The 144,179-nt window shown below is 36.9% G+C and overlaps 3 protein-coding genes and 1 long non-coding RNA gene across 10 annotated transcripts; 3 read left to right on the top strand and 1 right to left on the bottom strand.

Annotated features, from left to right (window-relative positions):
• The first annotated feature begins 33,044 nt into the window (after positions 1-33,044).
• Positions 33,045-34,148, top strand: LOC131145799 (uncharacterized). The gene is made up of 2 exons (XM_058094982.1): positions 33,045-33,712; positions 33,812-34,148. The coding sequence occupies exons 1-2, from the start codon at positions 33,045-33,047 to the stop codon at positions 34,146-34,148; spliced, it is 1,005 nt and encodes a 334-aa protein (XP_057950965.1).
• An 18,965-nt stretch (positions 34,149-53,113) lies between these two features.
• Positions 53,114-72,752, top strand: LOC131146498 (probable alpha,alpha-trehalose-phosphate synthase [UDP-forming] 9). 7 transcript variants are annotated; one of them, XR_009134382.1, is made up of 8 exons: positions 53,185-53,688; positions 54,280-54,399; positions 55,181-57,274; positions 57,704-57,977; positions 58,082-58,791; positions 58,941-59,069; positions 65,461-65,524; positions 72,566-72,752. XR_009134382.1 is itself a non-coding variant. In XM_058096131.1 (6 exons), the coding sequence occupies exons 4-6, from the start codon at positions 55,287-55,289 to the stop codon at positions 58,427-58,429; spliced, it is 2,610 nt and encodes an 869-aa protein (XP_057952114.1). In that variant the 5' UTR covers positions 53,151-53,523; positions 53,621-53,688; positions 54,280-54,399; positions 55,181-55,286; the 3' UTR covers positions 58,430-59,230. The 7 variants fall into 7 exon arrangements, 3 of the variants coding, with proteins under 3 accessions (XP_057952113.1, XP_057952115.1, XP_057952114.1); XR_009134378.1 differs by lacking the exon at positions 58,941-59,069; XM_058096131.1 differs by lacking the exons at positions 65,461-65,524; positions 72,566-72,752 and having other exon boundaries at positions 53,151-53,523; positions 53,621-53,688; positions 58,082-59,230.
• LOC131146499 (uncharacterized) lies at positions 60,643-61,574 on the bottom strand. Its single transcript, XR_009134383.1, has 2 exons — positions 61,144-61,574; positions 60,643-61,053 (listed from the first exon to the last, which is right to left on the bottom strand). It is a non-coding gene; the product is annotated as an uncharacterized LOC131146499 (long non-coding RNA).
• A 29,440-nt stretch (positions 72,753-102,192) lies between the features above and the next one.
• Positions 102,193-112,314, top strand: LOC131145439 (protein NUCLEAR FUSION DEFECTIVE 2). Its single transcript, XM_058094516.1, has 3 exons — positions 102,193-102,470; positions 102,720-102,808; positions 111,543-112,314. The coding sequence occupies exons 1-3, from the start codon at positions 102,408-102,410 to the stop codon at positions 111,943-111,945; spliced, it is 555 nt and encodes a 184-aa protein (XP_057950499.1). The 5' UTR covers positions 102,193-102,407; the 3' UTR covers positions 111,946-112,314.
• Positions 112,315-144,179: the final 31,865 nt, after the last annotated feature.

Raw genomic sequence — 144,179 nt, forward strand, 5'->3', positions numbered from 1 at the left:
GCCTTACGAGTCGTACTCGTCAGTTGGGCATGTTTCACCTAATGAGTCATACTCATTTGCTGGGCTGTCTTTAGCCTCATGAGTTGTGCTCGTTAGTTGGGCCTGTTTCGCCTAATGAGTCGTGCTCATTTGCTAGGCTGCCGTTGGTCTCACGAGTCATACTTGTCAATTGGGCCTATTTTGCCTAATGAGTTGTACTCATTTGTCAGGCTGTTGTCGGCCACACAAGTCGTACTCGTTTTGCCTAGTGAGATGTCCTTATTTATAAGGGGTTTCAATCTAACCCTTTTTTCCGAGGCGTCGTCGCTGTCTTTTCGAGACATCGTCTATCCTGCAGAAGTGTGATAAATGAATGTTTAAATGTGTTGTATCTTGGGAAGTCGCTTAAATGAAATGTTCTCATTAATGGGGTGTCAGTCTGACGCTTTTTTTGAGGCGTCGTTGTCCTTACGAGGCACTGTTTATCCTTAGGAAGTTGCCTATTCTCGGTATTGGCGCCACGGCCGTGCACGTGTAGTGATTTTTCGTACGTACAGGGATCTCTGTGTCCTTTCTATCTCGAGACGCAATCCTTTTTCTACAGACGGGGTTTTTTTGAGATTCCCACTTCCTCAGGGGTTCGTACCGCCCTCTCTCTATAAAGGTCGGGGCCCTTTCATTTGTTTCACATCTTCATCCAAAGGGTCCCCTGCTTGTCGTTAGGTACGATCTCCCTTGTTCCCTTTCTCCGTCTTTGTGTTGAATTGCATGTTTGTTTTGTTATTCTTCATGTTCTTCAGTGTTCTTGCATTCACTTTGCCTGCTTGATCTTTTCTTGTATGGTAACTTTGCTGTTTTCATACAAAATTTATTGATTTGATCTGTTTTGGCATCTTTCCTTCCTTGTTTTTGCGGGAGGCTCGCCCGTTTGATCCATTTGTAAAAGTTTTGTTTCGTTCGTTTCATTTTTTGCTTTCCTGATGGAGTCTTCCTTACAGCCTTTGTGGGCTCTGACTACAGTGAGGAGCGCTTGTTGCGACCTCACCCCCTCTGATTTGCAAAATGTTCGTTACTTTTTTGCCATCCTCTAGAGTATTACTATTAGATTACCCTCTGTTTCGAAATCAGCCCTTGATTCAGGCTCCAAGGAGCTCTTTAGGACCTGATTCATTAAAGAAGCTAAAAATGAGTAATGTTTCCGTTGAACCTTATAGCACAATACTACAAAGTCTGTCTCAAAGAAACTGGAAAAATCTTCCGCAGATCATGATGAAAGTGGGACTACCTTTGGGGAAAAGCTATATAATATGATGTGTAAGGGCTCTGGTCCCATTAAACCTAGGACATGCTCTTTTCGTTGTATTTTATCTTTAACTCATCCAAATTCTCATTTGTAGTGGTGTCAAGTCGCTTTTACTGGACAATATCAGCAACTGTTTTTATTTGTCCACTGCTACAAACATAGCTTTTTAAGAAATTGGTCCTGCTAAATTAAGAGAATCTTCACGAGCAGCCCACTGATGCATAAACATTTGAAACAGCTTCAAAAGATCTCTCAAACTCTATTGCATTTTAAAAATGAGTCCAATCATTGCATAACTTCACCACATCTTTCCCTGGTCTATAGACGATCATTCCAAAAGGTATGAACTTGAAAATGTTTAAATTTAGAGAATCTTTTCAACCAATATTCACTATCAATGACAGCTCTTCCATTTCTTTTCATCCACTATGTTAAGAACAATCTCAGTCCATGGCCAAACATATAGATCTTTCCTTTTAGATTTGAAAGAGGTTGCTTCTATTATCTAGGAAAAGTGAGAAAAGATCTTCAGGTGCTGATTCATTCGAGAAGCTAAAAATGAGAGGCTTCTGGAAGCTTGATCCAACATCATTTCTAGTTGTTTTCTTTGGTTTAAATTGATAATTGCAGGATGTCAGAGCTTTACCTCCCCTAGTATTGACCGAGTGTGTATTTGCTTGCCTCGCTAGCTAGCAACTTTGGTCTTAGGGTGTTGCTTTGGAAAGTAGAATGATTTTGGGGGATGATACTTAGATAGATTTTTTATTCTATTTGGATACCTGACCACATCCTAGTTTGAATCACGTATTGCCTGTCTCTTAAATTGGTCATTAAAAATGTACATGATTTTGGGTAGCATTGGTTTTTTTTTTTTTTTTTTTGTATTCATCTTGGCCACATAAGTGACCTATAACAGTATTAATGGGGTTGGCATGTCTGTCTGACACAACAAGGTAATTCCTTGGCCATCTCTGTCTATGTGGCTTACCTTTAGGTTTGGATTATCTGTAAGCTAAACTATTTGTTTTAATTATTAGTGACAGACCGTTACTAATAAAAGAATATTAGTGATGGTTAAATAAATTCGTCGCTAATAGCAGGCTATTAGTAATGATTCTCATAAACCATCACTACTATAGTGGACTTTTCCTAGTCAACAAACGAATTATTAGTCACGATTTCACAAACCATTACTAATACCAGCATATTAGTGACGGTTCCTATAAACCGTTACAAATAACAGACTATTAGTGATGATTTATCTAAACCGTCACTAATATAGTTAAATAAAAAAAATTTATATTTTTTAAATAAAAACATTATTACTCACGGTTTAGCAAATTCGTCGCTAATAGTAGGATATTAGTAAGAGTTATAGTAAACCGTCACAAATGTTGTTGACTTTTCTTAATCAACAAACCTATTATTAGTGATGAATGTATAAATCGTTACTCATATAAGACTATTAGTGACAACTTTCAAAGAATCATTACAAATAATGCATTATTAGTGATGTTTTTTAAGAACCGTCACTAATATTGCTGACTTTTTTACAGTCAACATGGATTATTTGTAATGGCTTATGGAACCGTGACTACTATAATACTATTAGTGACAGTTAAGCAACAGTCACTAATAATTGTGTTTTAGTGATACTTTGAATTCATCACTAATACCCCAAAAAACGTCCCTAATATTTTCCTAAGATAGTTTTGGCACAAAAAGTGGTTTCCCGTGATAGTTTAAGCAAGAAATTTGGGTTTTAGTGACAAAAGTATTAATGACGGTTTCTAAAAATCGTTACTAATTAGGCACTTTTAGTGACAAAATTCAAACCGTCACTAACACTTTCATCACTAAAAACCAGTTCTTCTCTAGTGTATGGCAAAAACTCAATTTTCATAAAGGCCCAGTCAACCAAACGTATAAGCCCAGTCAACTGCACTTCATGGAATGAAGATCCGGCCAACCGGATCAAAGGGCCTGTGTAATAACCCAAATAATTGGGATTAAATAAAAAAAAAAAAGGGAAAAGGATTTTAAAAAGGGATTTAAACAGGGTCTCGTCGACGAGAACAGTACATTCGACGACGAAGTGGCCTCTTAGGATCGTCGACGGGAACACAAGTCTCGTCGATGAGAATTAACTGGGAGGCTATTTTTTAGGACCTAAAATTCATCGACGAGGGCACCATCTTCGTTGACGAATTGTCTTCATCAACTTGTCGACAAGGTGACGTGGCTCATCGACGAGGCCATGTGGATAGCATTTTTATATATAGCCTAAATCATATATTTGCTGCCAATTTCATTTATTCCCACTTCTCTCTCTCTCTAAAACACACTCTCTCCATTCTCTTTAAGATTAAGGGCCGAATTCTTCACGGTTTGACAATCCAAGGCCACCACGACACTCCTGGGAAACTTCTCTTCAAGTCTGCTGGAGTGGATCGTTGGTAGGGCTAACTTGAACTTCATCCCAAATTCAAGGTAAGGCTTTTCAATTAGCATTTGGCTTTTCCACAGTTGTAGGAAATGTAGTACTCGAAGAAATATTGAAATTTTGTTCAGGGAGATATTATTTTCAGGGTGTTGAATGAAGAACTCTGTAAGTGTAGGACTAGACACTGTATTGGCCTTTCAGTAATAGTCAAGTAAGGGAAATATGCTATATTAGGAATTTTAGAAAGTTTTCTGAAAAATTTTATATACATCAGTATTATTATTCAGTTTTCCAGAATGTTATTATTATTATTATATCAGGAGATGTAAATTTTAGAGCATTGTGTTGAATCAGGTGTAATCCCAAGAGGGGGTGAATTGGGTATTAAAAAAAATTCTTTGACACTTATTTACCGCTTAAACCCTTCTTATGTATTTACCAAAAAATTCTTGTTACTCAATTACTTATGTGTAAGACTATTCAACCTATGCACGCAATATACACAATTTAAATGCAGTACTGAAAATAAAGAGTAAAGGGAAGAGAGAAGACAAACACAGTTTTACCAGGTTCAACCGACTTAGCCTACGTCCTCGCCTTGAGCAACCACTCAAGGATTCACTAAATCCCTGCTCCTTAAATTGGGACGGAGCTTTCCTTACAATCCGCTGTTTACAAGAGGCACAGCTCCCTCTTACTCCGCTACTTACAAGAGACACAGCTCTCTCCTCACACACCGGTTCACACACCGAACCGTGTATAAAATAGAATCTGAAAATTAATACTCAAAATAATGCTTCTAACAAAAACTTGTGAGTATAATTCAATTTCCTAGCACATTAACATATGATTAAAACTTGAAGCTCATGAATGTATGAAAACGATACAATCGTTTTATGTATAATATGCTTCAACACGCAAATCCCTATTTAATCAAAACTCCCAAGTATAGATATATTTAAAATGTTTTGGAGTATACTAGGGTTCTTGGTTCACTTTGCAAAAATGCACAAATACATTTGATCTGAACTTATTAACAAAAATTTTGTCTTGAATAGTAAATCAATCAAAATCACAAAGTTTTCTTTCAAGTATTCAATCACACAGTGATTTTTGTTATAAGCCAATATATATATATAGATAATGATTTTCAACGATCACACATTGAATATATTGTTTTTTAGAAAATATCCCTCAATAAAATATATAGTTATAAGTACCAAGGATATTTAATCAAGCGTTAATATATCTAAAATATAGATCCTTTAGAAAACACACACTTGAATCAAACCTTTCAATCAATCACACAACTTAAACCAAGTAATGATCTTGTTTAGAATAACTATGTATATGTATAGGCACTTTCAAGATCAATCTTTTAATCAAAATAGGTTTTTCGATAATAAGCTCTGTGAACAATGTATAAGTATATTTATATACTTTTGAATCAAAAACCAATCAACCAAGCTAAACAAGCTTCCTCAAGTAATGATCTTTTCAAAAAACAATTTTTATGCGAATATGCACACTCAAGATCAAAACTAATCTAATGATAATCAAGAACACGTAATGAGATGAGAAATTCTTAAGAATAATAACTTGAAAGATCAAACCTCAATACTAGATTGAAGTATAGTTGAATGAATGAATGCCCTTTGATTTTCGAAATAGATTTGCCCAAAGACGATGAAAGTAGAATGAAGTGCATACAATCAACTCAAGTTTCTCTACAATCTTGCAATACGATGTGTTCTTCTCTTGTTGTGTGTTTTAGCTTCGTTCTAGGGTTTAGATATTCACTATATATGGTGTCTTATCCTTAGAATTGATCTCAGCCGTTGGATTAACGAAATAGCTTGCGAGTTCTTTTAATAAAAAACAAGTTTTTAAGTTTCCATCAAGTTCAGGGGCCTGAGGTCAAAAGCCTAGGCGATCGAAGTTCCTTAAGCCTTTGAAAAATCAAGTTGGAATACAAGGTCAGGCGCCTAAAGAGGGAAGTTCAGGCTCCTGAAGTGGGTTTAGGCGCCTAAGGTTCCAAGGTCAGGCGACCGAAGAGCCTCTACCAACTTGCTATGTTTCTCATTAATTCTTCAGGCTACCGAACTTAATCTTCAGGCTCCTGAAGAACCGAAGTCCCATTTTTCTCAATTTTTCTTCTCTAGTTTTAAATTCTGCTTTGCTTCTTTTCTTGGGTCTTTTATAAAACATATTTTTCATGATTTAAAAACATTTTTAAGTCCATGAAAATTTCCTAATGATGTACATGAAATGCATGAATCCTAAAATCATTCTAAGTTGAGCCTCAAATTAAATCATATGACAATGTAAGTACATGAGTTCTAAATACCCATTCCCAAGATGTTCTTGAACTTTGCCGCTTGCATCTTGATTCTCATACTCTTTGAGTTCCATAGATCTTGCCAAGATTTGCAAGCTTTACTTGAAGGCTTCCATGACTCGTTATCTTTCCATGCATGCTTAATATAGTTCCTGTTCACAAACTCCATGCACAGATCAAATATCAAGTGATTTGTCATTATAAAAAAAAAAAAAACGGATTGAACTCGTAGAGTCAACAATCTCCCCATTTTTAATGACGACAAATGCACAAGCAAAAATATATAATGGGTTACACCTAACAAGGCTCCCCCTCAATTAATGCATCTAATAATCAATGAATGAAAATATGTTCATGTTCATACACAAAGTGTTTAGCTTAAATCCAAATGAATTATGAAATATGCTCATAATAAATATGCTCATGATGTTTCAACCATGACATCAACCAACTGTTTTTCCCCCTTTGGTTCCATTTTATTTTTTTTGCTTCCAAATTTTCTCCCCCTTTTGACATCAACAAAAAGGTATAAACAAATAAAACATGAATAGACGCACCCTTATGTTCTTTTCCCCTTAGAGATCTTAAAGTTTTGAATGTGCCCAATTGTAGTAACCGGGAAAAAAAAATAATAATAAAATAAAAATTTTAAAAAATAATAATAATAAATAATAATAAAATAAAATTAATTAATTAAATTAACAAGTAAAATAAATAGTATGATAAGGAACAAATATATATATATATATATAAATATTAAAGCATGTATATATATATATATATATATATATATATATATATATATATATATGTGTGTGTGTGTGTGTGTGTGTGTGTGTGTGTGTATACATATATATATAAAGTATAAAAGCTTCTTCAAGAAGCTACACTTTAATAAATGTTTACTATTATATATATATAAAATAACACAAGCTTCTTTAAGAAGCTTTGAAAGTAAAATCCAAATTGAATTGGATTTTTTGGTGGGCGTGAGTTCATTTTCTCTCTCTCTCTCTCTCTCTCTCTCTCTCTCTCCTACGACTCTTTCTCTTCGATTCCGGGCTCGTTTTACGCCGGATCGACAAACTGAAACCACCACGACACTCCTGGAAAAGTTCTTTACAAGTCTACCGGAACGGATCGTTAGGGAAACGAAGTTGGATTTCATCCCAAATCCAAGGTAAGGTTTTATATTCAATATTTGGATTTTTGACAATTGAAGAAAGTGATATACGCGTAAAAATATTGAACTTTAATACTGGAAATTTTCAGTTCCAGGGTGTTGATTGGGAACGTTGGGAATCATCTCTAAGTTGAGGTAAGACTTTTTAAGTCGAATTTGACTTAGTGGTAGTTATAGAAAATGTTGTACGTATGAAAATACTAAACTTTAATTCTGTGAGTTTTCATTTTCAGGGTGTTGAGTTGAGAACCTTGTGGGTACGGGGAAGATTTTCTTAGGGGCTTTTCAGGAATCAGGTAAGGGGATAAACTAAGCTAGTTTTGTTTTGAGAAAATGTATGTATATATATATAGCATCTGGTTTCAGGAAAAATAAATATATTTATATATATGATTTATATTTGGAAAATACTGTTTAAATGATGATATGTTGAATACGTAGAAAATTTGTTTAGTGTGGCATGAGTATAAAAATGTTGTGAAATACTGTTTTTTTTTTGAATGGGGACGATATGGATTTCTATGATGGAAAACCGGCGTACGGGCCAAGATATTTTTATATGTATATATGATTTGCCGACGTATGGGTCGTGCTATGTGGATGAGATTCGCCGGCGTACGGGCCGTGCTATGTGATTTGCTAGCGTACGGACTGTGCTATGTGATTTGCCAGCGTACGGGCTGTACTATGTGATTTGCCGGCGTAAGGGCCGTGCTATGTTAAAATGTGTAATACCGGCGTACGGGCCGATGATTTTTATGATACACGTATATATGTGAAATGATATGATTGATGTGAAAATAAATGATATGAGATATTTATGTATCACGGTTTTAGTGTATGTATATGATATCAGAATCTGGTTGGCTTGGTCTAGGCTAGCACTTGCACGGTACCGTTGCTATGTGTCCATGGTCCTCGTGATCATGATATCTGTGTTAACGCCGCTGTACGGAGTGGTGTGAGATTGGATGGTCGATGTGGTTATTTTCAAGAAGTGTGCTGCTATCGCCCCTAGTGTACGGACCAGTCTGGGTAGACCCATCAGACCTACAGACTACTGTTTGACTTGGCAGTGGTCGGCCAACCATTGTCAAGTCCCGCCTTCGGGCCACACAACCCAGTCATGTGGGGGTAATACATGACAACAGTCAGCTAACCTATCATGATTGTTTTATGTTATTATTAGTGTATGAGATGAGATATGTTTATGAAAATGCAGTATATTCTGCTATGTGTTGATATGCGTATGTTTTCTCATATTTGATAAACAGTATTGAATATGTTATGTATGGTATATGTAGAACACAATATACTCATGTTGTCACACACTAGTATTAGTTTATTTCCTTTACTGAGAGGTGTCTCACCCCTAAATCTTATACATTTTTCAAGAGCCCCTGATAGGAGAGCGGGAAAAGCCCCGCTGATCTAGATCAATTGTTTGCCCTCTTTGGAAGGGTAAGTTTTTGGTAGGAACAGTTAGGTTTTGTGGGGGATTGTCCCTAGATTTCATTTTTGAGATGTATATACTGTGAGATAGTAATTGTAGTGACTCTGGTATGTGTTATGCACATTATGATGAGATGTATATGATTTTATACTTTCTGCTGCGTAGGCTTCTGCTGTATGTTTTGTTATATCCCTGGTGTCAACGGGCCCAGGTGGGTTGTGACCTGCTGAGTTGGAATGTATGATGTGATGATAATTTATTTATATAAATATATATATATATATATATATATATGTGAAAAAGGAGCAGGTCGTTACAGTTGGTATCAAAGCCTAGGTTGCTAGGTTCTGTAGACTTTAGAGTGCAGCAGGAACAATACCAGAGTTTAGGAAATGATTTGAGGTTTTGTTCTACAGTCTAGAGGCAGGACTTCCGTGGTAGTTTCTGTGTTTTTCCTGGGGTGACGATTTCAAGAAAACCATAGTAAGCTATTGTCGGGTTGTGTTCCTAGAATGTAGGACTGGGGATTAACAATGAGTTAGAAATGTTGAGATGAGTGGTGAGGATAGGTGGGTAAATTATGAGGATAGGATTACTGAATTGCAACTGCTATTTTCCAGGATGGATCCAGAAGGACATAGTGCCCATGCGAGTGGCAGTGATGGAGCAGGACCATCAGGTGCAGCTAGGACCGACTCTGATGCGGTATTACGTAGCGTGACTCAGCAAGTTATGGCTGAGATTGCTAGGAGCTCGAGGGAGCAGAGTGGTCCATCTATAGGCCATGGGTGCACTATAGAGAAATTTACAAAGATGAATCCTCCGGCGTTCACAAGTGGAGTTGATCCAGTAGCCGCTGAGAACTGGATGCAGGAGATTGAGAAAATCTTGGCTGTGCTGCAATGTACTGAGGAACAGAGGGTCCTCTTTGCCACCTATAAATTGACAGGAGAGGCTGAGGTGGTGGACTGCGGTGAGACTATTAGAGCAGCAGAGGGTGACTCCAATAGCTATGACATGGGACCGGTTTAAAGATCTGTTCTTTGACAGATATTTTCCAGCTACTGTGAAGGAGGCTAAGGTAGAAGAGTTCCTGAGTCTGAAGCAGGGATAGTTATCCGTACAGCAGTATGCAGCACGTTTTATCGAGCTCTCTCAATTTGCCCCATACATTATTCCTGATAAGGTGAAGAAGGCGAGGTAGTTTGAGAGAGGCTTGAGGCGGAGTATATTTAGGCAGGTGGTGGTGCTGCGGATCCAGGACTTCGCTGAGTTGGTCGACAGGGCGGCCTTGGCAGAGATTGGTGAGCGTCTTGATGCGGATAAGCAGGGACAGAGGAAGAGATCTGCATCTACGAGCTACCAGCAGGGTCACAGGCCGGGTCAGTGGAGGAGAGATAATTATAGTAGAGGGCGGAGACAGGAGACGGGAGGACGCCAGGTGCAGACAGGGCAGGGTTCTCCAGTTTGTCAGACTTGTGGTAGGAGGCACTGGGGAGAGTGTCGAGCTGGTGGTGTAGTGTGCTACCGCTGCGGTAGATCGGGATATATAGTGTGAGATTGTCCTACCCCGCCAGATGCAACTCCGATGTGCTATCGCTGCGATAGATCGTGGCACATGGTACGAGACTGTCCTACTCCACCAAATGCAGTTCCAGCTCCTAGACCATACCGGGGAGGTTATTAGGCACCACGGGGGGGCCAGCAAAGGAATACGGCTCCAGCCAGGGTGTTTACTCTGATGCCGGGTGAGGCTGAGGTGTCAGGTGACGTGGTGACAGGTATGGTCATTATGCTTTCTTTTAAAGTTATTGCATTATTTGATTCAGGAGCTACACACTCGTTTGTGTCCTTGGGGTGTATTAAATTATGTGAGGCTGAAACACAATCATTAGATGTTGAACTATTGGTATCTACACCGACTGGGTCGGTAGTGAGGTGTGGTAGGGTACTCCGCGACTGCCCAATAGAGATTCAGGGGAAAACATTGTCTGCTGTTTTGATAGTGTTAGACATGCATGGGTTTGACGTTATATTGGCATGGATTGGCTAGCAGCTAATTTTACCAGCATAGATTATCGTGCACGAGAGGTGATATTTAGACCCCCGGGGGAAGCAGAATTCAAGTTTGTAGGGTCGCATGTACAATCCCCGTCTCAGCTAGTTTCAGCTTTTCAGGCCAGGAGACTACTACTGAGTGGTTGTCAGGGGTTTGTGGCGGTTGTGAAAGAGATGTCAGAGAATGAGTCGAAACTTGCTAGCACGCTTGTAGTGAAGGAGTTTGTGGATGTTTTTCCAGATGAGTTACCAGGCTTGCCACCCGACCGTGAGGTGAATTTCTCTATTGATCTACCTCCCGATACAGCGCCGATTTCTAAAGTACCTTATCGAATGGCACCAGTGGAGTTAGCAGAATTGAAGAATCAGTTGCAAGATCTGCTAGATAAGGGCTTCATACGGCCCAGTGTATCTCCGTGGGGAGCTCCAGTTTTATTTGTGAAAAAGAAAGACGGGACTATGAGGATGTGTATAGATTATAGGGAGATAAATAAAGTGACAATCAAGAATAGGTATCCTCTACCCTGTATCGATGATTTGTTTGACCAGCTCCAGGGTACACGGGTGTATTCGAAGATTGACCTCAGATCTGGCTACCATCAGGTGAAGGTGAAAGCAGAAGACATCTCAAAGACGGCCTTCAGGACTAGGTATGGGCATTATGAGTTTCTAGTGATGCCGTTTGGTTTGACGAATGCTCCTGCAGTATTTATGGACTTGATGAATAGAGTCTTCCACCAATACCTAGACCAGTTTGTTGTTATTTTTATTGATGATGTACTGGTCTATTCTAGGAACTATGAGGAGCATGAGACACACTTGAGGCAGGTTTTGCAGACACTTCAGGAAAAGAAGTTGTACGCCAAGTTCAGTAAATGTGAATTTTGGCTGGAGAAGGTCGTGTTCTTGGGGCATGTTGTATCTGGAGGTGGTATTTCTGTGGATCCTAGCAAGATTGAGGCTGTAATGAATTGGGCTAGACCGAGAAATGTCCAGGAGATCAGGAGTTTCTTAGGGCTAGCAAGCTATTACCGTCGTTTTGTTGAGGGATTCTCAGCTTTGTCAGGGCCCTTGACACGACTGACGAGGAAGAATATTATATTTGAGTGGGACAATAGTTATGAGCAGAGTTTTCAGGAGCTGAAGTAGAGACTAGTCACAGCACCAGTGTTGATCATCCCATGTGGGGGTGAAGGGTATACCATTTACAGTGATGCGTCCTTGAAGGAACTTGGCTATGTATTAATGCAGCATGGCAGGATAGTGGCGTATGCATCCAGGCAATTGAAAGAATATGAGAATAACTACCCTACCCATGATCTTGAGTTGGTTACAGTGGTACACGCACTGAAGATTTGGAGGCATTACCTGTACGGTGAGCAGTGTGAGATCTTCTTCGACCATAAAAGTTTGAAGTATTTCTTTACGCAGAAAGAACTGAATATGAGGCAGAGAAGGTGGTTTGAGCTGATTAAGGATTTTGATTGTATCATCAGTTATCACCCAAGGAAAGCAAACGTGGTAGCTGATGCGTTGAGCAGGAAATCCAGGGAGCCAGTGTTGGCGGCTATGGGGATCCAGCATCCGATCATAATGGATCTGGAGAGACTCGGCATAGAGTTGGTGGAGAGTGATCTCCCAGTATGTATTGCCAGCCTAGTGGTACAGCCTACCCTGTAGGAGAGAATTAAAGCTGCCCAGAAGGAAGATCCAGAGCTAGTGGAGGTGATAGACAGAGTACAGAGTGGGCAGGGGGAGGAGTTCAGTATCGCAGATGACGGAGCTTTGCAGTTCCATTCCAGATTATGTGTTCCTTCCGATACTGAGATCAGGAAGACTATTCTACAGGAGGCTCACAGATCTTTGTATACAGTTCATCCCGGTAGTACGAAGATGTACAGAGATCTGCGAGAGTCATACTGGTGGAGTGGTATGAAGAGAGAGATTGTTGAGTATGTAACGCAGTGTTTGACGTGCCAGCAGGTAAAGGCTGAGCACCAGAGACCGGCAGGGCAGTTGCAGCCGTTATTCATCCAGAAGTGGAAGTGGGATCACATATCGATGGACTTCGTGTCAGGACTGCCGATGGCGTTACATGGTCATAATGCCATATGGGTGATTGTTGATCGATTGACGAAGACCGCCCACTTTATTCCCATCAAGATCAGCTACTCCCTCAGCCGTTTAGCAGAGATTTACATTCAGGAGATAGTACGTTCTCATGAGGTGCCTGTATCTATTGTGTTGGATCGAGACCCACGATTCACATCACGATTTTGGAGGAGTCTGCAGGAGGCTCTGGGGTCTCAGTTATCGTTTAGTACGGTATTCCATCCTCAGTCAGACGGGCAGACTGAGAGGACGATACAGATATTAGAGGACATGCTCAGAGTGTGTGTACTAGACTTTGGGGGTAGTTGGACCCAGTTCATGCCATTAGTAGAATTTGCGTATAATAACAGTTATCAATCTAGTATTGGCATGGCACCATTTGAGGCTCTGTACGGTAGGAGATGTCGTTCTCCTTTGTTTTGGGATGAAATGGGTGAGCGGCGAGTAGTGGGACCAGAGCTGGTTCAGCAGGCGTGTGATAAAGTTCGTCTTATCAGGGATAGGATCAGTGCAGTTCAGAGCCGACAGAAGAGTTATGCCGACCATTGTCGCAGGAATTTAGAGTTTGATATAGGTGATCACGTATTTTTGAAGATAGCTCCGATGAAAGGGGTTATACGATTTGGGAGGAAGGGTAAACTTAGTCCTAGGTTTATCGGTCCATTTGAGATTCTAGATAAAGTGGGACCGGTAGCCTACAGGCTAGCTTTGCCACCTGTATTGTCCAGGATTCACAACGTATTTCATGTTGCTATGTTGAGGAAATACGTCCCAGACCCTTCTCATGTCATCAATTATAATGAGTTGGAGCTTAGTGATTCACTAGGATATGAGGAGGTACCAGTATAGATTCTGGATAGGAAAGTGCAAGGGCTACGTAACAGGACGATTCCTCAAGTAAAATTCTTGTGGAGGAATCATGCAGTAGAAGAGGCTTCTTGGGAGTCTGAGGAGCAGATGAAGTAGAGGTATCCGCATTTATTTCAAGAAGTCTGAGTGAATAAATGTAAATAGTTAAGTAGTTTTCTGTTGCAGGTACATGTAATGGTTGAATAGTGTAGTACTTTAGTTTGGGGAGAATGGTTTTCTTTTGTATATGTAATCTTCTAAGACTCGAGATGTAACCACGGTATTCTTCCGCCATAAGTGAGGGTAGGTAATAAAATGAGTAGACCCTTTTTCCTGATTAAATGATGGCGAGTTACGAAAACAGTAAATTTCGAGGACAAAATTCTTTTAAGGGGGGAGGAATGTAGTAACCGGGAAAAAAATAATAATAATAAAATTTAATTTAAAAAATATATAATAATAATAAAATAATAAAATAAAATTAATTAATTAAATTAACAAGTAAAATGAATAGTATGATAAGGAACAAATATATATATATATATATATATATGTGTGTGTGTGTGTGTGTGTGTGTATAAAGTATAAAAGCTTCTTCAAGAAGCTACACTTTAATAAATGTTTAATATTATATAAATAAATAAATATATATATATATATATATATATATATATATATATATATAATAACACAAGCTTCTTTAAGAAGCTTTGAAAGTAAAATCCAAATTGAATTGGATTTTTTGGTGGGTGTGAGTTCACTCTCTCTCTCTCTCTCTCTCTCTCTCTCTCTCTCTCTCTCTCTCTCTCCTATGACTCTCTCTCTTCGACTTGGCAGTATATTCTGCTATGTGTTGATAAGCATATGTTTTCCCATATTTGATAAACAGTATTGAATATGTTATGTATGGTATATGTAAAACACAATATACTCATGTTGCCACACACTGGTATTAGTTTATTTCCCTTACTGAGAGGTGTCTCACCCCTAAATCTTATACATTTTTCAGGAGCCCCTGATAGGAGAGCGGGAAAAGCCCCGCTAATCTAGATCAGTTGTTTGCCCTCTTTGGAAGGGTAAGTTTTTGGTAGGAACAGTTAGGTTTTGTGGGGGATTGTCCCTAGATTTCATTTTTGAGATATATATACTGTGAGATAGTAATTATAGTGACTCTGGTATGTGTTATGCACATTATGATGAGATGTATATGATTTTATACTTTCTGCTGCATAGGCTTCTGCTGTATGTTTTGTTATATCCCTGGTGCCCATGGGCCCAGGTGGATTGTGACCTGCTGAGTTGGAATGTATGATGTGATGATAATTTATTTATATAAAAAAAAATATATATGTGAAAAAGGAGCAGGTCGTTACACCAATTGTTGATTAATGTAATACCAAGTGATTATACCGTAAATGATGTTGCTCCCCTTGAATTATATCATCTAACATGATTCTACGCAACCTCTCGACTATGCATGAGACCTAATTCACGCCTAATTTGGATAAACCTATCATCCGCAAGTGGTTTCGTGAATATATCTACCCATTGTAAATCCGTGCATACAAACACTAGTGTTACATCCCCTTTTTGCACATGGTCACGAAGAAAGTGATGTCGTATTTCTATGTACTTAGTTCGTGAATGTAATATGAGATTCTTTGAGATATTTATTACACACGTATTATCGCATCTTATAGGGATTGTTTCATAACTTAGTCCAAAATCCTTCAGTTATTGCTTCATGTAAAGCGTTTGAGCACAACAACTACCTGCCGCTATGTATTCAACCTCAGCTGTGGAAAGAGCAACTGAATTTTGTTTCTTGGAAAACCAAGAGATCAAGGAGTATCCTAAGAAATGACAAGTACCACTAGTGCTCTTCCTATCCACTTTGCTACCCACAAAATCAATATCTGAATAACTAAGAATCTTAAAGGATGTGTACTTAGGATACCATAACCCAATGTCCACGGTTCCTATTAGATATCTAAGTATCCGTTTAACAGCTAGCAAATGAGACTCTTTTGGAGCAGACTAAAATCTTGCACACAAACGTATGCTAAACATTATATTTGGTCTACTGGCAGTCAGGTATAACAAGCTACCTATCATTCCACGATATAGCTTGACGTCTACTAGTATACCTTGTTCATCTTTGTCTAATTTCAGTTAAGAGCTCATAGGTGTGCCTAGTATTTTTCCGTCTTCCATATTAAACTTTTTGAGTAAGTTTCTAATATACTTTGATTGATTTATGAATATTCCATGATTTGCTTGTTTGATCTGAAGTCCTAGGAGGAAATTTAGTTCACCCATCATGCTCATCTCAAATTCATTTTGCATGGTATTGGCAAATTCATTATACAATTCTTTATCTATAGCACCAAATATGATGTCATCCACATATACTTGCACTTGAAGAATATCATCTTTCTTAGACTTTATGAATAGGGTTGTATCTATCTTTCCTCTTATAAATCCATTTTCTAATAGAAAACCGCTTAGCCTTTCATATCAAGCTCTAGGAGCTTGCTTTAAACCGTACAAGGCTTTCGTTAGTCTATACATGTGATCTGGATTCTTCTAGTTTTCAAAGCCTGGGGGTTGTTCTACATATACTTTTTCATTTATGTAGCCATTTAAAAATGCGCTTTTGACATCCATTTGATATAGCTTAAAATCCTTAAAAGTTGCATATACTAAAAGCATTCATATGGCTTCCATCCTAGCTACAGGGGCAAATGTTTCTTCAAAATCTATGCCTTCTTCTTAATTATATCCCTGAGCTACTAATCTAACCTTATTTCTCACAACTAATCCATGTTCATCTCTCTTATTCTTATATATCCATTTGGTCCCTATGATTAACTTATCCTTTGGTCTGGGAACTAAAGTTCATACTTTTCTTTCAAATTGATTTTATTCTTCTTGCATGGACAGCACCCAAGATTCATCCTCTATAGCTTCACTCACATTCTTAGGTTCTTCTTGAGATAGAAATGCAAAATGACTAACCATGTTCCGAAGAGAGGAGCGAGTGGCTACTCCATGTAATGGTTCACCTATTATTTGATCTATGGGATGATTCTTTATGTATTTCCATTCTCTAGGTGGTTCATTAACCTCATTTGTAGTTTGATCAATTTCAACGGATGGTTCTTTAAGTTCATTTTTCTTTTCTAAATCATTCTCAATTGATAGTTCTTCTAGTTCCTTGTTTAATTCAATTTCATCTTCATCAGTTCTTTTGGAGTAGGGATTTAACTCATCGAACACTACATGAATAGATTCTATGACCGTCAATGTTCATTTGTTATATACTCTATAGGCTTTACTATCTAAAGCATACCCTAGGAAGATACCTTCATCCGATTTCACATCAAACTTTCCTAGATGCTCATTGTCTCTAAGCACAAAACACTTATAGCCAAAGACATAAAAATATGATATGTTTGATTTATGGCCATTCCATAATTTGTAAGGAGTCTTATTAAGTGATGGTCTAATCAAAACTCTATTTAGCACATAGCAAGCAGTATTCACTGCCTCAGCCCAGAAGTATTTAGGTAATTTATGTTTGTTAAGCGTAGTTCTGGTCATTTCTTGTATAGATCTATTCTTCCTTTCAACTACGTCATTCTATTGTGGTGTTTTAGGAGCTAAAAAATTATGAGCAATTCCTAATGAATTATAATAGTCTTCCATGCCTTAATTTTTAAATTCTCTACCCCTATCACTTTGAATTTTAGTAATTGTGTATCCCTTTTCATTTTGTACTTTCTTGCACAAGTTTATAAATTTTTCACATGCTTCATCTTTATGACCTAAGAATAGTACCCATGTGTATCTTGAAAAGTCATCAACTATGACAAAAGCGTATGATTTTCCTCCTAAACTTTGAATTGGGTTTGGTCCAAATAAGTCCAAGTGTAGCATTTGGAGTGGCCTAGTAGTAAAGATCCCTTTCTTCTTCTTAAAGCTTGTTCTTGCTTGTTTTCCTAGTTGGCATGCATTATAGATTTTATCTTTCACAAATTTAGTCTTAGGCAGTCCATTAACTAATTCTTTCTTAACTAGTTTTGAGATTAAATCCATCTTTGCGTGTCCTAGTCTCCTATGCCAAATCCAGCTTATTTCATTCATAGCAGGTAAGCATATCACAATCTATGAAGTTAAGTTATCAAAGCTTGTGATATATACATTTTCATGACGCTTAGCAATGAACAGTATCTTGTTATCAGTTTTGTGTTCAACTATGCACTTGTCATGTTCAAATAATACTTTGTAGCTTTTATCACATAATTGACTTATGCTCATTAAATTGTGTTTCAAATCTTCAACTAATAAAACATCATCAATAATGAGTGAGAAATCATTACCGACTTTATCGACATCTATGATCCTTCCCTTAACATTATCTCCAAAAGTAACAAACCCTTCATCCTTGAGTATGATGGATGTGAATTTTGTTTTATATCTTGTCATGTGGACGTGAGCGTCCACTATCCATATACAATTTATCTTTTGAGGATGCTGATCTTAAGCAAATTTGCAAGACGCAATTAAACAACTAGCTTTGGTACCCAGATTGTCTTGGGTCTAGGGGGTTAGTGCTAGATTGACCTTTGACCTTCCATACTTTCTTTATTTTTACATCTTTATTTTTGAAAGGACAGTCGAATTGTATATGACCCAACCTTCTACATTTAAAACATGTAGTATTTCTAAAATGATTCTTAGTTGGAACATATGACTTTGATTTTTTTGTGAAATACCCCATGTAAATATGTCTTTTATTTATATTTTCCTTACCATTAAAACTGAGTCCTTCCTTTTCTAGGGAATTTCTTTGAGATCCTAGGAGCTTTTCAAAATTGTTTTTTCCTTCAGTAAATTTACAGATAATTTCATATTTATCTTTCAAATCCTTTTCTAACTCCTCAATTTTCAAATCTTTATCTTTTATGAAAGATGCATATGATTCATTTTGCTGTTCAACTAGATTTGAAAGTTCTTTGACTTTGCTTCTCAACTCAGAAATTTTCTTTGTTTTCTTCTCAAGCATTTTAATATGTACAGATATTCTTGTTTCAGTTCATCATATGAATTCATATCATTTTCATTTTTCAGATTCACTATAATAGTATGAAGATGATGAAAAATATGATTGTACCTCAAAGTCATCATGTGCCATTAGACACAGATTGGCAACCTCGTTGTCATTGGATTCAGATTCTGAACTACTAGTGCTGTGTGTATCCCAGCCAACTTTCAGAGCCTACTTCTTTTTCTTTGAAGCTTTTATGAGCTTGGGGCACTCAGACTTGATGTCTCCAACTTCTCGATAGTTGTAGCATGTTGGTGGATCCTCCTTCTTTTTCTTCATTCTTTGCTCTCCTCTTTCCGATTTAGAGTTTCGGAATTTTCTGTTGACCTTTTTGTTCTTCTTCAAGAACTTCCCGAACTTCTTTGTTGGCAAGGTCATGTCATCATCCGTTTCAAAATCGCTTCCTTCATTTGAATAGCTTGATGATGCCTTAAGTGCAGTGACCTTCTTAGCTTTGCTTTGCTTATTTTTCCTCTCGTTTATTGCCAGCTCATAGGTGATGAGTGATCCAATAAGTTCGTCCACCGACATCTCCTTGAGATTTCTCCCTTCTGCTATCATCGTAACTTTCGCTTCCCACATTGGAGGTAATCTCTTGAGTATTTTCCTGATCAACTCATAAGTAAGGTAAGTTTTTCCAAGAGCATTTAAAGAGTTAATGATGTATGTGAATCTAGTGTACATGGATTGTATGGATTCATCAATCGTCATTTTAAATGCTTCATATTCACTAGTGAGCATGTCTATCCTACTATCCTTGACTTCCTAAGTGCCTTCATATGTAACTTCTGATTTTTCTCAAATTTCTTTAGCTGAGTTACATGTCATTACCCTATTAAATTCATTGACATCTAATGCACAGAAAAGTAGGTTTATGGTAGTGGCATTGATTTGAACTGACTCCTAATCCTCTTCAGTATATTCATCTTTAGTTTTAAGTACATTAATATTATCAATTACTTTCATGGGAATGTTATTTCCCTTAGTCACTATTTTCCAAACCTTCCAATCTACATTTAGTAGATATATGCTCATCCTACGTTTCCAATATGTGTAATTTACACCATAGAAAATGGGTGGTCTAGTGGATGAGTGTCCCACACCGAATGGAGTTAAACCAATGTGTGTCATGTGATCATTTTACAAATTAACTCTCAAGTCTATGTAAAATTTTCTCTCATACCAAATGTTGAATCAGGTGTAATCCCAAGAGGGGGGGTGAATTGGGTATTAAAAAAAATTCTTTGACACTTATTTACCGCTTAAACCCTTCTTATGTATTTACCAAAAAATTCTTGTTACTCAATTACTTATGTGTCATCCATGCTTTCTAGCTTCTTTCCGTATACACCCTTCGCCATCCCTTATTGTTGTAGCAAGTCCTTCACCCTTCTCTGCCACAGCCTAAAGTTCCCCGTTCCTTCGAACTTACGAACCTCAAACCTCGCAGAAGAAATCCCAGCCATTAAGAACCAAAAGCTCTTATACCACTTGTTGTGCACAATTAGTGCTCTGATACCAATTTTTGTTCACCACATCAACAATCACCTGGGTCTGATACCGATTGTTGTTCTCAACAATCAGCCCTCAGAAGCCAATTGTCAGCCCTGAATGTATGCAACGGAATACCTCTCACGAACTCTCATGAACAAGCAATGGAACAAGCAAGCTAGCACTCGATGATGAACTATACGAACCTAGCAATCACTCAACAATGTAAAATCAATGAAAGCAACAATCAAAACATAAGAATTTACGTGGTTTGGAAATTTACCTACGTCCACAAGAGCAGTGGTTGTTTTCACTATGAACAATGAAGCTTACAAGCTCTTTGAAGCTTACACCAAGTTTGAACCTTTTTAGGGTTACATAATAACCATTATATATCAATATAATGTGTATAGAAGACCTATAGTTGATCTAAAACACTTTTGTAGCGATCCCCTGGAGGAAATTCTTCTAATTAGCCCAATCTATTGATCTCAGATTCGAAATTCCATAACGTCCATGAGTGAAACCGTCGACGAGTTAGGCCAAACTGTCGAAGGTTTGAAGCCAAGAAGAATTGCCCTTGCAGCACTACCTAAAACCGTCGACAATTTGCCCTCATGGCTGCACCCTACATCTCTCTCATGGTCCCTCACTTCGTGCTGTTTTCCCAGTACATGCGTTCCATTCAGAATATGAGTCACATCCCCAATAGATTGGCTTTGAATTATTAAAAATTATTTAGTATTTTGATGACCCAATATCGTCAAATGTGAGTCATTTGATGTAAAATTTGGAGGCCCATCCTCTTTTAGTTAATGGAATATGTGGAAGAAAGATGAAATTGATAAAAATAACCTTGATTTTTAAAGTAATGTTATTTTGCTCTTAAGTTATTAAAAACTTGAATGGGTCATGCAAGAAAATAAGGCACTATTTTTTTTTAATTAAAACTGCCAAAGTATGAGGTATTTTTAATTTAAAAATAATACTAAATCGTGTCTTATAAATTCTTGCTACTTTTTTTAGCTACTATTTTTAATCCAAATTTCTTTGGTAGAGCTTATACATGAATTAATTTTTCTTGTTTGAATTCCAAGACTTGCTTGGATGTCTATTTAAAGTTATACCTTGCATATTTCAACAATGTCTTCTATTATTATTATTATTATTATTATTATTATTATTATTATTATTATAAAAAAAAAAAAGAAGACATTTTTCTTGTAGCATTTGGGTTGAACTTGGGCTAAGTGGACATATATCAATTTGGCTTTCACACAATCCTTTTTCTTTTTTTTTTCCCCAAAGCAGAGCTTGGGCTTGCTTTAAGTTCCAACCTAATGGATTTATTGGATAGGCTAAAATTTGCATTAAGTTAATGAAATGGGTTTAATGGGTTGAGTTGAAATATGGTGTTTATAGTTGTAATTCATTGAAGGAAACATAATAAATGGATAAGCATTTGCATCGTCCAACCCACACCCATTTATGACCCGCTCGCCGCTTGCTACGTCTTCTGTGTTTTGTGCTTCTAGAAAGCACTAATACCTTAGGCTATCCAAAAAATTATTTGGGTATGGATGCCCACCTCTCTTTTAAGACAAAGTTTAAACCTAACAAGGACAACCATTGTTAGCACTAATAATTATGTATGAATGGAATTAATCCTTTTAAGTGGGACCCAACAAAGAGTGGACCCCACCTCCAATCTCCCGCTTGTGCCCTCATTCTTCTTCCTTCAGACAAAGGAGGCAGTTGGGGGGTGGGGGAGACATTTCCAATTCCATCCCTCTCTGCAGCCATTTCAAAATTGAATTTGTCACCAACAATAAAATTTTGGATGGTTTTACATTATCAAGTTTCGTTTAAATATTTTTAATATATGGTCTAGGGTACATGTATTAGTGTTTAGATGAAATAAAATTATTTTGAACCATATTAAATTATTAAGCGCATTGAGTATGTTATGAAGGAAATTGTATAGTTTTCCAACAAACCGTCAACAGTTTTTATATGCTCTTTGACGGTTGTTTCGACGATTTCATACAGAAAGCTTTCCAAGAGAAAACTGTCGACGATTTCACCAAACCGTCGAGGGTTATGTCGATTGCTGAATTGCTGAAAATCCTTACAATTGAAAATTAGTTGAAATCTGATAGTCTGTGATAACATAGATTCTTCAGTTGTCTTACTTGAATAATTGTTTATATTTGATAATTTATGATCTTCCTGGAGAGAGCTCTATTGACTTGTATTCAGTTTGCTAGTAGCGAACCCATCTCTAGCATAAGTGTTCATTTTTTCTATTGTATTTTGATATTTAAATTTTAATTTGTATGACTTTGAATAAAAATAAAAATATTAAATTATATTAAATTTTTTAAGTTTATATAAGAATTCAATTTAAAAATAAAATTTAAAATGCATATTTCTAAGGACAACTGAATGCTTCACGTGGTGCATTTTGTTAATTTTTTTTTTTTTTAAATCTTGAATAGACATGTATTTGAACATGATTGGCCTACGATGACGACTCATATTGTGACGTGGTACTTTAGGATATGTTTGTTTTGGTGTTTTGCTTAAAAAAAAAAATTCATCCTTCAAATAGTGAGTCTAATTGAATTTTATCCAGAATCATATTATGTGAGATCCATTATTTACAGTGTTTTTCATTGCATGAGCGGGTCTTATGGGAGGATAACGTTGAGATGAATTATTTTTATTAAAATTAAGTTGGAGTGCTGAGGTGGATAATTTTGACCTATGGGAATGCAGGGAGGGAACCCGTGGAAGGGAACTGCCAGAGTGGCAAAAATTCTTGTGATGACGTGGACGTTGGGCCTTGGGTTTCATGATCCAAAGTGTGAAAACGTAAAAGTCCGTACGAGATAGTTGGAGATAAAGACAGCAGCCGAGGTGAGGAAAGACGGAAAGAGAATTGCAAGACACAAAAAATAAAATAAAGAGTGCGTCTGAAAGGTCCTTGTCCCCAGGATTCTATCCAAATCGATCTCCACTGCTCACGAAAGCCCCTCCCTTTCCTCTTTATTACCGACATTGCCATTGCTTCCCATATTTATTCCCTTTGGATAAACTTATAAAAGGCGGTCCAACTCTTATTAATAAATAATCAAACTTCTTTCCTTTCAAACGGCACTTAGGCCTTGTTTGGCCGCATTATAATGCTCCCTCCATTTTGCACTTTTTTTTTTGTCTTATTTTCTAAATTCTTAAAGCATGATTATCTTCTTTAAAAGCGTACACTAATAAAAAATAGTATGTCTATGGTTAGTTTTTATTAATGTAAAACTCCTATATAAATTACTTTTAAATTTATTGAAACTGAAATTTCTCACATTTATCGCTAAAATAAAATCACATATTCATATTTCGAGTAACATTATGCAAAAAAAAAAAATTATATGAAGTTTTTATTCACTTGTCATATTTTATTTTAATCACTTTCCAAAAAAATTTGCAATCAATTCTGTAGCTCAATTTTTTTTATAATAAATAAAAATTTCAAAACATTGCTTAAGACCATACAAAAACTTCTGATAACATGTGTATTTTATTTTTAATTATTCTATAAAATTTCAACAACTTATTTAATTAAAACGCATATATTTATGAAAATTTTAATTTGAAATAATATAAAAATACTAGAATAATAAAATAATATTAAATTTTAAAGAAATTTACTCAATAGGGTTTAGACATGATGAGCAGTACATAATTTTCAATTATTTGATAGTGTCCAATTCAAAACTATACAATAAAAATAAAAGTCATGTTGATGTTTACTTGCTTAAGTATGACTTATGACATAGGCTATAAAAAGGTAACTCTTCTGTCTAACTCTAATAACAATATGCTCTTACTAATTTGAACCCAAACAAACCCTTGATACTACAGTGATTGAGTACATGCAAAAAAAGGAAATAAGTATACAAATTAGGTAGTAATTATACTTTTAAATTAATTTATAGTTTAGGCTTAGGGAATTCCAAATAACTAATTTACTGCTAATCAAGTTGTGCTTTAGCTTTGGAAAAAAGGATTGATATCATTAAACTGATTGCTTATAATATATTAAGGTAATTTTTGGGAGCATGCATTTCAGGGTTTGAATTTGAAAGAAATACAATTTTATATTATATTTTATTTAAATTCACACAAATTTATATCCAAAATATCAAGTTCATACAATCAAAATACAGTGAGATAGTCTCACTTTCTTTTTTGTTTTCTTTCCGAATTTTGATATAATTTTGAATAGCTTTAAAATTAAGTAATTTTACAATTTAAATATCAACCTACAACAACTTAGTTTAATTGATTGGTGATCCAAACTTGAGTTCTAGTGGAAAAAAATATTAAAATATTTATTTTTTTCCAAATTGATTTTGAGTTTATACAATCTCATTCGAAAAGGAGCAGCTAATAAAGGCTACTGGTGAAGTCAGAGAAGAACCAACATAAGGGCAAGGGCCTTAACTAAGTACTAAAGCGACTGCTTCCATCGATTCTCCCACAAAGGAATCGGCTTGCTACTTCCCCTTTCTGTTATAATCGTGGGTGTTGTTCCCGATATATTCCACAGACGTGTCAATCATCACGATCTAATGTGTCATATAAATCATTAAATATTAATTCAAAACTAATTATACTAAGAAATTTCTATAGAATGTGTTCGGCATTTAAGAAAGTATTTTAATGGTGCAAGGTTATTCTTAAGTCAACTTCATTAAATTAAATTTTACAAAGCTAAAAATTAAATTTAAACCTAAAATCAATATAACGCGAAGGTTGATTGTAAATTTTTTTGATAAAGCCTGCTAACCTTCATTGAAATTTGACTAAAAGACGTTCACTTTTTCTGAAGTTTCAAAAAAATTTCGTAAAATTTTAAGAATTCTACAAATATATCTTCCCTGAAATTTGTGAAAAATACACAAACACATAAAATAATTTTTTTTTGAAAATTGATTTACAAATAAAAATTACATCTCGATTAAATCATTAGAGTCCAATTTAAAACTAAACTTTATTCTTAAAATCATTTTTTCTTAAATCTCGCCCAAAGTGACAGCTTCTTTAATTAAAAAAAAAAAAAAAAAACCAAACCTCATACGGTTTAAGGTAAGACGCAATCGCCCAAAAAGTTAAAAGAGGAGAGGAGGTCAGTTTCGTAAATAAGAAGCTAGAACGATGTCGAATTGTCGAACGTAAGAAACCTTAAGGAATGCCGTCTTATCCATAATCAATCTGCCAGCTGTGAAATATCGTGTTCGAGCTGCCGCGTGCACTCTCTCTCCCCTCCGTATTTTTTGGGACTTGGGGTCCTACAAACTGCGGACTCACGCCCTCCAATGCGCCCATATGTTTTGGTTTCACCCACCTAGCCGTCATAAATTAGGGCACCCTACCCTGCAAAGGTTACCATTGACCAAGCCTCTTTTACGGGAATACCCCTGCCCATCGACCGTATTTACGTTCCGCCCACCACCCTTTCTTTTATGGCAAAGGTTGTGAGGTGTGTGGTGGGGACAACCTTGACTACTCCACTTTGTACCGTTGGATTAATCAATGGGGACTAAACTTAAGTTTGACTTTAAAAAAAATATATTAAATAAAAAAAATAAAAAAGAAGGGCTTATGGATAGATGCCTATTTTGAGGTGGGGTTAATTAATTTAGGTACAATTAATTAATTAATTAATTAATTGAATGTGTAACCTAACTAATCATACATAGGGGTGGGATACCGAAAAAGAAAAAGGAATTTTAGGCATGAAGTCACTAGAGAAATAATTAATCATGAAGGATTTTTTAATTAAGTATTGCTTGCAAATTGCAATGATGGAATTTATTATGGATCACACCTAATTACATAATTGAAAGCACAATACTTGGATCTTTTTTGGAGCTTAATAGACATTTAGGAAATGTAAAAAATTAATTTTTTATAAATATTTTATTATTTGAAAAGGGTATGAAATAAATTAAAAAAAATCACTACGAAACAAATTGAATCTACATAGCATTATTCTTTTTCTTTAAAACTAATTTTTTAACCCAAAATTATTTTTAGTATTTGTTTCAAAGTAGAATACAGTGAAAAATTAATTTCCTCCCTACTTTCTTTTATTGCCCTTTACTCAAATAAAACTTTTTATTCAAATAGAGTCATACTAACATTAAGATTGTAAATTTAGGCTTACTATTTAATCCATATAATATACTAGAACAAGGATTAATATGTGAAGGGGAGAGATATAAATGAATTATCATTCTTTCGCTACATCTAATGATTCGCGTTTAATTTTCTAGTATTGTTATATTTTCAAATACCATTAGCTTGAAGATTTAATTTTTTTGAGTTGACTTTGTTATTAGTGCCAATAGACAGATAATAGGATTGGATTTTTAATATATACTTATATTACCTTTATGAATTATGGTACATCCTACATCATGAATGTTTGTGTTTGCATATGTATCAATGTTACAAATAAACTTATATAAAATCAAGTGATGTTTTGGTTCATGAATTTATAATAAATATATTGATTGAATTCAACTATCATACTTATTAAATGGATAAGATATAATGACCAAAGTGATGTGTCTTTAATAATTAATGTATAGTCTCCTAAGATATGTGGAAAAGTCATCATTTAATTATTTGAAAGGAAAAGATATCCACTTTGTAGGAAGTGAAGATTATATATGTACATATATATAATTCTATAATGGATTGCGCCACCTAAGCAACTATATATAAATGACTTTTGGTCCCTTTTATTATCTAACCAAATTTCGTAGAATTGTTGCATACTTAAATCGAATATTAGGGTAGGGGAGAGAAGATTAAGCGGTTTTTAATATTCAATCTTAGATCAAAGAAGAAAAGAGAAGTTGTTAACTTTGGTGTAATCCCAAGAGGGAGGATGAATTGGTATTTAAAAATTATCACCTAGGTCAATTAGTTTAGCAGTAGTATTACATAACCTAGGGACAGTCTAAGTATATATGAAATTACATATATGAAATATTTACCAATATTTAAAGCATACAAGACAATTTCAATATTTCTCAACTCAATGCAATTCTATGTCTATTAGATATGCAGTATATTCAGTAAGGAAATTAAATCAAGTACACAACAAAATATAATGTAGGAAATGTAAAAGTGACACCGAATATGATATTGAGATTCGGTCAATTCTGCTTACGTCTCCAAGACTCACTTAACGGGTGGAGTGACACCTAAACAATCATGTCAATTAGCACAGGGCTAACTTCAATCTTTACAGACAATCCGTACCGAACTGGATTACCGCCCCTTCAGGCTACGCTTGGAATACAACAGTATGTTCATAGTAAGACTGGTACAGTGATTATACTTTCATGCAAAGTAGATATGTACCAAATATACAACACAAACAAATATGCATTCACAAATAATATGGATTTAATGCTTAAGTGAGATCCAATATGTAAACTCTCTAAGATGTGTGAGTGTATATATATGTGAGAGTTCAACCTTTGATTCAAGATAAGATATTCAACTCACAAATGATCAAGGGAAGTTTAACACAATCCAAATCAAATATCTAAAGGATATTCTATAAAGCACAATAGATATTTTGGATTGAAATTGGCAAAAACAACATCAAAGACAATATGCAAGTTTGTGTAAAATAATATTTTTACAAATCAAAATCCACAAGCTTAATGAGTCTTGTAATCAAGATGCAAATACTCACTAGCTAAAAAGGTATTCCTGCTCAAAGATTTATTGTTTAAATCGGGGGAAAAACTCTAACTAAGAACTCTCAATGAAAATAATCAATCAACAAGCAAGGAGAGTTTTAACAATGTAAAACACTCAATAACACTCTTGGGAACTTGACCTATTAAGAGAATAGCAAAATAGAGAGTGTACGGAAGTAGTATGGGTTAAATGGGATTTGAAACCCAGTTTACCCCTTTTAATTTTAGTAAAAATTAATTTATCCCGCGAGATTCTGGTGCCCAGTCTGAGGTTCGGGTGCCCGAATAGACACACTCAAAAATTCACTTTTTAAAGGTTCGGGTGCTTGAAATTAGAGTCGGTTGGCTGAACCAAAGTCAATAGCATTCTGTTCGAGGTTCGGGTGCCCGAAGCTAAGTTTGGTTAACCGAACAAAGCAATTCAGTTGCCCGTACCCTTTATGAATGTGATCGTTCGGCACCCGAGTATTTGAAAAGGAACCTGACACAAGTTCGGGTGCCCGAGGGAGATACGCTCAAAAGTGGTTCGGGTGCCCGGACACAAAGTCAACATATTGACTTGTTCGGTCGCATGAACCGTTTTACATGACTTGGGTTCGGTCGCCCAAACCCTCTCAAGATTTTCAAATTTAGTCCATTTTTGCTTGAATTGATTTCCCTAATATAATAAGTGATGTTGCAGACTTATTAATGCATATGCGTTGGGACCTAAGGTCTTTTCAAGTACGCCCAAAAACCTAGTGTCGGTCGACTGAAGGGTGCCTAAGGTCATTTAGTCCCTATGGTCTTGTTGAGCATTAAATCCTATCATGCATGCAGATGCAATATTATAAACCATATAAATTATTACAAACCAATTAAAAAGGAATGCAAATACAATAGATATTAGGTCTTCATTCTTTCGATTCTTTAGACGCCATAAATGAAACTTGATCTTCATAGTTCGTATGACTTGATTGAGTTCCTACCAACAGTACAGGCTAAGGATAGACCTATTCAAGAAGCTCAGTGCACAGGTGAGAAATATTGGTTTTGTCATAATCAAAACAAGAACAGACTCATAGAGTCAACAAAAGTCTGTTGAGAATTCCATTGGAAAAATTAAGTGGATGATGGGTGCTTATATACATGGTTGGGTCCAAGACCCAATAGGCTTAAGCTTTTAGGTCAGGTTGGTGCTCACCCATGTGTATCAAGCCCCCTCATGGGCTCCTCCAATCTTAATAAGTGGTATCAGAACCGACGGTTCGTAACTCTGGGTGAGCAACATCGTAAAAAGTCAAGATGTGAAGTTAATTCTCTTGACGTGCTAACAGTTGGAGGATCAAGTGTGTAGCCGAGGCCAATAAGGATCATCTAGGCTGCGGATGGATTCGAATATAGTCAAGACATGAGAGGTAAGATTGGTTCGAAAGCACGTGGAATGCAATCTGATGCACGTAAGATGCCAGTGGTAAGGCCCACTTGAGTAGCTGTTAGAGAATTGGGCTTACTCCCAAAAGGGAGACAATTTACGTTTAAGGGGGAGTAGTTGGAACTCACAAGTGAGGGGGAGATTGTTGAGAATTTCACTTATGATTTTGTCCCACATTGGAAAAATTGAGTGGATGATGGGTGATTATATACATGGTTGGGTCCAAGATCCAATAGGCTTAAGCTTTTGGGTTAAGTTAGTGTTCACCCATATGTATCAAGCCCACCTATGGGTTCTTCCGATCCTAACAAAGTTGACAAATGTACAAGTATCCAATCTCGTCATATTATCTTGGTGAAATGACAAAAGATGTATAAATTGTTTTTATGTCAAATATTACTAACATATGATTCACAAAGTAAGCCAAATATTGTCACTCTTAAATTTTTTCCAAATAAATAGGGTACAACAACTATAAAGTAAGTTTAATTACACTTGAAGAAGTAAGTTTCATTTAATTCGTGAAATATTTGTTTTTAGGAATAGGATTTTATTTAAGAATTTGACTAGTAAAAAAAATAAGTGTTATTGAATCACACAAAAAATGTGTACGCAGAACATTTTGTTAACTCATGATATAGTATAGATAAGAAAATAAATATTTCTAAATTTTTTTCTCATGAGAATATGGTTTATATTTGATGGAATGACACGACTTTTTTTTAAATAATGGCTTTCTTCTAAATAATTAATCTATGTATAGTATTTATTTTTATTCTTTATTTTTAAAAATCTTATTTTATTCTATTTGAAGGAGTAAACATTTTTTGTTAACCAAACACAACTTAATAGCTTCTTTAATTTGCAAAGAGGAAAGTGAAGAGACTTAAATTAGAAGAGGTAAAGAGAGATAGAAGGGAAGGAGACTAAGAGGAGAAAAAAGTGAGAGATAAAGAAATAAAGTGATAAGATAGAAAAAAAGACACCAAGACCTATTTTGCACTAGGTCGATGCATGATGTATTGTTTAGTTGAGTTGAAGATCCCTTACAATAATCACTACATGTATTTATAACTTTTTCAAGTCGAACCTATTAATTATTCAGTCATAGATATAAATTTAAAATAATAAATCCTAATAACAAAATATGTTTATAAAAAATTTAAAACCCAATCATAAATTGGAATTGTCTCATAACATTAAAGGTCCAATTTATTATAGTCGTCATATTTGTTTAATGTTTATTCGCTTTATCGCCTGATAATTGGAGAACTTCGCTTGACAACTTAGGTGACCATTGTTGCCTGATAACTGCATGGTCTCTCTTGTTCGAGTCGCTACTTACAATTTTGTATGGCTTGGATAGTAAGTGATCCCACCCCTTAAGTGATTTATCTCTTATCTTCAATGTTTGACTTACACATCTTTTAAATGATTCTCCACTTAGTCACTTAGGTGACTAAGCAAGACATGATTCACTTCATCTAGGTGACCTCATTTTTAAGGCAACTATCTTAACTAAATAATTACTATTACAATTGAAAAAGGTGCACAAGAATGACACAATCAGGTACCAGTGGCTATCAAATCCCTCTCGCCTTAGGCAAAATTCCTTTTTTTTTTTTTTGGGATAAGGGAGGCAAATCATAAGAGGATAACTATTTCTTTTGTAAAATACATAAAGAGAAAAAGAAGAAACCCAACAATTTCTAACCTTAGCACCTATCTTTCTCACTTGACAACTACCTAACTATCCTAAAGAAGATGCTGATCTAGGAGCATGTACAATTGATTTTTTTCCTTTGTCTAATTTTTTGTGGGGTTTAATTATTAGAGGTCCACAATGGTGAGGGCTATAAAATTAAATGAAAGGTAGCGTATTTCTAAACCCTGTCCTTTTTATCTTGTCGGATTTGAAATTGAGATGTCTAATTTATAAGCTCAAATTTTAACCATAGAAATATCTTTTAGGAGACTTTGTTATATTATTTCTTATATTAATGTTAGACATCATGATATTGGTAAGCAAAAACTTCTCAGGTACTCAGTCAATTATGCAAATATAAAATAAAGAACAAACCAATGATTCATTAATGAGGAAAAAGGAGATATTCTTCTTTTAGGAATAACAAAATAACTTTTTAAATCACGATGTTTACCATATATGGATGGAGGGCTAGAAATGTTATTTTGATTGAGAAAGTTGCCTTTTTATTTTTTATTGATTCTATTTTCTATTTTATCATTTTTTATATTATCATGTCATAATATTAGTAAGCTGAGTGAGAATTTCGTAAGAAACATCTCATTAGTTAAAATTTGAGACTTTTATCTTATATTAGATGACGTGCGATAAAAGATTAGATACATCTCATTGTGTAGGTCGGACATAATACAGATATTTAATAAACCATAAAAAAAAAATTCTTACCAGGTAAAAATTTTGAAACTTGAATTTAAATTTGTATAAATTTATAAAATAAATATAATCTTCCTGATATGCCCATAATTAATCACGCTAATAAGGGCAGGTCAACGCCCGTCTCACACTTTCTCCAAGTCTGACTTTCTGACGAGTGATCAGCTCCGACCTAATAAAGAGAAGGAGAGATTCACGCCGACGCCCTTATTAACCGAGTAATAGGGGCACACACTTATGGCCGAAGAGCGATTCGCGCCCCCACGCAATAAATCCGAGCCAACCAGCGGTCAACTCAAGCCCCTATAAGTAGGGACTGGGAATACAAGCAAAGGTAAGTGACATAGCACTATTCTACTGTTGCATATAGCCTTCCTAAAAGCCTTCCTCTTACTTAGGCATCGGAGTGATCCCCCGGAGTACACCCCGGGTCCTCCAAGCCTTTGTTTTTTCCCTCTTTCAGGTCAACGAGAGTCGAAGGAGCATCCTAACTATTTTTTTCCCGCAACAGTTGGCGCCATCTGTGGGAAGCTACTTTTAGGAGGCGATATTATCTTGCTCTTGACTTTCCAACATTCAAGCAATGCCAACCTCACGCAATTCCACCTCCTTCCCTGATCACAAAGAACCATCCCAATCCATCCAATGGACCTCCGATTCATCTGGTGTCAGTAGGGAGGAGTTCCTTGCCTTCCAGAAGGAAATGAAAGACATGCTCAACCAACTCTTACAACAGAAGAGTCAGGAGGGGCACGTCCTTCCCCAACCGCAAAAGAAACCCAGCGTAGACAAACAAGCTGACGAACTAAGGGAGAAAGAAGAGAAAACTCAACCCAGCAAGAAGGTAGAAGATGCAAATAGCGTGGACGTCAACCAACAAAGATCCACCGAACTCGAGGAAAGAATAAAGAAGATAGATTACATAGAGAAGATGATGAAAGAGGGCAGAACCAGGCCCTACCATGGGGAAACATCCCTAAAGTGCGCGGAATCTCCGTTCAGCAAAGAGATCATGGAAGCTCCATTGCCCAGCAGATTCGAGATGCCCACCTTTGAGAGATACGAAGGTTTGTCTGACCCCATTGATCACCTGGAAAATTTTAAAATGTTAATGCAGCTGCAAGGGGCTCCAGACGCCATTATGTGCCGAGCGTTTGCTACTACCCTTAAGGGTACCGCCAGAGACTGGTATCGAACTCTTCGACCAGGATCTGTTGGTTCCTTCCAAGGGATGGAGCAAATGTTCATTGGCCACTTCCTCAGTAGCCGAAGAGTTGCCAAAACAACAGGCCATCTAATGAGTATGGTGCAAAGGGACCGGGAGACTTTAAAGAACTTCATGCACCATTTCAACACAGCGACCCTAGAAATCCGCAACTTGGATATGTGGGTAGCTTTGGCCGCCCTGACAACGGCTCTCCAACCCGGAAGTTTCTTATATTCCCTTGGAAAAAAACCTCCAGTGGACATGGGGGAGTTAATGATTCGAGCAGAGAAATACATAAACCTAGAGGAGATGATGGACACGAGAGGAAATCGTCTAGAACGGAAAAGGAGGAACAACGGCAGAGAATCTGGAGACGTGTATAGACCTACAAAAAGGCACGAAACTAGTGCGCTGCAAACAAGTCAAAAGAGTAGAGGACAGCACAACAAGTTCTCCACCTACACACCTTTAAATGTACCGCGCTCAGAGTTGTTGATGCAGATAAAAAAGAAGGACTACGTCTCATGGCCCGAACCTATGCGAACGCCTCTACATAAGCGGAACATGTCCAAGTTCTGCGCATTCCATAGGGATCACGGCCACGACACAGAAGAATGCATTCAGCTAAAGAAAGAAATCGAAGTCCTAATAAGAAGGGGACATCTGTCCAGATTTATCAAGAAAGAAAATTCACAAAGGGAATCCACCGAGCAGAGGAGGCACGGCCCAAAAGAGAAGGAAGAGCAAGCTATTGGGGAAATTACGGTGATCTTTGGAGGATCCGCCAGTGGAGGAGATAGTGGAAGTGCACATAAAAGATATGCTAAACAGGTGCAGACGATAGAAAAGGGGGAAACCAGTAGCAAACGAAACAAGAAAGGTGATGCCATAACCTTTGACAGCGGAGATGAAGAGGAAGTGCAGCAGCCGCACGATGACGCGCTAGTGCTCTCCCTACTTGTAGCCAATTACATGGTTAGGCGTATACTGGTAGACAATGGGAGCTAGGCCAACATCATGTTCTGGTCGGTCTTGGTAGGGATGAAGATCGGCAAGGAACGATTGAAGCCCGTCTCAACCCCTTTGGTAGGATTTGGGGGAGACACTATTCACCCTTTAGGAACCATCACGTTACCAGTGACAATAGGGACAACCCCGCAGCAGGTAACAACGTTGACAGAGTTCCTGGTGGTTAACCGACCTTCGGTGTACAATGTCATCTTGGGTCGTCCATTCCTTAACGCAGTTCGAGCGGTAACATCAACATACCACCTCAAAGTTAAGTTCCCTACGCCACAAGGAATAGGATATGCCAAAGGAGATCAGGCCGCTGCCCGGAGTTGCTATGTAATGGCCTTGAAAGGGAAGATGGAGGCCAAAGAAGCTCTAACGGTGGAAGACCTGGAGGTCAGAGGAGAGTATCCCCAGATCAGTACATTACACGAAGATATCAAACACGTACCACTACAAGGCCACCAGGAGAGAAGTGTACAAATTGGGAATCACTTGCCCGATACTTTGAAAGCGGAGTTGACTAAACTCTTGGACGAATTCTCTGATTTGTTCGCATGGTCGGCTGCAGACATGCCTGGCATCGACCCTGCTGTGATAGAGCACAGGTTGCAGGTCAACCCCAACCACCGACCTGTAAAACAGAAAAAAAGGAGCTTCGCGATGGAACGGATCAAAATAATTGACGAAGAGGTAAAGAAACTGTTGCAGGCCAACTTCATCCGAGAAGTGGACTACCCCGAGTGGCTAAGCAATGTGGTCCTGGTCAGAAAACCCAATGGAAAATGGTGCACCTGCATAGACTTCACGGACTTGAATAAAGCATGCCCAAAGGACAGCTTTCCTCTCCCTCGAATTGATCAGCTAGTGGATTCGACCTCGGGACACGAGCTCCTCAGCTTCATAGACGCTTACTCAGGGTATAACCAGATCCCTATGAGTCCCGCGGATGAGGAAAAAACTTCTTTCGTCACCGAAAGGGGTTTATATTGTTACCGGGTGATGCCCTTCGGCTTAAAAAATGAGGGGGCCACATATCAGAGGCTAGTGAACAAGATTTTTAAAGAATAGCTCGGAAAGACAATGGAAGCTTACGTGGACGATATGCTGGTGAAGAGCATGGAAGCAGGGCAACATTGTAAGGACCTGAGGGAAACGTTCGAGCTCCTCCGTCGGTACCACATGAGGTTGAATCCCTCGAAGTGCGTGTTCGGCGTTTCTGCAGGTAAATTCCTGGGCTTTATGGTGACTCACAGAGGTATAGAAGCAAATCCGGATAAAATACGAGCGCTGCTGGAGATGGAAGCTCCAAGGACTAAAAAGGAGATACAAGTTCTGACCGGAAGGATAGCCTCCCTCAGTAGATTTATCTCCTGTTCAGGGGATAAAGGCTTACCTTTCTTTAGAGCACTGCGGAGGAAGGGAGGATTCGAATGGGGGGAAGATCAGGAGGTAGCCTTCGAGCAGCTTAAGCAATACCTCGGATCCCCTCCTCTCTTGACAAAAGCAAAGAATGGGGAAGACCTCTACCTATATATAGCTTCTACAGAGAATGTCGTCAGCTCGGTTCTGGTCCGGGAAGAAGGTAGAAAGCACCAGCCTATATATTACACAAGTAAGGTGTTAAGTGGCGCCGAGAAGAACTATTGTACGGTGGAGAAAGCCGCCTTCTCTATCATCTGTGCAGCGCGCAAATTAAGACCCTATTTTCAAGCCCATAGGGTTGTCGTGTTAACAAACCTGCCCATGAGACAAATTCTACAGCGACCGGAGAGTTCGGGGAGAATGACGAGGTGGTCGGTAGAATTAAGTGAATTCGACATACAGTATCAACCGAGGCCCGCGGTCAAGGCTCAGGTACTCACGGATTTTACCGCAGAAAGGCTACCCGAGTCATCCACCAAGTCGGACGAGTGGACATTGCATGTTGATGGGTCCTCTAATGCTGCTGGAGGGGGAGCCGGGTTCATCCTTTCTGACCTGGAGGGCAATGAAACTCTCTTCGCCCTAAAACTGGAGTTCACAGCAACCAACAACGAAGCGGAGTACGAAGCCCTGTTAGCCGGCCTGCGACTGGCGGAAGCATTAGGGGTGGCACAGATCAAAGTACTGAGTGATTCCCAGCTAGTGGTAGAGCAACTCAAAGGAGAATTCGAAGCTAGAGATCCAAGAATGAAGAAATATCTCTCCAAGGCAAGAGAATACATAGAGGCATTCATCCAGTTCGACATAGAACACGTACCGAGAGCAGAAAATAGAAAGGTGGACGCACTAGCGAAATTAGCCTCGGCAACCGGTTCGGAATGGAAAGACATTACCTATCTTGAACGCATAGGAAAACCCTCATACGAGGAGGACAGAATTAACTCATTGGCGTCCGAATTCAGCAAGGACGACTGGAGAGCGTCCTTATTCCTGTACCTCCAGGACGGATCCCTACCAAGAGATAATAAGGAGGCTCAAAAGGTGAGGAGGAAAGCGGCAAGATATACGTTGATGGGCCGGGAGCTCTACAGGCGATCCCTTACACTGCCCTACCTCCGATGTTTAAGCAAAGATGAAGGGCAATACGTACTACGAGAAATCCACGAAGGAGTATGTGGAAACCACCTTGCCAGTAGGGCTCTAGCTCACAAAGCTATGCGACAGGGATTTTACTGGCCCACAATGAGGAAGGACGCGGTTGAGCTCGTAAAAAAATGTGACAGATGTCAAAAGTGCGCAATTGTACCACACGCCCCCTCAAGTCTACTCTCTCCTCTAACCAGTCCCTGCCCTTTTGCTCAGTGGGGGATAGATATCCTTGGACCTCTTCCACAGACGACTGGCCAAAAAAAATTCTTGTTGGTAGCAATAGATTATTTCACTAAGTGGGTAGAGGTCGAACCCCTAGCCACCATAACAGAGCGGAATATTACACGCTTTGTATGGACCTCATTAGTTTGTCGCTATGGCATTCCCTTAGCGATAGTTACAGACCATGGGAGGCAGTTTGACAACGAGCGCTTCAAAAAGTTCTGTTCGGACCTATCTATTAAGCTTCTCTTCGCGTCAGTGGCGCACCCCCAGAGCAATGGACAAGTAGAGAACATGAATCGGACGATTCTGCACGGACTGAGGACCCGACTCGAATCTATGCAAGGTAGATGGACAGAGGAGCTCCCTTCCCTTATATGGGCCTACCACACCACCAAAAGAGCAGCAACAGGGGAAACCCCGTTCATGCTTGTTTTCGGTGCAGAAGCAATCATCCCAGCAGAGGTGGGCATACCCTCTTGGCGAAGGAAATACTTTAAGGAGCAGACCAACAGTGAGGAGCTCAGGTCAGAAATAGACCTACTGGAAGAGAGACAGGATCAGGCGAGTTTAAAAGTTGCAGCTTACCAGCAGAGGGTAGCAAAGTACTACAACAACCGCGTCAAAATAAGAAATTTCCATTCAGGAGACTTAGTCCTGAGGAAGAGGCGAAACAACCCGTCCGAGCAGGGGTCGCACAAGTTAAAGCCTAACTGGGAGGGCCCATACAAGGTCACAACAGAAATAAAACCCGGAACATACAAGTTGGAAGATGTAGGGGGGAAAGAAGTCAAAAACACATGGAAATCTGAAATGTTAAAGAAATACTATTCTTAAAAAACCGCTTCTTGCAACGCTGTAATAAAAGTGGTCACTTACAAAAGTTGCACTACATCAATAAAGGATGAAAATTCAAATACATATTCTGTCCCTACGAACTAATTTGCTTTGCTCCCTTCTCCAGCTTCCTCCTCCTCCCCTTCTTCATCCTCTTCCAAATCCTCCGCAGACTCGGGGCTCTCCTCGCCATAGCCATGAGAGCTTACACCATCAAGAGGGATCTCGGGATGTTTAGTCCTTACTTGATCACGACACCTCCTGAATCCAACTCGGTAAGCTTTAGAGGTGTCGATAACAAATTGGTTGGAGTCCTTGTATCTCTTCACTGCAGTTCGGGAAGCAGAAGCAGCAGCAGTAGTCTTCTCGGGCAGGAAGTTCCCTCCCTACGAAGGTGATCGATCTCTGCCTTCAAAGCTTGCTCGCAGAGCTCGGCCTCGTGTAGCTCGTTCTGAGCGAGGACATATTTTTCCCGTGCATCCAATGTCTGGTGATACATCTCCGCGACTTTCTCCTCCTGGGCCAGAGCCATCGTTGCCAGCTGGGGAAAAATGCAAGGTATGGAACAGTTACAAAGAGCTCGCGTAAGTCAAAAAAAAATAAATTTATAAAGTAAGTAAAGTAGCCACCTGGTACGAAGTATGGCGGATCTTCGTCGAGAGCGCGTCAAGACGGGTACATTGGGCCTGCACAAAGTCCTCAACATGCACAGCCCGACGACAAGCAGACGCAGAACGGGTCGGCTCGTGAAAAATGGCTTCCACTTGAGCCGCGAGTGCATAGGAGGAGCAGCATGGACCTCGTCAGTAAGGGCGCCGGAATCACCTACTGCAGGGGCTTCCTTTGGGAGGATTCTCCTTCAACCTCTCTTCTCTTCTTCCTACTCCTACTCACCCTTTGCTTTCTAGCTTCTCCTATGAGCGATTCATACCTGGTGAAGTCCATATCTGCGAGCAGTAAAAGAAAAATTGGTAATAAGAAACACCATAGTGTAAAGGATAAACACCTGAAAATACTAATTACACAAAAATCAGAGGGAGAGAAAAAGGGGAAAAATGACTTGAGGGGGGGAAGCGAGTGAAGGAAACGGGGCTGATTCCCATTGCACCAAGGAACACGCACTGGAAGCAGCTCACTACATGAGGGAATACCCCGTTAACGAATGTACGAAGTTCTTTCAGGGTGGGCCTGATCTTCGGGGGAACGTATGGGGGAGGAGATGGATGGCACCGAAACTTACAAGGGGAAACAAGGGATATTTTTGAAAGGAGAAAAAATGGGTTTTTTTTTTTTGTGTTTTTGTTTTAGAAGATAACCTACTTGTAAGCCCTGGGAAAAAATGAGGGTGGGGAAGATAACAACGTTACCGTTCAAGAGGAGAAGCCAGACAACGGGTCCGTTTTATTAATTCAACTCTCCCGAAACAAGAGGAAAAAAGGGTCTTTCCAATATGGATGGAGAACTGACCTGGTAGAAGAGGTGAGAAGAGTTTAAACTGGTAGAGATAGAGCGTTGAATAAATTAAAGCTCTTCTCTGCCAGAATGAGACAGCATTGGAGGCAACTCTAAAAAAGTGGGACGGTAAGGCTAATGGCCACAAACGGAGCAGGGGGAGCACAGCCCAAAACAGGTGAATGAAGATAAGAGTTCGGAAGAGTTGTGATGGTTGCTATGCGGTTTAATTTTATAATTATGTAGTAAAAAACGTAGTACGCTAGAAAACAAAAGGGAATGAGAGGAAAAGAAAAAAGGGGAAGCCTAGACCACGTCTAGATAAGCGGTTTACAGAGGGCAGAGGCTCTCGGAATTTTTTGTGGTAAAAACACTGACTCAGTAGCATGAGGGTAACCTAACAGTGAATTCGATGGTTACCGGCAAAGAAGAAATAACTGGCGTTATGCAGGGGTCAGAACGAGAGGGGAAGGAGTCACAACGAGCGCTCCGAACTGTTTGTAGGGATCTTAAATTGCTGTGAGGCCGTCTCCATAGGAAAAACAAAGCCTGAAGGAAAAACACTACTTAACCTAAGGTCAAGCAGAGCAAGCAACAGCAAAGACAAGAAGAAGAGAGAAGAAAGGAGGACAACACAGATCAAGACAGGTAGTAAAATTCACACAAACAACAACAAGGCAATTCTTTACAAGGGACAGGATCAAACATAAAAGATTAGCGCAAAACAATGAAGAACATGAGGAACACCAAGACAAAAATTACTATAGAAAGGAAAGCATTACCTAGCACCGAAAAAAAATAAGGGACTTGGGGACCAAGTATAAATGGATGGAAGATGTAGTAGTTGAAGAAGAAGGAAGCAATCCCTTGAATGAGACGAGTGCGCGACTTAAAATGAAGTGAGTCCACTGCCCTTTATAAATGGTGTTGAGAAGAGGTTGGTTGGTGGTAGATAGTTGATTTGACCAGAGAATTGGAAGGAGTAGAGGTACCCTTTAGTGTTCTTGGGCCAGTTGGATAGGAAAATCATTACTGTACGTTATAGATACAATACAGATTACAAACACGATTTACTTAGCTTCGGTGGTAGGCCAAGCCATGACAAGTCCAAGTCTTCGTGAACTACACCAACCGATCATAGCAAGGGTTAATCAGATGTGGTATGATTAGCAATTTGAGGAGTCTTTTGATATCTGTGGATTTGCGTATATAGGGACATTTCTAAGGCCCAAGTTGCATGTTTTGACGAAGGGGACAGTAAGCATTTAAAATCTTAAAACATGACATAAGCGTTATATATCTAGGCGGTGAGTACAACTTTACATGATTTCTGATTAAAATACTTAATTAATGGCGGTATTTTGTACATCACCTTCAAAATCATGTTGACACACACTGATAATAATCTAAGTCGTCTTTACTGAGAGGTGTCATGCACACCCCCTGATTTATTACAATATTGTTCAGACGTCTGTGGGAGTTATAACAATTATTAGGGTAGTGCAATGAAGCGTAGGTGGATAGACACGAAGGTCTTGTTTTAGAAATGTTAATATTTTATTTATGTGTGATGAGTTGTCATAAATTATTGTGATATCCTATTTTTGAAAAGTTAGATCTTTAATGCTGATATGGGAATAGTTAGCATTCTGGGTCATTGAATTGAAGGTCTCCACTATCTTTATTCAGGATTATTATAATAGAAATATTCAGGTGTTACACGTGGAGTATGAAGAGAAATTTTAATGACGGAAATTACCCAGGTCGCCTACAGTTTGTATCAGAGCTTAGGGAATAGGTTTGTGTAAACTCTAGGGATGTTATAACCAGAGTGTAGTATAGGTATGAATGATAGTAGGATGAGGGAAGGGATATGTTTTAGGGTAGGTGTAGGTGGTAGAGGATTAAGAGCAATCAGACTATAGATTTTGCATAGCCAGTAGTTAAAATACCAACAAGCAAATTTGACTTTTGGAGTTTTGTCTTAACTCTCGCAGCCGAAAGAAAGTAGAATAGAAAATTTATGCCGTGGTTTTGTATGAGTTTTTTAGAGGATGAAAAGGATAGCGGACTAGTTCGGTATGAATGAAGTCACGGAAATCGAACTCATCTGACGTTTTCTTCCGAATATGCATTGTCACTATAGTCTTTTTCTTGAGTATTATAGTCAATGCAATGGAATGAGTTGCTACCATGTTGCAATACTGGACTATTTCGACATAGAAACTTTTGTGTATTTTGTGGAAGATGTGCACCGTGGCACAGTTTATGAAGTATACCTAGGTGTCTTAGGCTTCCTATGATTTATGTGCATAGAACTCTAGAGCAACTGAAAGAATGTCAGTAGTTACCCTCGGATTTAGGTGCTTCGCAATCCTCGGGTTCTGTCATGTGTGGATGGAGTTTTTGGGGATACTGGTTACGATAATGCGTTTTATTGGAAAGTTATTGTTCCTTGGTGTAGTTATCTCTCTCTCGCGCTTATTGGGCTTAATAAAATATTCAATCCTGCCATAAGTTAGCATGGTCCGTAGATCCGACTATTCTAAGGAGAGTAGGTGTCACATTCAATTCTAGGATGCCATAAAATGTCCGGCCTTCGTAATGTTGGAGTTTGTAACCACACGGCAGAAGGAGGAATAGAAGATATTCTTTATAGTCTATGAGTCAAGCATCTAAGGACTTTTCGTACATTTCACAAGTCGCGCGACATTCTACGTTGGTTAAAGGAGAGGAAAACAAAGGTTGAGAATGAAAAACAATATTAAAATGGGATAGAATTATAATTATATGGGGTAAGAGCTAACAGTAGGAAGAATATGTGAGATAGATATAAATTTGACAGGTGAGTGTGAGATGAGAAGATCCTGCCAATAAGACATCATATTATAGTCACATAGAAATGCATGCAACACCTAGGGCCAGCATATCAACATGTAAAAGAGACTGCTATTGCATAGTTGGGTCTCAGACTGTCCACATGTTAGTCGGACTAGTCATCTCGATTTGGAAGTTAAATTTTTGCATCTGCGGGAACAAGATAATATAGTATATTAAAGTTGATGAGTTAAAGAAAATTTAATTGGAAACCATCAAAGTTCTTAATGTATATGAATTAGGAATCAACATAAATGAGACACATATATAGTATGGAAGCGAAACTTCCACAAAAAATTAGGCTGTCAGATTGAAAGAGAACCCTTTCAATTAGCAAGTGGAAAAGTTTGGATAGGGTGTTTATTTTTTGCTTGGAGGAGAAACCGGATTTTAAGTTCAGCTAATGGAGTTAATTACTTATTTGGTGGTTAGATAGATTTGAGAATGGTTGTCTTACTTTTGAAAATTGAAGAAAAGAGAAAAGTGCTCATTCACACAGTTAGTGAGGTAAAGACATGGATGGAGGATAAAAAGAAAAATTAGAATGGTAAGTTATAGAGTTGAGTTATTTACAAAATGAGTAGTAAAGAGTCTGAGAGAGTTGATGGCGATGAGGTTTTTGAGAAGCCGAGTGTAGTGTGTTCAATTTGCAACACAGTCATCCCGAGGATGAAGGAGGGTCAGATTCGGTTGTTCAGATTGGTGAACGTGCGGGGGTGGTAATTTGAAACTTTGGTGGTTCTAATGAGATCGTTCTTTGCGTGGAATAGATAGTGTTAATTAGAAGAAAGTCTTCCTTTCGGTTTATTCAAAGAGGATTAACTTAGAGCGACTCAAACAGGAGTAGTTGAGGAGGTTTGCTACTGAACTTGTTGAGTGTACATAGCACCATTAGAGGTTTAAAACTCCATAGTATGTATGTGTAGCTGAGGAAGAAATAGCTGGTGGTGTTCTCCACTTCAAAGTTTTTGTGTGTCTTGCTCTCATCTTTTGCATTTTTCAACATGGCAAAGGTTGACTTCTGTCAATAGTGGAGCAGCAATGAGGGTATTTGTTACCAAGAGTGATTTTAACTTACAAATGTCACGGTATTTCGGTTATTTATTTATGGAGATTTCATTGGGGCAAATCTTCAGAATTTGGATACTAATGTTGGGAAGCAAGGATCTGAGTAATAGAATTGATATTTTGTCTATGGATGGCTGCCTAATACATTAGTTTAAAATTTCTCGATCTCACCTGATTGAAATGACCTAAATATTTCATATAGCGGAAAACCTCCCTAATAATTACCAGCGTACTAAATTATGCCACTCAACAACAATAATCATTTCCAACATCACACTTTAAACAGTTAAACAGTTAGCAATGTTTATCCCTTAACAGAGTAGTATAAGGACATCAAAAACAAATTGACTGACTAATCTATTATAAATCAAAACCTATATCCCCCCACGCGTCGTCCATACACTACTGTGACCATGTTCTATCCAGCATGGACATCTGAAAAAATATTGGGATAATCATGGGGTGAGACACTGGTATTGGGCTCTCACAAGGTTGGGTCTTCATACAAACAATAATATTTTATAAAAATAATTATTCCCAAGTTCAGTAAAACCCAAGTACGTGGGTTATCGATCTCAAGGGGTTACAGTGCAGTTATCAACCTTTTCCAGTTTGTTTATAAAGTTTGTATAAAGGAGAGGAGTTAACGGTGAGATTTTTTTGTGTGTGCTAACAACTCATGGACCAGCATGTACACTCTACGTACCGCTCTCCTCAAAGCGATGTGTATCCGGACTTGAAGCCTCGTGTGGATTTTTTTTTTTCTTGGCCCCGACCGGATCACCAGATGCCTTATGCCTGGATTGTACTACCTCCCAACGCTCTCCTATCCATCAAGTTACTAACCCGAGAATCTCAAGCCAAGTGGGGGAAAAGGGTTATTCAAGGGCACAAGGCTTAGCAAGGGTTGTAGCGACACACAACCTCCGGAGTCGTAACGGTCTGGGGACCCGGAGTAACGTGTTGTCTCAACGATCACGCGCCCCGATCCCGCCCACCGGTTCTGTCCGCCCCCTCCTGTATATCTGTAGAGGCTTTTTTGCTCTGTCTTGATTCGGATGGCAGCGAAGGGTAATGGTGAGACAACCCAACATGAACTGTGTAATATATACGTATAATTACTATAGTATAATATATTATTCATTATATTTTAATTATATAAGAAACTTTACCTAAGCGGAACAATGTCCAAGTTCTGCGGCATTCCATAGGATGTCACAGGCAAACAGAAGAATGCAATTCAGCTAAATGAAAAGAAATCGAACTAGTACCGCTAATAGAAGGGGACATCTAGTCCAGATTTAATCAGAAAGATTAATTCACCAAAGGGAATCCACCGAGTAGCGGAGGACACGGCCAAAAGAGAAGGAAAGGCAAGCTATTGGGGAAATTACGGTGTGATCTTTGGAGGATCCGCCAGTGGAGGAGATCGTGGGAAGGTGCACAAAAAGACCTTGCTAACAGTGCAGTAGACGATAGAAAAGGGGTAGAGGAAACCAGTACGCAAACGAAACAAGAACATAGTGCTGCCAAACAGATTTGAGAGGGAGAGAAGCTGTGTAAGTGCAGCAAGCCGCACGATGACGCGTAGTTGCTCTCCCTACTTAGTAGCCACTTTACATGGTTAGGCGTTATACTGTGATAGACAATGGGAAGTCGGGCAGTCAACATCATGTTGTCTGGTACGGTCTTTGGTAGGGGATGAACGATCGGCGCTACGGAACGATTGAAGCCGCGTCTAACCCTTTGGGTTAGGATTGGTGGGAGGAGGACACACTCTTTCACCCTTATAGGAACACCATCACAGTACCAAGTGAACAGTAGGGACAACCCAGGCAGCATGGTACAAGTTGACCAGAGTTCATGGTGTTAACCGACCTTCGGTGTTACAATGTGTCATCTTGGGTCGTTCCAGTCTTAAAGCAAGTTCGCGCGGGAACAATAAACATACCACCTCAAAGGTAAGTTCCATAAGCCAAAGAATAGGATATGCCAAAGGAGCTCAGGCCGTGCCACGGAGTGCAGTAATGCTTTGAAGGAAGATGGAGGCCAAAGAAGCTCTAACGGGGGAATGGAAGGGACCGGGGGTCAGAGGAGAGTTATCCCCAGATCATACATTACACAGAAGATATCAAACACGTACCACACAAGGCCACAGGAGAGAAGTGTACAAATTGGGAATCACTGCACGATACTTGGAAAGCGGAGTTGACTGCAAAACTCTTGGACGAATTCTTGATTGTTCGCATGGTCGGCTGCGACATGCTGGCATCTGACCCGCGGTGATATAGAGCACAGGTTGCCGGTCACCCCCAAACACCGACCTGTAAAACAGGAAAAAAAGGAGCTTCGCGGATGAACGAATCAAAATTAATTGCCGAAGAGGTTAAAGAAACTGTTGCAGGACCCCAATTCATCCGAGAAGGTAAGACTACCCCGATGGCTAAGCATGTGGTCCCTGGTTCAGAAAACCACAATGGAAAATGGTGCCTATGTCCTTCTTGCACCTGCATTAGGACTTCCGGAAGGAATAACGCATGCCCAAGGACAGCAGTTCCTCTCCTCGAATTGAATCAGCTAAGTGGGATTCGACCGGGGAACACGGCTCCTCAGCTTCCTAGACGCCTTACTAGCGGGTATACACGATACCTATGAGTCCCGCGGATGAGGAAAAAAACTTCTTTCGTCCCCGACAAGGGTTTATATTGTTACCGGGGTGATGCCCTTCGGCCTTTTAAAAACATGAGGGCCGGCCACATATCAGAGGCTAGTGAACAGAATTTTTAAACGAAGAGCTCGGAAAGACAATGGAAGCTTAGTGGAACGAGATGCTGGTGAAGAGCATGGACGCAGGGGCAAACATTGTAGGACACCTGAGGGCTAAGTTCGAGCTCCTCCGTCTGGTTACAACCACATGAGGTTGAATCTCCTCGAAGTGCGTTTCGGCCGTTTCTGCTAGGTAAAAAATTCCTGGGGCTTGTTCTGTTGACTCACAGAGGTATAGAAGCAATCCGGATAAAATACTGAGCGCCTGCTGGAGATGGAAGCTCCAAGGACCTAAAAAGGAGATACAAGTTCTGACCGGAAGGATAGCCTCCCTCAGTAGATTATCTCCTGTTCAGGGATAAAGGCTTACCTTTCTTTAGAGCACTGCGGAGGAAGGTGATGATTCGAATGGGGGGAAGATCAGGAGGTAGCCTTCGAGCAGCTTAAGCAATACCTCGGATCCCCTCCTCTCTTGACAAAAGCAAAGAATGGGGAAGACCTCTACCTATATATAGCGATCTAAAAAACAGAGAATGTCGTCAGCTCGTTCTTGTCGGAAGAAGGTAGAAAGCACCAGCCTATATATTCACAAGTATGTTTAAGTTGCTCCAGATAAGAACTATTGTGACGGTGGAGAATCCCGCCTTCTCTATCATCTGGGCAGCGCGCAAAATTAAGACCCCTATTCATCCCATAGGGTTGTCGTGTTAACACCTTCCCAGACCAATCTCCAGCGACCGCTAGATGTTCGGGAGAATGACTATGTGGTCGGATCAGAATTAAGTTAATTCGACATACAGTATCAACCGAGGCCCAGCGGTTCAAGGCTGCAGGTACTCACGTATTTTACCGCATAAGTCTACCCGAGTCAGTCCACCAATTCGGCAGTGGACAATGCATGTTGATGGGTCCTCTAATGCTGCTGGAGGGGGCGCCGGGGTCATCCTTTCTGACCTGGAGGGCAATGAAACTCTCTTCGCCCTAAAACTGGAGTTCACAGCAACCAACAACGAAGCGGAGTACGAAGCCCTGTTAGCCGGCCTTGCGGACTGGCGGACAGCATTAGGGGTGGCACAGATCAAAGTACTGAGTGATTCCCAGCTAGTGGTAGAGCAACTCAAAGGAGAATTCGAAGCTAGAGATCCAAGAATGAAGAAATATCTCTCCAAGGCAAGAGAAAACATAGAGGCATTCATCCAGTTCGACATAGAACACGTACCCGAGAGCAGAAAATAGAAAGGTGGACGCACTAGCGAAATTAGCCTCGGGCCAACCGGTTCGGAATGGAAAGACATTACCTATCTTGAACGCATAGGAAACCCTCATACGAGGAGGACAGAATTAACTCATTGGCGTCCGAATCAGCAAGGACGACTGGGAAGAGCGTCCTTATTCCTGTACCTCCAGGACGGATCCCTACCAAGAGATAATAAGGAGGCTCAAAAGGTGAGGAGGAAGGAAAGCTGGCAAGATATACGTTGATGGGCCGGGAGCTCTACAGGCGATCCCTTACACTGCCCTACCCTCCGATGTTTAAGCAAAGATGAAGGGCAATACGTACTACGAGAAATCCACGAAGGAGTATGTGGGAAACCACCTTGCCAGTAGGGCTCTAGCTCACAAAGCTATGCGACAGGGATTTACTGGCCCACAATGAGGAAGGACGCGGTTGAGCTCGTAAAAAAATGTGACAGATGTCAAAAGTGCGCAATTGTACCACACGCCCCCTCAAGTCTACTCTCTCCTCTAACCAGTCCCTGCCCTTTTGCTCAGTGGGGGATAGATATCCTTGGACCTCTTCCACAGACGACTGGCCAAAAAAATTCTTGTTGGTAGCAATAGATTATTCACTAAGTGGGTAGAGGTCGAACCCCTAGCCACCATAACAGAGCGGAATATTACACAGCTTTGTATGGACCTCATTAGTTTGTCGCTATGGCATTCACCTTAGCGATAGTTACAGACCATGGGAGGCAGTTTGACAACGAGCGCTTCAAAAGTTCTGTTCGGACCTATCTATTAAGCTTCTCTTCGCGTCAGTGGCGCACCCCCAGAGCAATGGACAAGTAGAGAACATGAATCGGACGATTCTGCACGGACTGAGGACCCGACTCGAATCTATGCAAGGTAGATGGACAGAGGAGCTCCCTTCCCTTATATGGGCCTACCACACCACCAAAAGAGCAGCAACAGGGGAAACCCCGTTCATGCTTGTTTTCGGTGCAGAAGCAATCATCCCAGCAGAGGTGGGCATACCCTCTTGGCGAAGGAAATACTTTAAGGAGCAGACCAACAGTGAGGAGCTCAGGTCAGAAATAGACCTACTGGAAGAGAGACAGGATCAGGCGAGTTTAAAAGTTGCAGCTTACCAGCAGAGGGTAGCAAAGTACTACAACAACCGCGTCAAAATAAGAAATTTCCATTCAGGAGACTTAGTCCTGAGGAAGAGGCGAAACAACCCGTCCGAGCAGGGGTCGCACAAGTTAAAGCCTAACTGGGAGGGCCCATACAAGGTCACAACAGAAATAAAACCCGGAACATACAAGTTGGAAGATGTAGGGGGGAAAGAAGTCAAAAACACATGGAAATCTGAAATGTTAAAGAAATACTATTCTTAAAAAACCGCTTCTTGCAACGCTGTAATAAAAGTGTCACTTACAAAAGTTGCACTACATCAATAAAGGATGGAAAATTCAAAATACATATTCTGTCCCTACGAACTAATTTGCTTTGCTCCCTTCTCCAGCTTCCTCCTCCTCCCCTTCTTCATCCTCTTCCAAATCCTCCGCAGACTCGGGGCTCTCCTCGCCATAGCCATGAGAGCTTACACCATCAAGAGGGATCTCGGGATGTTTAGTCCTTACTTGATCACGACACCTCCTGAATCCAACTCGGTAAGCTTTAGAGGTGTCGATAACAAATTGGTTGGAGTCCTTGTATCTCTTCACTGCAGTTCGGGAAGCAGAAGCAGCAGCAGTAGCTTCTCGGGCAGGAAGTTCCTCCCTACGAAGGTGATCGATCTCTGCCTTCAAAGCTTGCTCGCAGAGCTCGGCCTCGTGTAGCTCGTTCTGAGCGAGGACATATTTTTCCCGTGCATCCAATGTCTGGTGATACATCTCCGCGACTTTCTCCTCCTGGGCCAGAGCCATCGTTGCCAGCTGGGGAAAAATGCAAGGTATGGAACAGTTACAAAGAGCTCGCGTAAGTCAAAAAAAAAATAAATTTATAAAGTAAGTAAAGTAGACACCTGGTACGAAGTATGGCGGATCTTCGTCGAGAGAGCGTCAAGAAGGGTACATTGGGCCTGCACAAAGTCCTCAACATGCACAGCCCGACGAAAAGCAGACGCAGAACGGGTCGGCTCGTGAAAAATGGCTTCCACTTGAGCCTGCGAGTGCATAGGAGGAGCAGCATGGACCTCGTCAGTAAGGGCGCCGGAATCACCTACTGCAGGGGCTTCCCTTTGGGAGGATTCTCCTTCAACCTCTCTTCTCTTCTTCCTACTCCTACTCACCCTTTGCTTTCTAGCTTCTCCTATGAGCGATTCATACCTGGTGAAGTCCATATCTGCGAGCATAAAAGAAAAATTGAGTAAGAACACCCATAGTAAAGATAACACCTGAAAATACTCATACACAAAATCAGGGGAGAAAATGACTTGAGGAAACGGGGCTGATTCCCCATTGCACAAGGACACGCTCCTGGAGCAGCTCCTCATGAGGGATAATACCCCGTTCACCGAGTGTACGAAGTTCTTTCAGGGTGGCCTGCTCTTCGGGGGAAAGTCTGGGGAGGAGATGGCGCACCCGAACTACAAGGGAAAAAGGGATGAAAGGAGAAAAAATGGGTTAGACGGATAACCTACTTGTAAGCCCTGAAAAAGAGGGTGGGGAAAGATAACAACGTTACCGTCAAGAGGAGAAGACCAGACAAAGGATCCGTTATAATTCAACTCTCCCGAAACAAAGAAATAACGGGTCTTCCAATTATGGATGGAAGAACTGCCTGGTGAGAAGAGTTTATAACCTGGTAGAGAGTTGAAATAATACAGCTCCTTCTCTGCAGAATGAGACCGCATTTGGAAGCAACTTCTAAAAAGTGGGACGGTAGGCTAATGGCCCAAACGGAGCAGGAGCACAGCAAAACAGGTGAATGAAAGATAAGAGTTCGGAACGAGTTGTGATGGTGCTATGCGGTAAAAACGTAGTACGCTAGAAACAAAAGGGGAAAAAGGGAGCCTAAGACCCAAGTCTAGATAATCGGTACAGAGGCAGAGCTCCTCGGATTTTTGGTCAAGAACTGACTCAGTAGCAGAGGGTAACCTAACAGTGATATTCGATGGTACGGCAAAGAAATAACTGGCGTTCTGCAGGTCAGACGAGGAGAGCTCACAACGAGCGCTCCGAACTGTTGTAGGTATCTTAAATTGCTGTGAGGACGTCTCCATAGGAAAAAACAAGCCTGAAGGAAACACTACCTAGACCTAAGGGTCAAGCAGAGCAAGCAACAGCAAAGATCAAGAAGAAAGGAGGCCAACACAGATCAAGACAGTAAAATTTCACACAAACAACAAGGCAATCTTACAAGACAAGATCAAACATACAAAGATAGCGCAAGAACAATGAAGAACATGAAGAACAACAAGACAAAAATACTATAGAAAGGAAAGCATACCTAGCACCGAATAAGGGACTTGTGGAATGGATAGGAGTAGAGAAGGAAGCAATCCTCTTAGAATGAAGACGAGTGCGGAATGAAGGAGTCCACTGCCCTTTATAAAGAGAGGAGGGCACGAATCCCTGTGGCGGGAATCTCAAGAATTTTCATTTACGAGAAGGACTGCGTCTCGAGGAAGGCATAGGAAACAGAAAATCTCTGACAAATGCACAGACGAGGCTTCCCGAGGACAAACGCCACTTCGGAAACACCAAGTTGCCTCAGACACAGCGACAAACGGATGGCCATCAATAATGCCTTCCTCCAACCCACTTTCCAAGGTAGGACGCATTTAATACCTGCTTTTTGATATCTCTCGCAAAACAGAAGCGTGCAAGTGCCTCGGGAAAGTGCGAAGGACCAACCAACAGATGAGCACGACTCATCAGGAGGATTGCCCAAAATGACGAGCACGACTCGTGAAGCCAGAACAACCCAACAGATGAGCACGACTCATCAGGAGGATGGCCCAAACTGACGAGCACGACTCGTGAGGCCAGAACAACCCAAAAAATGAGCACGACTCATTACGCGGAAAGCCCAAACCGATGAGCACGACTCGTGAGGCCAGAACAACCCAACAGATGAGCACGACTCATCAGGAGGATGGCCCAAACTGACGAGCACGACTCGTGAGGCCAGAACAACCCAAAAAATGAGCACGACTTATTACACGGAAAGCCCAAACCGACGAGCACGACTCGTGAGGCCAGAACAACCCAACAGATGAGCACGACTCATCAGGAGGATGGACCAAACCGACGAGCACGACTCGTGAGGCCAGAACAACCCAACAGATGAGCACGACTCATCAGGAGGATGGCCCAAACTGACGAGCACGACTCGTGAGCCCAGAACAACCCAAGAAATGAGCACGACTCATTACGCGGAAAGCCCAAACTGACGAGCCCGACTCGTGAGGCTAGAACAGCTCGGCAGAAAACAGGTCGGCACGAGTCCTGCTTCGGAGAGCTCGGACAAAAGAGCTCGACACGAATGCTTCCTCGAAGAGCTCGGCTCGAACAGCTTGGCAGAAACAGGTCGGCACGAGTCCTGCTTCAAAGAGCTCGGACAGAAGAGCTCGGCACGAATCCTTCCCTGAACAGCTCGGCAGAAAACAGGTCGGCACGAATCCTTCCCTGAACAGCTCGGAAGAAACAGGTCGGCACGAATCCTTCCCCGAACAGCTCGGCAGAAAATAGGTCGGCACGAGTCCTGCTTCAAAGAGCTCGGACTAAAGAGCTCGGCACGAATCCTTCCCCGAATAGCTCGGTAGAAAACAGGTCGGCACGAATCCTTCCCCGAACAGCTCGGAAGAAACAGCTCGGCACGAGTCCTGCTTCAAAGAGCTCGGACAAAAGAGCTCGGCACGAATCCTTCCCTGAACAGCTCGGTAGAAAACAGGTCGGCACGAATCCTTCCCCGAACAGGTCGGCAGAAAACAGGTCGACACGAGTCCTGCTTCAAAGAGCTCGGACTGAAGAGCTCAGCACAAGTCCTTCTTCGGAGAGTTCGGATAAAAGAGCTTGACACGAATGCTTCCTCGAAGAGCTCGGCCCGAACAGCTCGGCAGAAACAGCTCGGCACGAGTCCTGCTTCGTAGAGCTCGTCAAAAGAGCTCGGCCCAAACAGCTTGGAAGAAACAGGTCTGCACAAAACAGCTCGGCGCAAACAGTCGGCATGAGCTACTCAAGTATTCTACCCAAAAAAAAAAAAAAGAGAAGAGAGGAAAGACGAGGAAGTGTTAAAACCAAAAAATGCAAACACAAATAATGATTCAAAATTCTATCCAGAAATTTGAAACTGAGGGGGGGACAACTGATATGCCCATAATTAATCACGCTAATAAGGGCAGGTCAACGCCCGTCTCACACTTTCTCCAAGTCTGACTTTCTGACGAGTGATCAGCTCCGACCTAATAAAGAGAAGGAGAGATTCACGTCGACGCCCTTATTAACCGAGTAATAGGCGCACGCACTTATGGCCGAAGAGCGATTCGCACCCCCACGCAATAAATCCGAACCAACCAGCGGTCAACTCAAGCCCCTATAAGTAGGAACTGGGAATACAAGCAAAGGTAAGTGACATAGCACTATTCTACTGTTGCATATAGCCTTCCTAAAAGCCTTCATCTTACTTAGGCATCGGAGTGATCCCCCGGAGTACACCCCGGGTCCTCCAAGCCTTTGTTCTTTCCTTCTTTCAGGTCAACGAGAGTCGAAGGAGCATCCTAACTATTTTTTTCGCCGCAACACTTCCGAATGCACATAAATCTAAATTTACAAAGTTTTGGAGAAAAAATTTAAGAAGTAAAGAAGAAATCCTAAAAGGGTAGGGTAGTTCCGTAATAAAGGAGTGCATAGAGTGGCATGGGCAAGAACACAAAATTATAACACAAGGCAACAACAGGGGAAGAATAAAACTGTACCACTGTCACCGTAGATAAGATCATTTGATTTTATATATATCTGCTGTTGCAAAACGAGAGAGAGAGAGAGAGAGAGAGTATATTTTAATTGTTTTGTTTTTGTATATTTTAATGTTTTTGGATAATATAGTTATCTTTTTGACTTCTATGCATTTGTTTTATTTTATTTATTTTTATTGTGAATCTGTATATGTACAAGCTTCCATTGTTGAACGAAGGAATGGATCAACACCAACACCCAAACCCCAACAAATACTCCACCCCCACCTTTCCGTTCTCGCTTTCCTTCTCCGTTTCCACCGCATAAAACCTCTCCGCGATCGCCTCGCACCGCTCTCCAACCTAACACACACATGCATTTCTGACTCCTGAATCACTTTCGTTCTTAAATCTCTACACTCGCGGACATTCTTTCTGCCTTCTGGAATCGAGGTTCTTCCTACCCATTTTCAAAATTTGGAGTTTTCGATGATCTCGGTTCCCTTTCTGGGTTTTGTTTTCCCTTCTCAATTCTACAGCATTTTCTCAGGAGAATCTCGCCGGACTCTGTCGTATCCACTTTGTAGCTCAGCGGGAGCTCCATTTTTGGATCAGCAGGTGAAACCCATCTCCCCATTTTTCTCTGTTTCTCAGTGACCGAACGGAGTCGAGTTCGAGAAGCTTACTTGTCTATTTAAAACTCTCAGTTCATACTTTGTTGTTGTTTTTTTTCCCCCCTTATCTGATTTTGTATTTTTTGGGTGGGGGTATCCAAGGTTCTGCTCGGCGTTCAGAATCTAATGTTGATTAGGCATGCAACATGAATTCCAGATTCATAATGATGAATGAAATGCCGTGAAGATAAGGTCCTTTTTTTCTTTTGGTGGGGGGTTACTAGATAAGGTCTTTTTGTTTTTTTATTTATTTTTTATTTTTTTGTTAGGTAAGGAGTTAGATATATATAATGTGAAGATAAGGATGAACTTCATAAATGGTCATAGTATTCAAATAAATGACAGAATTCCATATATGGTATATCGTCACAGAAGGGGGTTTTAACGATTTTGCTTCATTCAAATGATTTGTATCTCTCATTTGAATATTTGATGGAATTTATTGGGGTTTTCCTCCTTAATCAGACGAAGTTCTTTTCAAGTGTTTGGCTCCATAAACTTAATCCTCATCTTGTGTATGCCATTATCATTTCAGGCAACCTAATTTCTAATGCTTGGAGAGGGTGCTTGATGTAAAAGGTGAAAAGTAATAGAATTTCCACAGCAGAGGCTGTTGCATGTTTCTCATAATCTGATCAGCTGACAAACTTAACAGGTATGTGTACATTCATATATACGCCTGCACTGTTCCACACTTTTTTTTCCCCCACTTTCTTTCAACAATTTTGATATATTTTAGCTTATTCTTATCTTATTTTTTGTGTAATGTTTTCTGAATAGATCTGTGGCATGTATTTTATTTTTTTTTTAAATTTAAGTTTAATTTAATTTAAAAATATTTTTTTTGGGGGAATCCTTGAGTGATTGAAAGATATGGCACTAGGGATGCATAACTTGCGTCTGAGCATAGAACTTAAATTTGATTAGATGTCCCTTAATTTGGAATTTTTAATTACGGGATGTTCACTTTATAAACTAGCGAATATGTGAAAGCATATTGGTCTTTCAATTTTTTCACTGGTTTGAACTGTAGTTAGGAATTAGATGATGTCTTATAGAAGATTGGAAACTCTGTTATATCTTTATGGATAAATATTTTTTCCTGTTTATTTATTAATTTTCTGTACATTGGATGCCCAAATTACTTTTAGAATCTCATGGTTAAATTACTCAACGAGCAAAAAGGATCCAAATGAGAGAGCATACATATGACTTGGCAACATCACTATATCCATGCCCAAACCAACCAACTACAAGTTGGGGTCGTGGGGGGATGATGCAGAAAATTGGAAAGAAAACAAATTATTATTAATGGGAGAATCCACGGACCATGATAATTAACTTTATTAATGTATATCTATGTGTTATTTGCATTATTCAAGGGCTTTGATTTCGTTGCTTATACAAGTCCTAACAAAAATTTTCCTTCTTTCTAGGTTTGTTATTGTTTATATTTTGGCATTCTGCTTCCAGGAAGGTTGTTGGTCCTCACTTGTCCTGAACCTTTTTAACTTATCAGAAACTGAACTCTTTCCAGCGATCATGTTTTCAAGATCTTGCACAAGCTTTTTGGACTTGGCATCTGGGAACCTGTTGGATTTCCCTCAAACTCCTAGATCTCTTCCACGCGTGATGACCGTTCCAGGAATTATATCTGATGCAGATTATATTGGAAGTAATTATGATGATACAGACGTTCCCTCAGCTGTATATCAGGAGAAGAAAATAATTGTGGCAAATTTTCTCCCTCTACATGCTCAAAAGGATTCAGAATCTAAAAAATGGTCATTCAGCTTGGATGAGGATTCACTATTGCTACAAATGAAGGATGGGTTTTCATCTGAAACTGATGTTGTTTATGTTGGGTCTCTAAAGGTTGAAGTGGATGGAAGTGAGCAAGAAGAGGTCGCCCAGAAATTACTAGAGGAGTTCAATTGTGTGCCTACATTTCTTCCTCCTAACCTGCAGAAGAAGTTTTATCATGGATTTTGTAAGCAGTATTTGTGGCCTCTTTTTCATTACATGCTGCCTTTGTGCTCGGATCATGGCAACCGCTTTGATCGCTTGCTTTGGCAGGCATATGTTTCTGCTAATAAAATATTTGCAGATAAGATAATGGAGGTGATTAACCCCGACTATGATTATGTGTGGATTCATGACTATCACCTTTTGGTTCTCCCTACCTTTTTAAGGAAGCGGTTTAACCGTGTTAAGCTTGGGTTCTTCCTGCACAGCCCGTTTCCCTCATCAGAAATTTATCGAACTTTGCCAGTTAGAGAAGAAATTCTGAAAGCTTTGCTTAATGCAGACTTAATTGGTTTTCATACTTTTGATTATGCTCGTCATTTTCTGTCATGCTGCAGTAGGATGTTGGGCCTGGATTATGAATCCAAGAGGGGTTATATTGGGCTTGAATATTTTGGCCGCACAGTATACATAAAAATTTTGCCTGTTGGGGTTCATATGGGTCAGCTTGAATCTGCAATGAACCTTCCCACAACATCCAACAAAGTCAAAGAAATCCAAAAACAGTTCAAGGGGAAAAAACTTATTTTGGGTGTTGATGACATGGACATTTTTAAAGGCATCAGTCTAAAGTTACTAGCAATGGAACAGCTTTTGCAGCTGCATTCAGAATTGCGGGGCAAAGTGGTTCTGGTTCAAATTCTGAATCCTGCTAGGAGCACAGGAAAAGATATCGAGGAAGCGAAAAGGGAAACATATGTGACTACTAGAAGGATAAATGATCTTTATGGTTTTCCAGGCTATGAACCAGTTGTCCTAATTGACCGTTCTGTGCCTCGCTATGAAAAGTCTGCCTATTATGCTCTAGCAGAATGTTGCATCGTAAATGCTGTGAGGGATGGAATGAACCTAATTCCATACAAGTATATTGTTTGCAGGCAGGGGACTCCAAAACTGAATGAAGCTATGGGAATTCCCTCCGGTTCCCCTCGTATGAGCATGCTCATTGTTTCTGAGTTTGTAGGCTGCTCACCATCTCTAAGTGGAGCAATTAGGGTCAACCCATGGGACGTAGAGGCTGTGGCTGACGCACTAAATGCGGCTATCACAATGCCTGATTTAGAGACGCAGTTGCGGCATGAAAAGCACTATCGGTATGTTAGCTCTCATGATGTGGCTTATTGGGCCTGCAGTTTCATGCAGGATTTGGAGCGAGCCTGCATAGATCACTACAATAAACGTTGTTGGAGCATTGGTTTTGGCCTCAGTTTCAGAATTGTGTCACTTTCACCAAGTTTTAGGAGGCTTTCCATTAACCATATTGTTTCTGCATACAAAAGGACAAGTAGAAGGGCAATCTTTTTGGATTATGATGGGACCATAGTTCCCCATCCTTCTATTGTGAAAACCCCAAGCCCTGAAGTCATTTCTGTTCTTAACAATCTGTGCAGCGACCCCAAGAACACTGTATTTATTGTTAGTGGTAGGGGGAAAAGCTCTTTAAGTGACTGGTTTGGTCAATGTGAAAATTTGGGAATAGCAGCTGAGCATGGATATCTTATGAGGTAAATTCTTTGCTCATATTTTTGCTGTGGCTTTTCATGCCTATGCCAACTATTTGGATAATTAGGACTCATAAAGTTAAAAAAAAAAAAAATAATTGTTATTTTGAGACATTGTTTTTAATTTTTTTGAAGGCAATTTACTTGCTGTAAATTAATTTCAATAAGGTGGCCTAATGGTGAGGTTCTTAGAGGAAACAAGTTCAAATTGCATATGCAGCCTCTCCAAATATGGAGATTAGGCTGTGTACGTCACCTCCCCAAACCTCTGATGTGGCATGGGAGCCTTGTGTGTTTTTGGCTCTTTGTTTCTTTCTGGTAAATTAATCTCGAGGCAGAGGTCCAAGTTTCTGAAATCAAGGGGTTTAGATTAGAGGCTGCAAGTTTAGTTAATTCTGCATAAACTGAGCTTTGTCTGATTCCTTTCCACAGGTGGAGCAGGATGTCAAATTGGGAATCCAGCCCCTTTGCTGCAGATTTTGATTGGAAGCGAGTTGCAGAACCTGTGATGAAGTTGTATACTGAAACAACTGATGGCTCTTGCATAGAGGCCAAGGAGAGTGCGTTGGTATGGCACCATCAAGATGCAGACCCTGATTTTGGATCCTTCCAGGCAATGGAGCTATTGGATCACCTTGAAAATGTCCTTGCAAATGAACCTGTAGTGGTTACCAGGGGCCGCCAAATTGTTGAAGTAAAGCCACAGGTACATATGGTTTGTCTTTTGTTTTTTTCTTCCTTTTTTAAATTATCTTTTTTGATGCTTCTGAAGTGGTACGCAATGGCCTTATTTTGCCCAATGAAATGCAGGGAGTGAGTAAGGGATTAGTTGCAGACAAAGTTATTTCCACCATGATTGGTAACGGGAAGCCTCCAGATTTTGTGATGTGCATTGGGGATGATAGATCTGATGAAGACATGTTTGAGAGCATATCTAATTTATCATATAAGCCATTATTATCTGCAGTTCCAGAGATCTTTGCATGCACTGTTGGCCAAAAACCAAGCAAGGCTAGGTACTATCTAGACGATACTATAGATGTTATCAAATTGCTTCAGGGCCTTGTTGATGCTTCCATATTAAAACCAAGGTGTAATACAGAATTTCAAGCATCTATTGGAAGTGCTGCTTGCAACGCAAGTGCCAAAATAGGGTAGAAAATCAATGGTGGGATATCGCAAATGATGACTGGGTTTTGAGTTGGACTCTTGCTTGGACGGTTTTTCTTGTTATGACATAGGGATTCTCTTGCAGGACTGGAGATTAACCTTTTGGTTGTTGATATTAACTTAATTAGTGTGTGCATGGCGGGGCCTGGCTGATGCATCTCTCTTGGTTTTTTTCATGAAAGGTTGATCAATACTTCGCAATATCCTGTATTTAGAAGCATCAAAGACAACTTACAGTTGAGTGTTTTCCCCTCCCCAATGCAAATATATTTCCTCGGCGTATATGAGCACTTGCACTTTTGGAGTTCTTCTCTGCTGTTTCTGATAATAATGGGTATTACTGGTAGGAGGTATCATTTCATTTGTACCTTGTCACTTTTTTGCTCATACATGAAAATCTTTCTGATATATATCTCTTGGGCCTCACTGCCTGGCTAACTCAATGGAGGATACTGTTAGTTCTGGATTTTTTTTTTTCATCTGTTTCATGCTTTTTTAGGTACTGGCTATGTTACTACGCACAGGTTCTACATCCATTTAAGGATGTGGAAGTGTCTTTCACATTAGAATATAGGGTGTTGCAGATGAAATGGGATGGTTCTCAGGTTCTTGCTGCTTGTATATAGAGGTCACATGCTTCCCATTTTACATCACTGTTCTTGCTTATCCCTTTTCTTTATTCTTTACAACTCATGTTTAGACCCGTTTGTTTCATTGTACAGTGTTAATACACTTTCAAATCTCTTATGGTGCAACATTTTATGCAAAAACTTGATAATGCTTCCAAAAGTCTATCACTTCTGTTTGAGAATGCTTCCAAAATTATGGTGCAAAATTGTATTATCTTAGCATGCTTCCAAATCGTTTGTGCTTCTCTTTTCTTAAGTTGTGTTGGAGCATGAATTTGTGTAGATTTGCGTGGAACTTAATATAATTTTGTATTGTATATTGTTCCCTATGGTTCAAACTCTGAACTTCTTGGCACTAGGTAAGAATATTTCCAAAAAGTAGAACACTTCTTTTGACATTTTTGGATGGAAGAGAGACGCTTGCGATTAGAGATAAGCTTTTTGAAAAAAAAAAAAAGAGGAAAAGAAAAGGAGGAGTGAATGGGCATTACATAAGATATAAGATATTGGATAGACTTATTATTAGATGTTGGATAGACTCAGGCTATCACGTTATATAACAAGCAAACTACTAAAAATACAATCCTCAGAGATGACAATTTGAGAGGGCAAACCACCTAAACCAAGTTGACCTGAATATAATGGTGAAAAAAGGTATAAAAATAGAGAAGCCCAAAGGTTACAAATTGTGGATATTGCTTTGAAGCTAAGTTTCCTCATAGAAATTCTCTCTAGTTCAAACTCCATATTTTGCCCACGTTATGCAAAATTTCAGTATCTTTAATGCATTTTCATGTTTCTTCTGCAAAATAAAAGTATATGCCAATTTGACTTGATTCACCTAAGTGTGAAATTGGTTCGAACCAATCCAAATTGCATCCAATATGGTTCAATTTGGTTTCAAATTTTTTAAGAAGCTAAGTAGATTTGATTATAAATTTGAGCTCAACATGATTCTACCACTCTGTTTGCAAGAAGAGAGATATCATGAAAGAATGAGCACAAATCTTTCTTTATAATTTTTTTTTTTAAATGGGAGACATATTAATGATTCGATTGTAGGACTTCTATTTCGTGTTTAAATTTGAGCATTTGAAACGTAAATGGAGGGTTTGAGGTGTAAAATTGAATTTAAGTGATGGTGGGATAATCATTTATGTTTTTGAATGTTGAGTTATTTTGAGAACGTTTGACTTTAAATAAGACATCATTCATTGCAAATCACTTGAAATCCAAAGATAATTCGTTGCATGAATATAACTACATGATTAGCAAAGAAAAAATCATTAAATTATGTTGTTTAATCAACAAATTAGTCTTCAATATTGGTCTTCAATAGAGCAAGCTATGAAAGTTATACTGCACCAAGTTGTGGAAAGATTTCCATGGAGCATTGGACTGATTTAGGTTTGAATTAAAAAAAAAAAAATGAAATCATACAAATTGCCTCAAATTCTTAAAAAAAGAAATAGTAACATTGGAGGAATCAAATTATAATTAAAGTGTGTGTGTGTGTGTGTGAGAGAGAGAGAGAGAGAGAGAGAGAGGGGGGGGGTAAATTTAACAAATAAATACTGAGAACTGAAAGTTTAAAGTAATATTGTTTTACAATCCCAACCAAAGAAATTCAAATATAGAAACAAAGGGGCTATGTTTTCAGGAACAGAAGAAAAGAGTAGATGATTGGATTGGTCTTGTGTAAAGATGATGGCCCATGGGGAGTGAGTTCAGTTACGTCATGCGCATAATTTGGCTTGTGCAAGGACAAGGCCTCACATAGATCTCGTTAGTCCTGTGAATATCTATTTGAAGCCTTCTCTCCCGCTGGTCCTCAGCGTTTCACTGTGAGCAAACTAATGAACACAACTTGATCATGGCCCTCAGAAGATCTTTGAAGCTTTTTGAGACTTCTCGTAAGGTGGATATCCCAATAATTTTTTTAGTATCATTCTCTGCTCTCCGAGGAAGGTAAGACTTCAGAGGCTACGGCAGCCCATCAGCATCCATATATGTGAGCCAATGAATAAATAAAACCCAAATAAATAATAGAAAGATTTGAAATTTTACAAATACCTGTTGAGCAAAAAGCTTGGAGGTGGATTATCATCTTCTCCTCATGATCTGATCTGTGAAGTTACGGCGTTTAAGGCCTAGCTTGAGATATATAGGCTGTCCACCTAAGCCTGCAGCTCTTACTGCATCTAAGCAAGTCTGAAAACTCCGTCACATGAAAGAGAGAAACCTGCGAATAAAACCATCCTCTGTGCCAAGGTAACCCAACCTTTAAACTTGATATCGACCAAAGAGGAATCATAGAGACGGAGAGAACTCAAATGACAATAGTGAATTGCAGCGACCTATTCAACGTCTTGGCAATTCTCCTGAAAGCAGGGTCCAAAAAGAATCAGCAGTAGTAGGGTTGCCACCCGAAGGGGACACTGACCTGGTAAATCCTAAAAGCAAATAAGGATTTCTAATTTGATTTGCTAGGTGTTAGAATGCCAAAAAATAGTCAATCCAATCCCCTTTTAGTCGTTTTTTTCTTCCTCTTTTCTTCTCTGTTCTATTTTCTATAGCATCTCACTAATTTTTGGAGCCTGGAAAATTTTGGTCAAAGATTTTGGCTCAGAAGGAAGATACGCACGTAACATAATTTGGATGTTGAATAGTGTTGACAGCTACCACGGCTTCCATGTTCCCTTTTTGACAGCCAGAGCCCTCAGTTAAATTTGAATTGAGAAAATAGTATCCAGTACGCATTCAATTTCCATTGCCATCTTCGAAATATGATAAGGGAATAAACTGAATCTTTAATGTGCCATCTTCGAAACCTGAACACATTCATGTAATTTCCATGACATTACTAAGATGTTATGTCTTTTCAGTAGCCTCTTTAATGAATCAATTATTCATTAAAAAAGGCCAACCTACTTTTGAAGAACATGCGCGTCACCAACACAAATTATAGTTTCAAATCAAATTTCAGAAATAAAACGTGGAAGAGCACACGGCTAATTAGTTCAAAATAAAGTTAAGCAAGCCTATAGCTGCAGTGAATTACAATGAGCTCATACATTACACCAAAACACGAGGAGAAGAAATCAAGAGAGGGTATGTAAATTGTTGTAATATGTGGCTCATGTGTTGAATATAACGGAAAGAGAAAATATGGTGAAAAATAGAAATGCTGATATGTAAGACCAAACCATCGACAATTTGTCCAAAATCGTCAACGATTTTGGTCAGGTTCAGAAGAAACAGTCAACTGCTATGCAGTGGTTTATCGACTGTTTGGTCTAGGCATTAAACCATCGATGATATGTCTAAAATCATCGACGGTTTTGCTCGGTTACTCAACGCTGGTTTTTGAATTTTGAATTGGCATGTTATATGTTGTAATTCTATGTCTTTGACATAAGAGAGTGAAGAATCATTACCGTTTGCTCTTGTGGATGTAGACATTGCCAAACTAAGTAATTCTTTGTGTCATTGTTTTATTACTTTCATATAATTCACGTGATTGTGTTTTTTGTATATTTCACTATTGATTGCTGCATTGTAAAATCATTTGTTTCCGTTACACATTTATTTGCATAACAAATTTGTATCATTCAGAGCAATTGGTTATAATGGCTTCTTAAATTTCTTATGCAAAATTCGATGTTGTTAAGTTTGATGGAATGGGAACTTCGTATTCTGGCAGAGAAGGGTTAAGGATCTGTTAGTGCAGCAAGGTATGGTGAAGGCATTATACGAAGGTCAACCAGAAGGTATGGATGAAACAAGTTAGAAGGAATTAGAAGCGAAGGTTGTGGCGACTATCAGACTTTGTCTGGCCGATGACGTATTGTATCACGTCATGGATGAGAAATCTCCAGCAACTGTATTGTAGAAACTTGAAAGTCAGTATATGTTTAAGTCTTTAAAGAATAAATTGTATCTTAAGCAGAAGTTGTATTAGATTAAGATGGCTGAGGGTTCAGATTTGAACCAACACATCAATGTATTCAATCATATTATAAGTGATTTGATGCGAGTTGATGTGAAGTTCGAGAAGGAAGACATGGCACTGATGCTATTGAATTCCCTACCTGCATCTCATATGTATGAAAATATGATTACTACTCTAACATAGGGCAAAGAAACCCTGAATTTGGAAGAGTTAACAAGCGCTTTACTGGGTTTTCATCAAAGAAAGAAGGTCAATGATGAGATTTCACAAGGTGAAGGGCTTGTGGTAAAAGGTAACCAAGAACGTGGGAGAAGCAAGTTCCGTAACAGATCGAGTAGTAATAAGTCTTGGTCGTAGTCCAAGAAGAAGAAGGACGTGCAATGTTTTAAGTGTGAGAAAAAAGGGCACATAAAACCGAAGTGTCCAGAAAGGAAGAATAAGAATTTTGAAAATCAAAAGGGTTCTTCCAAATCAACGAATGTAGTTGAAGAATGAGACTCATAGAGTGGTGATGGTGATATGATTTCTGTTTCATCAAGGTCAGATCGCCTCAGGGATTCTTGGATCCTAGATTCAGTGTGCTCTTATCACATGACACAAAATAAATAATGGTTCAGCACCTACAGGTGTAATGACCCAAAGAATAATAGTATTTAAATAATGATTAAGAGGGTGAAAAATGGAAACAGTAACAGAAGGAGAAAATTGACTTCGTGTTCGTCGATGATATTGCACTTTGGAAGGAATAACCGAGGAAAATTATTAGGGCCTCATTGACGAACACAGGGGATTCGTCGACGAGGGTATAAGAGGACTTCATCGACGAAGATAGGATTCGTCGACGAGGAAATACCGAGAGAGGTTTTGAACAATATGAATTTCATCGACGAGGAGTGGGTTTCGTCGACGAAATTATTAAAGGACTCGTCGATGAGATGACGTGGCTCGTCGACGAATCCAACCCTATAAATAGTGAAAAACTCGGATTTTTTATGAAATTTAGCGCAAAAACTCCCTCTCTCTCCTCCCTTCGGCTCCCTCTCCTTCTCACTTCAATTTTGGGCCGAATTTACACTAGTTTAATGATCTGAAGTCACTACGATGCTCCTGGAGAAGTTCTATCCATATCTGCCAGAGCAGATCGTCAGTAGAGCTGAGTTGAAATTCGTCCCTAAGTTGAGGTAAGGTTTTTTATGCCAAATTTGGTCTTTACGTAGTTTTAAGAAAGGTTATTTACGAAGAAATACTAATGTTTGGTTCTGGGGGTTGTCGTTTTTAGGGCTTTGATCAGGAAACCCTACGAGTGTTAGACTAGGATATTTATAGGGGTTTTTTTCAATAGCTAAGTAAGGGAATAAACTAAAGCAGTTATTTTTCACGCAAGTTACTATTATTTATGAGCAAATTGATTTTCTGAAAAATATGTACGATATTTGAATATTATGGAATAAATGCATATTTGGGAAAATACTGTTGTTGTACGAAAATTATAATTTTAGAATGCAATGTATGATTTACCCAGCTTTGCGGGGCATGAATGTTATTTTTCATGAAAAGTATTATGATATGGAAGATTTTACGAGTAAAGTATGTTTTCAGGTATTATGAAAAGATACAGTATGTTATGATGATTTTAACAAATACATGGTAATTGTTTTATTTTTAGAATGTATATACTTGAAATGATTCTAGCGCGAGGTCATGTAATATGAAATGATTTCGGCGTGAGGCCGTATATATGTGTAATGATTCCGGTGCAAGGCCGTGTATATATGAAATGATTTCGGCGCGAAGCTGTATTTATGAAATATTCGGCATGAGGCCGTATTAATGAAATGATTTCGGCGCGAGGTCGTATTTATGAAATTATGAAAGATGCTATATTATCATGTATTATATGTTATCAGAACCCGGATGTTAGTTTAGTTTAGATCAGGAGCACGGTACCGTAGCTTATAGATCATATATATATATATGAGCATATTGATTCTAACCACCCTATGAGGGGGTGGGAGATCGATAGTCGATGTGGCTTTCAGTAGAGTGTGGACGTCCACCTGGCAGTCCGGACCAGGGTGTGATGGGCCCATCGTACTTATAGACATTTTTTACTCGGCAGTGGTCAGCCAGCCATTGTTGGGTCCCGCTTTCGGGCTGTACAACTCGTCATTGGGGGTAATACATGACATCAGCTAGCTATTCATCCTGAGTATGTTTTCAGTATTATCAATTATAACAGACGTTTTATGAACGATATGATTTATTAGCAAATATGAAAATATATGATTATTTAGTACAATATGATGAATGTTTACAGATATATGAAATGTACTATATATGTATAATTACATTAAATGTTCATGTTGCTACACAGCTGTATTTAGTTTATTTTCCCTTACTGAGAAGTGTCTTACCCTCGAACATTAAATGATTTTCAGGAAACCCAGAAAGACCGGCGGAGCGTGACCGCCGTTGAGTTTATCGAATCACCCCGTTATGAGGGTAAGTCTTGTACTAGGATCAAGAGATTTTTGTTGTATGATCCTAGGTTTATTTTGGCATTTTTGGTGATTGTATATAAACACGGTATTATGGAATTATAGTAAACTCTGGTATGTATCCTATGGCTTTGAGAATGTGATTTATATTTGCTGCTGCTTAGGTTTCCGCTATGATTGACAGGTGTCCCCATTACCCATGGGTTCGAGTTGACTATTCTATTTAGTACATTTCATCTTATAGTTAGATAAGCAGGTCGTTACAGTTTGGTAGCAGAGCCTAGGATACTAGGTTCTGTAGACTCTAGAATGTAGTAGTAATAATACCAGAGTATAGGATAAGGAAATTTGAGGTCTGATTTTGTAATCTAGATGCTAGACTTTTGTGGTGGTTTGTGTGATTTTCCTGGGGTGACGATTTCAGGAAAGTCATGGTAAACTATCGTTGGGTTGGGTATCTAGGTTGCAGGATTGAACCTTGAATGAAGATCAGGAGAGATGAATTAATTTGGGAATAAATACTATATTGGTTGGGGGATATATGTAGTGAAGGGATTCTGAGTTAAGTTACTTATTTTTCAGGATGGACCCTAGTAGCAGTAGTGCCCACGCTGGTGGGAGTGAGGCTGCTGGACCCTCAGGTGCTGCAGGTAGTAATTCAGATGATGTCTTACGCTGCGTGGCACAACAGGTTTTGGCAGAAATTGCCAGGAGTTCGAGAGAACAGGGTGATCCATCGCCAGGCCATGGTAGTTTGATAGAAAAATTCATAAAGATGAATCCTCCAACTTTTTCAGAAGGAATTGATCTTATAATCGCTGAAAACTAAGTGCAGGAGATAGAGAAAGTGTTTGCAGTACTGCAGTGTTCGGAGGAGCAGAGGGTATTATTTGCCATATATAAAATGACTGGAGAGGCCGAGAGATGGTGGTTGGCGGTGAGATTATTAGAGCAGCAGAGGACTGTACCTGTGAAGATGACGTGGGAGCGATTTAAAGAAATACTCTTCGACAGGTATTTTCCAGCCTCGTCCAAGGAGGCTAAGATTGAGGAGTTCCTAAATCTGAAGTAAGGACAGCTATCAGTGCAGCAATACGCTGCGAGGTTCATCGAGCTATCTCGCTTCGCCCCGTACATCATTCCAGATGAGGTGAAGAAGGCACGATAGTTTGAAAAAGGCCTAAGGAGAGAAATATACAAGCAGGTATCGATACTGAAGTTGCAGGACTTCGCCGAGCTAGTTGACCGAGCCACTATAGCAGAGATTGGGGAGCGGTTGGAGGCTGAGGAGTAAAGGCAGAAGAAGAGATCCGCACCTTCCGATTCCCAGCAGGAAGTCGGTCGTGTTTCATGGAAGAGAGGTGGCTATTATAGAGACCGGAGACAAGAGACTAGGAATCGCGGTTGCCAGGGTGTGCATCTATCTCCAGCTTGCCCATCTTGTGGGAAGAGACACCTGGAGGAGTGTCGTGCTGGGTGAGGTGTCTGCTACAGGTGCAGGGAGCCAGGACATATAATGAGGGAGTGTCCGACACAGATTGGTGCTACTCCTGCTTCTAGACCTGCTAGTGGAGGCTATTAGGCTCCACGTGGAGACCAGCAGAGGAATATGGACCCAGCCAGGGTCTTTGCTCTGACGGCAGGTGATGCTGAGGTAGCCAGCGACGTGGTGATAAGTACGGTTAATATGTTTTCCTTTAAAGTTATTGCACTTTTTGATTCTAGTGCCACACACTCATTTGTGTCCTTGGGATGTGTTAAATTGTGTGCGGTTGAAACACAATCATTAGATATCGAGTTATTAGTGGCTACACCGACCGGGTTAGCGGTGAGATGAAGTAGGATGCTCCATGGTTGTCTAGTTGATGTTTAGGGGAGAATTTTATCTGCTGATTTGGTGGTGCTGGATATGCACGGGTTTGATATTATCTTCGGCATGGATTGGCTAGCAGCTAATTCTACTATTATAGACTGTCGTGCAAGAGAAGAGATATTCAAACTTCCAGAGTAATCAGAATTCAAATTTACAGGATCACGAGTGCAATCTTTACCTCAGATGATCTCAGCTATTCAGGCGAGGAGACTGCTCCAGAATGGCTATCTGGGATTCGTGGTTTTTGTGAAGGAAATGTCTGAAAATGAATTGAAGCTTATCAATACACTTGTGGTGAAAGAATTTACGGATGTGTTCCCAAATGAATTACCAGGTCCACCACCTGATCGTGAAGTAGATTTCCCTATTGATCTGCTTCCAAGTACAAGGGCGATCTCTAAAGCATCGTATCGAATGGCGCCAGCAGAGTTGGTAGAACTGAAAGATCAGCCGCAGGAATTGCTTGATAAGGGCTTCATACGACCTAATGTATCTCCATGGGGAGCTCCAGTGCTGTTTGTGAAAAAGAAGGACAGGTCTATAAGGATGTATATAGATTATAGAGAAATTAATAAACTGACAATCAAGAACAAGTATCTTTTACCTCGTATTGATGATTTGTTTGATCAGCTCCAGGGTACACGGGTGTATTCCAAGATCGATCTCAGGTTAGGCTACCATCTAGTAAAGGTGAGAACAGAAGATGTATCAAAAACGGCCTTCAGGACTAGATATGGGCATTACGAGTTCCTTGTTATGCCATTTGGTCTGACGAGTGCTCCTGCAATATTTATGGATTTGATGAATAGGATTTTTCATCTATATTTAGATCAATTTGTAGTTGTTTTTATTGATGATGTACTCGTCTATTCGAGGAGCTATAAGGAGCACGAGATACATTTGAGACGGGTTTTGCAGATGGTCAAGGAAAAGAAGTTGTATGCCAAGTTCAGAAAATGTGACTTCTGGTTCGAGAAAGTTGTGTTTTTAGGGCATGTTATCTCAGGAGACGGAATTTCTGTAGATCCTAGTAAGATTGAGGCAGTAGTGAATTAGGCTAAACCGAGGAACATCTAAGAGATCAGGAGTTTCTTGGGGTTAGCTAGATATTATCGTCATTTTGTTGAGGGATTCTCAACTTTATCAGGGCCTCTAACACGACTGACTACGAAGAATGTCAGATTTAAATGGGATGACAGCTGTGAGCAGAGTTTTCAGGAACTGAAGCAGAGGTTAGTCACAGCGCCTATATTGATCATCCCGTCTGGGGGTAAGGGTTATACTATCTACAGTGATGCGTCCTTGAAGGGACTTGGCTGTGTACTGATGTAGCATGGCAGGGTAGTGGCATATGCGTTCAGACAGTTGAAAGAATATGAAAAGAACTACCCTACCCACGATCTTGAATTGGCTGCAGTGGTACACGCATTGAAAATTTGGAGACATTACCTGTACGGCGAGCAATGTGAGATTTTCTCTAACCACCTGAGCTTAAAGTATTTCTTCACTCAAAGAGAATTGAATATGAGGCAAAGAAGGTGGTTAGAGTTAATTAAAGTTTTGATTATACCATCAGTTACCACCCCAGGAAAGCAAATATGGTAGCTGATGCGTTGAGCAGGAAGACTGCAAGCCCAGTGATAGCAGTTATAGAGATCCAGCATCCTATTATTATGGATCTGGAGAGACTCGGTATAGAGTTGGTAGAGGGTGATCCTTTAGTGTGTATTACCAGTTTAACGGTACAACCTACTCTACAGGAAAGAATTAAAGCTGCTCAGAAGGAAGATCCAAAATTAGAAAAGGTGATGGATAAAGTGCTAAGTGGTTAGGGGGAGGAATTCTGCATTTCAGATGACGGAGTTTTGCGGTTCCATTCTAGATTATGTGTTCCTACTGATGCTAACATCAAGAAGACTATTTTAGATGAGGCTCACAGATCTTTGTATACGGTTCATCTCGGCAGTACGAAAATGTACAAGGATCTGCGAGAGTTTTACTGGTGGAGTGGTATGAAGAGAGAGATTGCTGAGTATGTAGCCCAGTGCTTGACGTGTCAGTAGGTAAAAGCTGAGCACTAGAGGCCTGCGGGTCAGTTGCAGCCGCTATTTATCCCATAGTGGAAGTGGGATCATATATCTATGGATTTTTCCTCAAGGCTTCCGTCGACATCGCATGGCCAGAATGCGATTTGGGTGGTAGTAGATCGGTTGACTAAAATCGCCCATTTTCTCCCTATCAAGATTAGCTATTCCCTCAGCCGTTTAGTGAAAATTTACATTCAGGAGATAGTTCGTTCTCATGGGGTGTCTGTATCTATTGTATCATATCGAGACTCGCGATTTGCGTCATGATTTTGGAGGAGCTTGTAGGAGGCTCTAGGGTCTCAGTTATCGTTTAGCACGACATTCCATCCTCAGTCAGACAGACATACTGATAGGATGATACAGATACTAGAAGATATGCTCCGTGCATGTGTATTAAATTTTGGGAGTAGCTGGACTCAGTTCATGCCACTGGTGGAGTTCGCGTATAATAACAGTTATCATACCAATATTGGCATGGCGCCGTTTGAGGCTTTATACGGCAGGAGATGCCAATCTTCTTTGTATTGGGACGAGATGGGTGAGCGGCGAGTTGTGGGTCTAGAGATGGTGAAGCAGGCATATGACAAGGTTCGACTTATCAAGGAAAGAATCAGTGCAGCTTAGAGCCGATAGAAAAGTTATGCCGATAATCGCCTCAAGAATTTGGAATTCGACGCTGGTGATCACGTGTTTCTGAAGATAGCTCCATTGAAAGGAGTTATGAGATTCGAAAAGAAGGGTAAACTTAACCCTAGATTCATTGGTCCGTTTGAGATTTTAGATAAAGTGGGACCGGTGGCCTATAGGTTAGCTTTACCACCTTCATTATCCAAAATGCACGGCGTATTCCACATTTCTATGTTGAGGAAGTACGTCGCAGACCCTTCTCATATCATCAGTTATAGTGAATAGGAGCTCAGCGATTCGCTAGTTTATGAGGAGGTGCTCGTGTAAATTCTGGACAGAAGAGAACAGGAACTACGTAGTAAGAAGATTCCTCTGGTAATAGTTCTATGGAGGAATCATGCAATAGAAGAGGCTTCTTGGGAGCTCGAGGAGCAGATCAGACAAAAATATCCGCAACTATTCCAAGAAGTTTAAATGTAATTAGAAAATGTAAATAGATATGTAGTTTTCTTTTGCAGATACATGTAATACTTTAGTTAGTATGTGGTACTTTAGTTTTGGGGGGGATTTTCTTTTGGTATATGTAATCTCCCAGAACTTGAAATGTAACCACGGTATTCCTCCGCCATAAGTGAGGGTAAGTAATAAAATAAGTAGACAATTTTGCTTTCAAGGGAGGATAAATTATATGAATAGTAAATTTCGAGGACAAAATTTTATAAGGAGGGGAGAATGTAATGACCTGAAGAATAATAGTATTTAAATAATGATTAAGAAGGTGGAAAATGGAAACAATAACAGAAGGAGGAAGTCGACTTTGCGTTCGTCGACAACATTGCACTTTGGAAGGAATAACCAAGGGAAATTATCAGAGCCTCGTCAACGAACACAGTAGATTCTTCGACGAGGTTATAAGAGGACTTCGTCGACGAAGACATGATTCATCGACGAGGAAATACCAAGAGAGGTTTTGAGCAGTCTAAATTTCGTCAACGAGGAGTAGGTTTCGTCGACGAAATTATTAAAGGACTCATCAACGAGATGACGTGGCTCGTCAACGAATCCAGCCCTATAAATAGTGAAAACTCATATTTTTGATGAAATTCAGCGCAGAAACTCCCTCTCTCTCCTCCCTTCGGCTCCCTCTCCTTCTCTCTTCAATTTTGGGTCGAATTTACGTCAGTTCGACAATCTGAAGTCACTACGACGCTCCTGGAGAAGTTCTCTCCATATCTGTTGGAGCGGATTGTCAATAGAGCTGAGTTGAAATTCATCCCTAAGTTGAGGTAAGGCTTTTTATGCCAAATTTGGTCTTTACGTAGTTATAAGAAAGGTTATTTACAAAAAAATACTGATGTTTGGTTCTGGGGATTATCATTTTTAGGGCTTTGATCAGGAAACCCTACGGGTGTTTGACCAGGATATTTATAGGGGCTTTTCTCAATAGTCAAGTAAGGGAATAAATTAAAACAGTTATTTTTCATACAAATTACTATTATTTATGAGCAAATTGATTTTCTAAAAAATATGTACGATATTTGAATATTATGAAATAAATGCATATTTGGGAAAATATTGCTGTTGTACAGAAATTATAATTTTAGAATGAAATGTATGATTTACCCAATTTTGTGTGGCATGAATGTTATTTTTCATGAAAAGTATTATGATATGGAAGATTTTATGAGTAAAGTATTGTTTTCAGGTATTATGAAAAGATACAGTATGTTATGATGATTTTAACAAATACATGATAATTGTTTTATTTTCAGAATGTATATACCTGAAATGATTTCGGTGTGAGGCCGTGTATATATGAAATGATTTCGACACGAGGCTGTATATATTTGAAATGATTCTGGCGCGATGCCGTGTATATATGAAATGATTTCGATGCAAGGCCATATTTATGAAATGTTCGGTACGAGACCGTATTTATGAAATGATTTCGGCGCGAGGCCATATTTATGAAATTATAAAAGATGCTATATTATCATGTATTATATGTTATCAGAACCTGGATGTTAGTTTAGTTCAGTTCAGGAGCACGGTACCGTAGCTTATAGATCAGATATATATGATCAGATTGACCAAGGTGTGACGGGTCCATCGTACTTACAGACATTTTTGACTAGACAATATTTGACCAGCCATTGTCGGGTCTCGCCTTGGGGCTGCACAACCCATCATGGGGGGTAATACATGACATCAGCTAACTATTCATCTTGGGTATATTTTCAGTATTATCAGTTATAATAGACGTTTTATGAATGATATGATTTATTAGCAAATATGAAAATATATGATTATTCAGTACGATATGATGAATGTTTATAGATATATGAAATGTACTGTATATGTATAATTGTATTAAATGTTCATGTTGCCACACAATTATATTTAGTTTATTTTTCCTTACTGAGAAGTGCCTCACCCCCGAACATTAAATGATTTTCAGGAAACTCAAAAAGACCGGCAGAGCATGACTACCGTTGAGTTTATCGAGTTACCCCGTTAGGAGGGTAAGTCTTGTACTAGGATCAAGAGATTTTTGTTGTATGATCTTAGGTTTATTTTGGCATTTTTGGAGATTGTATATAAACACAGTATTATGGAATTATAGTAGACTCTGGTATTATGTATTCTATGGCTTTGAGAATGTGATTTATATTTGCTGCTACTTAGGTTTCCGCTATGACAAGTGTCCCCGTTACCCATGGGTTCGGGTTGACTATTCTATTTAGTACATTTCATCTTATAGTTAGATAAGCAGGTCGTTACAATAGGTCAATTAATTCTACTTCTTTCTAATGGAAAGTGATGCTTCATGCAAAATTGTTGGACTAAGAAACGTAAGAATTAAAATGTTTGATGATGTTGTGAGAACATTATGTGATGTAAGACACACACTGGATCTACGAAAGAATCTAATTTCATTGGTCACTTTGGATTGTAACGGGTTTAGTTACAAGTCTGAAAGTTTGGTAATAAAGGTGTGTAAAGACATTCTAACAGTGATGAAGGGGCATAAGTAAGTAGGAAATATCTATCCACTGTTGGGTACTACAGTTATAGGTGGAGCTGCAGTTGCAGATTCTGAGTTAGATAATGTTGTTTTACGGCATATGCGATTAGGGCATATAGGTAAGCATGGGAGGAAGGAACTTCATAATAGGAATTTTTTGAAGGGTGTCAAAACATGCAGCTTGAATTTCTATAAGTATTGTGTTCTTAGGAAACAGAACAAGGTGCAATTCCAAATAGCCACTCACAAGACGGAGGGTACTCTTGACTAGAATCATTAGGATATTTTGGGGTTGATTTGAGTAGCATCACAGGGTGGACATATGTACTTCGTGAGTTTTATCGATCATTACTTATGGAAGGTCTGGGTGTACTTCATGTAGCATAAATCAGAGACGTTTGTCAGGTTAAATTGTGGAAATCTGAGGTGGAAAACCAGATGGGAGGAGAATTAAATGTCTCAAGTCTGCCAATGGAATCCAGTATGTTGATTCTAAGTTCATGGAGTTTTGTGAGCAGTATGGCATAAGGAAACATTACATAGTTTGCCGGACACCACAACATAATGGTGTGATTGAAAGGATGAACCAAACTCTAGCTGAAAGAGCTTGGTGTCTCAGATTGAATGCAAGGCTTGCAAAGAACTTTTGGGCCAAGGCAGTAAGTGTGATGTGTTTCTTGGTTAATCGATCACCAAAGGGATCACTAGAGGGGAAAGTTGCAGAACATGTATGGACAGGTAATGTGGTAGACTACTCCGATTTTAGAGTGTTTGGTTATCCAGCCTATGTGCACATTTCTAGTGAGGAGAGATCAAATCTTGATGCAAAAATATTCTCACACAACCAATCAACTTAACGTATTTATTCCCCAATTTAAGGTTTAGTCTTGTCGCTCAGAAACAAAAACTGACAATAGTTTACCATGACTTTCCTGAAACCGTCGTTTCAAGAAAATCATAGAAACCACCACGGAGTTCCTACCTGTAGGCTGTGAGACAAAACCCTAAATTCCAATATTATCTTCTAGTAATGACTTACTAAAATCCTAATCTACCCATTCCCTACCTTCACCATGATTCATTCCTATACTCTGTTATTATTTTTAACTGTGCACCAAAGTTTACAGAACCTAACAACCTAGGCTTTGATACCAAATTGTAGCGACCCGACTATCCATCTTATGTATATATATATATATATATATATATATATAATAAATCTGTTCAATTATCAAACTTGTTAGCTTTGGTGCAATCCCAAAAGGGGGTGAATTGGTATTTAAAAGTTATTGTCTTAGGTCAATCCACTAGCAACAGTATTACACAAGCCTAAGGTCAATCTAGTGCATGTAAAATAAATCAATGTAAATATACAATGGAATTTAAACTGTAATTAACGTTTAACCAAGCATGCACAATAAAGTAGTAAAGGAGATGACACTTAGAAATGTTATCGAGGTTCGGCCAAATTGCCTATGTCCCCACCTTAGCCAACAAGCACAAGGATTACCACTATAGGCTCACTTAATGGGTGGAGCGGCACCTAAACAACCAGGTCAATTAGCACAGGGCTGACCTCAACCTTAACCAGGTCAATTAGCGAGGCTGACCTCAACCTACACGCCTTAACAGGACGACGCACCTAGCTTTCCTAACCGGGTCTAAGCCAGTCTGGTACTATTCCAGGGCTAGTCTCCCTCTTCAGGCGCGTGCTTGAAAATACAATAGATTTGAAATACAATCAAATGGTACAGTGATTGTGCTTTCGTGTAAAGCAGATATGTACCCAGTTACGCACAGTATAATCAATACACTACCAAAAGATAGGATTTGATAAGCTCGATGTACTCTAAGTGTTAACTCTCAAATATTTATGCAAATATAGCAATCAGTGCGTGAGAGTGTAAATGATATGATCTTTGTGTCAAAATAATATTTCAATCACAATGCACAAACAAAGATCACAAGCACACTTCAAATATCTTAACAAATAATATTTCTCAATATAAACCACAAGAAATATTCAAAGATGGTTTGCAAAAATATTTATTTGATCTTTATAATAAAATGGTATTCTTAATCAAAAGGTATAGTAACAATGATCTTCAGCACGCAAGCAAATATCTCAAAATATTTTTCTCAAGATAAATCATAAGAGATATTTGAAAAACGATTTGTAAAATATTTTTTGCAACCAAAACTCAATATAAACTCTTGAGTATTGCAATGAAAATACAAAACTTAAAAGCTCAAGGAAGTTTTCCTATGGAAGGCTTATTTATGAAGCCCCCTAGGAGAACTTGTAGCTTACTCTCTATGAAATATAAATCACAAATGAAACAACCAAAAGAGAGTTTAAGCTAGGTGAGATAAGCACAAGAATACTCTTACAATGAGGTATTTGCAATATATATAAGTAATAGTGGAAGTTTGAAGCTTGAATATGAAATATGGGCTTTTTGAGATTGAGAGGATTTTGGCTAATTATATTTGCTAATTTCTTGCTAATTATTCCAAAGGAGGGGGTATATATAGACTTCCTCTAAAATATAACCGTTAAGGACACATATGGAATTATTAGAAAAGTTTTATTATATTTTAACCAAGTTAACCCCATTTAAAAATATTAACCACAATAAAAATTAAGGGGCAACCCGAGAGGTCCGATCGACCAGAAATGTTTCGGTCGACCAGGTCTCATATGGTTCGGTCGACCAGGAGGATTTTGAACTAAATGGTTGATCGACCATATATATGAGTCAAGGGCAATTTTTCTAAGTTCGGTCGATCAGGAGAAAAATGAACTAAATGGTCGGTCGACCGAAAGTGCCTTTCCAAATGCGATTTTCCAATTTTACCGGGGTTCGGTTAACCAGGCCAATTTGAACTAACTGGTTCGGTCGACCAGACTGCTGGGATTTCTCCCGAGGACTTTTCGGTCGACCAGGTAGTTGTAGTACAAAAAGGGTCGGTCGACCAGATGGTCAAACTTTTGACCCCAAAGGGTTTCGGTCGACCAGGGCCTTGGTCAACTATTGACCTAGGCCTGGTTCGGTCAACCGAAAGTGCACCAAGTGTGCATTTCGATTCTTTTCCCCTATGCAATCACCCTAAACAAATGACCATATATATATGTGCACGTATAAGTGTCCTAGGGTCATTTTTAGATCCAAAATTAAGACACCGAAAAAGTCTAGTGTTGGTCGACCGAAGGGTGTTCCCTAAGGTCCATCTATAGTATTGAGCTTATCGATCCTACCATACAGGTACGACATTAATTATTACAGATCATATTCTCCTAATTACTATTATAAACCCAAATAATGCTTAAATTACAATACAACATAAACAGGGTCTTCAGGTTTTCACTTCATGTGTCATATGCGTGCACCATATGATACGTTCGATCGGTCCTACACACAAACTCATCAAACCATTAAATACCGTATTTGTCATAATCAAAATAGGGTATGACCCATGGGGTCAACAAAACTGTAACAACCTTGTGAATTCTATTCTACTAAAAATATGCTCCGATACCAATAATAATAATAATATCTAGCCCAAAGTGGGGTACCGGGGTAACCTATTCTTAAATACATACTATTCATGTAACGGAAAACATAATGTACCTGAACCTCACATACAATACCAGAGTTCTACTGTCTCCATAAATATTGTGATGACCCAAAAATATATATACGATTAAAGCATAATAATAATAATAATAATAATAATGGTCATTAAGTTAATATCAATACAGAAGTATTTTTCTGTAGGATCCTTGATTCTATATTTGATGCCTAAGAAAGACCTTCTCTTAGCGAGTGCTCAGAGACCATTGCGGCTCAGTCGCTCCTAAGAGGTCGGTTTGGTCAAAATGGAATTTCATAGGATAAACACGATAGACACTGTTTGTACACGTAAATAAGTATAAAATAATATTTTGACAGACATAATTTGTAGAAATACATAATAATAATAATAATAATAATAATAATAATAATAATATAGATATCCTATGTGGGGCCCACAAGGCTGTGTGGACCCCACATGAGTCCCGAAGTCGTGTGAGGTCCACATAAGTCCTAAAGTTATGTAGGGATCATAAAATCGTGTGAGGACTAATGGAGTTACGTAGGACCCACTTGGGTCTTAGAGTTGTGTGGGGCCGACAAGACCATGTGGAGCCCATACGAGTTTTCGAAATTCAAACTTAATTCTTTAAAAAAAAAAATTGAAACATAACTTAAAAATAATAACAATGATAATAATAATAATAATAATAATAATAATAATAATAATAATAATAATAATAATAATAATAATTGTTAGTTTTAGTACAATCCCAAGAGGGGGGGTGAATTGGTATTTAAAAATTTTATCCCTTAGGTCAATCTACTGATCAACAATATTACATAAGCCTAAGGTCAATCTAGTGCATGTAAAATAAATCAATCCAAATATACAATGAAATTTAATACTGCAATAGAAATTTGATCAAGCATGCACAAAAAAAAACAGTAAAGGAGACGACACCTAGAAATGTTATCGAGGTTCGGCCAAATTGCCTATGTCCCCGCCTTGGCTAACAAGTACAAGGATTACCACTATAAGCTCACTTAATGGGTGGAGCGGCACCTAAACAATCAGGTCAATTAGCATAGAGCTGACCTCAACCTTTACAACCAGGTCAATTAACACAGGACTGACCTCTACACAATCCTTACCGAACTGGATTACCGCCCCCTCAGGCCTTGCTTGGAAATACAACAATATTCACTCAATCAAAGAATATCGATACTGTCATTGTGCTTTCGTGAAAGCAGATATGTACCCAAATGCGCTCAGTCACATACACTACAATATGATTTAATATGTAAGCTCAGTGTAGTCCAATATTTCAACTCTCAAATATATTTGCTTTCAGTGTAATGAATGGGTGAGAGTGTCAACAATCAATCTTTGTATCTCAAGATATTCAATCAATCGTGTTCACACAAAGATGTCAAGCAAGTCTTAAGAATATCAATCAGCAGGATATTTCAATCACGTGAATATAAGATGACGTATATGCTTGGTTTGCAAAAGATATATAATCTTTGTATTCAGCAAATGATATGTAAATAAATATTACAACAAAGATCAATATCACATAAACAAATATCTTCTCAAGAAAATATGTTCAAATAAATCAACCAAGATATTTAAGAATGTTTTTGAAAATATTTTGCAACCCAAAAACAAATACAAGCTTCCTAAGATATTATAACACAAATGCAATACTCAAAAGCTAAATGCAAATCTTCTCAGGATAGGCTTATGAGCAAGGCCTCCTAAGAACACTTAGGTTTAGCTCTCGTTAAAATCGATTCAATCAAACACGAATGGGTGAGCAAACCTATTAACACAAACACTCAATCAACTTACAAAGGAATTAAGAACTTGAAGAGAGTAAGTACGAGTGATTGAAGCAAGAAAATGAGTTGTAGAAAATTTTTGGCTTGAGAGAGAATTTTTAATTGGGTTTGCTAATCTTGCTCTAATTTTCCTAAATGAAGGGGTATATATAGGCACCCCATGAATTATAACCGTTGGGGACAAGACTGGTATTATTAGAAAAGATTAATGGTGTTTTAATTATTTTAACCCTGTTAAAATTATTTAACTACGATAAAAAATACAGTGCAATGGGAGAGACCCGGTCGATTAGAAGACTTTTGGTTGACCGAAGTTCATATGGCTCGGTCGATCGAGCCAAATTTGAACTTCAGGGTCGGTCGATCGGAAAGGTAAGTCTGAGACGATTTTTCCAAAATAGCGCGGTTCAATTGACGAGGGTGAAAATGAACTAACTGGTCGGTCGACCAGACCGTTGGATTCCCACATGTGGGAACTTGGTCGACCAAGTTGGTGCTATACAAATATGTCTCGGTCGACTAGGAAGTCAAACTATTGACTTCAAGGGGTTTCGATCGACCGTGGTCAAATGACCTTCAGAGGCTCGGTCGACCGGACTGTGGTCAACTTGTTGACACAGACCAGTTCGATCGATCGGGGTCAAAATGAACTCCCTAGGTCGGTCGACCGAAGGTGCACAAAATGTGCATTTCGGTCCCGTTTCATCCAACAATCACCCTATTCAAATAATCAAACATGTATATGCATGAGTGAGTGTCTTAGGATCATTTCTAAGCCTTCTTTAGGACACTGAAAAAATCTGGTGTCGGTTGACCGAAGGGTTTTCCTTAAGGTCCAACTACGATCTTGAGCTTATCCTTTTTAGTTTGAGTTTGGTTTGAACTTACTTATTAGATCATGCATGTAATATGTGTGTGATTATTACAAACCAATCCCTATTTGCTATTACAGACTCTTTACATAAAAATGAAATACAATACAACAAAAATTGGGTCTTCAACTTCAATCTCCTTTTGTGCATTATGATCTATCAATTAGAGTTCTTGCACATAACCTCAAACACCCATTAAATATAATAGGTATTTATCATTATCAAAACTGGGTGTAACCTATAAGGTAAATAATAATAATAATAATAATAATAATAATAATAATAATAATTTAAAAAAATATTAATTAATTAATTAATTAAAAATTAATTAAATGGAAGTAGTGGCAAGTACTCCTATATGACCTCCATCCCTATCTCATATCTAACTCACGCCTGACCCATCCCATGCCCACTCCTTAATTTTAAAAAATTATAATTTCACCTCTCTCCCCACACTTTTACAAAATCTATTTTCTTCCCCAAAATTTTTCTATAAATAAGAAATTCTCAACCTTTATTTTTCACAAAAAATTTTCAAAGGAAGAGAAAAATTAGTGAGTGAAAGAATTAGTGGTGGAGGAAGAATTTTTGTTATAATTAAAATTCTTACTCACCCACTCTTTCCGATCTCATTTTTTTTAGAGATATTCGTTGTTTTCGTAGTATAAGGTAAAGGAAAATGTAAGTAAATTTGATTACATTAGAATTTTATTAAAATTCATACCCGAATTTATTTGTAAGTAAATTTGATTATGTTAGATTTTTATTTAAAATTCATACCCAAGTTTATTTGTAAGTAAATTTCGATATGTTAGTTAATTTCATAAAATTCTCTTGAGTTTATTTTTACGCATATTTAATTATACTAGTTTAATTTTTAATATACTTGCATTTATTTTTTAGTTAAGAAATATTCTAAATCTCTCGGGTATTTTACATCATTAATTTCTATTTAAAAAAATATTTTTAATACAAAAATTGTGTGGCATAAGTTTATTTATACTTTACATATTTCACAAAAATATGAGTAAATATTACATGAGTTGAATTTTTTTATATTGCATATTTCATGAAAATATGAGTAAAAAAGAAATTTTCACGATATTATTTTAATTGTACAAATTATATAATAAAAATATTTTTTAAACTTCTTATGGATCAGACGATATAGAAAGTTACGAATGTTCTGTACTGCAACTTAAAGTTTAAACGGATCAGAGTGCACCCACACTGTTTACAGAGTGGTTTTATATGATAGTAGAATTCTCCTGAGTGCACACGTGAGTTGGACCAAAGTTGAATAGGGAAAATCTCAATGATAATGTACGTTAATTTAGTTTGACCGGCCAGCTAGGTAAGTCCAGTTTTCGAATCGCACAACCTACTCATGAAGGTAAACATGACTTACAATTAAGAGGTCTAAGGGTGATTTTTACAGTATATGATATACATATTTAATTACGTGTACAGAGTTATTGATGATTTGAAAGTAAAGTATAAGTTTATATGAACATTACCATTATTGTGCCTAAATGATGATTTAAAGTAAACGTATAAGGAAAAATATATATATGTATATAATTAAAAATTATAATTATAGTTTTTAAAGTTAAAAGTTTAATTTAATAGTTATAGTATATGATTATAAAATTTTACTGTTGTAATTGATGGTAAAAGTTTTTTATGCACAAAATTTTAAATTTACATTTATTTTAAAAGCATTTTTGAAGTTATAGTATTAAATATTATTTTACGAAATTATGAAAGCTCATTTTGGTCACACACTAATAATAATTTTATTTACTTACTAAGTATCGTCTCACCCCAATCATTATTTTATATTTCAGATTATTTTGAAGAGAGTACTAGAAATCTGGTGTAGCAAGTGCATGAGCGGGAATAGAAAAAGTAGAGTAGAATAAAAAAATTAGTATAATACAATTTAGAATATGTTTATGTATTTTAGAATTTTAGAAATTTTCATTTTAATAGTTGAGACATATATTTGTAATATAACTAATTAGTGCTCTAGTAATAAAAATAATTTAGATTTATTTGCGTTCGCTGAAAAATTTATATGTAGGAACCCACTCGGGTTCGGGTCTTTACAATTGGTATAAGAGAATAGGATATAGGTTCTGTATACTCTAGTATATAGATTTTACCAAAATTTAGACATAAAACATGATTTGGGTAGGATTTGGTAGTTAAGAATATTTATTTTAGTTTGTTCTACGTTAATAATATATTTATTATTTTAAAATAACATTTGATCATTATTTAATAATGGATCCTAAAGACAGTAACATTGGAGGAGATGAGATTAACGTGAAAGCTGACAAGGACAGGTAACAATTTTATATTCTCTAAGAAAAATGGTAGTATTATTGAAAACACATTAATTGAGTTAAATATGTTATTTATGTTTGTAGAAATACGTACATATATTGATGATTCATAATTAATTGTTAGATCATATGCATTAATAATTTAAATTTTTCATATATATAAATATAATAATATCCATGATTTATTTATTTTCACTGTTATTATTTTCACTAAAAATATAAGAAGTAGCACATTAGACCCTATTAGCTTTGGAGGTACTACACATACAAATAGATATGAATAAACGGTTTATTCTGAAATCTGAATTTACCCAAAATTTCTTTGCATGTGCAAGTCGGATATGAATATGTATTTTTACATTGGATATTCAGTTATTATCAAAATATTCAAGCTTAATTTAGGAATATATATTTTGAAGAAATCTTTAATTTTAATTTTGTATTAGTTTATAAGGAATTAAATACAATTTAAATGTTACTATATTATATTTAAATTCAAAAAAAATCCATTAGCATGTGCAAGTGAAATATGAATATATATATATATATATATATATGTGTGTGTGTGTGTGTGTGTGTGTATGTGTGTGTGTGTGTGTGTGTCTACATTGCATATTCAATTCCCATCAAGTATCCAAGTTTGATTTAGGAGTACAAATTTTGACGGAATCTTTAATTTTGATTTTGTATAAATTTATAAAAGTAAATACAACTTAAATTTTACTATATTATAAAAAAAATTTCATTAATAAAAGCAATATAAAAATTAACTAATCTTCTTCAAATAACTAATCAATGTCAAATCATCGATCGGTCAAACATACCCAATATATATTTGATCTAATAATAATAATAATAATAATAATAATAATAATATTGGAATATAAATAAATAAATATATATATATATATATATAATGGGTACTCTTGCGGTAAAAAAGAATAAAAATAGCCTCATGGGTAGAAATTATTGCCTATAGCTCACTTTCCCCCGAAGTAAGGTCAAGGCATGAGACCACTTGAGCATAGTAGAGATTCAAACCCACAATCACACGGATCCACGGCTGGTTCCTTACCACTAAGCCACCCACCCACCCAAGTAGTGACCTAAGGATGTGATTAATTATAGTTAAAGTATTAATAAAATGTAAAAACATAAACAGAATCATAAGTCCGCAAATTTTGCTAAACGCGTTGTTCGCTCGATTTTCGCAGCACATGTCACTCTTTTTCAATTTTCATGACACATATCGCTTTTTCTCTATTTTTGCAAAGCGTGTCACTCGATGCACGCGTCGCTCTCTCTCGATTTTTGCGACACACATTGTTTTTTCTCAATTTTTGTAAAATGCGTCGCTCTCTCTCGATTCTCACAGCACACGTCGCTCTCTCGATTCTTGCAACACTCGTCGCTCTCCCTCGATTTTTGTAAAATGCGTCGCTCGATATCTGTGACACGCATCGCTCTCTCTCTCTATTCTCGCAGCACACATCGCTCTCCCTTAATTTTTGCAAAATGTGTCGCTCGATATCCGTGATACGCATCACTTTCTCTCGATTCTCGTGGCACATGTCGTTCTCTCTCGATTTCCACAACACGCAGCTATTCCCCTATAAAAAGGGTTTGCCTCCTTGAACTCTAGGCATCACAGCTTTTTACCATCTTGAACAACCACATTTCGGTTTGCAGAGATTAGTTTTTTCCAACTTTTCTCATAGTTGTCTCATTACTCAAAAATGTTGTCAAATCACCCGACTCCCAAAGTTACTGAGAGCAGCACTAAATTATCAATCCAAATATGGAAACCCAGCAAGGCATAGTTGGAGATTTTAGAAGAGGCCTTTTGTAGTAGTCAAGGGGAACTCCCTTTTTGTGGAGCGAGTTATCTTGCTTACAGTACGACTTCGACGGTATGATCCAATCGAGCCGAGAAAGGTACGCTTTTGGTTTGAGAACCGTAGGCATAAGCGGGGATCAATTGAAGAAGCCACTATTTCAACTACTACCCCACCAATTATCCATCTTACCTCCTTCGCCACTACCGCCCCGAGCAGTACCCCTGTCATTTTCCCAACCACTTGTACTCTCATCCCTATCGATAATATTCCGTCTATGAAATTTACAACTAACATCACACCAACCCCTTACAATGGCAGCATCGCAGTCACCACACTAAGGGTTTGTGATAATGCTGGCCTACTCCACCTTTGCAAAAAGATCCAAAACGCGTTGAGACTCATGTACGAGCCACCGATGACTCGTTATAAGCATCCCCACCAAAGGCTACAAGGGGAAGATGGCAGCTCTTCCTCCCTTGCCGAACAAACGGCCATTCTCTCTCTTTTTCCGACCCAAGTCAGTGACATTACAAGAGGTCAACTCTGCCAAGAAATAACCCAGACAGTTAGCAGTGACACCGTTAGCACTTCAATAGATGTTAACTTTGAATTAAGGCTCTAAAAGCCAGATTTCATTTCATTTTATTTTATAAATATATTTTTTAATTTATAGGACATGTATAATATATATATATATATATAATTATCATTTTCCACATTTTCTATTTTTTTTTTTCCACTTCAACCCCTATTAGATCGACGATTCATAATTCAGTTCCAAAATAAAATATTTTGCCAAATTGACCCTCAATCTATTCTAAGATTTAGCAAAATCGTTCATCAATTTACTCTTTCAAATAGCGCAATCAATTATATACTACTTATTTTAAATTAACAAATTTCGATGACGAATTTTTTATAAGGAGAGGAGAATGTGATAACCTAAAAATATATATACGATTAAAGCATAATAATAATAATAAAATAATAAAAATGATCATTAAGTTAATATCAATACAAAAGTCTTTTTCTGTAAGATCCTTGATTCCATGTTTGATGCCTAAGAAAGAACTTATCTTAGCGAGTGCTCAGAGACCATTGCAGCTCAGTTACTCCCTGGAGGTCAGTCTGATCAAAATGGAATTTCATAAGATAAATAGGATAGACAGTGTTTGTACACATAAATAAGTACATATACATAAATAGTATTTTGATAGACATAATTTGTAGAAATACATGATAATAATAATAATAATAATAATAATAATAATAATAATAATAATAATATAGGTATCTTATATGGGGCCCACAAGACTATATGGGCCCACATGAGTCCCGAAGTCGTGTGGGATCCACATGAGTCCTGATGCTATGTAAGGATCATAAAATCGTATGAGGACTAATAGAGTTACGTAGGACCCACTTGGATCTTAGAGTTGTATGGGGCACACAAGACCATGTGGGGCCCACATGAGTTTTTGAAATTCAAACTTAATTCTTTTTAAAAAAAATATTAAAACATAACTTAAAAATAATAACAATGATAATAATAATTATTATTATTTAAAATAAATTATTAATTAATTAATTACATAATTATTTAAAAATTAATTAAATGAGAGTGGTGGCAAGCACAACCACATGACTTCCACCCCTATCTCATACCTAACCCATATCTAACACATCTCATGTCTATTTCTTAATTTTAAAAAATTATAATTTCACCACTCTCCCCACATTTTTACAAATTTAATTTTCTTTCTCAAAATTTTCCTATAAATAGAAGGCTTTCAACCTTCATTTTTCACAAAAAATTTTCAAAGGAAGAGAATGATTAGTGAGTGAAAGAATTAGTGGTAAAGAGAGAATTTTTGCTATAATTAAAATTCTCACTCACTCACTCTTTCCAATCTCATTTTTTTTAGAGATATTTGTTGTGTTCGTAACATAAGGTAAATGAAGAGGTAAGTAAATTTGATTATGTTAGACTTTTATTAAAATTCATACTTGAATTTATTTGTAAGTAAATTTGATTATGTTAAATTTTTATTTAAAATTCATACCCAAATCTATTTGTAAGTAAATTTCGATTATACTAATTTTATCTTTAATATACTTGCATTTATTTTTGAGTTAAGAAATATTCTAAATCTCTCAGGTATTTTACATCATTAATTTATATTTAAAAAAATATTTTTAACATGAAAATTGTGTGACATAAATTTATTTATACTTTGCATATTTCACAAAAATATAAGTAAAGAGTACATGAGTTGAAATTTTTTTATGTTGCGTATTTCACGAAAATATGAGTAAAAATGAGATTTTCACGATATTATTTTAATTGTACAAATAAAAATATTTTTAAAACCCCTTATAGCTCAGACGATACAGAAAATTATGAATGCTCGGTACCGTAACTTAAAGTTTAAACGGATCAGAATGCACCCACACTGTTTACATAGTAGTTTTATATAGTAGTAGAATTCTCCTGAGTGCACACGTGAGTCGGACCAGAGTTTAATAGGGAAAATCTTAATGATAATGTACGATGATTTAGTTTGGCCGGCCAGCTAGGTAGGTCCAGTCTTCAGACCGCACAATCCAGTCATGAGGGTAAACATGACTTACAATTAAGAGGTCTAAATGTGATTTTTACAGTATATGTATATACATATTTAATTACGTGTACAGAGTTATTAATGATTTGAAGGTAAAGTATAAGTTTATATGAACATTACCATTATTGTGCCTAAATGATGATCTAAAGGAAACGTATAAGGAAAAAAAAAAAATATATATATATATATATATATACATATATGTATATATATAATTAAAAATTATAATTACAGTTTTTAAAGTTAAAAGTTTAATTTAATAGTTATAGTATATGATTATAAAATTTTACTGTTATAGTTAATGGTAAAAGTTTTTTATGTACAAAATTTTAAATTTACATTTATTTTAAAAGCATTTTTGAAGTTATAGTATTAAATATTATTTTACAAAATTATGAAAGCTCATTTTGGTCACACACTAATAATAATCTTATTTACTTACTAAGCGTCGTCTCACCCTAATCATTATTTTATATTTCAGATTATTTTGAAGAGAGTACTAGAAATCTGGTGTAGCAAGTGCATAAGCGAGAATAGAAAAAGCAGAGTAGAATAAAAAAATTAGCATAATACAATTTAGAATATGTTTGCATATTTTAGAATTTTAGAAATTTGCATTTTAATAGTTGAGACATATATTTGTAATAAAGCTAATTAGTGCTCTAGTAATAAAAATAATTTAGATTTATTTGCGTTCGCTAAAAAATTTATATGTAGGAACCCACTCGGGTTCGGGTCCTTACAAATATACATACACGTCCCCAAAAATTCATAAAATATCCTAGGGTGGGTTTACACAAAACATATTCCCCAACTCAAAGCCCTTACCCTGATACTATAGTACCAAGGCGTCCTCTACCTTGGAGCTCGCTCCACACAGCTATGTGGGTTTTCTATAATGTTTAAATTCTTGGGTGAGACAACTCTTAGTAAGATGAGATAAATTATCATTAGTGTGTTGCAACATGAGTTCTAGTGTATTATAAACATATCTTGTAAATTATTAACTGTAACATAATTAACTGTAACTGATAAATCATGTAAATATGTATACTTATATAAGAGCGGTAAAATCATATTTTCCAACATAAACTTACTTTGGCATAGTAAATTTCTATATATATGTAAATCATCTGCTATATATGTATAATACTGAACTTTTCCCCTAGATGGATAGCTAGCTGATATCATGTAATTACCCCCACATGATTGGGTTGTGCAGTCCATAGGCGAGACTTAGCAATGGCTGGCCTACCACGCATACTAAAATTGACACGTCTGTAAGCACGATTGGCCACCCTAACCTGGTCCAGACTGCCAAAAGGAATATACTACTCTTCAATGGCCCAATCGTCTACCATACACCAACACTCAATTGGGTTATTTCCTTCCATGTGGAGGAAAGCCCAAGTGGGCTTTATTAAAAGCCCAAAACCCAGCCCTTTTAGTGCGAAAACCTAAAGGAAGTTATACAAAGAGAGAGGAGAAGAGAGGAGCTGTCACTTCTAAAAAGAAAGAGATAAAAAAGTGATTTTTCTTATGCTGCCCAGACTTCATCAAGACTCTGATCCTACTTCTTTTGTGGTCCGATTGAGCTGAAATCTGGAGGAGAGGTTCACGACTCAAGAAGTTACAATCTGAATGGTGGAAATCGGATTTGGAGCTCGAGAGTTGGAATTTTTGCTCGTGAACAGTAACTGCGAATTCTGTATATTCTCTCAAATTCTCTTTGTATTTATCAAGATTGTTGATATCTTGATGAGATATTTGTAGCCTTTAATTGAGATTAAAGAAGACTTGGTGTACCCATTATTTGATATATAGTGGAGGTTTTTAACTGGACTAGGTCTCGTGATTTTTCTTCCCCACACTAGAAAAGTTTTCCACGTAAAAAATTGATTGTGTTCTTGTGACTTGGTATGATTGATTATTTTTCTTATTATTTTCAGCACATATAAAAGTAGAGATACACTATATATGCTTGCATATAGGGAGAAGAATTATTCTGCTGTGGTTGTTTGTTGATATCTTTCCTAACAAAGTGGTATCAAAGCCTAGTTGACAGATTGTCCGGTTGGCAGTTTGAGTTATGGAAGCAAATACTAGTAGAATGATTAATCTCAGTGGTTTAAATTATCACATATGGAAAGGAAAAATGGAGGATCTTCTTTATGTGAAAGATTATTACCTTCCGGTATTTAGTGCTGAAAAATGAGGAAAAAAGTCTGATGTGGAATGAACTTTGTTACATCGACAAGTGTGTGGGTATATCAGGCAATGGGTAGATGATAATGTTTTGAACCATATTAGTGGAGAGACAAATGCACGTTCTTTATGGAGTAAGCTTGAACAGTTATATGCTAGAAATACTGGAAATAATAAGTTGTTTCTGATTAAACAAATGATGGCTTTGAGGTACCAGGACGGGACTCCTTTATTCGATCACCTGAATACATTCTAAGGAATTATTAATTAGTTGGCTGGAATGGGTATTAAGTTTGATGATGAGATACAAGGGTTATGGTTGCTTGGTTCATTACTGGACTCATGGGAGAAGCTTAGAACTTCATCGTCTAACTCCGCTCCAAAAGGTGTAATCATGATGGATATAGCCAAGAGTTGTTTGCTAAATGAAGAGATGAGAAGAAAAACACAGGGATCCTCTTCACAGTCAAAGATCTTGGTTACAGAAAAGAGGGGGAGAAGTAAGAGCAGAGGTCCGAAGAATAGAGATAACAGTAGAAGCAAGTCCAACAAGTTTGCAAATGTTAAGTGTCATCATTGTCGGAAAAAGGGACACATCAAGAAATATTGCAGACAATTGAAGAAAGAAAACAAGAATGAGAAAGGGAAGGGAACGAAGAATGGAGATGACAAAGATGGTGATGATAGAGTTGCTACCACCACTTATGCAGAATTCCTCATTGTTTATGATGATGGGATGGTAAATGTTGCATATCATGAGACCAACTGGGTGATTGACAGTGGTGCCTCCATTCATGCTACATCTCGGAAGGATTTCTCTACATCCTATAGATCTGGTGACTTTGGAATAGTAAAGATGGGAAATGATAGTTTGGTTAAAGTCTTGGAATTGGGGATGAGTATCTGAAGACAAATAATGGCACGATTTTAGTTCTTAGAGATGTGAAGTATATTCCTGACATTCGTTTGAATTTAATTTCTGCAAGTAAACTTGATTACGAAGGGTATTGCAGCACTTTCAGTGATGGTCAGTGGAGCTCACCAGAGGTGCTATGGTTGTGGCTCGAGGCATGAAGCACTCTTTATTGTACATTCTAAAAGCAAAGAACTCCAACGACATTGTTAATGCGATGGAGGATAATGGTACAACAGAGTTGTGGCACAAAAAACTGGGTCACATGAGTGAGAAAAGATTAGCTCTACTAGGGAAGAAAAGTCTACTATGTGGATTGATAAGTACACTTCTGAAAAGGTGTACTCATTGTTTGTCAGAGAAGTAGAGCAGAGTTTCCTTCAAGAATTCCCCTCATTCAAGAAAGTCAGAGATACTAAATTTGGTACATTTAGATGTGTGTGGCCCTATGAAGACAAGAACACTTGGTGGCTCCAGATACTTTGTGACCTTCATAGATGATCATTCAAGGAAGTTGTGGGTATATATCTTGAAGTCAAAAGACCAAGTGTTGGCTGATTTCAAGAAATTTCAAGCCCTAGTTGAGAGATAGACTGGGAAGAAACTGAGGTGCATCCAGACTGATAACGGTGGAGAGTATTCTAGTCCATTTGATGAGTATAGCAGACAACAGGGTATTCAGCATCAAAAGACTCCTCCAAAAACTCCTCAATTGAATGGCATAGCAGAAAGGACGAACAGCACACTACTTGAAAGAGTGAGATGTTTGCTTTCACAAGCCCGGTTGCCAAAATCCTTTTGGGGGGAGGCATTGAGCACTGTTGTTCATGTGTTGAATCTTACACCCTGTGTTCCTCTACAGTTTGATGTGTCAGACCTAGTTTGGACAGGTAAGGATGTTTCCTATAATCATCTGTGTGTTTTTGGGTGCAAAGCATTTGTGCATATTCCAAAGGATGAAAGATCCAAACTTGATGAGAAAACACAACAGTGTATATTCCTTGGCTACGATCAAGATGAATTTGGATACAAGCTTTATGATTCAGTTGAGAATAAAATTGTGAGAAGCAGAGATGTCGTGCTTGTAGAAGATCAGACGATTCATGATATTGAGAAGGCAGAGAAATTTATGTCTCAGTAGGGTGACCGTTTAACTAATGTGGATCCAATTCCTTTGAAGAATTTTTCATCTTAGGTTGAAAATGATGTTCAGGATGACCACCAGGGTAGAGGTGATGTGGATGTTCCCTTACAAGTTTAGGGAGATGTTGAGACTGATGAGCAGTTGACAGTGCCAGAGATTCCACTAGAGATTCCATCCAGGAGGTCAGTTAGAGACCGACATCCTTCCACTCGATATTCAGTAGAACAATATGTGTTATTGACTGACGGGGAGAGCCCCAGTGCTTTTCAGAAGCCATGGAAGATGAACACAAGACAGAGTGGGTTGAGGCCATGCAAGATGAGATGCAGTCATTGCATGATAACTACACCTTTGAGTTAGTGAAGCTGCCTAAAGGAAAAAGAGCTTTAGAGAACAAGTGGATTTATAAGAAGAAGCCAAATGAGTTCTCTTCACAGCCGTGGTACAAAGCTAGATTGGTTGTAAAAGGGTTCGGTCATAGAAAAGGTATTGATTTTGATGAGATCTTATCTCCAATTGTAAAGATGTCATCGATTCGTACAGTACTTGGCTTATACTAGTCTTGACTTGGAAGTTGAGCAAATGGATATGAAAACTGCCTTCCTTCATGGTGATTTGGAGGAAAAGATGTATATGAAGCAGCCAGAGGGTTTTAGAGTGAAAGGGAAAGCGGATTATGTGTGCAAACTGAAGAAAAGCCTATGTGGTTTGAAACAAGCACCGAGACAGTGGTATAAGAAGTTTGAGTTTGTTATGGGGGAGCAAGGCTATAAGAAGACAACTTCAGATCACTGTGTATTTGTTAAAAAATTCTCTGATGATGATTTTATTTTCTTACTGCTTTATATGGATGACATGTTGCTTGTTAGCAGGAATGCTTCAAAGATTGACCGGTTGAAGAAGCAATTGAGTAAGTCATTTGCTATGAAGGATTTGGGACCAGCAAAGAAAATTCTTGGCATAAGAATCAATTGTGACAGGAGTGCTAAAAAATTATATTTGTCACAGGAGGAGTACAATGAGAAAGTGCTTCAGAGGTTCAATATGGACAATGCTAACGTGGTTAGCTCTCCTCTTACTACCCACTTCAGATTAAGTAGAAAGCAATGTCCTTCTACAGATAAGGAAAAGGAAGACATGGAAAGAGTTCCTTACACCTCAGCAGTAGGAAGTTTGATGTATGCAATGGTTTGCACAAGACCAGATATAACCTATGCAGTTGGTGTAGTTATCTGATTCTTGTCAAATCCAGGAAGAGAGCACTGGAATACAGTGAAGTGGATCATGAGGTATCTTTGAGGCACTTCTAGTTTGAGACTTGGTTTGGGAAATGGACAACCATTGTAAGTTGGCTACACAGATGCAGATATGGCTGGGGATGTGGATACTCGTAAGTCTACTTCGGGCTATTTGATAACTTTTACAGGTGGGGCTATAGCTTGGCAATCGAGACTTTAGAAGTGCATTGCTCTTTCTATGACAGAGGCAGAGTTCATTACAGCAACGAAAGCGACTAAAGAGTTGCTATGGGCAAAGAAGTTCTTAAGAGAACTTGGTTTCGAGCAGTAAAGGTATGTGTTGTTTTGTGATAGCCAAAGTGCTATTCATCTTGCTAAGAATTCCAGTTTCCATGCAAGATCGAAGCACATTGATGTACAATACCATTGGATCAGAGATGCGTTGAACGATAAGTTATTGGAACTTGGGAAGGTTCACACTGATGATAATGGTTCTAATATGTTGACAAAGACACTACCAAGGGAGAAGCTTGGAGTTTGTTGTTCGATCGCCGGGATGGCGATTCCCTCCACATAGTTGGAAAGGGGGAGATTTGTTGGGTTATTTAAAGCCCAAGTGGGCTTTGTTAAAAGCCTAAAGCCCAGCCCTTTTAGTGTGAAAACTTAAAGGAAGTTATAAAAAGAGAGGAGAGAAGAGAGGAGCCGTCACTTCTAAAAAGAAAGAGAGAAAAAAGTGATTTTTCTCATGCTGCCCAGATTTCATCAAGACTCTGATCCTGCTTCTTCTGTGGTCCAATCGAGCTGAAATTTGGAGGAATGGTTCTCGACTCAAGGAGCTACAATCTGAACGGTGGATATCGGATTTGGAGTTCATAAGTTGGGATATTTGCTCGTGAACAGTAACCGCAAATTTGGTATATTCTCTCTAATTCTCTTTGTATTTGTCAAGATTGTTAATATCTTAATGAAATATATTTGTAGCCTCTAATTGAGATTAGAGAAGACTTGGTGTGCCCATTATTTGATTTATAGAGGCGGTTTTTAATTGGACTAGGTCCCATGGTTTTTCTTCCTCCCACAGGGGAAGTTTTCCACGTAAAAAATTGATTGTATTCTTGTGACTTGGTATGATTGATTATTTTTCTTATTATTTTCAACACATATAAAAGTAGAGATACACTATATTTGCTTGCATATAAGGAGAAGAATTATTTCGCTGTGGTTGTTTGTTGATATCTCTCCCAACACACTCTATCTGAGACGTGTGGTGACACTAATCTGAAATAATAGTTACGGTACCGTGCTCTAAATCTATGCTAATCCATCAGGGTTTTGCTACCATATAATATATAATATAATTGTAACATATCTCATTTTCATATTTTTGAGTAAAAACTATCATATCATAATTTCTGAATAAATTGTTATATCATAACTAATCACGACATAAAGTCGGTTGAACTGTCACGGCACTAGGTCAGCTAAACTGTCACGGCACTGGACCGACTAAACTGTCACGACACTGGGCTGGCTGAATTGTCATATTATACTGAACAATATCATAATTTCTGTAATGTTTATAGCATTTTCTAAAAATCATTATCAAACCGTATTTGTTCTGTGTAATCATAAAATAAGCTAGCTAGCTTATATATATATTGTAAAATATTCATACTCATGCCACACAAGTGAGTATTACTCTATGATATTCTAACAGCCTCGGAAGAACATAATAATATTGAATCAACTTTTAGGGTCTACTCAACTCTAACACCTGGTTTCCCAAAAATACACATTAAATTATAAACACTATTTCCATATACCTGATTATCTAGAAAAATCATACATATAATTTCTATAATCAAATACTGCATTTTAACTGGTAAATTTCTTTTTAAAAAATACCTGACATAATCAATCACCTTACCTATTTACTAAGAATGTACCTACAAGGATCCTAAATCGACACATGCAACGTTTAGAGCACAAAATCCTGTAATCATATATTTTAGTTTAATTAACTAAATTTCGGAATAATTACTGTCCTAACATCCCTAGGCTCACACACTCCCGTTAACTGATTAAATTCTAAAACGATAGGCATAATTAATTTTTCTTATCTTGACTTTGGAGTGGTGTCTAAGATCTCAAAACCACGAATCTGCTTTGATTAAAATGACGAGAATCGAAACTAGGACCCCGTGGTGGTGTTCGTTTTTCGATTTGGCTTACAAATGGAGAAAATTTTAGAGAGAGAGAGTGAGTGTTTGAGGAGAGAGAGAGTGAGAGAATTAGCGCTGGGGGGTCTCTGTGAATTGGATTTCAATTCCAATCTTCGTGATTGTTTAGGAAGATTGGATCTTACATATATATTATAACATAATAATATTATATTATATTATATTATATTATATTATATTATTATTATTAATAATTAATTAATTTATTTATTTATTTATTCTTTATTTTTATTTTTTTGGAATCACTACAACTTAACTCCAATAGCATTTCTTCTAAGGAACCTTTATTTTAAGATGCTTTTATTTCATTTAATTTCACTTCTCTCCTCTTGGTTATCATTATTTCTCAAGAAAAAAATATATCAAATTCACTCTTGTAGTCATCCTAATTATCATCATTTCATTCAAGTTGATATATTTTTATACTTGAGTCAGGAAACCACTCATGTTATTTTTGAATCTATGGAACCATTAAACAAATTCGTGCTTTGAGCTCTAGATGTAAGTTGAAAATAATTTCTACCTTAGTGTATAATATGACTTAACTCCAATAGCATTTCTTCCCAGGAACCTTTATTTTAAGATGCTTTTTATTTCATTTAATTTTGCTTCTCTCCTCTTAATTGTCATTATTTCTCAAGAAAAAAAATATATCAAATTCACTCTTGTGGTCCTCCTAATTTTCATCATTTTCATTCAAGTTGAAATATTTTTATACATGAGTGAGTAAATCACTCATGTTCATTGTTGATTTCTTGCCCAATAATGCCAATAATTCCCTAAGACGAAGTGTTGACTTTTTGAGTCTAATCTCTATTTTTTATGCTGACAAAGCATATGTATCTTACCTATGCAATGAGCTTATGAACAGGATTAATTATTTGCACGCATGGATAAAGATACAGTTGATGCCATAAAGAACTCAATGCTCACACCGTATGATGGTGTTCGGAGAAACAAAAGGAATGAAAACCTATTTTCAATTGTATTTACATTCATTTTTATATTGGTCTGTAATAATTTAGGTCGATTTGTAATAATCTTTGCATGTCATGCATGTAGGTAATTGTAAGCTCAACATGACCGTAGATTGACCATAGGGACCGAATGACCTTAAGGCACCTTTCGGTTGACCGACGCTAGATTTTTTCGGTATTCTCATAGACTCTAGAAAGACCTTAGGTCTCTACACAAATGCACAAAAAAGTCCCCATCATCATTCATAATTTGTGGAGTAAATTGAATTGAATTGAACAATATAAGGGTTAAATGAGTGACCTCGGGTGATTGAACCCGAGGTGAACAAGTCATCTCGGGCGCCCAAACTATTGAGAAGTCAACAGTTTGACCATGCTTCGGGCAATCGAACACATTTTGACCCTATCTCCCTCGGGCACCCGAACTCTTTGAAAAAGACAGTTCACTAACTCGAGCTGCCAAGCATTTTAGTTCAAATCGTGCCTCGGGCGACCAAACTCTTGTGTTCGGGCTACCGACCCCAAACCCAGGCACCCAAACCTCAGAGCAAATGTTTCTGACTTTTGTTTGGGCTACCGAACCCAGACTCAGGCTACCGAACCATTTAAAATGCTTTTCAAAGTTCAGTCTATTCGGGCGACCGAACCTTGGTTCAGCCACTCAAACCTTCTCGGGTTAGTCAAATTTTTATCGAGGTTAAATTGATTAAATAGGGTTAATATTTCCTAAGTGCTTTTAAACTTTTCTAAAAATTCCCTATGGGTCCTAAACGGTTATAATTTCACCTTGGTCTATAAGTTCATTTGTGTGGATTAAGGTGAGATTAAGCAAAATCATGAGTCAAAATTCTCTCAAACTCAAAATCTCATTTTGCCTATAATACTTCCAAACACTCTCATACCTTCACTCCATTGATTAATCTTAACTTTGTGAGAGTTCTTGCTTAGTATTATTGCTCATACTCTCATTACTTTGTTTGGTTGATTGGTATTAATTTTGGGGAGTTAAGCAAGGTTTCCCCAAAGATTTTATTTAATAAATCTTGTGTTGGGAAAAACCTAGTAGCTTGAGGATCTTTGTATTGTCATTGCAAGATTCCTATATCTTGATTTTGTTGTGCAAAATATTTTTTACAAGCTACAATATTTTCAAACTACTATTGTGCTCATTTCATTAAAGGAAATCTTTTGAGATAGTTTGATTATCTGATTAGCATCTTTGAAACCTTGATTCATTATTGAGATTTGATATTCACTGTTTCAAAGAAATAGCTTGATTAGAACACTCTTAAGCATATTAGTGATAATACCTTGTTGAGTGTTGCTTGCACAAAATCACATCACTGAGCTTACATTTCCTATATTGTTGATGTGTGGTTAATTGAGTATACTGTGCGTATTGTAGTACATACCTGCTTAGTTGAGAAGCACATTTCCGTGTACGTAAATTCATATTTATTGTATTCCAGGCGTGAGCCTGAAGAGGGGACTAGCCCTGTGGAATAGTCCCGGACTGGCTTAGACCCGATTAGGAAAGCTAGGTGCGTCATCCTGATAAGGCGTGTTGGTTAAGGTCAGCCCCGTTAATTGACCTGATTGTAACCGGTGTCGCTCCACCCGTTAAGTGAGCTTTAGTAGAATCATCGGACTTGCAAGCTAGAGGCGGGGACGTAGGCACAGTTGGCCGAACCCCGATAACATTTTTTGTGCGTACTTTTAATTTCCGTATTTTAAATTCCAAGACATGAATGTTTATATTTTACTATTGTGAATGATTGAGTTTATAATTGCATAGACAGACCCTAGGTTGAGTAATACTGCTGTTAAACCAATTGACCTAAGCGATAATTTTTAAATACCCAATTCACCCCCCTCTTAGAAATACACCAAAGCTAACACAAAGTGTTATTGCTGTAGTTGCCACAACCACCCCGAGTTTAGATTGTTGACCTTGAAAGCAACATGAGTAAACTGGCCTATGAACTCCTTCAGCACCTCCTTTGCACCTTGGACCAAGCTCATAAGGAGAGCTGAGGTTTTAGCTCTCTTTTGATTACTGGTGAAATGCCTTCCAAATTGCTACTCAAAGTCTACAAAAGTCCTAAGTAACATTTGTTTTAATGTTCAATAATAGGATCGAGGATGTCCCTTTAATGTTGTTGCAAAAGCTCTACACATAACAATGTCAGGTGTTTCCTGCAATTGTATTATCATTTTGAACATATCTCGATGATCTACCAATTTTGAGGTTTCTTCATACTTGTTGAAACTTGCCATCTCAAACTTTGAAGGTAAGGGAACCACCATCATCTCTTTAGTAAAAGGAGGGTCTAAAAGCTTAAAGGATTTCTTACACAATAAAATGAAAAGATTGAGTTGAATATATGAAAAGTTAAGCCAAATACACAAAAAAAAAAAAAAAAAAGGACTGCAGCAAAGGTTGGTCCATCGGCTACTTTTGGGCAACCAACCAACCTCTTTTCCTTTTTCTAGTTTGGTGTCACCTAATTGTAGTAGTTGAGTGGCCCTTTGAGGCAGTCGACCGATCTAGTGAATATTTGAAATTTTTAGTTATTTACTTGTGATTGGTCATTAAATCTAGGTATACTGCATGTCTTAAGAATTGCCATATGTCAAGTAATGGCTAGAATAGTTGGTAGTTGGGGGTTGGTAGTTTGAATTTGAATTTTCAAAATTCAAATTCAAATGGTGTTTCCCCCCATCCCATAGAAGGTTTGTAAATAGACCATTGGAGAGAAAGTTTGAGACATGTTCAAGCGAGGGTACAGAGAGGAAAATCAAGGTATTTTGTGCATTTTAGAGGGTTAGAATATGAGATTTTGACTTGAAGATTGAACAAAAATCCTATTTCTTCCATTCTTTATTCCATTTATTTTCTTGGGATGTATGCAATCAAAAGTGTGCCTTCCATTTGATCTACAAGGTTTTTTGCAATATAAGGTTGGTATCCTTATCCTTCTATTTCGTTTATTTTCAAGTTTAATTTGAGTTTTTCATGTGAAACGTGTTTGTATATATGTGATGTTAGATTTTGCTTCATACATGTCTTTACAATTTCCTAAGTAGATTATGTATGCTAGGGGTGTTAGAATGTGTCAATGTTTAAATATTGTGAAGAAAATTATGGCTAAAACTTCAAAAAATTTCATTTTTCACAAATTTGGCATGTAGATGGTTGCCTCCAAACACGGTCAAACACCCCTTTTCTATTCGAAAAAAGTAGAAGTTAGGATATAGAAAAGTCAACCAACAAATACTGAGGCTATGTTTTGATCATTTTTCTAGATTTTTGGATTTATTTTATTTTCGAGTTTAAACACTTTTTAGAGCATGTTAGTCGAGTCCGAGTGCTAAAATTCCAAAAGTTTCATGGTTTTCCATAAAAAACTAAGGTTTCATTCTTATAAAAAGATTTCAAAAAAACTTTCAAGTATTTGACAAAGTTTAACATCAAACTTTGGAATCAACATCCATGATGCGACTTTTGAATATTCTCTAGAATATTTTAAATTAGATTTCAAAGTGGGTTTATGATTCTCCCAACAAAAATCTACATTTTCTTCAAGTTCAAACAATCAAACATCATTTTTCAAAGTAATCACTTATGAATTGTCTTGAGGGTGAAAAAATGAATTTTCTTAAACTTGACTTTTATTCTCTGTTTTGTAGAGAACTAATTGAAAAATCAAAGTTTTCACTCAAAAACAAATAATTTTCAAATCAAACAACTGTTTCAAGTGATTTCAAGTAATTTCAATTGATTTCAAGTGGTTTTCTCAAAATCTCATCAAAATATTTTCTATAATATTTTTGAAAATATTTTAATGTTTAATCATAACTTTAAAAAACTCTAACTTCTTTCTTCTTTTCACTTCTTTTTATTTTCTTTTGCTTTGTGAATATTTGACACTTTTGAAAGAGCATAAAAGTAGTAGAGTTTCTATGGGGAAAGTCTACTATATAAACCAAAAGTCCTCAGATTACAAACTCATATTACGTCTATGATAAAACCAAATATCTTCTAAACATTTTAAAAAAAGTTCACTGGCAAGACACTTGTACCCAAAGGTGTCAAAGAAGTCATTGAGGCTTCTCCCTTTGATTCGCACCAGCTCTTGGCAACTGAGATAAAACAGTTCATGACTATGGAGTTCTCCCACAAAGGTGTCAAAGAAGTCATTGAGGCTTCTCCCTTTGATTTGCACCAGTTCTTGGCAACTGAGATAGAATAGTTCATGACTATGGAGTTCTCCCAAGAGCTTCCCAGAAAATACCTCAACTAGCGATTCACCCATATCCATATTGGTGCTGTTAAGCTCTTCCTTACTTTTCACCGAAGAAAATGCCTTTCAGTTTGCTCTAGAGTTATGAAAGTCTTTCCAAAAGAAGTTAAAGGGTCAAAAGTTCTTTGCAAAAATCAAATAAAAAGGAATGGGTGTAAGTTGTCTCCCCCTCCCCTTCTTATTTTTTCAATATTTTTCTTAAAATTTGAACTTCAAAATGGAGATGCACACATTTACATAAGTACGGTTACCATTCTTGGAATGAGTACTTTAGGAGTGTTAAGTCCTTTAAACCTTATTTAAAGAAGATTTAAAAGTCTTCCTTTCCTATTTGTAATGATACTCTCAAAACAATTTTTTTTTTAAAAAAGTTTTCTTTTATTTTACCCTTTCAAAAAAGCTAAAATGTATTGAGAACTCCTTTTTTATAAACAAAAATGGGTGAGTAAGAGAACTAATTACTTGATTTTATTTAGTCATCAATGTATTGACAATAAAAGGAGTCATTTGAGTCTAGTGACAACAATCCTCTATTCAAGTTTGTCATCAATTTTTTGAACTTTTCTTCATAAAAATAAAAAAATAAAGTCAAACTAAAACAACAATAAATAATATTAATACTAATTATCATTATTATTATGAAAATAATAACAATTATTTATAATTACAATAACATACAACAATCGTACTATAAAAATAATAGTAACAACGAGAATAAAATAATAATAATAAATAAAAGATAATAATAGTTATAATAATAATAAGAATAATATCGTTAATAATAATTTATTATAAAAATAAAAATAATCAAATGAAAGAACGCCAAATAATAATACTAACATGAATAGTACTAACTAACAAAGCAATAATAAATAATAAGGATAATAAGTATTATAAAATAATAAATAATAATAACAACTAATAATATAATTACATTGACAATAATATTTATTATTATAAAGTAATAATAATAACATAAGCAATCATAATAAGAAAGGCAAAAATAATAATAATATTTTTAAGGATAATTATTATAAAATGATAAATATAACAATAAAATAATAACGTAATTGCTATCCAAAATAAACAATAATAATTAAAAAAATTAAATAATTGTGTATCAGGGACATTATAAAAAATGATTTATTTTTCATTCCACTATAGCAATTATTTAAGAATACCAAATGTAGAAAGAAATCAAAATGTGATTTCTACAATCATTCCATGTTATTTACTACACATAGTAGTTGCATTTAAAAAATAATTCCATTTCTCATTCTAATCCTTTTCTACCTCAATTTCACCATGCAAACCAAACCTGGGGCGTTAAATGAATTCAACGTTTGATTATGAAGGAAAGTAAGAAAGAAAGCAAAACATATACCAAATTAGTGAATAAAAAAAATTAATTTTACACATCATTAGCATTTCATGTTTCTTAATTATTAATCATACTAGAACAAATTTTCATTTTTAATAATATTTGATGTAAAGAAAAAATATAGTGAAAAATAATTTTTATTTTTATAATTCTTTTTTTTTATACCTAAAATCCTTTATTCAAACAAATTTTAAAGAAAATTTTTAAAAGAAATGAATGCTTTTGGCAACTACTAACACAAAAACTTGGTGGAGAAATTGAGATAAAAAGGAATTTAATTGGAGTTGAATGGAGAAAGAGAGTCTAAAGTGGGAAAAAGACCAAATTTATGTGTCGAGTTATAGGAATTAATTTTTTTATTTGTAGAGTTTTATATAATTGAAAATTAAAAATTCGATATTCATTATGAAGATTTGTATTATATTGAAAGTTATTTTTTAACAAAAAAAATCTAAAATTTGTTATTTTTAGAAAATACTCAATTAACATGACCAGCGTGGATTTAGTGAAATTTTAAATCATTATATTTAATGAAAATTTGTAGATGAAACCTAAATTATTACTCTTTCCATATTAAATCTTAAATTGTTAAATGTGTGATATTTTAATCACTTATTTTGAGAGAGAAATTTTTAATAGTACTACAATAAGTTGATTGTGGAGAATTCTAAAACAACCTTATTAATTGTATGGTTTTTTTTTTGTTTTTTGGAATGAATATGGTGAAAAATCTTTTTTTATTATTATTTTGATTGGTCCTCCACTATTATGTTTAAAATTAGTAACATAATATTTCATGATTGTGAATAAATAATTAACTTAAATTTTATAAAATGTATTAAGAAATTTAAAGAGTTACCTAATTCATAAAAAACCCAAACGATCGAGCTCCACTCACGCTATAATTTTCAAATCTAAAATTTAAATTTGGATAAATTTGAATATAATTTTGTATTATATTTTATTCACAGTTAATATAATCCAAATACAAGATTTCTCCAAATCTAGGTTAAGGAATCTTGATTATAATCACCATGTCCTCTTTTCTTTTGAAAAATACTTGTATAAGGACAATAATTAAAACTCATTGCCCCCACGGCATGGCGCAGTGGAAAGACCTCAATAAGTAAGAATGAGCATTGGATGTTTAATTTTAGGTAAATACACTCACAGAACCAACGGTACCTGTGGATGGTGAGAGTTCTTTTCTGTAAGCCAGCGTTGATCGGGGATGATAAGAGTTATTTGTGAGTTAGCGGGGACCGTGGATGGTAATAGAGACGTATCTCGGGAGTCGGGTTGACCAAACGTCCAACTGATATACAAAAATCGTGTCCGCATTCGAATTTTACCCTGATCAGTGAAACTTAGGGACGAAGGACGTTGATCCGTAGGTTTGGTGCCGCATCAGGGGGTTCGAAGGGCTTGTTGGCTGTTGAAGTTCTTATGTAATAAAATAATAATAATAATAATAACAATAATAATAATAGTAAATAATTAAAACTCATTATTTGAACTTACCAAAATATTACAATAAAATATATTTTTTATTTGTGTAAGTGCTGATGTGCTATCTTACTATTGGTCATTAGTCTACCAAAGCTTACCTTGTCCGGGAAGTCTCGTGGGCGTGGGGATGGGGTAGCCCTAGCGTCGGCCGCAAGCCAGTTGATGAGCAAGTTTAGAATGTAACTCCTGCCTGTGGCCCTTCCGGGAAGGTATCTTCTGGTTAAGCTTCCAAAATCATACTTGTCTGTTTTCACTACTCTTGGAAATGCATTTCCGTTGCCTCACCGTTCTTACTCTACTCGTCTTTGCGAGTTTCCCATCCTTCCAGGTACGCATTTTTTAATTTTTGAGCAAAGAATGTTTCACATTTGCTTCTCCAACTATCTGATTGTAAATCCTAACACCCATTTGGTTCGCGCGAAACCCGTGGAAAATTAACAAGAAAACAATTGTGGCTATTCTGGTTTTTGGTGCTCTTAGATTCCAGAACTCAGAGAAGTTGACTCAATTAATCGAAACAGCTGAGGGAAGAGGATCCCCATTTATCTTACTGATTTATGTTGGTGGGTTTTGTCAGGCACGCCCGAGAGATGAACACCATGAGCAGAACTTCAAAACCGCCTCGCCATTTTCTATCGCTCTTGAAGCCCTGCAGAAACAAATTGGGCAAGTCTCTTCAACCTCATAGAGTATTTTATTTTATTTTTCTTATTTCAATTAGTTGTCTACTTTGATGACTCGTAGTTTGCGTAGGCTATGCAAATTGTGGTATGGATATATGAAGCGAGTGAATTACTCTAGGTTGGACTGCAAAATAAATTAGATTGTGTTAAATAAGTTAATGATTTACGTGACTCTTGATTTACTTCTGCGATGAATTTCATTTTGCATAGTTTTGCTCATTTATTCTTTCTGGTCGGTTGTTTTTGTTGGGGAAAGAAAAGGGTGGGGGGGGGGGGGTAAGAGGTGATGGCTGAAACATAGTAACCCAAGAGAATCCTTTACTTTGTTTAAATCAGCACTAAGTGGAATTATCAATTAACTGATGTCATAAGTCATAAGTGAATCGTGGCCTTGTCCGCATAATTTACCTCCTTGTTTCCCATTGACGCCATAAGTTTTTGATTCTCCTTTGGGGGATTTATTGAACCCTTTGTGCCATTTGTGTATATTTGTACATATTGTTGTAGTTGATTGTATCTTGGGATGGTTGGGTATGTTTATGAGCCAGCTCGGACCTTGTATAGGCATGCCTCGAAAGGGGCTTCAGGAAAAAATGATGAGATATAGTAAGTGATCAACAATCAACAACACAAAATCAAAAGATACACAAAGACAACATTGTATGCATGTAAAAAGAACCAAGAAAAAGAAAAAAAAATGAATGTTGTCCACTTACGCATAGGCCAAGAAATCCAAATTCCAAGTGGGTCACTCTAATATGCATGGGCCATCCTCCAAAAAGGAGAGTAAACCCACCAATTTTTTGTTTGTGTTGATGTCCTCTTTTCGACGAGTTTGGCATTCAAGAGTGGGGTGAATTTGATGGAATCAAGGCTTCTTTGGGTGGATGGAAAATATTTTTATTGGGAAAAAAGAAAACTATTTTTTTTTTGAGAAATAGGAAAATTTCTTTTTTATTTTTCCTCACTGCTGGGAAAGAGAATTACTTTTTTGCATGAGGGAAAAAATAGTTTTCTACTTTTAGATGGAAGATATTTTTTGTTGAGGTATATTTTTCTCCTTTGTGCATGCTATCAAACAAAGGAAAATAGAGGAAAAAAATCCCCTGCCTCCCAAAAAAAAAAAACAATTAAAAATCAAATTAATAGTGTGAAAGTAAAATGTTAATTCACACGCAAGCAACACATTAAATAAAGAGATAGAAGGAAGAGAATGCAAATGGCATCTGTAGTGGTTTGATCACCAATTGTTCTTGTGCTTACTATTTAATGCTCTTTCTTCAATATTTCCATTAATCCAATATTTTTTGCTGCGTATATTAAGTCATGTACAATATTACGAGTGTTTTCAATGCTCCAACAAGGACAACTTTCCTCAATCACCAAGGATAATCCTCTTGTCAAATGGCTAGGGTCAAGGCACCTTCACAACAAGGATTGCATCCTTAATCACTCTATTTCACCTCCCAGTCACAATATTGGTAACTCCCTTGCACTCACATAGTAGTTAAATCAAATGACTAGGGTCAACAACCCTCACAACAAGGATTGCCTCCTCCAATGACCAAGGTCAAACCACCCTTGCAACAAAGATTACATCCTCAAAATCACTTTGGTTCACCTCTCAATCACAATATAGGTAACTCCCTTGTACTCTCTTAGTAGATAAATCACTTAAGTATACCAACCTTTTACAATTTCAAAAGCCTCACAAAAAAATTTGTGCAATATGCATGAATGAGGAAGATAATGGGTTGACTCAATGTGCTGCTCAAGTGTGGTGAGATGCCTCATGGTGCTGCCCACATTTTAATCTTTAGATGTTCTCTTGCTTTGGTTCTCCACTTTTGACATTAGTTGCATTCATATGGTGACTTCGACTAGTTGTTGCAATTTAGATAAACTAGCTGCTTAAAATGCTTCAAATCTTCCCATGATGAATGCCACATTCCTTTCGGCGCAAGGTTGTTGTAAACATGGTGTTCATTGGAATGGTTGGGATGCTAGAGGGAACAGTAGTGCTTCTCATGTGAGTCCCTAGAGTTCGTTCCTAGGTTGCTTGGTTGCTCTTTCCTCTCTTCTGCTTCTAAACAGGTAATAAAAATTTGATTCAATTTTGGGAAGATCTTTTGGTGGGTGATGTTACATTACCTTGGTGCCTTGTCTTTTCAAATTATTTTCCATTCATAATGCTCCAATCTCTTCTTTTTATTCTTTGCAGTGGGGATAGTCATACTCGGGATTTCCACTTTCTCGAGAATCTCGGAGTGATGGATGAGTTCATCACTTTGCTGGATGTTTTGAAATCTTTTGTTTCTCATTTTAGGAGTGATTCTAGGGTCTGGTTAGGGGATTCTTCGGGTTCTTTTTTGTCTAAGTCTGTTTTTCTTCATTTATTGAAACCTTTGATCCCCTCCTTTTTCCTTAGATTGATGCCATTTGGAAGGGCCAAGGTTACTTTTAAGGTCAGAGTGTTCATTTGGACTTTGACTTTTAACAAGATTAATAAGAATGACTTGATGTTGGTAAGGAGACCAAATATGAGGCTATTAGCCCAAATATCTATATGATGCTCTTAGAGTCTAGCGAAGCCAATGTGCTTCTCTTTATACATTGATAGTGGCGTGAAGGCTTTGTTCTACCTTCTATATTTCGGTGAAATGTAGGTCGTCTTGCCTATTGTGGCTGAATTCTTGTTGGTGTGGTATTGTGGTTTTGAAAAGAGCAAGATGGGGGGGTGGCTTATGTAAGCGTTTGGATTATGCTATCCTTTGGACTTTGTGGACTCAAAGAAATGCGAGAGACACCAATGCTAAAGCTACTTTATCGTTGCGTTGGGATAGAGTAGTTTATTTTTGGCACACTTTGTTTTTTGTTTTTTTGTTTTTTTTTTTTTTGGGAAGGGGGTGGGGGTAGGGGGAGATTTTGTTGTTTGAACTCCGAAGGAGGGCAGCGCTTCTATAATTGGTTTTAGCAGAGTATTGGAGGATGTCTTGTACTCCAATGCTTCTATTATTGTTTATTAGTTTAATTAATGAATCTTATCAACAAGAAAAGAATCACATTCCAAAGATTTCATATTAAAAAATAAATGCTTTAAGTTATACTCTAGTGTGATATTCTTTGATTAAATTGAATAGTATTCATACCAAATGATCATTGAAAGAAAAGGTAGTGTTTGATTATGCCAAAGGATAAGTATGATTTAAAGTATTGGTGACATAAATAGCATTTTCCTGCCACATTTATGTAAGACTAAAATGTTTGGTCCTAATGGTTGTTCATCCCAAATCAGATTAGTTTTGAGATTGCTAGCCCCACCACACAAATTGCAAAAAAGTCTAAGATGATCAAGATTTTTTTTTTTTTTTAAATTTTAAATAAAAAATTCAATATAATTTTTTTTTTTTTTTTGGGCTCCAAGGTTATTAGCAGCACAACATTAAAAAATTTGGTGAATTTTTTAGGTTACATTGTGATCCAAATCCAATTCATCAAAAGCCAGATACCTTCCTATCTACACTAACATCATCACTATCAAAGTCTTAAAAAAGATAAAAATGGTTGGGGGGAGGTGTGTGCAAGTGTGTTGTACTAACAATGTTCACTACATTTAACTCTTTAATAAGAAGAATCTAATCAATGACACATAGGCTCAACTACTCTTCAGTTCATTTCTCATATCCTTAGTTGCCATGTGACGTAGGATTGCTTATATCATAGATTGTTCATTTAGCATACTTATTTTAAGTGTAGATTTAGGAAATTTTGTTAATATTTGTGTTGTATAATTTCTTGTTTTGTTGGAGTTCTTATGTAAATTTGTGTTTTAGTTGGAATAGGATGGCTAACTTTATCATAAAGATAGCAAAAATGATTTTCGGTGAATTAAAAGGAAAATGCTTAGGTAGTAGAGAAAGTTGGTGGTGGGATTTAGATGTTCAAAAAGCCGTAAAGACAAAAGGAATTTGGTGCAAAACATTGGCAAAATTTTAGAAACAAAAAGAAAGAACCTTGAAAAGTGTAGAGGCAAGAAAATATTAGTGAAGTAAACATAGAACTTATGGTAATTTATATACTAGGGTAGGTACAAAAGAAGGAGAAATAGACATTTGTAAACTTGCTAGAGCTAGGAAAGAAAGTGCGAAGACTTAGTTAAAGTGTATGAAGGATAAGGATGATAATGTCCTGGTTAAAGAAAAAGACATAAAAGAGAGGTAGCAAATATACTTCGATAAGCTGTTTAATGATACCAAATTGAATCTTTTAACTTAGATTTGTCAAATGAAGAAAAAACTAAAAATATGAGATTTACCCATAAAACAGTGAAGTAAGGATGGCATTAAAAAAGATGAAAAGTGGGAAATTCATGGGATTGGATAACTTCTCAATTGAAGGTTGGAAATGTTTAGGGGATATTGGAAGTGTATGACTAATGAATCTTTTCAACTCTATATTAAAAACCTAGAGAATGCTGGAGGAGGGGAGGAAAAACATAATAATACCTTGCTACAAAGACAAGGGTGATCAAAGATGTAATAATTATAGCAAAATCAAACTTATGAGTCATAAGATGAAACTGTGGGAGGGGGGTAATTAAATGAAGAATAAGGTTAGAAACAAGGTTTTAGAGAATTGATTCTATTTTATGTCTGGGAAAAGATGAGAGACTTGCATATGGTTTTATTGACTTTGAAAAAACATATGATAGAATATCTGAGGAAGTCCTTTGGTGGTTTTGGAGAAGAAGGGAGTAGTTATATTGATATCATTAAGGATATGTATGATAGAGTAACGACCGATGTTAGGATTGAAGGAGGAGTGTCTAAAGAATTTCTAATCACAAAAGCGGTACATCAAGGTTTTATGTTGGGTTCATATTTTTTCTCTTTAGTGAGTGATAAACTCACTAGGAATATCCAAAATGATATCCCTCGGTGTGTGTTGTTTGTAGATCATATTGTTCTAATTGATGAAAGTAAGAGTGGAGTAGAATATAAGTTAGAATTATGGAGAAAAACAAGATTGTTTTATTGGGTAATGGAAATACTTTAAGCATTCCATTAGTTATGTATCTTGGTTCCTTTAGAGTCTAGAGGCTTTAGAGTAAGTAGATAGATACAAGTAATGTAACTTCAGCCACATAAGGGGGAATATTGGATATAGGATTAAAATTGATAATCAAGAAATTTGTAGTACATGTAGATTTTTTGATACCTCGGATCTATCATACAAGTGGGGGGGGAGATTGAAGTAGATGTAATGCATAGAGATAAAGTAGGTTGGGTAAAATGGACGTGTGCTTAGGAGTGTTGTGTGATCGTAGAATACCCGTAACATTAAAAGGAAAGTTTTGTATGACAGCTATAAGATGAACTATGCTATATGGATCAAAATGCTGGTAAACTAAGAAATAGCATATACAAAAAGTAAAAGTTGCAGAAATGCGAATGTTAAGGTGGATGAGCGGTTAGCTTCAAGTGATAAATTAAGGAACGAACATATTCGCAATAATAGCACTTGTAGAAGATAAGATAAGAGAGGGGTGACACAGATAATTTGGGCATTTTAAACGTAGCTCCAAGTAGTGAACCGGTAAGGAGGAGTAAGTTAGTTATTGTTTCAGCATTTACGTGAATGTGATGTTCATGATCATGGCATCCCATTCCAACATTTGTTTTGGGGATTGAATATGACATGTGGTGATCTCACATTTCTTTGCAATGAAGGATCAGTAAACACGAGAATTTTGTTTCCATTCTCTTCAATAACTAAGTTTTGTGGGAATCCTATTTTTGACACTAAATTACCCCTTACTATTTTGACTGGTTGACATACTATTGATATGTTTAATTATTATAACAACAAAGTTAGAAATAAATAAAAAGGAAAGTAATTTTATTTTTATGTTGTATATGGCATAATGGTTGATCATTCCGCCCGCCCCCCATTATTTTGGTTATTGAATTTTTTTTGTGTTGATTTATTTTAAAAATTTGCTATGATGATTTTAATTTTTTTGGTCGCGGATTTAATTTTTAAAATATTATTAGTGGATTTTTGTGCTAAAAATATGATCACTTGACATACTATTCATACAATGGCCAAGGATACAGTGTAACAATAATCTATTTGAAATGCATCTCAGGATTCTCATGTTGAACCAGACACTAACATGAGCATCCTGTGGATATTTCTAGAATCGTAATATGCAAACTGAACAGAAATATTCCCATGGGGAGGCATCCCATTCAAGGATTGACATTCCTGGAATCAAGGGAATGTTTTTGCTTTAGCAAACCAAATGTTTTCTTAGAGAAGAAGAATGGGGTATGAGAAGGTTTGTCTCATGAGCTTTAGTGGAGGATTTATCATTTTAAGTGGGAATATTTCCATGTGGTAATAATAGGAACTTAAAAGTGGCAATGAACTTTAGAGTATTACTTATCCTAAAAAATAGTGGTTTTTAATTAGTACTTTTAACTGTAAGTTCTAATCTAAGAGTCAACCAAACACCACTGATTTCATAAAAGTACTTGTTATAATTAGTACTTTCTTTTATATGGTGCTAAATAGAGTACTTTTTGAGCACAACTTTTGTAACCTGCACTGCTAACACTTGTAGTTGTCCATACAAATGCAAGTTTTGATATCATCAAAATCAATATAGGGTTAACATTCTCTATGAAGTTTAAACTTGCACTCATGATTGCTATATTTGTATGTGTGTGTGTGTGTGAGTGAGAGAGAGAGAGAGAGAGAGAGAGAGAGAGAGGGCAGAAGGGGGGGTGTTAAGGGGTTGTTAGGTATCATAGTTTTTTGTATAGTGAAAAAACGTGTTAGGGTTTTTTAATATCTTTTTTGTTTTCTATTTTTTGTTCTCATTGCTATATAGATTATACGAGTTTGTTTGCGTTGTTAGTTTTTTGGAAAAACTGAAAACCATATTTTATGGTTTTGAGTTTTTCCATCATTTTAATATACAAAATTAAATTTTTTTATTAAATATTCATTTTAGACATTTTTTTTAATTAGAATTAAAATAAAATTACCATTTAATTTAAAATATAATTAAAATAAAAATATTTATAAACTTTCTCAAAAAAAAATAAAAAGTAAAAGTTATTTATGAAGATATTTTTACTGTTTATCATTTGTCATGTACATATAATTGTTTCTGTAGTATTGGAATATTAATTTTATTATTTTAATCAAGTGTTTTTAATTGTTATTTGATTGAAAAAATGAACTTTTGTTCAATTAAGTTTTTAATTTGTGTTCTTTTATAAATCTTAACCAAATAGGTTGCTAGTTTTTGGTTTTTAGTTTTTAGTTTTTGTTTCTAATTTTTGTTTTCATAATTTTTTATAGTAATGCCAAATGGCCCCTTATCTATCTCTTTAAATTTTTTCGCAAAACTGATAATCAAATTTTATGATTTTCATTGTCATCACACCTACTATCGTATTTTAATATTTATTAATTGATTTTTTTGGATTAAATGATTTAATTATACAAATTTTTTAATTAAAAATAAAATAAAATGACCATGTGGTTTTAAAATTTAATTTAATTAAATTATTGTTGATTAAATATTTTTTAAGATAATAAAAAATCATTTTTACTAATTTTCAATTGTCATGTTCAATAGAACTGTTCTTGGAACACTAAAAAGTGCATTTAAAAATATAGTCAATTGATGTTCAATAGAATTGTTCTTGGAACACTGAAAAGTGTATTTAAAAATATAATGCTTCAATAAAATAATTATCTTTTCTTTGTATTTTTTATTATAATATTTTCTAATATGTATTCTTTTGTATTTTTATTATTTTATTTTTATTTTTAATTTTTATTTTATTCAAGGACAAGAATGAACAATTAGGTTTTAGATTTCTTTTAGTTTTGGAAATATCAAACATATTATTACTTTTCAATCTTTAGTTTCTATTTCTAGTTTTCAGTTTTTTGTCTCTAATTTTGGTTTTCATATTGGTTGACATTGATATAAAATGGGCATTTAGATTCTACAAGATATCCTTGAGGTATATTTTTTTTTTAATTGGAAAGTATAATTATTGTGTCTTTAATTTAAATAAGGGCAAAAAGATGCTAACCTCTCCTGAGATCTGGCAAAGATAATTACCTCTCTTGAAGTTTAAAAAATTTCAGGGACCTCTTTTGAGATTTCAAGAATTCCAAAGACCTTCCTTGGGGTCTGTCAAAAAGACACCATCCTCCCTTGTATTTTGCAAAAAAGGACAAGTCCTTTAAGGGGTTTAAGTGTTCCAAAAATCAAATGTCAATAGAAGTCTGTGTCACTTTTGAAACCCTAAGGAGGTTCATGGGATTTTTGAAAATCTCTGGGATCTCCTTGTCTTTTTTGCTAAATCTAAGGGGAGGCTAGTGTTTTTTTCCCTTTGAATAATTCCTTGTGCAAAATGTTTGTGTGGTCTCAAAGCATGTTAGATTGCTAAACAAGTAACAATAAATAACTACAAATTGAATAAGTATATGCCTGTGAATGATGAGAGGATGATGGTTGGCTACAAAGTTGCTCAATCATTTGGGCAATTGTCTTGGTATTCATGCAAGGGTTATATAGACTAGGGTTCTTTAGTGGTGGTGGTAATGGTGGGGCGTTGTTGGGGTTGGAATTGGTGTTTAATAGTATTGGTTTTAATTCAGTAATCTCTATTTTCTTTGTTCATCTTCAGCTACACTTTTAAGAGTGTTGGTCTTCTTCGACGTGCCATGACTCATCCCTCATACTCAGAGGAGAACAACAAAGCTTTAAGTATCTTAGGTGAGAGCATAATTGCAACTTCAGTTGCTCTACGATCACTTAGGAAAGATGTTGATACCTCCGCTGGTGATTTGACCCGTCGCATAATGGAAGTTTCAAAAGTGGACTCCTCATGTTCTGTTGATGGGATGCGGCTAGGATTGGAGAAAGTGATTAGGGTTTCCTCCAAGACGAATTCAACGACTCCAAAGGTGGTTTGTGGTGCTTTGCGAGCAATCATTGGTGCTGTTGCTGTTGATACTCATGAGGCTGATGCTGCAGGAAATGTCTTCTGGAATGTTCACGGGGAGGTTGGACGAGCCCTTTCCCAGTAAGTTTCTGCATTATTAAAATCACCTCTGCTATGGTACTGTCTCCTTTTAAAGGTTGCTGGTCCAAGGAGTCCTACCGTATTACTTGCATGTATGTCTGATGGTGGTTTTTGTTGTATGTGAAAAACAAGAGACTTCATATTGCTGCGAGTCTGTACAGTATCTAGTTTTGTGAGTGCTATAATCTACTTTCTCCATTCAGGGTGCATTTTAATTTTCTCTTTTGTATGTTTTTCATAATCTAATAGTGTGTGTGATTGTTGGGGGTCCTGTGGGGTTTTGTTCAGTAGACTGGAATGATGAGAGCTGAAAGCTTTGCATTTGTATCTAGTTTTGTGATTGCTATAATCTACTTTCTCCATTCAGGGTGCATTTTAATTTTCTCTTTTGTATGTTTTTCATAATCTAATAGTGTGTGTGATTGTTGGGGGTTCTGTGGGATTTAGTTCAGTAGACTGGAATGATGAGAGCTGAAAGCTTTGCATTTGTATCTAGTTTTGTGAGTGCTATAATCTACTTTCTCCGTTCAGGGTGCATTTTAATTTTTTTCTGTTGTATGTTTTTCATAATCTAATAGTGTGTGTGATTGTTGGGGGTTCTGTGGGGTTTAGTTCAGTAGACTGGAATGATGAGAGCTGAAAGCCTTGCTTTTGTCAGAGCTATAGCTTGTTGTGGCTATTATGGGAAACATAAGGGGGGGAAAAAGCCTGAAAATTCTTCCAGTTTTCACCGAAAAACTTTGTTATTATGCTGCTGTTAAATGTGCAAAAAGACCATGGCATTCTTGATCTAGCAGGATGGGCAATTGCAAATTGGAATGTTATTTACCAGGTTGAAAGAGTCAAATATGTTTTTCTTAGATAAGGGCATTGAACAACAGAGATGATAGTGGTCATTGTGGTGATGGTGATGGTGATGGTGGTTGGTGGAGGTCTTAAAGTTGGCTTTCCAAGCTGCTGGTGCTGGTGTTGGATGCTGTGGTGGCACTTAATGTTTGGGGGTGGGGAACAATGATGGTGATGGCAAGAGTATATCATAGGAAACCTACTAATTTTTTCTGACAGGCAATTTCTATTTTTACTGTTGCTGAACCATAGCAGATCTCGTGGCCATATTATGTGTGCGCAGTGCGCTTTGGCATCAGTTTTTTCATGAAGTTTCTTCAGCTTTCAGCTTTCAAACTCCCCTCTTCCTTCAGCCTTTTGAATTACCCCTCTTTTCCTCAAATAACTATACTAATATTTTGGTGAGAAATTTGCAGGAGCTATAGTGGGCCTTGGAATAGAGGATTAGGTCAGTAGTGCAGGCCCAAAACTTATTCACCAGTTCAGACAGTTGGGTCATAGCCACCTCAGCCCAGGCCTAGGCCACCTTGAAAGCAATTGGAAGTGGATGGAGAAGCTAGAAAAGCAAAAACCTTGAAGGCAATGAGAAGTTGATGGAGAAGGCAGAGAAGCCAGACCTTGAAGGACTTGCAAAGTTATTATAAGTACGCCCATTCAAAAAATGGGTTGGACTCCACAGAATCCTGAATCCTTGAGCAGCTAGGTAATTACTTAAAATCCTAATTTCTGAGAGAAATCTCCATTTACTATAAATTGAAATCATGTTAGGCCCAGAGAGGTATGTTTTACATGTTTCCCTACCGCTCTTTTCTATACCACACCTACTTCCACACCTTGTTTCTGCACCATATTGACTAGAGAATAGAGAAGGGTTCCCTCAAAGGCAACTCACAAGTTTTTTGTTTTGGCTTGGTAGGAGCCTTTACCTTTACTCAATGCTTCGTTTAGATTTTCAGTATAGATTAGTGCAGTAGGTAAGGGGAACATTATGCTAGTGTCTTGAAGTGAAAAGCCTAACCATCCCATGACCACTCACTATCAAATCAAACATCTAAGCCTTGCAGAGCAAACAAATCTCCCCTCATGGAAGGGCTCTCAAATGAAAACCTTGCCAACACAAAAGCAACTACCAGAACTCTTGTAGAAGGTAGTCACCATGGGGTTGTTCAAGGCCATTCCACAAAGAATGGAGGCCATGTTGGAGGACATCCTTTAGGGGAGGAAAAGCACATTGTAGGAGCAAGTAAGACAGAAAAGGGAGTGGACGTTGCATACCGGTGGCAGAGGGAGGGGGGGGTGGGGTGTGCTTGTGGTGGCGAAGGGAACGAGGAAGAAAACTAGAGATTGTGGAAAAAGTAGTCTGGAGGAAAAAAGAGGGACATTCAACAAGTAGAGCCATAATAAAATTCCACTCATCGATCCTTTATGCTCTCTAGTGGACAAATCGTATCAAAGTTCTGTCGTCTCCACCAGGATCGTAGGTCTTAAAGTGGTGAACATACACATTTTAAGAATGAAATTGTGGTGTTAATCTGACAAGGCCACTTCAACAAATTTGTCTAGGGAGAAACCAAACTAGAGCACTTGGTATGATGAAATCCTAGATTAAATATAGCTTAAGACAGTCCCCATTAACTCGTACAACTCGACTAGAATCATCCGCTGAAAAATAAAATAATTTGGTATTGTCTGCAAAATAAGATTAATCATACACTTAATATCCCAATGAGAAGGAAGGAAATAAAACTAAATTACCTAGCCTTATGAAGAATTATCCTCTTCTTGATTTTTAGTCAACCAATCTATTCCTAAGATTACATAGTCAATAATAATCAACCCCCCCCCCCCCCAAGCAACTGGGATTAAGCTCCTTGGTCAATAATTCCATGAATCTAGCATGCTAGCATGTTTAAAACTATGAAGCACATGCCGGTTTGAAACATGTCGCACACATGCGACATCATTTTCAAGTAAATATTATAGTATAGGGAATTTGCATCTTTATAGACATGTCTATTCACAGTGCCTCTTTCTCACACAACAAACAATTCTATACTTTATTTATTTATTTTGCATATTCAAGAACTCTAAAATTTGTTGTTTCAAATCTCACAAGAGAAACAACTCACAAAGTATTATAATTTACAGACACACTGACATTCTATAGTTACCATAGTTCTTCACACATACCCCAAATTTTCAATCTCTTGTCAACTAAAACATTCTTGTGTATGCTTGATAATTAAATCGCAATCACCATAAAGTATACAGTATGTGCTTAATAGATCGTTTGCTACAAAAGAATCTATCAAAAAGTTTATATCTTTCCTTAAGGTTTGTTCTATTGCAATTTTTGTCACATCCTGTAATTGGAGCAATTGGCTTTACTTGACTTGAAATATTTAATTGTGATATACTTCCTTATAAATATTGATGAATTTTAAGACTTAAAAAATTTTCCCCGAATCCAAAATGAACAAAATTTAATTTTGAATGAGTCTCAAAATTTAAAAACCTGATATATTTGAAAGAACGCAATATTTTCATGCTTAAAAATATTTAGATCAAAATATAATAACTCAATTTTTATGCAACGAATTAAATTGAAAAAAAAAAAACAGTTCTTTCAAAATTTTCCTCAAATCCAAAATGAACAAAATTTAATTTAGGAGTCTCAGAATCTAAAAGCCGTATATTTAAACAACCTTAATATTTTCATATTCATGATAAATATTCAGATCAAAATGTAATAACTCAATTTTTATGCAACAAATTAAATTGAACAAATAGTCAATTTTTCAATTTTTTCCCAAGTCCAAAATGAGCAAAATTTAAATTTGAACAAGTCTCAAAATTTAAAAGCCTAATATATTTATAAGACTTTAATATTTCCATATGAATGAAATATTCATATCAAAATACAATAACTCAATTTTAATTCAACATCCACAATTCACTCTATGCAAAATATGGTGATACCCACTATTTCAACATTCAAATACAACACTAAAGCACAAAAGATCTAGCTAAAACATGGTCTAAAAAGTTGGAAAAAAATGATCTACCTTAGTACTCTTGCCATCAGGACTCTTGCCCCACTTTGGCCCAGACTCTTGCACGTAATCCGATAATCATTTTTGTAAAACTTTATCTACATCACTCTCATTTATAATTGCAAATGGTTAAATCATTCACGAGCTACTGCTCAGTTTAATAATGATTCATTGTAGCTTGTCTGTTAAAGTAAATGAGGCTTAAGCTTATATTTGATGTTCAAAACTAAATGAGACGGATTTGAGTTCGATGATTCTTGGGTCAACTAGCTTGCAATTGACTTATTTTAAAACTCAAATAATAGTTGCTTATTAGGATTATGAATTAACTAATGAAGCTTGTTCATGAAGCTATTTGTATATAAGCTACAAAATTGTTTGGTCTCTTAACTTGTTAAAAGGATCATTAATTTATATATTTGGTACAGAGCTTATTTTTAAATTAATAATTGTATCTTCTCTCTAGTCACTTCTAATAACATATTTTTATTTATTTTCTTTAAATTATTTTCTAACAAAGGATAGTAAAACACAAATAAAAATATTACACCTATGTTTGCAAATAAACTAATTAAATAGCAATTTTAGGTTAAATTTTAAAGCTCATTAATAAATAATAAAAACTTGAAACTTAAATTGATGAACAAGACTATGGCCGGCTTGTTTTATTTGCAAGCCTTGTTAAAGTTTGATTTAAAGTTAGTTTATTAATCGATCCAACCATATATAAGATTATGGTCGGCTTGTTTTATTTACAAGCCTTGTTAAAGTTTGATTCAAAGTTAGTTTATTAACCAAGCCAAATTTGAATTTGTTAAAGCTCAATTAGGCATTATAAATCTCCATATCTTTTAAAATAAATATAGCATATTATTTTTAGTGTGAATAACCAGTAGTATTGAACTTTAGTCATTTTACACTTGATATTATATTTCTTTTTTCTTTTTTTCTGAAAAAAAAAAAAAAACATACTAAAGAATAAGGCACTAAATGTGTCTCCTAAGAGTAAAGAATTCAAATTTTTCAAAGGAGTTACAAAATCTAATACCAATTTGTCATTTGTCGAGTAGTTTGCATACTGATTATTTCTCTAAGACTATGCTATAAATCTAAATTTCAACTCCAAAGTTTTGAGATGTATAATGTTTGCTATAAGGTTTCATAGGATATGAGTTTGGGACATGCATTTGCCGTAGAAGATTTAGTAGATTTGCTAGAGCTTGCTTTGCATTCGACTTATAATACATTAATAACTATCTTCTCTTCTTATCCATTGTCATCGAAAATTTTTACTTTACATTTGGGAGTATGAAATTTGAAATTTGAATTTAAATTTGTGTGAATTTAGATGAAACGTACTATAAAATTATATTATTATTTTTTTTTATAAGTTACACACGAATTCAAATACAAACCCTAATATTCCTGCTTAACCATAAGACATTTTCAGAAACTCAACAACTCTCTAAAATAAAAACTACTATGCCAAAATACAATCAACTCCCACCTTTTAAGCATGATATGAACAAGTTCATTGGTTCAATAAATTTATTTACATCACAACACTACAAATCAACCAAATTTGGAGAGCACACCAAACATTTGAAGAAAGGAAATGGAAATTAAGCTTTATATTAAATGAAGAATGTGCACGAATATAAATGTAATGATCTTATTTTTATCTCAATTAATTGGTTTAGGGATTGGCTCTTTTAAATTTGGGAAAAATTGAATTATTTTTATTAGATGTCTTATTTGGACTTAAATATAAAATATTCAAGGAGCTAACTAGTCCATTAATGCAAATATCTAAATTTAGCAATTTAATAATAAAATGTTCACATCAAAAGAAAAATACATTATTAACAAAAAATAATATTAATATTTAAAAAGAATGAATTTATTTATGTTAAAAATTAATTATTAACCATGCCGAAAAGTAGGCTAAAGGGGGTCACATTCAAAAAATCGCAACTATAATATAATAATTATCTCCTTCTAATGTCACCATAATCCCAAAAAACAATTATTCTCAAATTGACACAACCAATAACAATTATTCCAACAATAACCCTAATTTAAAATTCAACATAATTGCAATGAAAACATAATTTAAGCCCATTTCTTTCGATGAATATATTCTAATTGTAGACACCTCATTTTGTTTGAGACTTATATAACACAAATGGGTAAAAATCCATTAATGCAATAAATGAGAAAATACAAGAAAAATAAAAATACAAGGAAAATTGAATTTTTATATTGAAAATAAAAAAACAGAAAAGGAAAAAATGAAATAAAAAGGTGGGTCAAATTCTCCATGCTTGCACCTGTACACACACACACACACCAACACACAAAAGAATGTCAGTTAGGAAATTAGAATAAATGCTAATTGATTTTTTAAATGTGATTGAATAATTTAAAATTGATTTATCAATTTGATTAACCAATTAATTTTAAGTTTGATTGATCAATTTAAAATTGATTAGTCAATCAAATTTAATTTAGTTGCTTCCCTCGGGCCTATAAATGGAGGACTTCAAAAAGGGAGAAAAACACAATAGTTGAGATCCAGAGAGAGTAAAGAAAACAATTATTTGTTGAGAATTTTGAGAAGAAATTGTGAGAATCGGAAAGAATAGCTAAAGAGCTTAAGGTTTAAAGGAGGAGTAGAAAGATAAATGGTTCGAAAACATGAATTGTTGAAATGGTGAAGAAGCAGCAGTGGAAGAGTTTAAGAAGGCTTGAATAATAAGAAGAATTGCAGAGTGAAGAATTCAAAACAGGTTAGTAGTCAATTTTGCACTATTTTTTTTTTTTAATTATTAGCAGATGCTGAGTTTCAAATTCTGTAGTTAGTATTTTAATAGAATAGAAATTTCTTTTCTCACAATATATTAAATAAAGACTCAAAAATTTTACATGAATTTCGAATATTCAGACTTGAAATGTTAACCCAGATCCAAGTACCCATACCCCGATTACTCGAGATCTGACCCAAATCTAGGTCAACTTGACCTAGATCCTAAATAGTTGACCTGAAGACGCAAGACCCAGGTCCAACCTAGATTGGGATCTATTGACCTTTGACCCTAACCCATCAGCCTATACTAGTCATTTAGTCCATAAACCTAAAACTTCATGATCCAAACCCAAGCTCCTAACCCAATTCAACCATAGCTAGAGCCCAACTAACCTAACCCAGCCTTCAGCTCAAAACCAGCTTAGGCCCAAAAACCAAACCCCAACCTGCCTAGGTTTAATCCTAAACCTACTCTTATTCGAGGCCCAATCCACCCAATTTACTTAAGCCTAAACCATCAAGTCTAATTAAACCTAATTTGTTTAAGCCCAAACAACACCCCAACCAAACTTAACCCTAGTTACCTTAACCTAGCTCAAGTCCCTCATAAACCAATTTGGTTCCCCATAAAATCTGAGAAATTTTCCAAGGAAAAATCAAGTTGAAGCAGAAAAAAGAAAGTTAGAAGTAGGGAGAATGGGGATTTACCCTAGGGTTTGAGTTTGTGCGCGGAAAATTAGGATCGATTGGCTGAGAGCATGAAACTCTCAACCAGTGAACTTCCTTCAAGGATTTGCAAAAGAAAAAGGGAGAGAGGTGCCACAACGTCTTGGAGAATGGTCCGGTATGGCGAGGAATAATAATATTGAAAATTTGAAGGAGTCACCACTAACCTATTATTTACTTAAGTGTGTTTATATCACCTAATTACTACTCATTGATTGGTTTCTAGACTAATCTTAGGGTAAGGAACTAGTAGTCTTAGTCTGTTTTTTTCAGAATTGAGATCGGGAGTACGTTGCGACCCTGATCTAGAGCAATAATTTTTTTGTAACAATTATCTTGAATTTAAATTGCATAATCCAAAAATATGAATTTCTCCAAAATTCTCAATTCTCAAACGTGTGACACAAAATTGACCACCTTATGAAGAATGCAATTTCCGAAAGATTGGTGGTTAGGATTTTGACAAAAAAAGGAGCTAGTATAGAGAAAAATCAATATTGTTGAATATTTTTGACAATTTTATATGAAGAATGAAAAGAATTGAAGAGACCAAATGACATGTTTGGGTAAGTTTGGATTTATAGATTTTACATGGAGAAATATAATTAAAATGCCATTTTACTTTAAAAAACTGAAATTTTGCCATAATTTGAATAATGCAATTTTAAAACTTACCATATCCACGACAAATCAAGATAATTTTTATCTCATCCTAATTTTGCCATAAACCTAATAACAATTATTCTCAAAGTGGCACAACCAACAACCAATATTCCAACAATAATCATAATTTAAAATTGAACATAATTACGATAAAAAAAAATAACATCATTTAATCCCAACAATTTCAATGAATATATTTTAATCTAGCACAAAATTTTCGTAACGATTATCTTAAATTTGAATTATATAATTCAAAAATATCAGAGGCTTTCAAGAAAAATCTACCTCCTTATGAAGTATGCGATGGAAATATGATGGTTAACATTTTTTGTCAAAAAAAAAAAAGAGTTAGTACAAAGAAAAGTCAATAGTTGAATATTTTTGACAATTTTATATATGAACAATGAAAAGAATTGAAGAGACTAATGACATTTATGGGTAAGTTTAGATTTATAGATGTTAGGTGCAGAAATGCAATTAAAATGCCATTTTAATAAAAAAAAAATTTGAAATTTGGATTTTTTTTTTTTTTGGCTAAAATAGATGCCAAAAAATTAAAAATGATTAAATAATAATGTAAGATAGAGGGAACAAAACCCAACTTTAAGATAAGGATATCTTGGTGGCCCAAAATTAAAAACTGAGGCAATTAAAAAATCTTACCATATGTTTGGAAAAGTTTTAGGTTTGAAGTTGGATTTGGATAAAATATAATATAAAATTGAATTGAAATTTATCTAAATTCACTCAATTCAAATTCAAGGTTTGAAGTACATGCTCTCAAATGCAACATTATTATATTATTTTTAACAATTGTAACATGAAGGTTATATTTGAGAGTTCGGATTTTAAATTCACAAAATTTTAAATCTAAAATTTGAAAAATAAGCTTCCAAACATCAAGTGTTAAGATATGAAATGTTGAATGTTAACACCAGAGGAGTCCATAGGTGGGCTTGATACACATGATGAAAGTTGAGGTGTAATCCCAAAAGGAGGGTGAATTGGGTATTTTAAAAATTTAATGTGCGAAAGATTAATCAATTTTAAGAACTGATTTTAAATGTGCTCTAACTTCTTTAACAATAGTAGTATTCTCAAACAATAATCTGATCAATTTATATATCCTTAGATTCTAAAAAGTCTAAGTTAAGATTTAAGTTGGAAGCTAAACTACACGATATTGACAATACTTGCAGCAGATCAATATTAACAAAAGTATGCTTAGCCGCAAAATAGTTTATGCAATAATTTGAATGAATGATATATCAATCACAATATTATTCCTAGCAGAAATATTCCAATATAATCTTAGTAACTAATGCAGATGTTAATCAATAAGAATATTTAAATCATTCACAACATTCACAAATCAAAATAAAATATTCACAGCAAATATATTTTAAGATAAATATGCTTGGAAAATAAAAGAGATAAGGGAGAGAGTAACACCCAATTTTTTACAAGGTTTGGCAATTGTGCCTACATCCTTACCTCAAGCAACTCGCAATAAGGATTCACTACCGCTCCTTCAATAGGTGGAGAAACTTCTCTCTTTTAGTAGGAGGAGATGCCTTTTATAACCCTCCTTCAACAGGCAGAGTCACCTGTCTTCTTTACGTAGGTAGAGTTATCTCTCTCCTTTACCTGGGCGGAGTACCATACTCCTTCACTAGGCAAAGTCATCTCTCTCATTTACTTAGGTGGCGTTACCTCTTAAGCGAAAACACACTTTTTCTTGTTCAACAATTCACAACTAGAAACCGTCAAAATACAAAGAACTTGTAACAGCAAGTTTGTACAAAAAGAAACTCTCTAAATAGAGTAGATGTACACAATTAAAGCTAATGTACTCTCAGAAAATAATTGCTATGAAGCTCAAAGAGATAGGCTCAGTTTTTTGGGTTTTGAAAGCTTTGAACTTTGAAAGAATAACTTAGAAAATCAGTTTCAGCAAAGGAACGGGGCACAACAGAATTTTCAACATAAATCGAGGTGTTCTCTTGCCTTAACGTGACTAGGGTTAGCTATTTATAGATAGGTTTGAATTCTAACCATTTGTGCATGTTTAGGTAACATTATATTCGAAAATCAAAAAAATTTCTTGTCTTTTCCGAAACATATCGCAACGTTTCGGTCGACTGAACTAATTCTTTGGTCACTCGAACCAATTAACTTATAAATTTCAATACAAGCAATAGCCTTTCAGTCGCCCGAACTAACATTGTTTGGAACTTTAACAATAGCAGTAGCTATTTGGTCGACTGAACCTGTGGTTCGGTCACCCAAACTCTCTGATGCTAGACTAGTTTGTTCAGACTCATGTGTTCGGTCGACTGATATAAGCCTCAGGCGCCCGGACGTCTTGAAATTCAATGTTCTTTATATTTTGATTCCTAAAACTGATTTTTAACCTTTTGAAATGGTATTTGGACTTTGTAAAAATATTTTCCAAGTCTTTAGAAGGTATTTAGGTCCAAGTAATTAACCTAAGAGTTTCATAACAAAAACCAATTGAGAAGTACTTACATGAAACCCAGTTTACAATAGACATTATAAACTAACTAGGTCTTCATATCCATAAGCTTGATCTTCATCCAAGCTTTTCTTCAATATCCATCCTTCATTTACTTGTGTTCTTTATGACTTTCCATTATTCATCTTTCATTGTGCTTTTAAACTATACTACTTGTAAATACACTTGATAGCACAATTAGATGCCTTGGTTTGTCATTATCAAAACGAGATTAAGTTTTGTTAGGTTGACAATCTTCCCTTTTTTGATGATGACAAATAAGAAGCAAAATGAGGTAGCCTTGATAAAGCATTCCCTCACAATAAGCATAAACATAAAAATAAACAATATAAAAATATTTGTTTATGCTTAATTGTGATTAAATTCTCCCCTTTTTCTAAAAATTTCTCCCCCTTTTTACTTGGAATTCAAAAGATATTTTGTAATGATTTTTGCATTTTTTACATAGAAATCCAAAGTATTACACTTCCATTTAGAATGCCATTTAGAAAATGCATTTTGCATATTATTCTTCCCCTTTGGACATTAGCAAAAAGAATTCAAAAAAGATTCAACAATATAGAACAACCATTACAAATAGATAGCAAAAGCAAATAGAAAACAAAGGTGTAGTCCCAAGAGTGGGGTGAATTGTGTTTTAAAGTTTATTTTAAAACTTTTTATGAATTCTTTAACTTAATTTAATTTTTTTGACGAATTCTTGATTTCTTGTTGATTTAGCAATCAACAAGAACTTAGTTCTTTTTATACAATCCACAACACAAATAAACATTCAATCAACCACACCAAACTTTAAAATCAATCAATCAAATCCACAAAATATTTAATCAAGATATGCTATGCAATTCTTTTAGCTTTTTCGAGAATTCAAGATGTTTAGTTTGTTTGCAGCCCTGTAGTGAATGAGATTCTGAATCAAGCCCTGTATTTATGAAATTTGTTTTTCAATTTGATATTCAAAAAAATATCTACACTCTTCCCAAAATTCAGAATTCAAATAAACTCTTAGTTAATTTATCTTTGGGTGTTAACCAATCAACGTACTCTCTTTAAGGTTTCCGCAAAGTATTAGTCAATTAACATACTCCATTTCGGTTTCCGCAATCCCAAATCAAAGTTAAACTTTAAGTTTACTTCATTTTCAAATTTGCGTAGTATATATGATTTAGGAATTTAAAACATCCATGCGGTTAATATATGTGCTGAAAATAAAGAGAGTAAGGGAAAAAGAAAGTGAGACCACGAATTTTACGAGGTTCGGCTTATCCCCAGCCTACATCCTCGCCTTTGGAAAACCACCAAAGGATTCCACTAAATCAGTTCCTTTGTCGGTCGGAACAACACCATTTACACACTCCTTTAGTAGGCTAGAGCTTGCCTCTCCAAGTGATATCTCCTCACTTGGTCACTCCTTCAATTAGGCTAGAGCTCGCCTTTCTAAGCAATATCCCCTCGCTTAGACAACGATCCAAACACCTTGAATCATCAAAATTACTGCAAAAATACGAAATGATAGTTGCGTACAAGAACACTTTCTTAAAGAGCAGATTAGTATAAATTCAGAGTTATATACTTCAAAGCTATTCAAATATGAAATTCATATTGAAGCTCAAAGAGTATATCACCTTATGGTTCTTTCAATGGATGAAAGATTTCAGAATTGTAGCACAAGATTGGTGATTTAAAATCAACAAAACCTCAGCAAATTTCGTAGACAAGATGAGAGTGAAAGAGTCTTTGAGTGTTGAGAGCAAATGAGAGAATTTGTATGCTGAATTTGATTTTGGGTTTTTGAATTAATTGATCTTAGGTGTATTTATAAATTTAAAAAAATATCTAACTTATTCCCCAAGTTTACTTGGAGTAGTGTCCAAGTTTTAAACAAGTTTGAGCCCCAAGTAATTGACTTTTCAAAAATATATCCATTATGAATTTTAAATTCTGCCGCGTGGTAGTAGCCTGAGGGCTTCCAGTCAGTCGCCTGTCAATGTATTACACTGATAAAATACATAGGCAGTAGGGTGGCATTCGCATGTCACCTAGTTGTCAGGCGCCTGTCACTGAATTTCTCAGTTTTAATAAACAGGCAGAAGGGTGACAGCAGCTTGATGAAACCTGGACAGGCTTCTCAAAAAACCTCATCAGGCGCCTGTCAAGGTCTAGGCAGTAGCCTAACGACCTTCTATCTGTACATTTTTTAATTAAAAGCCTTTAAAGTGGCAGCCTATTGACCATGTGCAATTAGGCGCCTGTCAAGTAAAAAACCTAACTTTTAAAATATGTTTGTATTCTCTCTCTTTGTTTCTTAATTCTTAGAATGTTAATTTGTTCTTTTTAAAAAATATGTTCCAAGTTTTAAAATCAAGGTCTTTAAGTCTCTTTTGCCTAATGAGCTTCAAAATGATTTCATACTCGAAATATACTTGAAGTACTTACAAAGTGTGTCCTATTAGACTCTTTTCATTTCTTGAACTCTCTTTTTTGATGAGCTTCAATGATCCTTTGAGCTTTCATTCTTGAAACTTTATCTTTAACATCGATGCTCTCATGATCTTCAAGCTTTATCTTTGAATCCATGCTTTAAGTAATCCATCTAAGCTTTCATTTGATTTTCTTTCTCTGGAATAAAAGCTTTGTGTTCCTGAATTTTCAATATTGATCACTTGAGTTGATATAAGTTTTCAATGTTTTTGTGATCTTTGAGTCTTTCCATGTTGGTCTCTTGAGCTTTTAGAATTGATCACTTGAGTTCATGAAGTATGCTTTTTGTTTCAATATCTAAAATATCACAACTTTGAAAAACATTAAATGACCTTACTTTGTTATCATCAAAATCAAGAGTCATAAGCCTTGTTTAGGCCAACAATCTCCCTATTTTTTACGATGACAAATAAGGAGCAAAAATAGGTAAACTTTAAAAGTTTCCCCCTTACAATAAGCATAAATTTTCAAAGTTAATATAACATGAAATCATTATTTCAAATACTTCACAATTATAGCATTTCAAAAGGTAATACATCATTTCATAATCATCATGCATACTCCCCCTTTTGACATAAACAAAAACATATTCCAATGTATTCCAAAACATTCATACCATAATCAAATACTTTTGTTCATACACATACTCAATTTTTTGCTATTTTTGCTCAAAACTTTTCCCCCTTTTGACATCAATCAAAAAGAGTAAAAAAAAAATGATTAAGTTCAAATAAAATCACATTTTAAGCATATCATCAAACATGCATATCAAACATATGTACACACTTAATTTATTATTTTTCAATATAGCATATATAGTGTATTTTAATAGTCTTGCATATGTATTGTAACATCTTTACTAACAACATTTTCCCTTTGACATTATTCAAGATACCCATTATTGATTTCATGATACCAATTTAACTTTTGAATTGTGATACCAAGTAAGACATTAAAGAATAATACCAATTGAAATTTGAAAATTATGTTACCAATTTAAAATTTCATTAATTCATGATATCAATTTGAAAATAAGGAAACAATCATAATATAAGCAATAAGTCATAACTCTCCCCCTGAATTTAACACATTCAGATTTGATATTAATTATGCTTTTAAGTTTATCATCTTATGCTTCAAATATTTGATTTATATCATGTATATGTTTATGGATACTAATATCAATTACCATGTCAATATCATTAATATCTACATGCTCATGGATATAATTATGTTAGTCATGCTCATATTCTAATTGAACTTTTTAAATTGTGAAATCAATTGAGCTTTTAAATTGTGATACCAATTAAAGTATTCATGGATACATATATACTTTATAGATACCAAAGCTAATATTATATCATGTATAGCTCATGTATATCATATAAAAAATTTCATGCTTCAAAATCAAGTAATTTCATGCTTAAGTTATCAAGTCATGATCATACACACGTCTTTGGTATTTTCAGCTTATTAGCATAGAAGCATATCAGCATATCATGTAAGCTGGGAGCATATCATAATCATTTGCATTATACTACAACATTGCTTAATTTGTTCTTATTCTCAAATATCTTTTCTTAATTAAAAAATAAGCTCATATTTTCTCACTTCATATAAGTTCCCAGGCTTCATATATCTTAATACTTTCTAATTTAAGGCTTGTATGAATCATTCATTAATTTAGGCCAACAATTAGTTTCATTAGTTTCAATAAGATCAGCATTGATAAGCTTGAAAAATTTTTATCCTTATTTTCTATTTCAATTTTGTTCAATATCCTTGTATGATTTTCCATAGATTTGTTATCAATTGAAATTGAAGGATTTTGTCATAATATTTTATCTTGGTACCCATACTTTCTTGGGTCCGGATTGTTTAGAAAGTGATGTTTATTTAATTCTCCAAACTTGTTTAGTTTTCACACCCTTTCTTTTTAATGGACATTCAAACTTTATATGTCTCTTCTTTTTACATAGGTAGCATATGGTGTGCATGTAAGCATTTGAAAAAGTGTTTGCATAGTCCTTGGAGGCTTTTGTAAAGTACCCCATATAAAGGTTCTTCTTCCTTGTATTTTCAACTCCCATTAAATCTTATGCCTTCTTTGTTTAAGGTCATTCTTTGTGATCCTATCATTTCGTCAAAGTTTTCCTTTCCTTTTGTGAAATTGTAAATGAACTTTTCTTTATTTTCAATTTGACTTTTGAGATCATTTATCTCAATATCTTTCTTGCCATCAATATTCTCTTGTGATTTCTCTAATTCTTGAGACAGTTTTCTGATTTTATCCTCTAATTCAGAAATATATTTGTTTTTCTCATTCTCCATAGAAGTTTGGAATTTTAAATTTTCTATTTCTTTCATCAACTTTTCATTTTTGCTCTCTAATTTCTTACTTTTCAAATCTTTTTATTTTTCAGTAAGAGTTTTAGATTCTAACTCTTTTATCACAACTTCATACTTATTTTCTATTTTCTTGATTTTTGAATCTTTATCACTTGCAGCAAGTTTAAGAGATTTTAACTCTTTCATAACTCTTTCATTCTTGTTTTTCAATGATATGTATCATTTAGTCACATTAACTAACATCTTATGCACATTGAATAAATCATTTTGAAGTTCTTCATAAGATGACATCCTCTCATCATTGGATTCATTAGATGAATCACTACTATAACCATTATCCAATTTGGATGAGGCACTTTGTTCTTCATCATCATCCCATGCCATAAAGCAAGTGTAAGCAATCCCTTAGTCACTTGATTCATTATTGGAACTACTTGTACTCAAACTATCCCAAGTAGTGGCTTTCATGACCTTTTTCTTTTTAGAATCTTCCTTAAGTAGTGGACATTCCGGTTTTATATGTCCAGCTTTGTTGCAATTATAACATGTGGGGATTTTATTCTTTGATTTCTTTGTATTAGTTTCTTCTTCATCTGATTCGGAGTTTTGATTTCTTTTTTTGAATTTGTTCTTCCTTCTTAGTATTCTTGCAAGTTTCTTAGAAATATAGGCTAGTTCATCTTCATCCATCTTTTCTTCACTACTAGAGTTTTCTTTTGAAACTTTGAAGGCTATAGATTCGTAGGCTTTGGTTTTTCCATTCCTTTCATTTATTGACATTTCATATGTGAGGAGAGAACCTATAAGTTCATCTAAGGAGGTATTTTTCAAATTTCTTCCTTTGGTTATTGCAGTGGCTTTTAGTTCCCATATTGGTGGAAGACCTCTAAGTATTTTTCAAATCATTTCGTAGCTAGTGTAGGTGTTTCCTAAGGCATTAAGAGAATTGATTATGTGAGTGAACCTTGTATACATAGTAGTAATAGATTAATTTGAGTTCATTTTGAAAGCTTCGTATTCACTAGTTAGCATGTCAATTCTATTGCATCTAACATCTACCATTCCTTCATAGGTTACCTCTAACTTATCCCAAATTTCTTTAACTGTTTTGCAAGTTAGGACTCTATTGAATTCATTAATATCGAGAGCACAATACAAAGCATTGATAGTACTTCAATTAACTTACAACATTTTGTGATCTAAGTTAGTCATGTCCTTTTTCTCTTTAGGGACTTGTTTTCCATCTACTAGTTTGAGGGGAATTAGATCACCATTCGTGAAAACCTGCCAAGCTTTCCAATTCATAGTTTGTAAATATATTCTAATACGTTGTTTCCAAAAAGTATAGTTCAATCCGCAAAAGATTGGTGGTCGGGTTGAGGATTGGCCCTCTCCAAAGGGAGCTACGCCTAAGTGTGCCATTAAGATCTTTGTATAGCTACTAATTAAGGTTTGCTATAACTCCGCTTTGATACCAATTGAAAAAAAAAAAAAAGAAGGTGTAGTCCCAAGAGGGGGGTGAATTGAGTTTTAAAATTTCTTTTAAAACTTTTTATGAATTCTTTAACTTAATTTAATTCTTTCAATGAATTTTTGATTTCTTGTTGATTTAGCAATCACACAAAAACTTGTTCTTTTTATACAATCCACAACACAAATAAACATTCAATCAACCACACCAAACTTTAAAATCAATCAATCAAATCCACAAAATATTTAATCAAGATATGCTATGCAATTCTTTTAGCTTTTCCAAGAATTCAAGATGTTTAGTTTGTTTGCAGCCCTGTAGTGAATGAGATTCTGAATCAAGCCATGTATTTATGAATTTTTTTTTTCAATTTGATATTCAAAAAAACATCTACACTTTTTGCAAAATTCAAAATTCAAATAAACTCTTAGTTAATTTATCTTTGGGTGTTAACCAATTAACGTACTCCCTTTAAGGTTTTGCGCAAAGTATTAGTCAACTAACGTACTCCCTTTCACTTTCTGCAATCCCAAATCAAAATTAAACTTTAAGTTCACTTAATTTCTAAATTTACGTAGTATATATGATTTAGGAATTTAAAACATCCATGCGGTTAATATATGTGTTGAAAATAAAGAGAGTAAGGGAAAGAGAGAGTCAGACCACGATTTTTACGAGATTTGGCTTATCCCCAACCTACGTCCTCGCCTTTGACAAACCACCAAAGGATTCCACTAAATCAGTTCCTTTGTCGGGTGAAACACCACCGTTTACACACTCCTTTAGTAGGCTAGAGCCCACCTCTCCAAGTGATATCCCCTCACTAGGTCACTCCTTCAATTAAGCTAAAGCCCGCTTCTCTAAGCAATATCCCCTTACTTAGCCAACGATCCAAACACCTTGGAATCGTCAAAATCACTGCAAAAATACAAAATGATAGTTGGGTACAAGAACACTCTCTTAAAGAGCAGATTAGTATAAATTCAGAGCTATATACTTCAAAGAAATTCAAATATGAAATTCATATTGAAGCTTAAAGAGTATACCACCTTATGGTTCTTTCAATGGATGAAAGATTTCAGAATTGTAGCACAAGATTGGTTATTTAGAATCAGCAAAACCTCAACAAATTTTGTAGACAATATGAGAGTGAAAGAGCCTTTGAGTGTTGAGGGCAATTGAGAGTTGTATGCTAAATTTGATTCTTGGTTTTTGAATTAATTGATCGTGGGTGTATTTATAGATGTAAAAAAGTATCTAACTTGTTCCCCAAGTTTACTTGGAGTAGTGTCCAAGTTTTGAACAAGTTTGAGCCCCAAGTAATTGACTTTTCAAAAATATGTCAATTATGAATTTTAAATTTTGCCGCGTGGTAGTAGTCTGAGGGCTTCCAATCAATCGACAGTCAATGTATTACGCTAATAAAATACACAGGCAATAGGGTGGCAGTCGCCTGTCACCTAGTTGTCAAGCGCTTGTCACTGAAATTCTTAGTTTTAATAAACAGGCAGAAGGGTGACAGCAGCCTGATGAAACTTGGACAGGCTTCTCAAAAAACCTCGTCAGGTGCCTGTCAAGGTCTAGGCAGTTGCCTGATGACCTTCTATCTGTACATTTTTTAATTAAAAGCCTTTAAAGTGGTAGCCTACTGATCATGTGCAATCAAGCGCCTGTCAAGTAAAAATCGTGACTTTTAAAATATGTTTGTATTCTCTCCCTTTGCTTCTTAATTCTTGGAATGTTAATTTGTTCTCTTTAAAAAATATGTTCCAAGTTTTAAAATTAAGGTCTCTAAGTCTCTTTTGCCTATTGAGCTTCAAAATGATTTCATACTTGAAATATACTTGAAGTACTTACAAAGTGTGTCCTATTAGACTCTTTTCATTTCTTGAACTCTCTTTTTTGATGAGTTTCAATGATCCTTTGAGCTTTCATTCTTGAAACTTTGTCTTTAACATCGATGCTCTCATGATCTTCAAGTTTTATCTTTGAATCCATGCTTTAAGTAATCCATCCAAGCTTTCATTTGATTTTCTTTCTCTGGAATACAAGCTTTGTGTTCTTGAATTTTCAATATTGATCACTTGAGTTGATATGAGCTTTCAATGTTCTTGTGATCTTTGAGTCTTTCCATGTTGGTCTCTTGAGCTTTTAGTTGATCACATGAGTTCATGAAGTATGCTTTTTGTTTCAATATCTGAAATATCACAACTTTGAAGAACATTAGATGACCTTACTTTGTTATCATCAAAATCAAGAGTCATAAGCCTTGTTTAGGCCAATACAAACATCTATTTGCTAACTACCAGCATGCAGTTCACAAAGATATAACCATCAGCATAAAGTCACAATCGACATTCAGCAGTTAACATGCATACAGAGTCAGCATTTCAACATATAACTCATAATGGTTGCAAATAAAGCATATATACATTAATATCAATAATCATACATAATTAAGTTGTTTTCAACTAAATCAAGAAACAAAACAAGTACCATCAAAGTACAAACAGAGACAAAAAGTTTCAAATATCTCTCTCTCAATAACTAACAAAAACTCTCATATAGTCCTCATCGATAAGATCACCACTAGATGAGCTCTCATCCTCATCATCATCATCATCTTCATCATTTTCTTCACTCGAGCTCACTTCCATAGGTGTTTTCCCTTTAGACGAGGAAGCGCTACCCGTGTTTCTTTCAATCCTTGCAAGTCACTGATTGAAGGAACTAAAGTTGGAATGGATGTTCTTTTGAAGTGCATTGTATTTGAAATCTATATCTCCACAAAGGGCACTAAATTTTGAATCCATATCTCAACGAAAATCTTGAAACCATGCAGGAGGATTAGTGGTTGTACCAGCAAAAGCAGGTGGTTCCTCATGGTGTGGATCATCCCTACATACATATTCACATTCCTCCTCCATGCGTACATTCAAATCATCTCTTAGGGATCCAACCTAGTACACCAAAAAACTCATAGTCCATTAGTTTAACAATAATTGATGAGAATTTATCTTATGTTTTTCTTCTAACAAATAAAGTGGAAGGACAGGCAACACCAAGGTGTTCAAAAATGAGGTTAAGAGCCCCTCTATAAGGAAGAATGAATCTACAAGTTTCCTATTTGGCAATCATCCACTTGATAACGAGAGAGGGAAGATCTAGACATTTTTCAATATACAAGCACCACATCACAAAAAAATCTAGATATGACATGTGATCCCTAGACTCGGTCCTAGGAAGGATGTTATAAGTGATTATTAGGTGTATTATTTTGGCTTCAAGGGTAAAATTCTTTTTAAAGGAGAATGCCCAAAATTATTATTTGGCTCAGTTTGTCGCGACGTTCTCGAGGCGAACTGGACAAGGTGGTTTTAAAAATATTTTTGGGGGAAAACAAGGTGTGATGAAGTTGCCACTAACCTTTTGGAGTATGATTAGAACACTTGATTACTACCCAATTAAGTGTAGAATCCGTCGGCGTTACCAGAGTCGAATTCGAGAGTTCGGTTACCAGAGGGGAAGGTATTAGAACCCCTTACACGCCTGTTTTACAAACGGTACCTAGTTAATTGAAAATTATCCCACAAATTAAGCTTAATAAGCCTTTAAAATTACTCCCTTTCAAAATTTGTAAGGAAATGCAAAAAATAATTACTATATAAGTATTTCCTTATAACCGAGGCATATCGTACTCCGAAGAGCTCATGTCTCCTTTTAAAATCGTTGGGATTTGAAAATTGAGAAAGTATGTTACAAAATACACTCTCGACATTTTGAAATCTCGTAAGATTTTTTTTAAAGTACAAAAAATACTATTTCGGGGGGTTTTGGATTTATTCGGGATGCAAAGCAAGTCTTAGACTTTAAAACACTTTTCAGAAATTTTTTATGGCTTTTTTGAAATTTTTGTGATTTTCCTGAGTGCCAAAACATTTTCGTAATTTTTGTAATTTTCATGATTTTTTTGTAATTTTTCAATATTTTTCCTGAATTTTTTTTAAATAATAAAAAGACAATTAATCGAAAATAGTGAAAGACAAGTCAAACATATTTTCTAGAATTTTTTCTAATTTTCCAAATTTTTATAATTTTTCCATTTTTAAATTTTAAAACAATGATATGATACAAAAAGAGTTTCAAGGAAAGCAGTAAAAACTAGCCCAAAAACATTTTTAGATTTTTTTTTTCTTGCTTTTTCCTAAATTTTCTGACATTTTTTCTGAATTTTTATGAATTTTTTCTAAATTTTTAAACAACCAAAAAATAAATAAATAAGACAAAATATAAACAACCAGCCGGTTTAGGGCTAGTTCAGTGACTCAAACTGGTTTAGGAAAGAACCGGGCAAAAGGGGGGGGTCAACCGGTTTTAGGCCTCATCAAGGCCATCCGGCTTGAAACCAAGGCACGTGGCACCCTGCGAGTGGATGAGCAGTTACAAGTGGAGATTGATGAAGTGGCACAATCGCAGATGTTCACTGAGGGCAGAGATCTGACGGTCTTCAAAGAAACACATGAGGCTGAGCATGCGTGGAGACAAAGTTGTCGTGTGTCAACGATTGGGTGGAGGAGCATGCAAGAGGAGGGCGGCGCCATCGTGACCTTGGTGTGGAGCGGGAATCTAACAGTAGGAGATGAGGCACTCGCTAATTCCCTATGTGGCATCATCTGGAGCATAGATGGGGATCTTTGATCAAATGGCCATAAAGCAACCACACGATCTTCTGATTGAATGGGCAAGGGTATGCCACGTGTTCAAATCTTATGACTCCGAAACCCAAGATACTTAAGCCTGAATTTTTCTTTATGTTCTCCATTTTCGATCTCCCTTTCTCGAAAACTCTCTCTCTCTCTACTCTCTATTCTTCTTCCCTTGGGCGTTCTCTCCTCTCAAATGAAACCCAAGCCTACAACGCCCCCCACTCTCTTTCTTAGTTCCTTTCTTTGTAACTCCTGCGAGCCTCCTCAGGCTCTCTCAACCTCTCTCTATCTTTGATCCTCCTTCTCTCCTACAAACTGAAAATCTTAACTCCCCCTTCTCTGTGTCCAAAACCCTAAATCCTCATCTCAACCTTTATGATCTCTCTTCTCTGCAAACACGAACAAAAACCCTAGGGTTTATGTTTTTCCTTCCTTGTTCAATCCATTCTCTTGCTTTTCTTAACCTTTTCATGTAATAACCCGAATAATTATGGTATTTAAATAATAAAGAGGGAAAAAAAGGAAATTAAAAAAGGGGCACAGTAGGTCCTCGTCGACGAACGCTTCGCGTTAGTCGATGACATGACATATTGGGCTCGTCGACAATGGTGCACTTCGTCGACGAGGGTGCACTTAGTCAACGAGAAAATACTGAGAGACTATTTGCCCATCTCTGACTTTCATCGACGAGAAGCAAACGTTCGTCAACGAATGTCCTTCTCGACCTTGTCGACGAGGTGACGTGGCTCGTCGACGAAGGCCAGTGTATAAATACGTTTAAACTTTATTTTTTGGCCAAAAATTCATGCAGAGACTTTCCTTTCTCTCTCCTCTTCAGTTCCCTACCCTTTTCTCTTAATTTCTAGGTCCGTTCTTCGCCGGATCGACCATCTGAAGCCACCACAACACTCCTGGGGAAGTTCTCTACAAATATGTTGAAGTGGATCGATGGTGGGGCTAGTTTAGATTTCATCCCAGATTTAGCGTAAGGGTTTTTATTTAGCATTTGACTTTCTTGCAGGTATAGGAATTGTAGTAGTCAAGAAAATATTGAAGTTTTGTTCTGGGGAATATCATTTTCAGGGTTGAATGGGGAACCCTGTGGGTGCGGGACTGATTATTTTAAGGGCTTTTCAGGAATTAAGTAAGGGGATAAACTAAGCTGGTTGTTTTATGAATATGTATAATCTTATAGCATTTGATTTCAGGAATATATATGTATGCATTATGTTTGGGAAAATACTATTGTAAATGACGATATGTTTTTAATATACATAATACCCATTCTGTGTGGCATGAGTAGAATTTATTATGAATTACCGTTTTCTAGGAAAATGTTAAATGATACAGAGTTTTACAATGATAAATCGGCGTACAAGCCGAGAGTTTTTATATGATATACTAGCGTTCTGGCCGAGAGTTTTATATGATATACAGGCGTACGGGCTGAGGATGTTCTCACATGATATGTTGGTGTACAGGTCGAGCTTTTACATGATATGCCGGCGAACGGACCGAGCCTCTTATTTGAAATGTGATATGATTTACGAGCCGTGATTAATAAAATACAAAATGCCGGCATAAGGGCTGATGATTTTCACGCTATGTATAAAATGTGATATGATGATACTTAATTGACAATTATTATTATGGAATAGTAATGTATCACCATTTGAAATATATTATATGTTATCAGAACCTGGTTGGCTTGCACGTGCACGGTACCATAGCTATGTGTTCATGATCATCATGATATTGTGTTATCGATGTCGTACGGGGCAGCATGAGGATGGATAGTCGATGTGGTTTATTGAAGTGTTGGTGCCCCTGGCGTACAGACCAGGTCTAACAGACCCATCCTTCTTACAGACATTTACTTTGACTTGGCAGTGGTCAACCAGCCATTGTCAGGTCCCGCCTTCGAGCCACACAACCCAGTCATGTGGGGGTAAGACATGACACCAGCCAGCTAACCTACCAGGGTTGTTTTGTATTATTATCATATGAGATGAATTATGTTTATGGAAATGCAGTATGTTCTATCATGATTATATATGTTTTTCCTAGATATGATATAGACAGTTTCACTAAATATGCTTATGTATGCTTTTATGTATAACACGGAAATACTCATGCTGCCACATACTAGTATTAGTTTATTTCCCTTACTGAGAGGTGTCTCACCCCAAATTATATAAACATTTCAAAAGCCCCAGATAGGAGAGCGGATAAAGCTCCGCAGAGATAGTTACAGTTGATCTACCCTTTCTGAAGGGTAAGTATTTGCTAGGATCAAACATATTTTTGAGTGGAGGCCCTAGGACTATTTTGGATACTTTTGAGATGTGTGTATCTATATGATGGTTGTCGTAAACTCTGGTAATGTGTTAAATGGTACTTTGAGATGTATATGATTTTATGTTTCCTGCTGCATAGGCTTTCGTGTTGTGTTTCTGATGTATTCCTCGTACCCATAGGTTCAGGTTGATTATGATCTGCTAGGTTTATTGTATCGATTTTTACTATCATGGTAAAAAATGGTAAAATAAGCAGGTCGTTACACTTCACCCTTCTCAATCTATGCTAATCCCTCATCCTCTTGTCTTCTCGGGCAATTCACCTTTCTTGCAACCTCAGCTTCAGAACCCTAACCCTCCCCTTCTAAATCTTTTTTTTCCTAAACTTTCTGTAACTCAGAAATCAAAGTCTCAGCCTATCACCTCCCCCCACTTTCGCCTCATCGGCTTCCTGAAGAAACTGAGACCTCATCATGTCATCTTGGGAGATATGAGGCCTCTCTGCTTCGCAATAAAGTAAACCCGTAGGCCTGTGGTCATCCTGATCTTGAGGGGATGGATTTCGATGCAAGATTGAGGAGAGAAACTCAGCCGAAATTCTTTCAAAATCTTAGCTTTTCATTTTTTTAATTTTTCTTTCTTTTTGTTGATGTGTGATCTATACTGTACTGGTTATGCTCATGATTTACTTCTATATATATATTTTCAAGTTTACTTTGTTCTAATGATTTGATCATGTATTGGTAGTACTAGGGTTTGGGTTAGGGTTTCTTCGGGTTGAAGACGGGTCACCTTGTCTCAACCCAGTGAGTGGTACCGGGTTCACTCACATGAGCCAACCCTGGTGAGTTACATGACTCGATTAAGCTTGAGTCTGGCTTAGGACATGTGTGGGCCTCGTGCAAGTGTGGGGTTCTAGGCTCGGGTTTTGATTTTGGAAATGGGCCCAAGGGTGAGTTTTCAAATGGGCCTAGCCCAGGTTAATTTTTAAAACAAAGTGGGATTCTGGGTTGTTTGTTAAAAGGACATGGGTCGGGGAGTTAATTTTAGAAGTTAGGCTAGTTTAATTTTAAGAAAGATGGGTCCGGGTTCAATGAGCTTTTACTTTAAAATTCAAACCCGAGCTCGAAGGTTTTTTAAAATGGGTTGGGTTAGTTTTTTCAGTTTTTTTTTTTTTTTGTTTTTTAAAAAAATGGATGTAGGCTAAGTGGAGGTTAGGTCTAGGCTCAGTGGGTGTTAACATATGGGTCAAGATTCAAACTTAGGGTAATTAGTTGAAGGGTTCAAACCCAAAGTAGGGTTCGGATTAGGGGTTAAGTCCTGGTTGCAGAGGTGCTCTGAGTTCAGGTTCAATATGAACTTGAAACCTGCGAAAAGGGGGGTACCTACATTCAAATTGGTAATTCAATAATACATACTTAGAATAAGGCTAGAAAAAATGTAGTTATCTCAACCCCTAACTCCTCTGGGCCTTCTTTCCCCTTCTGTTTTCTAGTTAATCTTATGATCTGTTGGGGGCTCTAAGTGTGGTGAAGAGCTTTGAATGCTTCTAGATGGATTTTTGTTTCTTTCCTGCTTTCTCTATTGCTTTCATTCAGAATTTTAGAGTTTTCACACTGAGTTCTCTCTCTAACTTCAATCTCGTCGAGCTCTCTGGCAGAGTCTTCCCTCTCCCACTCTCTCTCATCTCATCATCCCTCCGGGGAAAGAGGAAAGTCTCCACTCCTCGGCTCTCTCCCCGTCTCTCCTCGCTCACCTCCGCCTCTCTCCTCCTCGCTGCCTCTACGGCCCATCGTCGCTCCCCTCCCGTTCATAAACTCGCTTCCCCCAAACAACGAAAAACACAAGAAGGGGATGGAGCCTCCTCATCCTCTCGCGGTCCGACCATCTTCTCTTCGCTCGCAGATTCTACTGTGCGATACCACAGCCACCTCAACTCTCGTTCGATCTTCTCATCCGTCAATTCTGGCATCCTCTCTCCTCCAAGCTCTCGGCCTCCCAGCGTCGACAGCTCGGAGGGGTCTCAGGGGTCCCCTCGGGTAGGATCACAGAATCCTCTCGGTCATTCGTCTGACTGCTCCGCTCAGGACAGCGTTCTGCTCGCCGCCGACAGCCTCTCTGCTGGCATTACTCTCTCCACTCAGAGCCTCGACACCCTGGGGTCTCCTCGTCAAGGCACCATTCAAACGTCTGCCTCGCAGATACGGTCTCCGGTTCACGTCCTGCTTCTCAGGGGAACGTGCAGCTCAGTGGGGTAGGGTGCTCCGATCCGTGCAAACGGCACGAAGATCACCGGACGCCGTCTGTCTCTCTCTTCAATTCCTCCCACCACGTCGTCATTCGAGGTAGCCATCTCCTGGTCCTCGGCATCAGGGTCCATCCTGTGAACCTCCTCTGCATCTCATACAAGGGCAGGGTATGCGGCGTCGTGCTTACGGGGGGCAAACGAATCAGTACGTCTCTCCTCCCTCAGCCCCCGCCCTCGGGGGACTGGGTTCTCTCAATGCCGCTTCTCCTCCGTACTCAACAGCTCGCCCTCGTCGGTCATCGCAAAAATCAGGGGGGCCTCTCGCGTCCTGCCGGGGCGCTTCTCCGTCTGGCGGTCGTCTCCGCCTCACCTACCGCTCTCGAGTCTCCCGCCTCTTCTCGTCTGGATCGGTTGATCGGGTGCCCTGCGAGCTCAACACTGTGTGAAATCTCTCTGTTCAATCTCATCATCTACGCGCTCGGTCGTCCCCTTCCGGATCTCTCACACTGGGATATTGGCAGGGATCTCATCACCATCTCGAAAGCTCAAGACTCCTCCGCAGACAGGAAAGATCGTGGAGTACGCCGGGGGCCTCGTTCCGCGGGAGCGAGATCTCCCTGCTCCGAAGCCCCCTCGTCTCTCTCTCTCTCGGTCTCTCTCGGCTCTTAAGTCTCCTCTTCCTCTCGCAAACGTCTCCGCCCCGCTCACCAGATTCCATCTGGTCGGTCTCAAATCATCTCTCTCCCTCTCCCGCTTTTTCGAGGTCGCTTTTTTCCTTCCTCGCTCAGTCCCCTTCCTGTCGATGTGCTCGCTTTTCCCTCCCTCCTCCTTTGTACTATCGCCCTCCTTTATGCCCGTGCCTGTGTTCCGACCCTTCTCCCTTTCTCCCACCTTTCTTTCCTTTTTCCCCCTCACCCACTTCCCTCTTTCCTCTCGCCCCCTCTCTCCCCTTCCCTGGGAGGTTTCCCTTTTCTCGGGTTCCCCCCCATGTTCCCCGCTGCTTTTGAGTCTCCAGGCTTAGGGGGAGAGTTAGTGGAGGCCCCCCCTTCTCGTCCCTCCTTTCCTGGTGCTTTTCTCCCTTCCCCTCCCTTCTTTCCTTTTCTCCCCTTTTTCCCTTTTCTCCGTTCGTCTCCCTTCCGCAAAAAGGATTTTCCCCTAAAGTGCTTTGGTTGTTGGTGGGTTTGGGTTTGTTTTGGGTTTGGGCCCTTGTCTCTTCCCGCTCCTCTCTTTCTTTCCCTCTCCATCTCTCTCAAGGTCTCCTCTCGTCTCTCTCCTCTTCTCACTCTCCTCATCCTCTCAATTCTCTCTCCTTCTCTCAACATTTTGGTCACGGTGTCTTGTCTCCCAAGGCTCTGATTGTTCTCAATTTTTGTAAAGGAATTTCTAGTTGCGTAGGGTCTTGTCCTTTCTCAATTATTGCAAAGTTTTTCTTTTCTACATTTCCTATTTTTTTTTTTTTTTTGTTTCTTTTCTCATATTTTGGCAGAGCCTTCCTCTGTACTTCCCTTTTGCCTATCTAATTTCTTTCTTCTGCAGAATAATTTCTTGCTCTCTGTGGTCGCTTTGCTCTTTGTTTTCCCACTCGTTGTATTTCTTATAAGTGAAGGAAATCTCATCCGGTTTAATAAAATAGGCATGTGGTGGTTTTAATTTTGGTGGCCTTGGTGCAATTTGGGTGCACCCATTTCTCCCTTCTAAAAAACCAAATTCCTTCTAATAAGCTAAGAGGGAAATATTTCCATATTTCCCCTTCCTTCCTTAATAATTTTTATCTTGGCATATTCTTCGGCACATTGAATTTCCTGTCCTTCCTGTTTTTTTTTTTTTTTTTTGTTATTATTTTGATTTTTTTGAGTTTTTTTTTAGTTTTACAATTTTATTAGCTATAACACCTTGGCCTGGGTGTCCTTCTTTGTGTCCTTACTTTGTGCCGTGAAACCTGGAAAGTATCCCAGATGGGAAAGGGGGGAGAATGGCCAGTTAGGGGGATGGAGGGCTTGCATTTTTATTTTAGATGTTATTATTTTTTTTTTTTATTTTTTTTTTTTTTTTTTTTTTTTCTTTTTGATGTTGGATGTACCTCCCTGTACCTTTTTGTTTGGATGTACCCCGTGTTTCTTTTTGATGTGGCTGTAACCCTTGATTTGGATGTAGTAAGTAACGCCCCGTGTGTTGCCTGTTTTGAACATCCTGTTGGTATGTATTGTACCATTTTTATTTCATATAATCCTATGTTGGCTTTTTATTTTCCCTGTATTTTCTTTGCTATCTTATGTTTTCATTTGTAACTTTGTTGTATCTTAGTACATACTGAATTTCAGTATGTACCCATGTAACTTGTGGGTTGGGGCCGCGTGCCCACACTCTCATACCCTTTTCTTTTAATACGAAGACTTTCCCCTTTTCCCCTTCCTGGCAATGCTTAATTTATTAACCAAAATTCCCACATCTTACCTGACCAAAGCTTCAAGCTTTGCCCCGGAAGCAACTGGTAAATTAAAAAAACTTAAAACTAAGACCAAAATCTCAATCATCCAACACTCAAACTCTCAACAAAAATCCAATTAGACCAAAACCGGTTTAGAAAAATTAAAAACAACTCAATTTGTAAACTTAAAAGATTCCATTCAAAATTTTAAAAAGACACCGTTCATCTCAATCAATCTGCTTGATAATTTTATTTGTCAAACAAATTTTTGAATGAGACTCGATTACGCAATTTAATAGTTAAGGAAGTGACTCCAATGTAAAAATTAAGAAACTCATTTAAAAATAACAAAAACACAAAAAACATAAACCATCTTTCCACTCTTCAATTTTTGAAATTCAAAACAAAAGATTAGAGAATTCAAATTTAAAAATTAAAAATTTTAAAAAGGACTCAAATTTTTTTCTCCAGAATAAATAATACTGGGACTATCAACAACGCTTTACTTGAATAGAAAAACTATTTTTAAATAATTGGGAATTGGTGGGACTCCTCAATGGGAATCAAATTTCAAGATTTCAAAACAAAAAGGACTCCATAAAAAAAAGAAACAACCGAAACTTCCAATCACGCTTAAAGTTGTTTACTATGGGTGTCAAGAGAATCCTCTCGAGAAGGCCTGGTAAAAAAAATTGGGGTGTCTCAGTTGATGACTCCTCTTTGCTAGGCGTAATAATTTGTCTTGTTCAATGTAACATGATGGAACTTTCTCACACAACCCAGTCATGTGGGGGTAGACATGGACACCAGCAGCTAACCTACCAGGGTGTTTTGTATTATTATCATATGAAGATGAATTATGTTTATGGAAATGGTAGTATGTTCTATCATGATTTATATATGTTTTTACTAGATATGATATAGCCAGTTTCACTAAATATGCTTATGTATGCTTTGATGTATAATCTACGGAAATACTCATGCTGACCACATTTACAAGTATAGTTCGATTCCCTTACATGAGAGGTGTCTCACCCCGAAATTATATAAACATTTCAAAAGCCCCAGTAGGAGAGCGGATAAAGCTCCGCAGAAGATAGTTACAGTTGATCTACCCTTTATGGGAAGGAGTAAGTATTTGCTAGGATTCAAACATATTTTTGAGTGGAGGCCCTAGGCTATTTGGATACTTTTGAGATGTGTGTATATATATGGATGGTTGTCGTAACTCTGGTAATGTGTTATTAAATGGTACTTTGAGATGTAATGATTATGTTTCCTGATGCATAGGCTTTTGTGTTGTGTTTCTGATGGATTCCTGTACCATAGGTTCAGGTGATATGATCTGTGCTAGGTGTATTGTATCGATTGTACTATCATGAGTAAAAATGTTAAAAGAGCAGGTCGTTACACTTCACCCTTTCAATCTATGCTAATCACTCATCTTTGTCTTCTCGGGCAATTCACCTTTCTTGGCAACCTCAGCTTCAGGAACCCTGAACCCTACCCCTCTAAATCTTTTTTCCTAAACTTTCTGTAAACTAGAAATCAAGTCTCAAGCCTATCACCGCCCCCACTTTCGCCTAATCGGCTTCCTGAAGAAATGAGACCTCTCAGGTCATCTTGGGAGGATATGAGGCCTCTCTGCTTCGCAATAAAAGTAAACCGTAGGCCTGTGGTCCTCCTGATCTGAGGGGATGGATTCGATGCAAGATGCGGAGTGAGAAATCAGCCGCAATTCTTTCCAAAATCTTAGCTTTGTTCATTTTTTTAATTTTCTTTCTTTTGTTGATGGTGATCTATACTGTCTGGTTATGTCATGATTTACTTCTATATATATATTTTCAAGTTACTTTGTTATAATGATTGACATGTATGGTAGTACATAGGGTTGGGTTAGGTTCTTGGGTTGAAGACGGGTCACCTTGTCTCAACCCAGTGAGTGGTACCGGGTTTCCTCACATGAGCCAAACCTGGTGAGAGTTACATGACCGATAAGCTTGAGTCTGGCTTAGGGACATGTGTGGGCCTGTGTCAAGTGTCGGGGTTCTAGGCTAGGGTTTTTGGGTTTTGATTTTGGAAAATGGGCCAAGGGTGAGTTTCAAATGGGCATAGCCCAGGTTAATTTTAAAACTAAAGTGGATTCGGGTGTTGTTAAAAAGAAATGGGTCGGGGAGTAATTTTAGAAGTTAGGCTAGTTTTAATTTTAAGAAAGATGGGTCCGGGTTCAATGAGCTTTTACTTTAAAATTCAAACCCGAGCTCGAAAGTTTTTTAAATGGGTTGGGTTAGTTTTTTCAGTTAGTTTTTTTTTTTGTTTTTTAAAAAAATGGATTGTAGGCTAAGGGAGGTTAGGTCGAGGCTCAGTGGGTGTTAACATATGGGGTAAAGATTTCAAACTTAGGGTAATTAGTTGAAGGGTTCAAACCCAAAGTAGGGTCGGATTGGGGGTTTGGTAAGTCCTGGTTGAAAGAGGTGCTCGGAGTTCATGGTTCAATATGAACTTCGACACCTGCGAAAAGGGGGGTACCTACATTCAAATTGGTAATTCAATAATACATACTTAGAATAAGGCTAGAAAAAATGTAGTTATCTCAACCCCTAACTCCTCTGGCCTTCTTTCCCCTCTTTTCTAGGTTAATCTGATGATCTGGTTGGGGCTCTAAGTGTGTGAAGAGCTTTGAATGCTTCTCTGATGGATTTTGTTTTCTGCTTCTCTATTGCTTTCAGAATTTTTAGAGTTTTCACACTGAGTTTCTCTTCTCTAACTTTCAATCTCTGCAGAGCTTCTCTGCAGAGTTCTTCCCTCTCCCACTCACGCTCTCTCTCTCTCTCTCTCTCTCTCTCTCTCTCTCTCTCTCTCTCTCTCTCTCTCTCTCTCTCTCTCTCTCTCTCTCTCCGATTTTTCTCAGTTTTCGCAAGGAATTTCTAGTGCTTTGTCCTTGTCTCTCTCAATTTTGGCAAGGTTCTTCCAAGGCTCTGATTGTTCTCAATTTTTGTAGGGAATTTCTAGTGCTATGTCCTTGCCTTTCTCAATTATTGCAAAGTTTCTTTTCTACAATTCTATTTTTTTTTTTCTTTTCTCTATATTTTGGCAGAGCTCCTCTGTAATTCCCTTTGCCTATCTTAATTTCTGCAGAATAATTTCTCTGTGGCTTTGCCTCTGTGTTCCCTCGTGTATTTCTTCAGTGCAAGCCTCCTTATTTATAAGTAGGCTGGTGGTTTAATTTGGTGCCCATTTCTCCCTTCTAACCAAATTCTTCTAAGCTAGCAGGGAATATTTCCTTAATAATTTTATTCTTGGCACATGTGAATTTCTGTTTTTTTTTTTTTTGTTATTATTTTTGAGTTTTAGCTAACAACTTGCCTTGTTGTCCTTCTTTGTGCGCGTGAAACCTGGAAGTATCCAGATGGCAGTAGGGGATTGGAGGGCTTGCATTTTATTTATGTATTAATTTTTTTATTTTTTTTCTTTTTGATGTGGATGTACCCCCGTGTTGCCTGTTTTGCAACATCTGTTTGTACCATTTTTATTTCCATATACTTGGCTTTTTATTTCCCTGTATTTTCTTTTGTATTTATTTTTCAATTTGTAACTTTTTGTATCTTATACTGAATTTCAGTACCCA

This window comes from Malania oleifera, chromosome 13, assembly GCF_029873635.1.
Source record: "Malania oleifera isolate guangnan ecotype guangnan chromosome 13, ASM2987363v1, whole genome shotgun sequence".
NCBI lineage: Eukaryota > Viridiplantae > Streptophyta > Magnoliopsida > Santalales > Ximeniaceae > Malania > Malania oleifera.

What these genes read in the sequence shown, in the direction of transcription:
- LOC131145439 (XM_058094516.1), top strand. Translation starts at nt 102,408, where the DNA reads ATGCATTTCCGTTGCCTCACCGTTCTTACTCTACTCGTCTTTGCGAGT. An exon ending in CGAGTTTCCCATCCTTCCAG is followed by an intron (nt 102,471 to 102,719) that starts GTACGCATTTTT and finishes GGGTTTTGTCAG; the next exon opens with GCACGCCCGAGAGATGAACA. An exon ending in GCCCTGCAGAAACAAATTGG is followed by an intron (nt 102,809 to 111,542) that starts GCAAGTCTCTTC and finishes GTTCATCTTCAG; the next exon opens with CTACACTTTTAAGAGTGTTG.
- LOC131145799 (XM_058094982.1), top strand. Translation starts at nt 33,045, where the DNA reads ATGCAGCTGCAAGGGGCTCCAGACGCCATTATGTGCCGAGCGTTTGCT. An exon ending in CATAAGCGGAACATGTCCAA is followed by an intron (nt 33,713 to 33,811) that starts GTTCTGCGCATT and finishes ACATCTGTCCAG; the next exon opens with ATTTATCAAGAAAGAAAATT.
- LOC131146498 (XM_058096130.1), top strand. Translation starts at nt 55,287, where the DNA reads ATGTTTTCAAGATCTTGCACAAGCTTTTTGGACTTGGCATCTGGGAAC. An exon ending in GAGCATGGATATCTTATGAG is followed by an intron (nt 57,275 to 57,703) that starts GTAAATTCTTTG and finishes TCCTTTCCACAG; the next exon opens with GTGGAGCAGGATGTCAAATT. An exon ending in TTGTTGAAGTAAAGCCACAG is followed by an intron (nt 57,978 to 58,081) that starts GTACATATGGTT and finishes AATGAAATGCAG; the next exon opens with GGAGTGAGTAAGGGATTAGT.